This window comes from Scatophagus argus, chromosome 4 (assembly GCF_020382885.2).
Source record: "Scatophagus argus isolate fScaArg1 chromosome 4, fScaArg1.pri, whole genome shotgun sequence".
In the NCBI taxonomy this organism is placed as follows: Eukaryota; Metazoa; Chordata; class Actinopteri; family Scatophagidae; genus Scatophagus; species Scatophagus argus.
Window position 1 is genome coordinate 25,867,031 of NC_058496.1, and position 144,179 is coordinate 26,011,209.

The 144,179-nt window shown below is 41.0% G+C and overlaps 2 protein-coding genes and 2 long non-coding RNA genes across 4 annotated transcripts; 2 read left to right on the plus strand and 2 right to left on the minus strand.

Annotated features, from left to right (window-relative positions):
* Positions 1–21,083: 21,083 nt before the first annotated feature.
* On the minus strand, positions 21,084–101,898 carry LOC124057604 (nuclear receptor subfamily 6 group A member 1-A-like). The gene is made up of 11 exons (XM_046386015.1): positions 101,540–101,898; positions 82,870–82,917; positions 55,346–55,369; positions 30,739–30,969; positions 29,344–29,399; positions 28,294–28,454; positions 25,544–25,774; positions 25,088–25,342; positions 23,522–23,643; positions 23,265–23,417; positions 21,084–22,457 (listed from the first exon to the last, which is right to left on the minus strand). The coding sequence occupies exons 1-11, from the start codon at positions 101,604–101,606 to the stop codon at positions 22,327–22,329; spliced, it is 1,479 nt and encodes a 492-aa protein (XP_046241971.1). The 5' UTR covers positions 101,607–101,898; the 3' UTR covers positions 21,084–22,326.
* Positions 64,591–78,396, plus strand: LOC124057606. Its single transcript, XR_006843138.1, has 2 exons — positions 64,591–65,094; positions 75,831–78,396. It is a non-coding gene; the product is annotated as an uncharacterized LOC124057606 (long non-coding RNA).
* Positions 101,899–103,940: 2,042 nt separating the features above from the next.
* Positions 103,941–127,083, plus strand: olfml2a (olfactomedin-like 2A). Its single transcript, XM_046386017.1, has 8 exons — positions 103,941–104,247; positions 114,802–115,065; positions 115,800–115,907; positions 116,059–116,235; positions 116,724–116,970; positions 119,539–119,838; positions 119,978–120,163; positions 123,831–127,083. The coding sequence occupies exons 1-8, from the start codon at positions 104,179–104,181 to the stop codon at positions 124,433–124,435; spliced, it is 1,956 nt and encodes a 651-aa protein (XP_046241973.1). The 5' UTR covers positions 103,941–104,178; the 3' UTR covers positions 124,436–127,083.
* Positions 110,350–120,085, minus strand: LOC124057608. The gene is made up of 4 exons (XR_006843139.1): positions 119,949–120,085; positions 112,340–112,471; positions 112,149–112,249; positions 110,350–110,530 (listed from the first exon to the last, which is right to left on the minus strand). It is a non-coding gene; the product is annotated as an uncharacterized LOC124057608 (long non-coding RNA).
* Positions 127,084–144,179: the final 17,096 nt, after the last annotated feature.

Consider the following 144,179-nt stretch of genomic DNA (forward strand, 5'->3'; position numbering starts at 1 on the left):
TGACTATTAGGGTGCACTGCCCAGAAAACAAGCCATGCTGACTGGAGTAGGAGGCCTCTGTCACAAGGGCCAAGAAATATGGCCTATCTGCTGTTTGTCTGTGCTAAGATTTTGTTTTGCAAGTGTGCTGTGGCTACAGGTCAGTGGAGCCCCAGCATCAGACAAGCCCTGTCTCTGTCTCCCAGATATATTTATACAATAAATAAAGGGGAAGGGCCACAGCCTGGCTCATGTTTTGACTTCATCATTTATATTTTGTTCATTTTGTACCCCCACACCGACAACCATTTTCTGCTGCACCGGCAGGATCTTTGTGGATAAAAGAAGATAGCACTGCAATCATTCTGGGTGAAAGCTACAGGGAGATGCGTTTCTGAGTAGTGCAAAATTTGAAGATAATAATAAAATAAGATTCTGGGCTTCTTGATCCCTTGTTGATCAGCTGCCTTCTTCCGTCCTGTGAAGAATACAGTAATGAGTCGGTTTTATGGTAACAACTAAACGAATAAACAATCAGCTAAACTATTAAGGGCCTATTTGAAGATTGCACTTACATTAATATTTCAGCATGTACACACATTAACGCCAACACTGACCCACGTCAGATCATCACGATATCTATCAGTAAACGGCATATGCACAAAACGCCGTCGAGTTATTTTGCATGTTATCACAGCGTATTTTCTGTGTCATTCAAGGCAGCCAGCACTAAGGCTTTTATCTGCTGACGTCATGGTGAAAAACTGTCTGTTGATGTCATATAAAGAATAAGAAAACCCATGTTGAGAGGAGGTTGAGGTAGATGGATGGTTCAAACATACCACATACTGGTTACGGTACCTTGACTAGCTCTTCTTGGTGAGTGCTACACGCATCAGTTAATGCCCTGCGACCTGGAGAGTACGTGCTACACTTGTACTGATATTATTTTCCTCAAACACTGTGAGTCTGAGTTGAGTGTTCATTGACTATCAGCTGAAAATCTTTACATAATTCTAAACATTTGACCATAATTTACAGCTTATCTTCCTTCTACACCCTGTAGCAATTGATACATTCTCTTTTTTTTTTCAAAAATGGTACTGTTAAACCATATCAGCTCAACTCCTAGAGTTACATTTCTGTAGTATTACATCGATAAATATCTTTCTTTAAAGCTTTCACAACAATTTTATAGGATGGATTTCTCTGGCACCACGAAACACACCGCTATACATATTACACACTGTTTCGGATAGTTTTGCAATTAAAATGATTTCAAATAATCAATTACAAAGAAACATATGGACATAAATAAGAATTGAAAAAGTTTAATTTACAGGTATTCATGACTTGATGGTGCCCTGTAGAGTTTCTTGATGTTTCTTGTCATATTGTCATCAGTGTTCCTCACCAAGATGCATTGCATGTGTTCTTGAGGTCTATCAAACATGTTGAATGATTTTTAAAATATATTAAAGTACATCTAAGAGAGAGTATAACAAATGCTTTGTTCCTACCAGAGGAAATGTGAATATAGATTTTCAGATTTTCAATTTAGGCAACTTGTGCAATGCAAACTCCAGTGTGTGGGTTTTGACCTTCAAGTGAAGTGTCATCCTGTTAAACCCTGCCATGGTATGATGTCAGGTTACTTCCCAGCATGGTGTATAGGCTTTTTTTGTTGCCAGGCCTGACTGTAAAATATGCAGTATATGACCTCCAAGACTGATTTATGTTTCCTCAACAAATGGTGTGTGGCGCAGTCGGTTGAAAGTGTGACTATTTTTGTTTCTATCGTTGTTAGATTTTTTTTCTGCAAGAGCCCATTTTGACCCAAGCATGCATGAAATCAGGGCTTGTCCTCAAAACCTCAAATTAAACTCAAGTTTAACTGAGACTCAACTCAAGATCTGTGAATCTTTGGGTTTCTTGTTGTTGTTTTTTTTGTTTTGTTTTGTTTTGTTTTGTTTTTTGCTTACTCAATATTTTGATACCCATAATCTTCAATTTGAAACCTTACCGAATCCCACCATTGGCCTTACCAATTAAATATCTTTAAATCTTCATGAAAAGCCTGTCTTGTCTGTGACACACAGTCCCAACCTTTATATTTAACTAATTGGTTAATTTAAACCACAGAAGAGAGTTGAGCGAACATGCAGGATCACCAGGGCTTCATGTTCCACAATTAAAGAAAAAGAATAGTGAGATTTTGTGCTAAACTGCCTGCATTCAGTGTCCCCCGGTCTGTCCTTGACCAAACCGGGGCGCAACCACAACAAACCACTTAGAAAGGGGAAATTAAATAGAATGACTACAATAGCATGGAGAGAGAGCAGACATGGCAGGGGTTTTCCCTCTGTGTCATCCTACAAGGTCAAAACAAAAAAACCTATTCTATCCCTCTGATCTCTATAACACACAGCATCTTCAAATTTACTCAAGAAAAGTGAATTCAGCCCATCAACTGACCTGTATTAGCATTGCTTTGAATGTTGGATTGACTGAAGAGGATGCTAAATCACAGCTGTTAACTTGTCTGATTGACTCATGCCCCCTGCTGGTATATTTTAACAACAGAGTGACAGCGTGGTGCGTTCATTTTTTAATTCACTGAAGCACAAGGTATTAGAGATTCAAGCAAAAATATACGTTTAAATACCAGCACAACATGCAAAGCCAGAATACAGTCAGTTTAAACAACATGGAAACGGATCGTGATGCAGCATATGAGCTTAGAAACCTTCATCTTCCCGCTTCTGAGTTGAGATTGTTCTGAAAAAAACAAAAAACAAACTGCGGTTACGCACGAGATTAATCGCATTGGTAGAGGAACTCAGAGCCTTTACTCAAAAAAAGGACAAAGTCCCACATTCTATATTTGATTTAGGTAAATGTATCATCAGCCTACAGTGATCCCTATCTCGATCCAAACGCGCGAAACACCGTCGTCAAGGCACGTCGCTCGGCGTCTCACGCAGACGCGAAAAAGCACACTTGTGCGTCTGGATAAGACGCACAGGGCTTTAATGTGCTTTCAATGGGAACACGTCCGAGTCAGCGTCACAGGAAGTGCACAAAGCGAGACCAAATGTCACCGACCTTTTACTAGACTTTTCCTAAACTTAACCAGAAGGCTGTTGGAATGGCTGTGTGGCAGGAAGATGCCAAAGCTGGGGGTGATAACGTGTTGTTACATAGGTATCAATCTTATTATGTTATCGGATAATTATCTGAAATGTAAACAATTTTCGGTGTTGTTATTCGAGTTCACATAAAAAAAATGTGGTCAGTCTCATAGCAGATGCAGCATTTTGATGCTGCTTACATGTTAGTAGTAGACGTAGTAGTAGCGAGTAATAATACATATAATAACAATAAACATAAAAATGCTCTTTCTGCTCATCATGATAGTGTAGGGACATTTAGCTGATAACCTTCTGATTTTAACCCTCTGATTTGAAATTTCCTAAATATAATTTGTTAACTAATTATCAATTTTTAGGGGTAAGAGTATTTTACATTACCACTATGACTCAAATAAAAGATCTGAATACTTCTTCTAATACTGCCAGTACCAACTTATCATATTAAAACATTTGTTATTTGTAAAAATGAATCTGGAAACTAACATGACTATAGCTGTCACAGAAATGTAAAGAAGAACATGGGTGTCTCTGTCAGGGTCCAGGAAAAGATGGTCCTCCCGAGACAAAAAGGGCACCCCTAAGAGGCAGGAATTGACCGAGAAAGACACAGAGGGTCCCTGAAGTGGTCCAGAGACAGGAAAACCCCATCTCCTCTTCTGTAAAGGCCGTATAGCCAGGAGGAAGAGGGACAACACTAAGACATCCACTTCAGAGACGACCATCAAACAGCAGGTTGTAGCTAAACACCAGTGGCTGAAGCTGGTTACAGGAGAGCAGCACGTTGTCCTCTTGACATGAAGCACGTTCTCTGAGACAGCGTCCTCTATATGGACGTCACTCGGCATGAGGAAGATGCTGGGAGTCGTCCTGTACAACATGCTATGCTAAACAAACAAATCGAGACAATGAGGTTCCTGAGCCACAAACTCAACACCAACAAGGAGTTCTCTCAGAATTACCAGGACATGTCGCCTGTGCGTGGCTACAGACCCTCTGTAGGGTCCCCTTCTGGAGCAATTCTAGCTTGAACCTTGGATCTCCTAAGCCAGCCCTTCTCAATCTGGATTCCTTGTGCCTCACCCACGCCCCCAAACCTCTCCCACCTTATTCCCTACCCCTTAACCCTAACCTCTACCCGCTGACCCAGCTCCCTACCATCGCCCTCTTTCCACTGAAAATACATCAGCTTTTCCTCTACAAGCCATAAAACTGCCTTAATGTCATTCCTCATCACTGCTTGTTTCATATCGCATGGTTGGGTAAAAAAATACTCTGATGCAGTGACTGTTGATTAGTCTTGTATGAGTAATTTCAGTGTTTTAATGATCAGAGTTTACTTGCTACAACAATACAAATATTAACCGTGAAAATATCAATGATTTGGACATTACAGCAGGGGCCTGTTTCGCCAAATTCGTAAGATGCAAAAATTATCTGCAGTCTGTAATTTCTTCTCCCTTTAGTTTTAAATAAGAATCTTCAACTTGTTAAATGTGGAGATTGACCTCCCAGGAATAACAACAGGGTAAGTCATTTCAGCAAGTACCCCAAAATGACATCTGATTAAGTTCAAATGACAAAGTGCTCATAGGAAATATAATTCTTGTCTTGCTGTTGGCAGCAAAGGAGAATATTGGTGGATGTTACTACAGAGTCACAATCACAAGGGATGAGGAGAGCAGGGTGGATGCATGGAAAATGTCAGACTTCTGCACAAGAGATTGCTGTTCATATTTCCTCCAGGCAGTTAGGTTCTTTAAAAGAGGCCATAACGTGCTTACTGGCTTTTTCCCTCCCCTGTATGTTATTAGATTAGATTTTTAGCGCACGTAAGTCGTCTGCAAAGTGACAAAGCCCTGCCTGAAACACCTTGTCAGGAGTCCAGCCTTTTCTTCCATTATTTATCTATGTTACTAGGCAACATGGCATCCCATATAGCAAGGTAGGTGAAAGTCCTCCAGCTAGGTGACTGTCACGCCCACCGAAACTTAGTGCCTGCTACGTCAATCTTGTGAGCATTTTTTTTGTTTCAAGTATATAATTTTATTTAATATATACTTGATTCTTGGTTACTGATTGCCTGGTTGCAAACACTGCTGGAGCTGATGCAGAAACACGACGGGTGGGTTGTGGCTCTTGGAGCTGACCAATGAGAGCAGAGTGTAGTTTTTGTTTTTTTTTTTGGTCAGGGGAGCTTAAAGAGACAGGAGTTAAAAAGGACCACTTCAGGCAGATGGTGAGAAGAGATGCTGCAGAAATATGCAGCCGTCAGGTCAGAAAGCATTTCTTTCTGGAGAGTATAGCATATTTAGTTTGCTTATCTAATGACTGAAAAGTGAATTTCAAAGGTAAATACATAATTACAAAAAAATCAAGTGAGCAAATAAACACATAATTTCTCCTTAAATATGACTTTTTGCTTGTATTTACTGCATGTGCTATTTTAAGAACATTGTCACAGTAGCATTTTTACTGTGACAGTGATTTCACTGTAATTTCAGTGTGATATATTTCATAAATGGGTGTTAAGCAGGATTTTAAACGATATATTTCAATATTATGTGTGGAAGTATAAAATGAATAAAAAACATAAAAACATCGTAACACACTGGTGTGGTGTGTGTGTGTGTGTGTGTTGGTGGTGGTGGTGGTGGTGGTGGCGAGGGGGGTAAATCACCACCTTGTCTTGCCCTTGACAAGGTTCCTGATTCTGAACAGCTCCTATTCTTGACAGTTCTCCTCTCAGAACTTGGCCTTTGTGTTTGGACAACAATAGGAAAACATTGTTAGTTAAGGCTAAAGTCATTGGCAACCTTGCTCGTTCTTAAATATATCTCCTGTGTAGTAATCCATCACAGTGGGCAGCAGCTCTGGAATGAACCACTTGGTTTGTACAAAATCACACACGAAACAGTCTGTCTGTGCTTATGAAACATATTGTTTACAAAGGAACTAATGACTGAATTAATGCAACTCTTTGCTTGGCCCAAGCAAACAGAGCAAATTCTGGATTATTTCAGACATTATTTCATTCTGTTTATTCACTAAAGCCTGAGGGCACATCTGACAGCTCAGTGACTGGTGGACACTATTCATTTAGCCAGTGGGTCTACCACACTGGTTACCAGTTATTCTGATACTCCCTGATTTTAATCTTATAAATAACTTTATTTAAGCAGAAAGGGCCTCTTTCACAATAAATCCTGTATTCCAAGTAATACCAGTAAAAATATATTATATCATATATTATAGCTAGATTGGCTTGCAATCAATACAAACGGAATAGATCTAATAGCTTGCGGTGAAACACTGTACTGGTTCCATCGTGAATTCTAATATGCCACTAGCTATAACTTCTGTGATTAGCTAGAGTTCCTCTGCAGCTTTTCGTCTACACAAGGATGAAATGAAGGAAAAGGGGGAAAGGGTCTAACTACTTGCTTTTAACATAAATTGAGTGGAACATGAAAATAAAAGCAAGTACAAAGAGCAGTGCCATTAGATTTTAGTGAAACTAATGGCACTGCAACAAATAATACTTACCTTACAGATACCATGGTGAAGTTTTTATGCGTCATTTAGCTGTTTATACTATTCATTTAGTTGTCTCCTAACTCAGTTACAGGGTCATTTTTGGGAATGTACTTGTGGTAGCATATGCATATTATAATGATGTCTGAAATATGTACTCCCACAGTAGCTGAAAGAACAATCTGGCAATGAGTGGATGAAGAGCCATGGAATTTGGGGTTGGGAGGAATAAGGAAAAGTCAGAGAGGGTGGACCACATCCATGCCAAACAAACACGGAGAGACAGACAGGGAAGAACGAGACACACAGAGTCCAAGTTGTCACTGTGACAATATGGCTCACAGATATAAAGTCTCATTTCTAAAAGGCTCAGTATGTTACTTTATTGGCTATGGTTTTGTGGGCCCACAATGCAGAGCATACACAACACCAAGGCAAATAAAGATAAGAGAAAACAGTCTTATGGTACAGAAGGTAATATGAGACGTATGAGTCCTTAGCTTGCGGAGAGCCTTCCAAAAATCCAGGAAGTATGGAGGAGAATGGATGATCTGGTATCTTCAGAGGCTGGTCTGGCTGCTGAGTGATAGGAGTCAGGTGAGTGGGCAATGGGTCTGGAAGAGGAAGGGATGCAGGAAGGCTGATGATTGTGGCAAACACTGCAGGACTGGACCTGAGGCACAAGAAGGTGAAGGCTACTCGAGGAACGACAGGAATGGCAAAACACACACTGAGGTTACCTGGCCTGAAGCATAGCAAAACAGAGGATTCCCAGGCAACTGCCAATTTGCTCTCTATACCTAAACTGCAAATGGAAATAAAAAAAAATAGTTTTATTATTATGCATCCACGCCAACTGATAGCTGTGGTTAGATGCATTACATTATTGGGTTGTCCATCCATCCATCTGTGTGTCCATCCTTCCCGTTCTCATAAACGCAATATCTCAGGAACTCCTTGAAGGAATTTCTTAAAATCCAGCAGAAATGTTCACTTGGACTCAAAGATAAGATTTCAGTAGTCCAAAGTCACTGTGTCCTCACAATACATCAGCCATAACAAGAATTCACACTAAATATGACAGAATTTCACACAAATGTCTAATAGGATAAAATGATGAAAGGATGACATATTCAGAAAGGTCAAAGGTCAACTGCATTGTGACATTTCATTGCCTTGTACTTGTTACATGTATAATGGCAATAAAGTTAAATCTAATCTAATCTAATAATGTTTTCTGTCTGTTATTCATGATTATAACTCAGGAACACAAGGGCAGATTGTGACCATATGAAACTGTGCTGACTGTATAGCTCCTATGTGCTGCCAGGTTGAAGATGTGTGTGAAGTATCCACATTTTAAAATTTGTAGTTTATTTGCAGCAATGTCCATATTTGGAACTGCAGTCCAGTCCGGACAGACATGGACGTGAACTGCAGCCTGACTAGTGCAAGAGGGCATTCAGCCGCGAGGCGGTAATTTTTATGTTGCTGTTGCATACATATGAGTAGTCCATAACTGAAAAAGGTAGACCAAATTAAATTGCCATATGAGTCAAATATCCATCCATCCATTTTCTATACCGCTTATCCGTCAGGGTCGCGGGGGAGCTGGAGCCTATCCCAGCTGACTACGGGCGAGAGGCGGGGTTCACCCTGGACTGGTCGCCAGTCAATCACAGGGCCAACACACAAAGACAGACAACCACACACTCTCACACTCACACCTAGGGACAATGTAGAGTAGCCAATTAACCTAATGTGCATGTTTTTGGTATTGTGGGAGGAAGCCGGAGTACCCGGAGAAAACCCACGCAGGCACAGGGAGAACATGCAAACTCCACATAGAAGGGCCCAGACCGGGATTCAAACCTGGAACCCTCTTGCTATGAGGTGACAGTGCTAACCACTGCACCACCGTGCCTGAGCTCCATCAGGGCTAAAATTAATTCCTGCATGCATAGAAACATGGAGTAAAATTACTGAAAAATTAAAAATAGCCTCCCTAATTATTAAAGTAAATTGCTGAAGAAAAAATACTTTAACACACAATAAAGAAATCGTGTGGAAAGGCAGGATTTTTTTACACACTCTTCTTTCAGCACCTGTTAATATTCATGTCTAGAGTCTGGAATAACTTGCAAGTTTGCAGACATCTTACAGTGCAAATATTGCCATAAACTATGCCAAACAGTCTCTCCAAATCCCCTTCAAATAAACCTTGACCCACTCTCCCCTCTGAAAATTTGGAGAGAGATCATAATAGTTTTTGTGTGCATTTCATAACAACTGAAAATGGGAAACTAAACAGATTCCTTGTGGTTTCTTTAGATAAATTTCCTTACCAGACAATTGCCTCTTGTCACTATTTATGTTGAACAGAAATTTATTACATTATGAGTTTATTATCTGGACACCAGATGTTAAAATGCAGATTTATGCCAAAATCCATTTTCAAGGCCACAGCAGGCTGGTTGGTAATTAGCAGTCATAAAAAGGTTTTTAGAAAACCACAGAAATCAGACCGCCAAAAGGAGCAGGACACTGAGAGAAAGGCAATTCGAAATGCATTTGCTTACAAAGCACAATGAATAAAATCCTTGTTAAGTACAACCAAGCTTTACTCATCAGTCTATGTAAATAAACCCAGTGTGGTCAGGGTGCACATGTTGGTCCAGTTGTCCTGCATAGTTATTTTAATGTAGTTGGTGAGAACAATACATTCATAAGTGCACAAAAAAAAAGGTTATGTGATGTACAAGGCCTGCAAATATGTACGCGAAAACCTTGTGTGACTGCTAACCATGCATGATAAGCATCACCTCGACAGATCCTGACACTATCATTACTATTAACATTCACCTCCCTGGCATCATGATTCTGTCACTGTCTGACAAAATGGTTGGACAAAACCTGAAAATGTTATTGCAGACTGCTGCCAAATTTTCCACAAATAAAGCACCACTGCACTTTTGTTCCAAGGTATTATCCTTTAACAAGGTGTTCAATTGGTGCAGAAACTTTTGCTCTACTGTTGAATTGTTCTAGCCCAAATTAAACACAGAGCCCGCTACATTTTGCCTACTTATACTTGTGCTCAAAGAAATCATTGCTCAAAAAGCAGATGAGGAAAGAGGAAGCTTTGGGCTCAGTCAGTGTTGGGTTAGTCAGCTGGTGATATAGTAAAATGGACATTTATTTGTATGGCTATATCTTGGATCGGTCATTAAAATAGAGTTGAAGTTGACATGAAAAACAAGGAGAGAGCACTTTCAGGAGCACGGAGGAAATGGCAGCAGAGGCATCGGAGAAATGTGAGAGAACAAGGTTATCCCCCTCTGGAAGTGTGTCAGTTGGCGAGGGGTGAGGAATGGTGGGGCCGTTCTCCTGTTATCGCCGTCAAGGTCACAGTGGGTCAGGGTCAAGGGGAGCGAGATGAGAGGGAGAGGGGAGGGAGGAGCAGCCGAGGAAGTGGGGAGTGTGGAGGGAGGAGGACCACACCTGGTGAAGGCACGCTTCAGGAGAGTGGTGGAGCACAAGCCAGGAGAAGCAAAGAGTCTAGCAGAGCTGCACAGGCAGTTCTAGCCTTGACTTGTGTGCTGACTGACGCAAGTACAGCAGACTTAAAGCAAAGTAAAGTGTGTTTGTACATCGGTGGCTGGGTGGGGGTGGGTTCTTGGTACACTCTACCATGAACCATGCTTCATCTGCAGAGCAGAATGTTGTGATGAACAGCTTAACGTTTGATTTGATTTATTTCATGAAATTTCTAATTGTGGTGAGTGGTTAAAGTTATAAAGGATTATTCATTGTATTTGATATGATAACTTACCTTCCATCTCTTAGTAATTAGACTCAGTAAAAGTAACAGCTGCTGAGTTCCAGTCACAGTAACAGTGACAGTGAACCAGCATGCACAATTAGCTGGACCTCTTTGAAGTGGAATGCAAGTTTTGACATTACAGGGACAGTTCCCCCCCAAATCAAATATTAGACCATTAATGTTATACCTCAGCCGGAGAGGACGCCCCTAATGTTTCCACCCCTTCCTTTCACAGGCCTCTCATCCATGAGAAGATGGACGTTTCATTCTTCATTTTCAGTTTCTTTCTTCAGTAGAAAGAAAACAGTTACTACATGAAACTACTACTAATTTTGATCTTGTTGTGAACTTAAAGTTATAGGTTTTATTATAGTAATTTTCCAGATATAATTTCAGCAGTTTCTATTTAAATGTATAGATTTATGTTCCATCTTAGATTCATGAATAAAAAAGAAAAAATACAGATTTTCAGCTTCAGTTCAACATTACACATCAGCTTAACCAAAGTTAAATGTGAAGGCGTGGGCTCTTTTCTAACTTCATATGCCACACACAGGTCCACTCAACTGCCCGAATGATCATGTTTCCTTCCAACAGCTTGTTGGTTTGATGTCATAACTGTTGCATTTATGAGACACGTGTGACGCAGAACATTTCCTTAACAGAAACAAGGTCATTCATTGAAATAACAAGCAACAGTATTTACACAGTGCACAGAGAATCATAATAGAGACGTCATTAAAAGCGTCATGTGTCCGTGTTTTGCTTTTCAGATACAATGCAGCGATGTGGTACTGCAGTTACTTTGGGGGTGGAGGGGTGGCTTCTAAAAAAAAACAAAAAACCTTTGTGCTAAAAGTTGACTGTCAAATCTCGGTCCAGCCACTAACAAAGTCCTCTATTAAGCACTGGCAGCTAGGAGATGGCTCGCAGACAAGCAAGTAGGTGATGATCCCGAGACACAATAAAGACAAGTTAGTCACACAAAACATAAAAGATATAGGGATAAAGACCTGTACATATAGTCTGAGTTGTCATTAACCACCACTGTGCTTGAAGCAATGACGTGGCAATGAGTAGGAGAAGGGCTGGGGCTGATATCTCGTGGAGGCAGATGAGCTGATGGGAGGCAGGTGTGTATTGGCTGGGAATACACACCCAAAAATGCAGTTTTTATAATGTAGTTGAGCTGTCACCTGTCTACACGTCACATATTTGCTGCACAGAGGATTGTGATGCTAGCTTGCACACTGCAAAAAATGATCGGATACAGTAGGACACGCTAGTATTTTTGGCATATTGCATTTTGCATATTGTGCATTGGGACTTTGAGTACATCTCAGTTCTCTTAATTTATACATTCTCACTCCTCTGCCCTAGCTTGAACCAGAGGTTGTTCTGGTCCAGCATTTTTCAGGCTTTCCAAAAGCTCTTATACCTGCAGGAAGTGAAGAGCGAGGAGCGAGGAGGCATCTCTGTAGAGCCATGAACGAGAATAGTTTGTTACCTGCCAACATTACCTGCCACTGTGAACTCCATATGTTACATGTCCTTGAACACATACACACAGTTAATTTTCTTTTTTCACTGCCTACTACACAACAATAATGCAACTTGACAACAAATGCTGACCATAAGTGGTTACGACTGGGGGACAACCCTGTCAGCAAAATGATTTTTGTAGAGTACTGAAATAATCTGAACCCAATGACTTCTACAAAGAAATCACTATGAAAACTTACTGCATGCTGGAAGATGGAAAACAGGGGTGTAATGTAATCAGTAGATCATTTTTTATTTAAAAGCGTTCCAAAATGAAATGCAAAAATGTATCACAAAAGCTCCCTTTAGTAACTGGTTTGGACTTGACTGTTGAGCTTGACAATATGATATGATTGGAAGCTCCAAAACATGGCAGTAAGTGGACCTTTAGTTGAGATTGTTTTGTCAAACTGATGTTCAGAGCTCAAGAGTTTATGTGCAGGTACGTGAGTGTTTCAAGGTATTATGCCAAAACTGAATCAGAATCAGAATCAGAATTCCTTTATTTATCCCCGAAGGGAAATTCTTTTTCGTACAAACATTGCACTTGCAGTTTTCCCGACCATGAAAGAAAAGTGAAAGATATAAAAATAGGGTAAACAACAAGATAAGTATAAATCTAAAAATACAGGTATTTACATGTGTACATATATACATTGTATACTGTATATAACAGTATGTGTAACTATTTGGTGGAATTGCAGCTTAACTCACAAACATCAACAAATCAACAAATATTCATCTGGGGAAAAAGTGCTCTGCTAATTTCCATTTTCCGGTTATATAGCTAATTAGCTGCTGAGCTTTGGCACATTAAACAGCATGTAAACCTGTGATCCTTACTCTTCCATACCACTAACCACACACTGTGTGCCCATGGCATGTTGGCTGAGGGAATGTATCACTGTATGATTTACAGCAGCAGGCAGGCTGCCTTAGCGCTGGTGTTACATTGTGAGGAACTAAACAGAGAGGAAAAAGAGCATTTCTGATCACCTCTTTTCTCCTTTATATCAATAAATAACCATTAACAACACATCTTAAAAAGACGATTGCACAATCTTTGACAATAAAAGCAATGATTAAATGTGATTTCAGTTGAGTCCTGCTCAAAATCAAGGAAGGCTGAGCATCTAAAAACTGAGCAACCTTCACCCATTGATGAAGACCATGGAAGCTTAAAAGTGGACCTTCAGTTCGAATTGTTTTGTCAAAGTAGACATGAAAAGATGCATTTTTGTAAGACATAATAATTCCATCCATTCCAATCCATACCAGATTACCAGTGTTGGGCAGCAACACATTACTGAATGATTAGAAAATGAGATGAAATTAAAATTCAGTATTTATTTGGAGTTACTAATCTCAGCAACACTGTGTTACCTATGGATATGGTCCATTAGCTGAGTGGACAGACTAGGTTAGTTCATGCTAGCTTGGTGCTGGGATCGGAGACCTGCTCAAATCGGAAAGTGTCATGAGATAACTTTTGTTGTGAATTGGCGCTATATAAATAAACTGAACTGAATTGAATTGAATTGGAGGTGAAGTGAGGCGGATAGCCTCAATCAAAAAAAGAGGAAGTGTGAGAAATGCAACTCCTAATTACTTGATTAGCTAAAGTAAAGCACTGATAAGCTTACATTCAGGAATGACCTGGTGTTGTGTAGATCTGGAAGGTCATGGCTACAGCTTTCCAGTGAGGTATGGACTGTGCTGCTGCATCGATGTCCAGTAAATACCTTCAAACCGTAGCATAGATGCTTACTAAATCACAAGACCAGTTCTATCTTTGTACACAGAGGATGTGATTGGTGAACTTTGAGTTTGGAGTTGTATCAAGGCACCTTTGATGGAATGACTTTTGGTAATGGTCATTTTTTTTTTCAGTGATTTGCCCAGCACTGGTTCAGCTGATGATATGAGAATACCTTCACTGAAAGTTTTGTAATTAATAATTATTCCAGAATACCTGAGTTAGCTGGGATCAGGGAAGAAGGGAGAGGTAAGCCATATGACCCAACACCATAGACAATAAACAAGTTGCTTTTATATATATATATTTTTTTTAATCCACGGCTATGATTTGGTCACCTTAAACAAGTTACAACAACACTGTACTCACTAATGCAGGCTAGCTGCTGAGCTCTCAGAACTGACTATCCACCTGTTAACCTAAGATATTTTGGAAACTAGACTAAGATGAATGACTTCCATTGGTTGATTTAGTGCCCCATACAGATCACCACATTGATTAATCTCATTTGTATTCCAATTCTACATCCTGTTGGCTGTTATCAAAGCAGGAGTCCAGCTCAAGTCTTATCACTGTGTATGAAACATCTATGTATTTTATCAAAGAGGAAGAGGATGCTAGACTTAAGGTACAGATAACACAATCACAGTGGTTGGCATTTGTGAAGGACAGGGTCTGATGCTGTGTGCCAAGGTGAGACCAGAGACACCAACACATAAGTCAAATAAACACCCTTCACACTGATAATAACGTGTCTGTTCTGCTGTGAGATGGCTATCCACCAGCAGATAGTGAGGCTCAGGTCCTGCGCTCTTATATAATCATGTATAAAATCCATCCTCTGGGCCCATCCCCACCCCCAGCCCGTCAGTGGTGTTGTTGTGCCCAGGGGGATCCGCAGCCTTGACTGGCTCTCATCTGATTAGGAGCTTGTTAGGGGGTGGAAGGGTTAGGACAGCCTGTCAAAAGCCACTCTGTCAGCCTTGAGAAGATAAAGTGATGCCTCTTGGACCTCCGGCACTCCACGCTCATGATGCAATCAGCAGCTCCACCGACAACCATCACTCACCAACAAGATAACGTGTGTTTGTGTGTGTGTGTGGTGAGACTGACTTAGGCTACATCCACACCAGTCCGTTTTTGTTTTTAATATGGTGTTTTAGAACGAATACAATCTGCATCCACACTAGAGCACCAAACACACGGGACAATTCACGCAAGACCTAAGGCCTAAGCCTAAGGTCTCCTGGTCTTAGAGTGATATGTCATTATAGAAATGCACAGGGCATTATATTAAAGCAACTGTTCAACATTTTGGGAAATTTCCATCTTTACTGTCAAAATTACAAGATAATGATAATGGACATTATATAGACGAGTGTTGGGACATACCTCTTTATTATGGAATTCAGGTGTGGTATGGAGCTGTTTGTCAGGGTTTGGGCTCGGCCCCTGACTTCCAGTGAAGAGAAATCTTAATGCTTCAGCATAGAAGCTTTGTGGCAACAGTTTGGGTCCTTTTCTATTCCAGCATCACTGAGTCCCAGTGCACAAAGCAAAGTCCATAAAGACATGGCTGGATGAGTTTGGTGAGCCCTGACCTCAACCCCACTGAACACCTTTGGGATGAACTGGAACGGAGATTGTGAGCCAGGCCTTTTGGTCCAACATCAGTGTGTGACCTCACAAATGCTCTACTGCATGAATGGGCAAAAATTCCCACAGAAACACTCCAAAATGTTGTGGAAGGCTGTCCCAGAAGAGTGGAAGATGTTAAAGCTGCAAAGCTGCCCTGTTGCTGTAATGGTCAGATGCCCCAATATACACTATAGACATGGATACACTATATAGTCTACATAGTGTATCTATGTCTGTAGTAAACAGTTTCCCATCATGTTTACTGATATCATTTATTTGGCAAAGAGTCCAATCCCATTTATCATTGTCTGTAAATGAAGCTTATTAAATACTATCCCTGATCCTGGAATGTGAGGAAAAACCATCTGATATACTCCCTTATAACTTCTGTTTTCAGTTTCAGTTTCTTTCTATTCTATTTGTGTATTGGACGTGTGTGTTTATGTGAGCGATATTGTCTTCCACTCATAGAGCTGCACTGGTAAGCTGCAACATTTTCAATAGCCAACTGAGAATACCTATGGAGTTTTTACTCCTGTGGCAGCCCCTAAAGTACTGCTAGATTCTAATATTTGCCGAGATCATTTTCTTCCTTCATGCCTAACTTATTTCTTATATTTTAAATTTAGTTATTCATATGTGGTATTCATATTTTCAGGCTTGTTTGAACATCAGAAATTTAAATAGCTGTTATTGGCATTATAACTTTCATTTCCTGTTTGAATGTTTCTCAGGCTGTCTTAAGCACAGATTGGGGTGTAATGTACTGTACTGTAGTTGTAAGAGTTTTTGTTGAGTGACTTTAGTCACAGATGACACACACACAACAGTGCCAGTGCCTGCTGTTTCTAAACTAGCTAATATACAGTAGGGTATTCTGGCCGTTTGATGCAATAATCACAATTGATTGCTTAAATTTCAATGAAGCTAATATTTGACAGGAATTTTATTTGAGGCACTAAAATCTTCTTTCATCTGATGGAAACTCTGGTTGAATGTAGGGTGTTTTCATATCAGGGAATCCTGCCTGTTATTCAAATACTACTACTACTACTACTACTACTACTACTACTACTACTACTACTACTACTACTACTACTACTACTACTAATAATAATAATAACAATATGAAGAAGAAGAATCTAATTTAAAAAATGCCAGCTCCAGATTACTTTTGTGGGTGATATGCTTATTGTTTTTCTGTATCAACTGTATTGTTAATGAATATTAACAGCCAGCTAGTGTTGTATATATTTGCAATCATTTCTTGGCATTGGCTGAATTTAAAAAAAAAATTATTCTCATTCATGTTGCCATGACTAGAAATAAAGAAGTTGATTTGGCATATTTAACAGATCAGATCAGGCTGAAACACACTTTTTGTGTTTATTTTAATGATGGTATCTCACTGTGAAGTCACTGAGCTGCAGGTCAGGGATAAGCACGTCCAAAACTCCATTCCACACAGTGTTAAGGTCTATACCCTGTGTCTGTTACTCAGTAAGCCAAGCATCGCTGAATAGAGTGAATCATAACATCAGTTTCTATGATCACCTTACATCTGCTCAGAAAAGCCAAAGACGGCGAACAGTCTCGTGTACTTGCATAACGTTCACATTTATTTGGTTTCAAGTCCTAACACATTCTAAACATGCTTTTAACACGTAATGGATCACATTCTTCACAGGTAGTTAAAGTAACAAGAGCAGACAAGAGATTTTGGAAGAGAAAAACATAAAGGCATTTCAATTGTCTGTTCATAGGTGATGACAGTGTGTAAATCTATTTCTTCCCTGAGATATGTCAAGATTTTTCTACTCTTTTACTTCCCCCAAACTCTTATCTTTGTGCTCCTGTACAACAGGATTCTGACAGTGTTGAGAGAGTCTCCACACATCAGCAAACTTTAAGCTCAAACTTGTGCCTCAGCAGATCTGGAAATGTTATAACTGAAGCTTAAAGTTGAAATATTAGTTGCTGCAACTTATTAAAAGCTCTCTTACTACTTCCCTTGGCTCCAGATCTCATCCTTCCAGGTTCCAATAGTGTTACAGTGCTAAGGTGGGACACACATCTTGGTTTGCCTGTACTGAACTTTCACAGGATTAGTGAGTGGAAAATTTTGCATTTTTTTATTACTATATATTATTTTCATTACTGAGATCTGGGCATGTGGTGCCACCTACAGACAATTACAACAGGTGTCTGAGACAACATGAGCAGGAGGTTGACCACAGCTGAAATAAATGAACCAGAGGTGTCCGTTATAAGCACCCTCTCCTTTGTAAAGCTACATCAGTGTTTGTAGTAAGGTCAGAGTTTACTCACAAACTATTAATGGGGGTTTTAAGTCAACATTTTGGGTAATATGTAATATTAGTTCTGGTTTTCACTTCCAATCAAGTTAAGCTGTGGACTCCCCAGATATCTACAATTAAGTCCTAAAAGGTGTCACAAGTAAAATGAAAAGAATGAAAATAAGATCCATCATTAAGTTTAAAGACAGAACTATGACTTTCTACACTGTAAGGTGTCCTGTCAGTACGCCTGGCAGCTTCTATTCAGCAGCCATACAAGTCCAACCTCAGTGATAACACTGCGGTATTCCGTCTGTGGCTGGACTGACTGAGCGAAAGCACCGCAAATATGAGAAGATGTCAGTACGATCACGATTACATTCTCAGACTGACAACTGATCACAAGCTCCATGTTGCCTTAAACAATCTCACCAACAATCATGGAGCACAACGGAAATAAGGACACTAGCATATCACGATACGGTGAGTATAGTGTACACAGTAAACAGCCATTCACAAGATAATAAGACGTGTTCAGAAAAGGTCAAGACAGGAAAATAAAGCCCTGGTTAACTGCAGCAAGAATGCATCACGTGAATGCTTAATCAGTATGCTGACATTGTCACTGACATTCTTTCATCTTTGGTATTGGATTCACGATAACAAGGCAGGAGTGTAGTGAAAGATGACGCTACTTTAACATGAAACAAAGTAAAGAAAAAAAAAGGAGGAGGAGGATCCCTGAAGTGAGAGATTAAGAGTGTTTGCTGTGTAACGTGCTTAACAGCCGGAGGTCAGAGAAAATAAAAGTCGCTGACGGCAGATGAGTCTGAGGTAGAGAGGATTATGAGGCAACAGGTTTAAACATTTAAAAGAAAAAAAAAAAAAGAACAGAAAATTAAACAGCTATCAGCGCTTGTTATAAATCTGAGAGGTCACTGAATGAGATAAGAGACACAAAATAACAGAACATTGGTGCAATGAAACCAATAAATAAGACAAAACTCACCTATTTGAAAGTAAGAAACATGATGACAAAAAAAAGAGGTAGTTTCAGTACAGAAATTGCAAATGACATATCCCTTGTCCGCAAAAAATTAAAATAAAATACAAATACAAACACAGAAAATAAAAAGAACACTTTTGTCAGCACGTGTATCAAAATGTGACAATTAGGAAGTCAGAGCAGTGGCTGGAAGGTAATCGAGGCGAGTTGTTACTTAATGCTGTTGAGCAGAGGTCGGTATTAAAATCATTTTCTGGTACACTAAAGGAAAAATCCCCCTTTAGATCCTCTTCCACTGTCAGATCTCAGCCATCTGTGATGTTCAGTACATTCCTGGAGTTACTTTGAGATGAAATAACTTTGTTGTTGGCCACCCTGAACCTTTCTCTTCTGTTTCTGCTACAGTCAGAAATACTGCTATTCTACATTTCCCACACTGTTTCCACACAGATGCGATTGTTAAATATCAGTGCAGAACAGCAGCTCTCTTTACACTCTGACATTAATTACTTAATGGTATATAGTAACTGAGACAAGTTTCTGCAAAAATCTACTATGAATCTCAAATGTAGCTGTTTCTCAGCAGTGATAAAGGATTTTAGGTGAATTTCTCATTCATAGATACATCACATCACTCAGACTTTTGTGACATAAAATTACATATCCCTGAGATTATGTGGATTAAAGGGTCAGTTCACCAAAACTGCAACAAAACTGCAACAAAAAAAACCCTCAAAATTTGCCACTTACCTCTCGCCCTGCAGACAGTACATTCTGATTCCAAATTCCATTCACCCCATTTTTCAGTGAGAGACAAATATCTTAAAACAAATAAAACTGAATTATCTGAATGGCTAGATACCAGTCAAAGTAAGTGAAAAAATATTGCATGTCTTTTCTAATTTAGGTGAAATTACCCTTTAAGCTCATAAGCCTGTGTGATGACTGATGCACATTTTCACAAAATGGAATGAGACAATATTCTCCACACAGAGAGAATACTGATGGCAGAAAACAGCAAGTCTGAAACCACAAAAGGCTCCAAAACATCACATTTGCACATTTGGAAAATGATTCAAATAATACAGGTAAAAGGCTCCAAAATGTCTTTACTGTCCATATAAAACGTGGCAGACATCTCCCCAGTAATACTATACTTTCATAAACCACTCTGGACAAGGAAATGAGTAATTAAAAATGATGTCCAAAAAAGTCAAGAGTTCATTCAAAATTTATAAAATGATAGGGGTTGTCTTCACTCCAAAAAAACAAAAAAAGAAAAAAAATACACTGAATATGTGAAAAACAACAAAAACATTCACAATAACTACAAAGGTACATGAAAATGTATTAAAAAAAAAAGAGAGAGACTAACTGGAACATTTGAAAGAGGAACACTGCATTGGGTGGGCGGTGTATTTAAGGCTGCACAGAGAAGTGAATGGAGAGGGAAGCCATGACATTCTGATGACGCTTCTCGCTCTGTCCATCACCAACGCCAAGAGAAAAATCCACCCTGCATGTCTCACCTTCAAACTACATCCACCTTCTCTGGCTGAAGGGGGGTGGGGACCTTGAGGGAAATAAAGTAGGAAAGAAAAACACTGTTCTACAGAGGACCTACAATGTCCTGGAACCTAAGTCTACTAATACTACAAGTACATCAGCATGGTCACTGAGGAACTCCTGAATGAAATACATAACACTCACTTTACCCTGTTTAGATCCAGGTCGGTGGGGACCTGAGAGAGGAACACACTGGGTGGGCAATGGCCAAGGTAAAAGTCTCCAAACCTCACCCTTGTGTGCAAAAAAAAGAGAGTCGAGGACTGCATTTTTGTCTAATTGTTCGTACATTATGAAACGGCTAAAAACTTGAGAAATCCAAGAAGACACTTCAAGTGGTTTGAAATGATCATCTCATACTCGGAAAATAAAGACCATTTCCTATGGCTTATTTTTTAACAATGTGCATATCTGTCAAAGAGGGTATGCAAAGCCGGAAGTAAGCAACCTAAATTCTCTAAACCAAGCCTGGATTCACTGAGATATGGGCCACATCAATCACACTGGATCCACTGCTAGCCAAGTTTAAAGTGATAATCTGCAAACCATGTTAGCTCATAGACATTTAACAGTAAAATCTGAGGACCACAACCTGGACCAAGTCTCTGTTCCACACTTTCTAGTACCCTTTGGATCTGGATTAGGTCCAACTTAAACCGCTACTGGTCTTGGGTCTGTGCAAAATTTTGATTGGACCTGACAAGACCTTAAGTTCCTCTAAAACTGGCATGAACAGGCCCATACGACTTTCCAGGTAACCACAAACACTGAGTGTTGAGCACTTTTTATCAACTCATTCCATTCAGCTCATGCTCAGACTCTAGCTGCTATTGGTTCGGTTTTGGTTCTAGTTAATCACTTACGAGCCAGGAACATAAATCTAATTTCACAGACTACCCCTTTAACCAAACATAGCCAGCACCATGGACAATTTAGGTGACAGTGTGTTGAGCACGGACTACAATGCATCCAGCTTCTGGCAATGAAGGCAGCACAGCCCATAAACAAGTTATCTGAGTAGAAGCAGGGGGAAAAACAAAGACTAGGGATCACATCTGCTCTGTGCATACATGTGTGCACAAGACTGTGCGCATGTTTAGCAGCATTTAGAATGAAATCCGGCAACATACTCGTCTGTCCAGCAGAGGGTTCTCACCTCTGACACAGATTGATTCATTTCTTATCCTCATCCTTCATTGATAAGAAATCATTTATTTTTGTGGAGCTATCAGCTTCCTACCCATCAATGGGCCTTTGAAAAAAAGCATTGCATAACACACTTTGGTCGAAAAAGAAAAACAAGAAAACTAAAAACAGCAAACCTAGCTATCCTCCCCTTCCCCTGCAATATAGCCCTACATTCCCTACATTCCCAGTCTATGATTGTAAAAAATACCCGTATGCTCCTTTTGAATGAATATCCCACAGATCCACCAACTGTCACCTTAACTCATGGAATGTTAAATTGACAAGACCTCCTCCCATAAGTAGGATGTCTGAGAGTCCATGCAGATAAAGTAGCTCAGTGTTGCAAATTCATTTTGCATTTTCAGTGTATTAAAACACTGTTTTTCAATCTTTGATTTATGCAGCTCCTTTGAACATTCAGTCTCTGATTGAGGTGCCAAAGCATCCACGGGGATTTGGTTTTAGACAGGGCAACTCTTCATATAACAGCAAGAAAAGGTACCTGAAAATAGCAACAACATCTTCCTGAGGTAGTCTCAAAACACTCGTCACGTGTCTATCCGCCCCCATCTGAATAAAATAAACTCTTTTAAAGTCTAGCTCTAACAATAGCAACACTGACACATTGAGCAAACTGGATACACACTTGTAAACTCCAAAGACCAATGCATCTACGAGCATTTGTTTCGTACAGAAGCATGTGCACAGTGTAAATCAGCATACATTCAGCTCTGTCGTGTAATAAATATATAAAGAAAAAAGTTACAAAAACAAACTAGCTGTTTGTCACATTCACAAGAGGGGAGACCAGTCCCTCATTTCTGGGGGGGTCAGGAGGGGGTGGGGGTCTAGTTCCCAGAGGAGGTGGTCACACAGGGTGATGTGCCCGTCCTGTAGCTGGTCAGGCTGGATTTGCAGGAGTGCAAGACTGCTTTGAACAAGAGGGGGAGCTGCTCCAGAGGGACATTCACCAGCTTCCCTGCAAAACACCACAGCACGCAGCACTTTAGTTCAGGATTAGCTTAGCTTAGCTTCTCTTTAATGTACATAAAGTATTGCTGCGAGTACTTACCACTCCTACAACTCTCATATTCTCTTTTTAACATTATTGACATGAAATGTTGTCAGTGAAACTCAACAGTTTGTGCAGTTCGGTTTCTAAAGCCACAGAAGGAAGTGTCAAGTTTCATAGACAGTAGGTTAAAACAGTGTCCTTTAAAGTTGTAAACTTAGAGCATCAGGGTAGTATGACTTTGAAGATGTACTAATGGAATTTGCACGATTTGCACAATTATTCACAAGAACCAGCATGAGAGATCATATTTCTCCTGTTCTGGCTTCTCTGCATTGGCTACCTGTAAAATCCAGGATAGAGTTTAAACTTCTCCCCCTTGCTTATAAAGCCCTGAACGGTCAGGCACCATCCTATCTTAAAGAGTTAATGGTACCCTATTATCCCACCAGAGCTTTGTGTTCCCAAAATGCAGGGCTACTTGTGGTTCCTAGAGTCCTCAAAAGTAGATTGGGAACCAGAGCCTTTAGTTATCAAGCTCCTCTACTATGGAACCATCTTCCGGTTTCGGTCCGGGAGGCGGACACCCTCTCTATATTTAAGAGTAGACTAAAAACTTCCCTCTTTGATAAAGCAAACAACAACCAAACTGTGACTGCGTTACTTATCAGTATTTGAAAACATGTATACATTTCGAAAGATACCAGCATCTGAAGGCAGCAGTATTCATAACACCACATGATTATTGTCATATACTGTACTTAGAGACCTTACCAGCAATGCAGCGGATCTCTGGAAGACACATCATGATCTCAGGGAAGCGTTTGGGCTGGTGCGGGTACTTGTATTCAGTGTAGTCCTGACACACATACCAGTAGCGCTTGTTCAGCTGCTCAAGCTGGGAGATGTTTGACAGTCCTCTGATATCTGCAGAGACAAATGAAAGGAGAGGCACATGTTGGGAAAACAGTAAGGGCTGAGAAAGGTTCGTTGAAAAGCAGATAGGTAACAGCAGAGCCATTGTTGTTTACCTTGGTTGAGGAAGTTGATGGCTTTCATACAGGCATACTCCTCATTACTGATCTTCAACTGGTGAAACTTGCGAAACAGATAAATCAACCTCTCCATCACCTCCATGCCATCCTCACTAAAACTGAGGAATCAGACACATACAATTGCAATCGTCATACACTGGAAAAATGATGTAGTAAATAACATATAATAGGATAATGAACAACATCTCTAGTGTTTGTATTTGCATTTGAAGCTATATTAACAAAGCAGAAGATAGACTGAGTTTTAGTAGGCTTACTGCCCACATGTTCTCATTAAATCAACTGTGATGACATTAAAAAAGCACTTCAAAAATTATAAAATCCCTCAAGCCCCATTATCTTAAGCTTCAATGCTTCAGTGAACAAGGCAAAAATTAGGGAGGGAATACGTCATATCTACTGCAAGTGCTTAACAAACGTCTTGCTGATCCCACAGCATATTAAAAGGAAGATTCACAAAGTTTAATTCCACTCATCATGACTAAAATGAATTCCCTGTCTTTTTGGCTCTTACAGTCTCAATCTCTCTCACACACTTAAGTGCTGCCACTATAAATCAGATGTGCACTCCTAAAGTACAGGTAAATTGACCGAAGCAACAGAACAGTGCCATATATTAGGAGAATGTGTGTCATGAGGTCAGATAATTCTGCTCTGATTTACTCGGAGTCAAACCCCCACACATCCTTTTCTACCTAGCGAGGGACATGCGTGTATTTCACATGCCAGACGGTGCTAGTCACAGCTCTGTCCTGAGGGGTCCTCCCATTCACGGACCACTTAACTGGTTCTCATCCAATAACAATATGTTCCCCGCTGTCATAGGGAAAAACATCAAACCCTAAGCTCAGACAGTGTAATGTCTCACCTTTGTAAAGGCTTGTTGCGTTTAATTCCTGATATACACTTAGTTCTTAGTGAAATACTGAACTGGCAAGGCTCCCAGAGGCAAAATGGAACATTAAATACTGTATCCTTTTCATGTTGGTGGTGCGATAATCTCCATAAAAGAGAAGTAGGAGGTGGTATGATTAACTGTAGGTAAGATATAACCAACATATATGAGTGTTATTCTTCTGATATGTAAATTGAGATGTCAAACGTAACTATGTGGATTATAGTTGTGGTAATGTCTGTTAGTCGGCTATCAAACAGGTACTTTCTTTGAAGACCACGTCTATAGTGCTGTTTATTTCTAGTCAAGACATCCAGTCAAGTCATGTTTTTATGACTGTTGATATAGTGCATCAGAAAGCATTATATGTGTCTATGAATGCAATCATAAAGACTTATGAATGCATAATGATACGCTTTGAAGGCATAATAGATGTGGTCTTCATAGAAAGTGTTACCAGTAAGGTTACAACTCACCACAGGTAAAGTGTAACCTTTTCTTTGTTTGATGGTTACTAACTAACTGTTGTGTGGTTAGGCTTTGGGATAGGATGGTTAGTTTTGCTAGTGTGACCAACTGTAATGTCATGTTTAATGGATAATTCCCATCCCAGTTGCAATGAACATGGGCAAATCCTTGCCACTCACCCCTGCAGCTCATCATCAGACGGTGTGTACTTGGCTGTGACGTTGGCCAAGTCTCCAAAGATCTGAGCACTGTAGATGGTGAGGCAGGAGAGCAGAATGAGCTCCTGCCAGGTGGAGCTCAGGAGGCAGGTGTAGTCCTCTATGGAGAGTTCGCAGAAGAACGGCAACTTCTTGATCCAGGAGATCTGGCGAAAAAGAAGCTCGTCTGCCAGGCGACACAGTAGAGCAAACAACTCCACCTGGGTCACTTTGTACCTGAAACACACAATAAGAGTTACTTAAATCAAAACAACCACATGATGTGTGCAGAATGCTAAGACCATTGGTATGGATCAATAAGCACATGATCAACAGACAACCTAATATATGAGCATATACTGTGGGAATTTCATAGCATATTACTGCAAATTACATGGTCTATGTTATATCTGCACAAAGGGGGATGTGTTGACTCACCCATCTTCTATAAGCATAGGCGTCGCCAGGGGGGCCAGGTCTTCAGCAGCCACCAGCTGCAGCACCAGTGGGTGGGACTGTGGGTAGAGGCTGCGGGGCTGAGGAGCCAGCAGACCAGACTGGGCCGCGTAACTGAACAAGTGAGGTAGGAGCTGGTAGTGTGTGGACATGGAGGTGTTGATGTACTGGTCCCTGAGGGCCGCCGTATAGCCGTTTATTTCCACAGAACGACTGGAAGCACAAAAAAGTCAAAGGTTAGACACACTTAAAAATTAGAGGCACTGGTGGACTAAGAACATTTTTCTGATAATACTCTTCCTTAAGTAAGGCTTGTAATGCAGGATTTTTACTTGTAGTGGAGTCTTTTTCACAGTGTAGTATTAGTAAATGAACAGAAGTATCTAAATACTTCTTCTACCACAGGACACCAGCCACAATGTTAAAACCAGTCACAGGTGAAGTGAATAAAATTAATCACATCTTTACAATGCAGTGTTCTGCGGGGAAACCTTAGGTTCTGGCAATCATGTGGATGTTCTTTGATACACACCATCCATCTAAATGTTACACACCAAACCCCCCCGGCAACAGCTCTGTCTGTCAGCAGCAGTGTCTCAGCAGCTGAACAATGTAGCCCAATACATTTCGAAAACAGCTCAGGAATGTCTCAAGGACCACAACAACAGCCTGGAGAGAATCTGTGCCGAAATAAGCCAAATCCACCCAATGCGCAGGACCCAAAGGATCCAACATTCCAATGCCGGCTGTTGGGTCAGGCCGGGCCTTCAGGTTGGTCTGCAATGTTTAGGTGGAAGGGGTGTGTCAAAGAACATCCACATGATTGCCAGAACCCAAGGAACATTGCACCGTAAAGATATGATTAATTTTATTCCCTTCATCTGTCACTGGTTTTAATGTTGTGGCTGATTGGTGTATATGGTACTTTTTTTTCTTTTTTAGGGAACAGCCTGACATCTTGGGCAATACATCTGTATACCATCTTATCACCTTACCAGGCCCCATCACATGTTACTGTTGAGCGCTGCATGACATGATCAGTAATTTAGTCTAATTTACTAATACATATTTTTCTTCACAACCAACTAATATTGTTGTGCATATTGTTACATACATGCTTATTACATATTACAATGGTAGCACTGTAATACATTCCAAATATTTTGCTATATCTGTTGTCAGGATGGCTCCTAACAATCAAACCTTTGGTACACATGGGGCCGTCCGTGTTTGTATAAGTAGGTTGGCGGCTGAAAACTGTATGCTCATGCTTGGTGTCTTTGCAACAATGAGCTATGGGGCACAATCAGGATGGCCTCATGCTGATAGCAGCCAATAATATGTTAAAACTTTATCGCTGGTCTTTCCAACCAACAGTTATGTTATCCACCACTAGCAGGGAAACATAATGAACCACGTGAACAGTTTACTAAAAGTTAGCTTCAGCAACCTTGCGAGAAGAGCAAAATTTAGAAATTAAATGTTTAAGACCACGCCAGGCAGGGGATTTTATCATTTAGTTGGGTAAAGACAAAAAACAATCTTTTAATCCAGAGTGGTTCAATAGAAAAACATTGCTAACTACACGTGTTGCAAAAAAGTTACTCTTCTGCTTTCCTTGCCTGCCCTTTAGAGGGACACCACTTTCGTCCACTATAGGATTCAAAGATTTGATGCATCTTTAGGAGTGACTAGCCAAACACAAAAACAGCAGTTCGCATGCAAGAAAATGCTATTAGATTAGGCTTCTTTAGGTTTCTTATAACCTATAAGAAACCTAAACCTTTGGGGCAAATGTGAAAGTGCTATGCGGGGCCGTGATACATTGTCAGCTTCACTAAACTCTGCAAAGAACTTTGTTTTGACTTTAAGTTAAGGGCCATTAAGCAATGGATTTCCCTGCTCTGAAATGTTGCTTTGGACATCTTATGACAGTTCTGTGATCTCAAATGTTGTTATTGATAAATGCCACTCATATCTCTGTCTCCACCTCCGTTTTGTCCCGCCTCATGTTACGTGCTCATCATTTAACTGATAAGGTGCATGTGTATTTGGATTTACTGAGCAAGTACTTTGTATTTTAGTGTTTATTGTGCCCGATCAGACTTTCTGTGTCAGAGACACCACTGGAATAATTTGTTCAATATCCGTGTGCCCAGTGTTTGTGTTAAGCTAGGCCAAGCATGTCCCAGACCTACTTTATTTCTGTGCTGGACATACAGGTGTGGTGGAGGGTCATTCCCTTTTCCATTACAATTTTTTGTAATTTTTTAGGAACTTGTAGATTTTGTACCTTCATACCGAAGCCTGTGCTGTACAGGCATTCTGTTACTGATGTTCATTTCTTCTCAAATTTTATTTGATAAAACAAGTATTTCTCTGAATAGCTATCAGGCTGTGTGGCTGCAGAGATAAACCTAATGTCTATACAAAATGTGACTAAAATACCATCACGAGAGTGCCTAGACAATATTTGTCCTTGATGAGTGTAGGCAGACAATGTGCTCGTCTCCATAGCAAGAACAGCAGATAGTGCAGCGAGTTCTTTATGTTTGCTATCATCACCAAGCCTAAGGAGCTGCATATTCAGGCATTCTTTGACTGATGAATACCTTAACTAAAGTCTGGGTGAGATGGGAACAAGGTGTTAGACTGTCAGGGCCAGCTCATTATCTCAATAATGCGCCCCACCATGGCGCTGAGCAGCAGAGTAGATGAGATGAACAACTCACTTGGATGACAGAGTAGAAGCGGGTGACGGCTGGTTGCCCTCTGAGGCTCCGTTGCTGGGAGAGCTGTGGTCACTGTCGCCATTGTTGCCCCAGGTGTGCTCTGGGGCATCCTCCTTGAACTCCTGCCCTGACATGATCCGCTCTATCTCCTCCTCTGTGATCTAAAACACACACAAAGAGGGCCTGTGGGTGTTTTTTTTTTCTTTTGGAGCTTACAGCACATCGTCATGTGACTAAAAGCACTGTCTCAGTTCAATTGATCAGGATTGACTAGCGCTGCACTGCTTTTCACTAAAATGTTGAGGAGCAAGGACACAATCACACAATGAAACGAGAAGCTAGAAAAAGAATGAAAGAAAGGAGGCAAACAGGCATGTGCCTGTGTGTGCATGTGTGTGTACGTGTATTTGATTGGCTAATATACACACACCTAAAATAACAGAATCCTTGCAGCTCTACACAGGGAGAAAACACAGACAAAAGCCTTTTTGAAAGGCATTAGCATGCCAGAAAATATGGTGTCTTGTATCTGTGGCTGGGGTCAATTCGCTTTCATTTCTACCAATTCAGCACATACAGTGAAACAGCAATTCATTACATATTAATGACAGAGAGGTCCTTCTTTCATCAGGGCTTAGAAATAAAGCCGTCTTTTAATGGAAGCAAGCGTTTCTGGGTGGCTTTTTTCCACTTGCTGAATTAAGCTGGAATGAATTGACCACATCCCTCTCCTGAATAGCAGCTTAGTGGCCTTGTGTCACACATTTTCCTGACCATTTGTTCTCTCACCAGTGTTAATAATGAAGCCAATGCTGAATAGGGAATAATCATCAGCTACATGATTATACTGATGATACAACAAGGTCAGGGCTCACTCTCATTACATGATTACATTCACAAGTGCTCCTACACCCAAATCATTAGCATTACACACTCAACCACCACACAACTCAGTGACTGGTTTGTGCTCTGAACGGATACACAGTGAGTGTGTCAACGTGGGAGTGTCAGTGAATGTCACCAAAAAAAAATATGAAGAGAGTGATTTACCTGAACAGGTCCGATGCTTTTGTTCCGCCCCCCTGGCATGCCATCCTCCCTGATTGCTACATGACGAAAAGAAAGAACAGAAATCTGAATCCATATGCGGTCCATTAACATAACATGATGCATGATTAGGATCATAGTATCATAGCTCTACCTAGTGGCTGAAACAAAACACATACTGCTTTGCGTCACATCATTTATTTCCATGCTGTGATTTTTCTTTTAAATTCTAAGGTCTCATTTTCTGTTTTTGTTTGAAGACACAGGCTTTTCCGTTGTCTGGGAGCGGCTTGTTATAAACTTGGAGTTAAGCTAATCCATTTCATATGCCAAGACAAACATGCTTTAATCAAAGTATTTGGAGAATACATGCTATAAAATGAAGCAGAGCACTGAAGGGTCAAATATGATTTTTCATCCACTAGGGGGCATTGCATTCTTATGGAAGTAGAAACCCTGCATGAGGACATACGTTCTGGACTGCGCTGTGAACACCAGACTGTCTTATACATGCACAACTAAGCATTACAGAAAAACTGTAAGTACACTTTGTTGGAAAAACTGGTGTATTCATCAGGACTTTGAGAACAGGCTGGACCTGAAAGAGGCAGCTAATCCTAGTTCTTTTGATGGTGTTATGAAATGTTTGGTAGAGCACATTTTAGAGCACACAGCACAATCTGACTGAGCCATTCTTAGCCATCTCACCGAAATATGTTAAGCCAAAGGAAATTCAGTGTTCAGGTTCAGATGGCTTCCTTCCAGGAAGTGAGCAGCAGGGGAAAGACTATAGACTATATGTATATATAATTTTGATTTAGTTGTAGTAGAGCCTACTGAACAGAATGATTGAAATGAATAACCCCTGTACCCCCCCTACCCTAAAAAAAAGGTACTACAAAACTAGATGTTATAAACTGTATTGATAGATAGATTTCGATAGATATGTCTTTATTATTTATTCATTTTAATTTGCTTCTTGATAGAAAAAAAAGTCACTAATCAGATAAACAGAGGGTGATACTGATTCAGCAAAGCCAGATTTATTCACAATGACTGTTTTGAACAAACCTCAAAAAACAAAAACACTGTTGGCCCACTGCACAGATAAAGACTGTCATTGATTCACCTTTAAAAAATGTTTCATATTTATCAGTGCTTTATTTTCTGCATTTTACATGTTGCTCTCATCCAACAACAGACATGTGTGACTAAAACATGTTTCACCCGCATTTCCTTTTAAATGAGAAGAACTCAGATTGTGAAGGTGTACTGCAGATGGACACTTCATCTTTTTTGGTGGAAGCTAATAATAAAACACATTTTTTCATAGCTGGGACCATAGAAGAGTTGAAATAAAAAGTGAGTGAACATCCCTGCGACGTGTCTACACTTTACCTTTACGGTTCATCCCCATTTGCAGACACTTGAGCAGGCGGCAGTACTGGCAGCGGTTGCGCTGCTTGCGCGACATCTCGCAGTTCTTGTCGCGGCTGCAGCGGTAGACGCGCTTGTTGCAGATGCTGCGTTTGAAGAAGCCCTTGCAGCCCTCACAGGAGATGATGCCATAGTGCAGGCCTGTGGCACGGTCTCCACAGATAAGGCAAGTACGCTGGTCAGCTGGATCATCTACAGAGGAACAGAAAAAAATAAAGAAAAGGGAGGCATTTAGAAATATTTCCGGCCGTACTAATTCATCAGCACCGAAAAGATATAGTGGGTGGAAAAACCTTGCTGAAGGCACATGTTTTTAATTGAGATTATGGGGGCAGTGCTTAAGCACTAGCCAGGCCCGGGCTAATCCAAAGAATTCTTAAGCTCTAACTCTCATTGTGTGAAAGTGGAGGTGTAAGAGGCAGGACAGGGAGATGAGAAGTCTTGTCTATGTTTTATTTAGCAACTCTGATGAGGCAGCAAGCTAAAATGACACGATTGACTGTTTACAGTATCTCCTTTCTGTCCTCTTAACAAACAGAGGTACTGTATCACCTGATGAGGCCTCTTACTAGGACAGCCTCTGAGACTTATCACTGTCTAAAATGCTGTACTTTGTGAAAAATAGCTCCTTTCAATAAATCTATCAATCTAGCACCTATAGTATTCTTTAAAAAGTGTCACCTTGCAACTTGTTCTTCTTATTGGTGGCTAATTTTCCAAAGAAAGGCAAACCGGTGCTTTTGAATCCACCAGAACCTGTTCACACCAGCCTCTCTTTGGCTCGTTAACCCTTTCCTCTTAAAAGAGCACACGCATTTTGCCGATTGCTCCACACTATGAAAAGTGGTCAGAACAGGCCCAAGTGAGGGCGGTAATTCGGAACACATGTGGGGGTAAATTTAGGAGCTCAGGATAGGAGGAAGTGGTGGCTCAAAGCAAGGAAGTTGTGTGGAACAGGATGTCCTGAACTAAGTACATTAAAAATAGCAGTAGAAATTATACATGATGTGATGAGGGTTTACAAGACTGTCTGAGAGCTTGCTGACCATGAAAAACTGAGACGTTAAGACAGCAAGAAAAGAAGCGAGCCAAAGTTTTACACAATAATTTGAAATGGTTTTGGATGTATCTGAGAACATGTATGCAACCAAGTGGGGAGAGGATCAAATAGGGCTGGATCATTGTGACGCCACTTTACCAATCAGGAAGGTGCTCTCAAACTGTAAAAGAGAGCAATCTGAGAGAGCTGTTGAAAATCTCTTAAACCCCCGTCTACCTCCAAGCCACATAATGCATATAATCAAACTCACTGAGGTTGGAGCGCATTCTCTGCTGTCCACAGCATTAAACATTACCACACACACGCACACCAAGAGTCCACACCGTTCCACCCCCGCTTCAAGCCGAACAGAGCAGATGGGTTGGACTCCATGGTTACAGGGAATAGCGAAGCCTGGCTACAGCAGGAATGCGGCCTGCTGCTGATCTGTATCTAGGCTCAAACATATCAGGACCAGAAAGAGGTTAGATTGATTCAACTGATACAATATTTGATGTGTTCAGTATGATGAATGGCCCACCCTTAGTGGTGGTTTCATGGGGAGTTCAGTGGTGGTCTATATGCCTGATAGGAAAGGAATTTTGATAGAAAGCTATCCCAGTCACACTTAGGGCTCTTCTTTTCATGATATCTGTTGGTCAATGAAGAAACAGATCTGGATTTTGTGGTGCTGCGCAAAAGGACAATTTGGGGAGTTTGTGCGACAGAGAATAAGAATGGGCGATATGGGTGAATGGATGGCAGACTGCAAGATAATTCTGAAAGATCATGAGATAAGTCACCAGATCAGAGATCAGAAAATCTTTCATTTGTCCTCTGAATTACTCGATTTTTCCTCTTCAGCTTGATGGGAAAAAAGACTAAACCTATGTCTAATGACAAGTATACATGGCTAAGAGATAAAAAGCCAAAACATTTTAGAAACTGCTTTTCCTTTTTTTCTTTTATTTTCGGTGGTTTTGGGGCGGCACGGTGGTGCAGTGGTTAGCACTGTCGCCTCATAGCAAGAGGGTTCCAGGTTGGAATCCCGGTCTGGGCCCTTCTATGTGGAGTTTGCATGTTCTCCCTGTGCCTGCGTGGGTTTTCTCCACGTACTCCGGCTTCCTCCAACAATACCAAAAACATGCACATTAGGTTAACTGGCTACTCTAAATTGCCCCTAGGTGTGAGTGTGAGAGTGTGTGGTTGTTTGTCTTTGTGTGTTGGCCCTGTGATTGACTGGCGACCAGTCCAGGGTGAACCCCGCCTCTCGCCCGTAGTCAGCTGGGATAGGCTCCAGCTCCCCCGCGACCCTGACGGATAAGCGGTATAGAAAATGGATGGATGGATGGATGATTTTCCTGCATCAGATGTGCATCACCTGGTGTTTTGGACGGTGTCCAGTATCGGTATAAGAAAGGCTGCTCTCCATCCCTCTTTTCAATTTCAACTTTTCCTCCTTCGTTACAACAGTGTCCTCTTTTGAAATCAGGCTTGTACTATAAAGCTTGTAAACTGTGAAACTTTTTGTCACCTAGCAAAAAGAAAAAAAAGAGTGCGGGCGACTTTATTCTTTTGTTCACGAGTGCAGTGACAGCTCAGCTTTGTGGTTTTCTGTTTCTGAGCAGGAGATAAAAACCTTCTACACATATCTGGTCACAGGCTGAAGAGGAAGCAGAACACACACACAGAACTGTGATATTCTACTAAAGAAAGACTGAGGACAGCAGGAGGTATGCTTTCTTAAAGCACTAGCCTAAGCATAGCCACCGGGAGAATAATGTAGACATAAAGGTCTGAGTTTGCTGCCCGGTGGGTTAATGCTGCCTGCTGACCTGAGTTGCCTTCTGCTGGAGATTAACCTGGACATCTGAGCAATATAGGAGTCTTGTGCAATGCGACAAAGTGTATTACACACAGGTGAGACTTTTACCCTACGGTAGGATTCTGTTGGAAAAGCCAATAACGGAGACAGATAAGCAGGCTTCCTGCATGGTTCAATGTGTAGAGCAAGGCAATGATCGTACGTATTGATCTCAGTTCCTGCTGCTGCATCTTTGTTCTCTTCATGTACTGAAGGAGGATTTACCACGTCTCGTACTCATTTTAAATGCCCTACCAAATGATTCAGTTTAAGCCTTGGTCATGCTATAGGACTGGTATGGTTATACATGAGACCCTCACAATGTCTAAATTGAACACTGTCCTCCCATTGCCGCACTGTGTGGATTGATTTAGACAAGTTGCCTTCGTCAGGATTCATCAATAATTTAACCAGTGTCTAAAACATTGAAAAAATGCCTATCATGGTTTTTTCCAGTGTCCCACTTCTAGCCTTACATTGCTTGTAAACTGTCATATTTAAAAGCTGAAATCTGTAGCCTGAAAGTTCGTTGTAAATTTAATCTTTCTAGCACTATAAGCTGCTTGATTGGCAGATGGCTGTGAGCAGTTGCAGTCAGCAAAGCATCCTGTTTAATTTGAATCTTCTGGCTGGAGTAACTTTGAGGACAGCAAGTAGTCCACTCATATCCAGTTAAAACACTCTGAGGGAAACCTATCACTAATGCTAGATGCATGTTTTGTACTATCAATGTCACAACAAATACGAAGCAGCATGCACAAACACACACACACACACACACACACACACACACACACACACCCATGGATGATGCTGTTTACGTGGTTCATGACTGGAAAATGCATCATATTGCAATTGTTGTCAGTGGTTGACCTTTTCACCCATCACTGATTAAAAGGTATAATGTTTCCATAATAAATCATCTATAATACTGAAACGAGCAGGATTAAGCTTTTTTTGTCTGCATAGATTTTAAAGGGCCAGCTCATCAGAGGCATGTGACTGTGCTGAGAGCTAAGCCTCCCAGAGAGACGGGGTTTTCATAGTGGGCTGTGGGGTTCATATACTAAAGGTAATTAGAAGGAGGTGGGGGTGCACATGGCATAAAGCCTCTTCCAGATAATGAATGGTGAATAGAGTACTTCTTAAAGCCCAGAGGCAGATTACCATTTAAATGGTGTGAGGTTTAAATTTGCTGCCTGCAGAAGACTGCAGGGGCAGCCATACTGTACAGAGACAATGGGGCATCACATGGCGAGCCCATCCTGGGATTAGAATTTAGCTATTTTGGTGATTAACTCAATACAGCACAGAGGTTAAGATGAGGAAGTCCTACCAGTCAGAGAAATATTCTTGCTGCTAATGACCCTTGATTTAAAATTTCTTTCTTCAAGAGTACACAATGCGAAACATCTTACAGAGATTATTAACACTCTTCCATCATTAAAAAAGTAAGAATATATCTCCCTTTACCAATATATATCTTCCTTTATTGATTAATCTGCAGATTATGTGCTTGATTAATTATTTGGTGAAAAGTGCCCACCACCATTTTCTAAAGCCATCATAAAATTGCTTATTTTGTCCAGCTTGTCCAGCCCAAAGACTAATTACAGTATATTATTATAGTATATATTATATATATATTAGCATATTATATATATTAGTATATATTTTGCCATCACATAAGACAAAGAAAAGCAGGACATCCTCACATTTCAGAATCTCTGGCACTTTTGCTTTAAAAATGAACTAATTGTTTGTGCTCTATAAATAATGCGCTAACCAAAGCTAAAGAATTCACTTCATGAAGGGACACCAGCTCACAAGTAATGTATGGATTTACTTTTAAGGATTCACACATGTCCCTCAAAATATCTTTTATCTCCAAATGTGTTGATTTAAAAATTTTAAATTCTGCATTTTTACCCCATTACATGACCAGGAAGGTGGGACTCTGATCTATCAAAAGATACAGTACATTAATTATATTCAGGGTTTATGTTACATATTCAGATAACTTTTCATAGGTTACTTATAATTTGTGAAGGCTGTACACAGTTTAAGTGTCCCCTGGGCAGAAGTGTGGGTAGGTCAATTTAATGCATACTGTCATCCATAGATAAGCTACAATCTAAATATACTACCATAAATGTTGATGAGTTCTCTGTATTAAATGTAATATTTTCCAAAGTCTTTCAGGTGCTAGCTCTGAATGAAGGTGAGGCTGGCTAACAGAGAGGACACATTCACAAGTGTGAGCTGAGGGGCAGTTCAGCACGGATTCAGTTTAAGTCTCAATCAAGAGCCTCTCAGCTGCTAAGCCTCAGAATAAAGCAGAGTGACACTGCTGTGAAGCCTGGGAAGAAAGAGCCTACAAACCTCTCATCATCCTCCTTCTCACACAGCAAAAAACATCCTTTCAGCTAAATGTTATTCTTTTACTGTGTAGTGATTATGTCTACAAAGCCATGATGTTACTGCAAGTAGAATTTAGCATGTGGCTATGTGATGGACCCTGGCATCATAAAACATGAGGAAGATCAAATAAATGACAGCCACCTCCTCAGCCAGCCATTTGTCAGCCCATGTGCTCATTCAGAGAACACATTAAAACCATATATTTCACTGGCCACCCTATGTGAAATGCCTGACTTCCTTCAGCGAGGTAAAAACACAATGGCTATTAGTTGTCTTCACTCAGGCTTATTTGCCAAATCTATCACCCTGTCTTTCAAGTGCATGGCCACCATATAAACAGGCTGATTCACACCTTCACACACTTGATCTGAAGATTGTCACGTCCTATGACTCCTCCTCCTCCTGCCTATAGATGACAGTTAAATATTCATGACATTTATTTCACTTTGTAAAAGGTTGTGTGTGTGGGTGTGTGTGTGTGTGTGTGTAGCACGTGTGAGCCTGAGTCTGTGGCAGCCTGGTATCATTTCTAGCATGGAAAAATGATCAAATACAATGAAGTAGGATTTAAGTGAAAGCCAACATGCAACACTGACACCTCAAATACTTTTAAAGGGCCAGATCACCCAGTTTACTAAAGAAAAATACTAGTGGTAGGATTTGGAAACATCAATTTGGCCACATTCTTGTTGTAGTTTTTAAATTTATGCGTATGGGCGCTACAGATGGAATTCCATTCACCTCCGTGTGACAAATGAAAGCAAAACTATCTACATGACTAGATAACAATTTATCTGCCATGTTTTTAATTGCCATCTGATCTAATAGATCTACATGTATTCATAGGTGAGTCTATAATCAGGAATCAGCTGAGGACAACCAGGGACTTGAGCTGTTAATGATCTCATCTCATCAGCATGTCAGCATGGATATATGCTGTTCTTCTCCAATATGACTAAAAGTATTTGAAAAGCAGGCTTGTAGCTCATGCAGTCGCTCCACTCTATTCTTAACAGCCCTGCTGTGGAACTTTTCCATTTTCCATAACAGAGACCTATGTTTTAAAGTACAACGGACATTACTTTAAACATTCAACATGAAGCTCGGTCTACTACTCTGCCTGTGAACAGTTCATCCTAATGAATGATGTGTTCTGCAGATGACAAGACACTCTCACCTCAGCTTAGCTTTGGAGACTTAACATCTTTTATCAGAAAACCTGTATTACAAATGGGCACATGGAGTTTGAAAGGCGTGGATGATGATCAGGTAGGGAGGGTCTCACAAAATATGCTACGGGTTGCATCATGGCAATGTTTTAGGAGCTTCATGTACAGGGAAAAGTCAGGGTATCTCAGGGTATCTGACCATTCCGCTGCCTCTAAGTCCTCCTTCTTTATAGAAATGCAAACCAAAAATGCTGAAATACCATTTTAATTGGTTCATTATTTTAGCACTGTAAATGCTCGCACATAGCTTTTAGTATATCTTGTTTATACAGGTTTGAGAAGGTTGTATGCATGTAAGGTTGACTGCTCAAGAATTTTTCGATTTTTCAAATTTAGATTGTTAATAAGGTTACCTGATTATAAGAGGATCACATCTGGAAAGATGTTCCCACTATTAAGAATTGTGAATGAGACTGAAACATTGTGCAAATCTGGTGCAACTTTTCTATATTACCAAAACTGAGAAAATTGATAAATGATTGATCGCAAACCTCCCCCCGCCCCCCAGGTGACGATAGTTATAAAAGGACTGCTTCATCTTGAACTCCACCCTCTGTTTCTCTCTCCAGCTTGGGTGAAGGAACCCCCGATGCTCTGTGTCACCCCTCCCCAAGGCCCATTAAAGGCTGCATTGTTTCCCAGGGGTCAGCCTGGGTTTCATTCCAAACTTTAACACAAACCAGGAAATGCAAGTCAAGCATTTTAAGCCCCTGTCAATGGCAAAGACAAACAGCATTCTTGTTTTCCCCAGCTGCCAATATGTTCCAGCAAATGTTCACTGTAACCCAGCTGATTGAGTAAGACGTGCATCACTTGTTATGTGGAACTAGAAAAAAAAAAAACAAAACAGCCTTTTCATTTCACACAAGAGCACCATGAATTTTTGAGGCTGAAAATAGTTGAGTTCTGTCCCAAAAAAACCCACACAGAATGCTACTGCTGCTGCTTGGCTTTGTCCCCCACCTTCTCTGGGAAGGTGCCAGTTTAAACAGTGCCCGGGTTTCACCATCTCTTTGACCTGCTGTGAGCTGCATCACGCTGAGAACAGAGATGTATCATGGCCAAATCTCCCTATTGTCCATACCGTGCACGCACAAAGGCAGATGTGTGGTGTAAAGCAGCCTTTTGAGCAGCTGACAGAGTAACAAGGCCTGCTGCTGAAGGGGTTTTCTCTTTAGGTTTTGTCTCGGGCTTTCCATCACAATCATGCCCAGCTGAGACAGGGAGCGGGGGTTGGAGGAATCTGCTGTACTTTTCCGCTGTTGTCACCCCCCCCCCCCCCCATCCCTCTCAGCCTTTCTTCTTCCCCTTTTTCCCTCTCATATCTCTTCCTTCTCCTCTGAAACTTATCTTCCCTACCTGGGGGTAAAAGGAGGGAGCATTCGACCCCAAGACTATGACTGGTATGTACATGGACACACATCTAACACATTCACAGAGGTTAAAGGCATCTTAAGACCCTCTCTGACTCAAATCCAGCATTCCTGGCAGCCCACACTGTGATGCTAATCTTTAAAGTTACGTGCATGCAGTTGCAGATCGGGCTCATCCATGAGACAATGGTGACCAGTTAACATTGCTGTCTTGATAACATACACCCAGGCTTACAGGCTGAATCATTAGCATTGAGTAATACCACACCAAAGATAGGCTACATATTAATGATATGCTAATGTCAGCCACGTGATGGTACTTTGTTAAATAATGTGGGAAAATGCCTCGACTGTAGGAGTCTGGTTCACTGTCTCAGCTCTGTTTGCATCTGGATAGGTCATTTAAATGTTTTCTTATTCCAAATAAGAATTTAGATCTGTATTTCAAGAACTTCGGTGAGGAGTCTTCCTATATGCATACATTTACACCTATTTAAGTAACGAGCTTTGATCCAACAGAACATATTAGGGCTGCTATCTGTTGAAAATGTTGATGTTATTTTAAAGTTGAAGTTAAAGTTGATGTTTTATTCCATAAATTTGGTGCCATAAATTGTTTTTGATTAACATAAAGACAGAGGAAATGATGTGTGTCAGACATCACTGTATGGGCCTGTGTCCTCTCCCTTCTTTCGTTTGCAGAACATTTGCTTAGAAAGACAGCAGAAACCGGTTTTTTGGGGGTGGGGGGGGAATGGGGCGGGGGGCTCCTGTTTAATGTCAGGTCAGCACAAGCTAATATGAACCATGTGGTGAGTTTTACAGCCCCAGCTTTGTGATACACACTCATATAAAAGTGCTGTTAATGGATGTTGTGCCTCCTCTTAATAAACGAGAGGGGACTTCCCAGAGACCATAGAGCCAGCAGGATGAACTCTTATTGATATTTACTGTACAGGAAGGACCAAAACATTAAATTGTTAATCATTAAATGCTTGTTGTGCCTCAGTTAATTCTGTTAAACAGACATCTTGTTCCCTAAAAATTAGCAAGGAGCTAACAGCAGAAGTTCAATCATGTGTGAGTGTGTGTGCTGGGGGAGGGTGCAGGGCAGTTGAAATAACACACCCTCGAAAGACAAAGATCCGCAACATGATGGACTTGATGCCTGGTTTGACAAGGCTGGGGCCGAGGAGATGGATACATTTCAGTGAAAGGAGGAAAAAGGAGCATGCATGGCTGGAATGAGCAGCCTCTGTCATTGGCTATTTATAGGACAGAATTACAGAGTCACAGGAGTCCCCAACCTCCCCCACTGTTACTATTGATCTTCACACAGCTTCTGTCCACTGCATCTACATCCACATAAACAAGCTCTCACCCTCCATTTCCCTTTCTGCTTAGATCTTATGCTTTATTTCCTATATTTCCTCTGAACTAACACATTTCTAAAATACACAACAAAGTCAAAAACTACAAGGCTTCCTGCAGCCTTAAGGTGATATGGTGAGTTACAGCAATGGAAGTGTGGAGTTAACCCTCCCTCATCTAGAGAACAACCAACATGGCTGCTGGTTTAGGGATTAACATGAGGGGGAGGGGATGAATACAGTAACATGGTTCCTCCACATGCTACTCCAAAGTCCTTGAAGGAAAATATCAAATGAAGGACATGCTACCAGATATTTGTCGAGGATTAGCAAGCTACTAGAAGAATGATTTAAGAGAACTGTACAATCAATAAACAGTGAGATAAAGCCTTATCAAGGGACATGCAGCAGTGATGAGCAGTCCAGAGCATTTTGGTGAGTCACTTTGTTCAGCCATGTAGACTACATCTTAAGAGTAAGAAAGGATCACATTCCAAATTCCTGCAAAACAAGTGGAATGGAGGGAGAGGTGGGAGGTTTGGTGGGTGCTCTGGGTGGGGTGAAGTCCAAAACCACCAATAAAATGGTTATTTAATTCCAACATTAAAGACCATTCACAAAAAAAAAGCCAAATGAAGCACAAAAGAGTGATGAGTAAAAAGCAATTTTGGGAGAGCATCATCAAAAAAGTTCAAGGAAGGATCACCCACTTAACAGTCACGCATCTGAAAAAATGCTTTTAATGTGAAACTGTTTCTCAGTTCACAACAACACGAAATCTAAAAAAATAAGAAAGGAGCAAAGAGGGAGGATTTACATTATGTGAAAACACTCTCAGTTTTGGGCTTATGCTGACTGGCCAGCAGGGTGACTCTCATCATAGCAACACTGCTGATTGTATGCAAACCACAGCCACATACCAAAGATCAATATATATGGAGGCACAGTGTGCAATTCACCACCGCACGACATACGTCATAACACACACATAAACAAAGCACTTGAAGGCATCGATCGCGGGGACTGCTGTGAAAAGCTGGGATATCTCTGCTCATTAGTCTGGCCTGAGAATCATTAACAAACTCTCAGCATAAAGTGCTAACACAATCAAATAAAGCACAAATCTAAAAGCAAAGTAGTATTTGTTTATTCAAACTGCAAAGAGGATCTTGAGACCGGGATGACTCCAAAACTAAATGGGCTGTTTTCAGTATTTCTATTCTACTCATTATTGTAATTTCAAGGCAATATAATGACTTGTTTCTCAAATATATTACTGCCGAAATTGCTTGGATGTGAAGCAACACACCAGTATAACAAAAGAAACAGAAATTATCCCCCCAATCAAACAACAAACGCATTAAAAGAAAATATCCTCCGATTAACCACAAACAATTCTCCTTTCCCATTCACACAAAACTATGGCGAATTTAAATATGTTTCGCTACAACAAGGCAAAGGCCTGCTTTGCAAGCGACCCTTACCTTCCCATGTATCCATTTCATGCTTCTCCCAGTCTGCCTGGACCCCATTCACGCTGGACTCGGCTAGAGAAAAGTTACTGGGCCTGGTCGCCTCATGACTCTTTTCTTTCTCTGCCTCTCTCTCGCTCTCTGTTCTCTCTCCCACCAACCTCTTTCCTCGACAGCCTGCCCCTCTCTGACCACAGCCAGAGAGAGCAACACCACTGGTCACTTTACTGCCTGATCACATGACCGCAGAGTTCAAGCCCCGGGGTCACGGCTTGGCTTGAGGTCCAATGACAGCTAGGGGTTATCTGAGTGGAACTGATAGTCCTATTTTTGATGCTGTTCAACAATACTACTCCTCATCACCCCCTCCCCGCCCTTCCCTAAATTAGCCTCCCCTCCCCTCAACTATGCCTCTGGCACTTCTGAGGAGGACCAAAGTGCACGTCCAAGCATAAACACAGATTCAAACTGACAAAACACACAGACATTAACTAATTGCATCACTTAGTGCAACAGGGACCAAGGTAAAAGCTAAAGTTACACAGCTTGCTTGGTTACAAACTGAGCACAGTTGAAAGCCAATGGAGCTGACGACCAGTAAGACAGTCCCATCTACTTTCTGTTCCTGTCACCTTCCAGGAGCTTCAGTGGTCCAACATGGATGGCAACCGCGAATCATTCGCTCAACACAAAATACTGTCCTCTTTGGTCTTATGCTAAGGTCACGGATCAATAACAAATAAATTATTGAAAGACGTTAAATTTTGATAGACAGGCCCTTACATGTTAATTCTTCAAAAATCCAAACCAGTATGTCTCATATCAATACTGTAGCGACTATTAAAGGAAAATTGATTAAACACACCAGTTAATGATTCTGGAGAAAGACTGTTGAGTGTCAGAGTCATCAAACAAACACCAACCTAAACCATCATTATTTGACAAATGAGACTTAACGATCAGTTATCGTTTTACAGAAAACAAAAGAAAAATGAAAGTTGAAGGTTCAGTTTGTTTAAATATTATAGAATTGCACTTCCGTAATTTGATTTGACAGTTAGTTGTTGACTACACACAGATATACAGTATACAGGGGATTGACTTAACACAATTTAGATTATAATAATGTTTTGAACCTTTGCTTGAGGAAAATTTCCCTAAGTGGACTTCTTTGAATTTAAATAAAATACACATGACCTGATGTGATGTCAAGGATATAGCAATTAACAATTGCAAGTAAATTTTGTATTCTAAATTTGTACTCTTAACCACACTGATGTTTCATGGACTGAGGGTCGTGTACTGCTGGTAACCAAACATACTGAGAGGAACGTATACAATGTAGTGCAACGTATTGTTTTAGTGTTTTTATTTCATACCGGTGCCAGCATAATTTGTTCTGTGTCCGATTCTGCTCACAACTTTCACTGAATGTCTCCCCTCTATCCCCATGTCATTCAATTCAATAGACTAATATAGTCTAACATGTAATGTAAAGAAAAAATATCACCTTTTTAACACTGTTAAAAAATAGTTTTCTTGCTTTAATGTTTGTCAAACAGAATAAGCCATGAGAAGACATCACTTTTATGTTAAAAGTAATTCTGATGTTTGATGAACCTCTGCATTTTACAAAAGCTAGAGGTAGAACTGAGGCCCAGTGCTTTTTTTTATGAGATCACTAAAATGTGTGGAAAACTGTCAAGTACTGAATGCTAGCATCAAAATGATCAGATTTATGCTCTTCTTCTTTGACCAGGTAGCTCCTGATTTTGCCACAATGTTCTTGTGCAACTGCTGGTGTTAGCCAACAGTTAGCATATTCACAGCTTTGGCTTCTTTCATTTTTATTATTATTATTGTTTTGTTTGTATTGTACTAACTACGGTAAAAAGTTTACTTTGGTTCTGCTGAAACTCGGGTATCATAATGCCTGGAAAGAAACTAAGTACTGGAAAAAAAACACAAACAAAATACAGCTCTTCCAAACATGGTTCTAGAAATCCACCTATTTCCTGTTCAGACCTTTGACTCCACTGGCCATCCAACTGAAATTCACCTTGAAGGAAAGCTGATATTCAAAACTTCTGACATGATTTAAACATGTGAGAGCTACAGAGATATCTTACCATCCAGTGGGTTCTCTTCCTTCATCCCCTCCAGTGGCCTGGTTAGGGGATCATAGTGAGAAGCATCCAGTGTTTCACCAGTGTGCCACACCCTCAACTCTACTGCCCAACCTGATGCTCTGTGTACCAGCAGCCTCTCCTCTACCTGATCTTCACTCCACACCACAGTGGACAAGCCTGTCCTGATCATTCCACCAGTCCCCCAGCCCACCCTCTCTGAAGCTCCACCCTACTAATACCACTTGTTCACTCTCACAGCAGCAGCACCCCACCCCACCCACTGGGGCCCAACCCCCCATGTGAATGCTAATGACCCGGTCCGCGCTAAGTCACATATAAGAAGCTTTTCACATTCAAATGCAACACAGAGAGATGGCTCGTGTGAATGCATTGAAGCAGAGAGAAAACTGAGGCATGCCACAAGGCATCATTAATTATCAACAGCAGTTGAGCTGTCACGCCGTCCAAGTTGGTAAGCAGGTAGAAATATGAAGACACGACTAACCTGTTGGTGTGATCAAGGGCAGTCTCGCCGTCTCCCAGTTTACTTTACACTAATGCCATTAGAGTCTGCTACCATATGTCACTGTGTCAAAGGCAGTGCTTACAGGATGGACCTGGTCAAGGTGCTGTAATTGGATACATGTTCATATGCAGACTTGAGCATGAAAATTCTTTACAGTTCACCAAGAGTTAATGACTAGGGAATATGGGAGAGTAAATCAATCTAAACCTACTGTATACATGGAGATTCTTGCCATTCTTCAGCCCAGCATAAATGATGACAGAAGTTTGTGACACAAGGTCCCAACATTTATCCGTTGTCCATTTACCATTACATTCCTCATAGCAGCAGAATTCAGAAGCAGACATTGTTGACATATTTTCAGTCTGGTTGGCATAACATTGCTTGTCAATACTAATAGGAAATCAAACCTGATCCGTGCAGGGGGGAGAGAAGGGAGGGTGCCATATGTCCCCCTTGACCTTAGCACCTTTCCTGCCATGTGGCGAAGATGAACGGCATAATCAGCCATGTTGCCTTTAACCTTGACGTCAACTGGAGCCAGCGCAGCACTGGCGCTCTGCTGATTATCTGTTGTCATGTGGTGAGAGGCACTACCTGACACTGTGCTCGAGGCTGGGGACCACTTGTCAGGACATGTAGAACATCTTAAAATGCTAATAACACCTCCTCTACTTCATATTGAAAAAAAAACTTCACTTTTAGATCTTTTTTTCTTGATCCAATTACAGTAGATGCCAGTTACCGATATGTTTACATAGAAGTAATAGGGACGACATTTTCATTTTTTCAAATAAATTAGAAATTTAGATCATTCATTATCAACATTAGACTAAGCTAAAAAAAAAAAAGCTGCTTCAAGCTGTTAAAAAAGCTACCAAATGGTAACTGTTGTGCTGTCAATGCAACTTTGCATGAAATTAACAACATTCTTTGCAATTCCATGATTTTATATAAAAAGGGACATTACATGCATTCACACTAGAGTCCAAACTATACTTGCATAGGGATGGGATTTAGACCTCAAACCTTTGGTACTGACTGAAATGTCAATAGCACAGAGTATCAAAAATGGAATACTAGTACTTCGATCAGGCAGTTCTTGATTCACACTGAAATAAATATTCCTCAGGGTAAGGCACTGGGAAAAATATTCTGGTAGTAGATATCACAGTGGCACCACTATGGAGAAATGTCACATGGCCCCAGCCCTATGTAGCATGGTATGAGCTGACTGATTTGGGCTCATCAAAGGTATGGATAAATAATAATAATGAGACGTAAAAGATATGTTTGCGGTAATTTAAGATTCAACACAAGATTATATAAAGAAATAGGTGTAGTCTCAAAAATAAACTAAAGAAAAATCAGATAACTTGACAAAACACAAACGAGAGAAACAGGATGAAATCATGGCAAACTGACTGTCAAACTTCATGGAATCGTCTATTATTTGACACCAACATTAAAAGGCTTAAACTCCTAAAAGCATGTTGTATTGTTTCTCAGACATGAGAAGTATGTTTAAAGTGAAAATGTGATTTTAATTCAGCCTCAGGTAGCCTGAACATTCCTGATACAGTATGTTAGTTTTTATGTTCTGGGCTTTCTTGCTCCTGACACACATGCAGCAAAGCCCTTTTAAATAAGTTGTTAGCTAAAATGCTAATCTGTTTCAATGTCAGCTCGAATGTGTTGTTCAGTGTCTTGTTTGCTGCATTTCCCTAAACATTAGAGTAACAAAGGGCATTTCTTTTGTTTGAGCTCCCCTCCCCCTCTGCACACCATCACACAGGCTAAACCTCTCCACTCCTCAGACAAAGAGCTTCTAGAAAAACAGGAATAAGCCACACTGCCCTTGTTCTCCTCCAAACATACATATGTACATTCTGAGTCCCCAAAGCAAGACACAGCATGTATTTTCCATCTATTTTCAGAGTATATTTTCACAAAGGACAACAATCATTGCTTCTTGTAGCATTAGAAGCTTTTTTATAGCACCGGACCTACACCATGCCTTAGTCTTAGTCCTACTGCCTATACTTAATATACTAAACATAACACCAAAGAGCCAAAGAGCCAAAGAGAGAGAAATTAATATGAAACTCTCATTTACTAACTTTTTAGGTAGAAGTTAAAAGATATGATTTTTTTTTTTTTTTGTCTTGGAGAACTTTGAGATCTGTATACAGAGGCTGGACCCTGAAACCAGCTGCCTCACCGTGCCTGTAAAGGCCAGCAAAACCACCTTCAAGAATGTCTCTTAACAAGAGCTTTTCTTCCAGGTCTCTAAAAAGAATAAACAGCAGAAAGAACACTGGAGACATGGACTGTTTTTACACGTGTTGTTGCGTTGGTTTCTGACTCTTCTGTTGTCCGTGCTCTCAGTGATGAGGCTACTGCTGCTCGCGGCTGTACGGGAGTTGACCTCAACGTTTCGGGTCGTGTCCACTCCTGCAGATTAGATTTACAATGATCCACCTTACATCCCCCGGATGCATTTGCTTTTTGGAGCCCTGATAACCAGCAGATCAATGCAGCTGTTCTCTCCCCGGAACTTCCAAAGGGCATATAAAAGTGAGGTGGCCTGGAAACCATCTTGGAGTTAATGACCACTCAAACACCCCCTTGCACCAGCCTTCCTCAATAGCCATTTATCATCCTTTAAATTTATCTGATGGGGAGATATTTCTTAACATATTCTACTCCACTTTCTCAAATTATTTCAGTATACTATTTGGTGGAAGGAGCCAGATTAACCTGTTATGGGGCCTTGGGGCAAAACCCTGGATCACCTGTTGTTGTGTGGAAGCAAAAGTTTAGCCAGGGTCAACTTTCAGAGTCAAAGTTCCCCACTTTGCCAATCCAATCCAGTCTTGGCCTTATAGATGGAGCTGACATGAGTTTAACCTGTGCAACACAAAATGACCTCAATGACTGAATATTGTTTGCCATTAAACTGATATTATCATTATGTTCTGCATAAGAAAGGATCATTAAACATTTCATTTATTACTGTAGTCTAAAAAAAGCTGGAAAAGGCACTTAAGTGTTATGTCTTTTTGCTTATAACATTGTGCTACTGCATTCTGACTTGCGCTGTAAATTTGATGAAAATTAGGACCCACAGGATTATTCAAACATGAGAGTGACATGAAAAATGCCAGTAGATTGGAGTTACTAAGTACATGCTTAAAATGGCTTATACACGAAATAGACATATGCAGAAACAGCTCTTAGACTGTGACAGACAAACACCGACGATGATATGATGAGGAAGGTGTAGGCTGAAGATTCAAATATGTATATGTACACACACACACACATTAGTATTCAGAATTCTGTTTTACACTGGTTAATCACATTGTGTTTACATGTCTTTTTAAATGTATGTGTGTTCATTTCTATTTCAAACCTATTCCGTAAACTTCACTGATTTGTTCTTGCTGTTTCATTTGTTTTATTGATTTAATTGATCAATTGTTTTGTCAAGACAGCAGCGAGGACTTTAAACTGCTGTTCAAAAACCAGAGGTTTTCAGTTTTATTTATACAGTGAGGGTATGATACGCTGTAATTGTTGGTTGATGTTTGCAAAGTGATTCTGGAGAAATGCAGTCGCTGGTCAAGTATCATTCTCATCATCAGATCACCACCAACCCAAATTTTATTTATGTATTTCTATCTGACAAGCTGGGAATGAGACTTAACAGAGCAATCAGTTATCTGTCTTCAGAGTCATTGGGCCTAGAAACGTCCTGAACACAGCAAAATAACATTGTATTTTTTATTTATTTATTTATTTCTTTAAAGGAAATTTCCGTGTGCTATGCCCACATTTGTCTCAGTGCTCAGAGGATTTTATTTTGCATTATATTTTCAAATAACGGAAACAAAGAACTTAACTTTCCTATGGCTGATCTAACCAACAAACAGTGGGCCAAGTCAGCATAAGAAGAGTTCAAAGGTTAAACTGTGTCTTTCTGTCACAAGGCTGAGGAGAAGATGGACTCCCCCATTTTGTATTTTTCACAAATTCACATTTCACGCCATTGGACTCCAATAATGCAAACCCTTTTCACTTCAGACTTCAGACTGCAAAAGCTAAGAAATTACAGAAGGCCGTCACTGACTGGTGGCAGCTTTAAGGAAACGTCCCATCATCACATGATCAGAAGGCTGTGTGGTAGTGGGTGCTTGTGGGCTTTGGCAACACCAAACTTTGCCACCAGAGGGCAGTATCAGACAAACATGAACCCCATGCGAGCACACAAAGAGCAAGCAGCATGAGCTGACTTGTTCACTCACACATACCAACAGGCTGATCAAAGTGAAGCTATGTGTGAGCCGAGATGCAGACGAACAGCCATTATAATCTATAGATGTGGGCCAGCAGCTTTAATGATGGAGGGTGCTGAGGGAAGTCTGACTCCTAATCGTCTTATCTGCTGCCAAACAACCAACACCACCTTTCATGTTGTTTGCTTTCTGTTAAAATGAGTGGTTTCTCTTCTCACGGTGGCTGACTATTCTGGATCAGATCACATCAGATCTTGCTCCAGCTCTCAAAAGCCAAACTACGGGGATTGTGGTACCAAATATCCAACGTCCTTTTAAGAAACACAAAACGATGTTCTCGGATCTCTGTGTCTATCTACATATTTGTAGGTGAAGTTCAGCTCTGTTCCAAATATTTGTAAGACTAGCTGTACAATTATTTTCGCAAGTCCAAACAAAAACCCACTACAATCAGGTTTTAGAGGTAGCTTCACAGCATAGACACCACCCCAACCTGATGTACCTTACTGGCATGAAGCCTCTACACACAGCAGCTGATAGAGGTTTATCACTGCTGCCAGGGAAAAGCCTCTCAAAGGTTCCTCCCCTTCGTCTCATTTGAATCGAAAGTTAACAGTTATGAAAAGGCAACAGCTGCAACACCTGAGCCATTGAGCCCTGTCGTGTTTACTAGAAATATTCCTCACGTCAACTAAAATCTTTGGCTATGGGTAGTAAATAAAAAAACAAACAATTGAACACTGTATTTTTGTGCTATTTAAGGATGCCCAAGTTTCAGGATTCAGGACTACATCAAACGCAAGCAACATATAGAAAACAAATGTAAAATAAAACATGAAAAGCATGTAAAATTTAAGGATTTTGTGTAGGTTTATAAAGTTTTCATACTTTTCTTGTGCAATGAAGTCAGCAGATCTGAGGACAGTTTTCTCTCCACGTACCATGAAGCCACATTTGGACAAAAATCTGGCATCTCTGAATGTGCATTTTAAAGGAGGATGATTCAACAGGACGTAGAATCTGTGTCTTTCTGCCACGCCAGTAATGACAGGTTAGGTCGGCAGCAGGGTGTCTGCTACGCCTCCTTCAAGAGAACTGCTGCTGAAGCCTGAGTGGGACTGGAGCCTGTCAAATTACAGTGGGATCCCACCTCACTTCCCACTCCCTCTTCCCTCCATCTGTCTGCTGTCTATCGCTTTGCTGCCACTCCTCCTTCTCTTATCTTTTGTCTGTCTGTCAGTGTTTAAGTAATACAACTCATTCTATGACTGAAAAAACAAAACACTAACGGAAACGTTCCTTTATTAACAGAGTGAGCAGTGCTACCTGAAAGAAAGAGAAAGATTTGATGGAATGTGTGTATGATGCTTTGAGAACATTTCTGGAATTCCCTCAAAGGCAGATTTTCAAAATGGCAGCCATGAGTGACTCTGCCCCACAGTGCAAACACACAGGGGATGTGCTGCACTCTGATAAGTATGTGACGGGATTTCCAAGACCAAAAGATCGGCGACTTTCAGCTCCTGCTTTGAGCTCACACACATCTGCGTATTTTGAGACAGGATATTTGGACTTTTAATATATGTCACACTGATAAGAAGTGATGCACTCAGAAGCCATTTTCTGTAGCGGGTAACAATAGCGGTCCCTACAGTGTCGCCTCTTTAGCCCTTCCCCTCCCATATTCCTCATCCCTGCTTTGTCCATATCTAGTTCATCCCTTGTTTCTCTCATACACCCCCCCCCCCACCGCATACTCCCACCCCCCATTCCATCCCACTCTATCTCTTAACACCACCCCCCCAAAACATATACACACACACTCTTCTCTCTCCTCCTTTTCTGTCCAGCCCTCCTCTTCTTGCTCCAGAACTGTCAGATGGCATTAGCTCCTTTCACGCTCATGGCCTGTAGGAATAACAGCCGTGAACCTCGCCGAACAGCGCCATTCTCCTGCTCCAGTTAGCTCTCCACTCAGCACAGGCTGTTGCGCAAATACTAATGTTATTCACGTTGTGCCCCATCACTTACACAACATGCCCCACTAAAGGGCAAAGTTAGGCAGACGCAAATCTCAGCGGAGAAGGTCATGGCGCTGAGTAAAGCTACGCATGTATTGTATAACACGGTCACGCTCGCTCATAATTATCGGCTCGTCCCCCCGACTCAAGGATCGACCCACAGCTTCGCTAAGATCTGGCTCACGTGGATCAAAAAAGGATCCACTGCTTATCTACTTATGGAGCCACAGGCCTGAAATGTGTTAAATATATCGTGCTCAGCTTATTTCCCATGAAGTTTCAGCTTCAGGGCAAGTTGTGGTTGGTATTAAAAGCCCACTGTGACCAATAAGCTGTAAAATCTGCAGAAGTTTTTATTGTGCAGAGAAACAGGGTAAAATGATTCCGATATGGCATGCATACATGTAACAGATGCTTCATACATGCTGCTGATTTTTATGTCGAAGCTCGTCCAGCAGTTACTGAATTCCACTTGAAAAGATGTCACTATCTTTAAGAGTCTTATATTTTCAAAATCAACATATGAACTGAGATCACAAACAGACTTATTTCAGAATGAACGGTACGCGTGACAGCTGACATCAAATGAAACGATCCAGGCCAAGCCAGGCGCGTTCGGGTCAGAAACTGATCACCTGAAACAATTCTCACTCATTTGGAGAGGAGATTTCTACTTGTAGCTGCTGTCACTGTGTCCAGATTGATTATATGTCAATTTCATTTAATAGTTTTAGCTGGCCTGAAACATGCAGCATTGATAATGGATAATTACTTTGATTTTGTTTGAAGGTTAGCTTAACATCCTTACTTCTGATTTAGGATTTTAAGTGGCATTACATGCTTGTAAGGCCGTCCAAACGAATGTAAGCAAAGCATATTCTTGAAGGAAATCACTTGATTATAACTGATTTATACACTTTGCTATTACATGTTAATGTGAAGGAATGTAAACACTGCAAATACATTCTGGAAGGGGTGAAATGTATGGGAGATGCAATTATCAGTTTGACAAGTAAGCACACATAGATTAATACAAATATGAGGAGAGTGTAATTTCTCATCACTCTGTGCTCGACAGGCCCAGCATGGAAGTAAGGCTTAGAGGCTAATAATCAAAGCAGATTAGCCCAAGCTCTGATAGATGCTATGCAAGCCTGCTAATCATCGGAGTGATAACTATGAATCATCCAATCACAGTCAGAAATAAGCAGTGTGTTTTCAAATTATGATTTTGATGGAATGATCTCTGTATCAGCGACTGATCAAAGTGTTTCTCTTTGACTTCCATTTGCCTCCTCTAGCAAATGTTGCAGTAATTCCTCTGTGTTAATACAGTATGTGTAAGTCAGTGCATATTAAGTGCAGCGAGGACGGGTGGGCGGATACGCTGGAGCTTCAGAGCACCGGTGTGACTGTGATCTCCGGCCTGCCTGCCTGCCCTGTGATTTAGCCTCAAAATGACAGACTTGCCCCTCATTGGGCTACGGGTGGAGAGCTAATGACATGCTGCGTGGGCTAACATGACTATTAGCCCACTCTGAGCAGCAGGAACTGACAGGAACACAATTCTGTCATTACGCCTTGAGGAGACCTCTAATCAGGGAAGCAGGGACACTAGGAGAGGCCAGTCACACTGATTTCAGTGTGGAGACAAAGAGGTAACTGACTCGCTCTGTCTTACCTCAATCCTTTGGAGGGCCTACAGCATAATGTGCAAGTTCCCGGTAAACGGAGTTCTATCAATGTTGTGACATGATGAGAAACTGCACTGAGCTGAACTGTACTGTAATGAGCACAGAATATTTTTTGTGCGGCATACGCTTATTGAATATGTTACATTTTCTTTCTCGGTCAGCAGTTAAGGTGCATGCACAAGACATTTAAAAAATGAGGGCAGTAAATTCCATAGCTCCAAGTAAAATTTATTTTTATTACTGACAAATCTGCCCATTATCTTTCATCAGATAAGGTGAGACTAAGGAACTTTTAAAGAAAAAATAACACAGTCTTGCTCTTATAATTGAAAAGTTCAGTCAACGCCCTCCAGGGTGTTGTTGCTATAGCCTTACTCGGTCTGGTAGGACGAGTAGTGTACCATGGTTAACGTTGGCCAACTTTAGATAGCTATCACTGCGTAACTGACATTACTGAGTTTGTGGGGCCTGTGGTTGGGTGGCTCAAGGTGAGGTCGCACTCCATTTGCATCTCAAAAAACAGAGGCCATCACTTTGCCTGCAGGGTTCACTGATTTGGCTTTCTCGGGAGCTGGTAACTCCTGGTGTTCAAACTGTTCTCATTATTCTTTAAGCTCTGGTTTGAAGTGAACCCAAGTCTCATCCACAGTTAAGAATTGCTGTAGAAATTTTGAGGGATCCGTCTCAAAAGGGCAAGTTTGTCCCTCGACATGTCATGCCAGATCTGTCTGTCATCAGAACCTAGGAGTTTAGGGACCCAGCAAGTTGACACCTTAGTCATTCAGAGTTCCTTGTGGACACATTTACGGGAGATGAAAAGCTCTGGGGCAATGTACCACTGTGTTTTTTGTCGATCTGTCAAGCCCATGTCATGTACCTTTTCACTGGTCTCCTGTGTTATGACAATGTCTGGCCTTTCAGGACAGGGGTCATCTTCCAGATTCACACTGCTATGTTTCAATTCAGCAGCCCACTTCTTCGCCATGCTAGTGCGGCCACCATGTCCTCATGGACTTCATTGAGCAATAAGGCCTTGAGCTCGAGGTAGCGAATGCACATTATACATATTGTGTCTGCTGCCCTGTTCCCTCAACCCTGCCAGCTCCATGTAATAATGTGTGTAATGTGTGTGAACTGTGTATCTGTGCTTCCACAACCCATATACTACTTGTAATTACTAAAAGAAACCCTTTTTTCATTTGGCTCATATTTATGGTAAATGCTAATTTGGAAAATTTAAAAGCTTTCTTGAGCTAGTTATATGGTTTTACTGAAAAATCAATAAGATATTACGCCCGCGGTCAGCTCAAAGTATCAAAATAAAACTGTACATAACATGTCATATATTACCTTGAAGTCTGCACTATAGAACAGCCACATCATACAGAACAGCAACCATGTAATCCATCAATATAAGCATAAATATAATTTCACTGCATACCTAATACTGTGTGAAATTTCCTCATGCAGTAAACCCCACACATCTCACACTTCAAGCGGATTACGGCAAACACTGAGAATTATTAGGAGGCAGCACTCAGGCTGGTTTGCCCAGGAACATTCTTCCCTGCAGTAGGTACACAGGAACACAGGAATGTGACATGCCTCCATTCTGTAGCCCACAGCCTGTATCACTGTGTTAATCATACATTATAATCAGTACAGGCACATACCTACCTGTCTGGGTACTAGGTTATGACAGAGATCCTGAGAAATACCTGGACATTTTCCTTTCATGAAAACAACTAAATAACCATGTATTCCAAGTGATGATAGTGTGCCTAAAATTGAGATCCAGCCTGTAGTACCATATTTAAGACCTGAACAGACTGAACCCAACTAGTACTGCCAAATTTCAGCTTCAAACAGACCTGAGGCTATAGTTTTGTTTGGGTTCATTTTATCAATTACTGACCTTTAGGTCACTAGGCCAGTGCAACGCACTTCCTTCACTAATTATTTCCCTCTTGTTACTGGGCACTGTGTATTTCCTTTTTAGCACAAAACATGCTTGGGTGAGAACAACTGGCACAACCAGAGACAAATATAGCAAAGTTAGAGACACAAACTACATTTGAAAGCATCCAAACCCCAGCCTGACCTTTGTGTGAGAAGATGACCAATATGTCCCAACAAAGTACTGGTTTTAGGGTTGAATTTTGATTACAAAGCAAAATTCTAAGAGGTGGCGGCAGTAGTAGAGATGGCTTCACAATATAACCGTATAAAATAATATATCAGATCATCATAATCATCCCAATACTCATCATTTTCCCAATTATCCATATCAGCATTTTTTTCAAATAAAATGAACTGATTTAAAACATAATTGTTATAATAGGAGTAATATATAATAGTATTTATATTTTGTAGTGATAATTTGATATTTGTCTCTCTCTTAAATGTAGTGAATTTCCCCACAGCGAGACTAATAAAGGCCTATCTTAACTTATCTTACCTTCAAGCAACAGAAAATGAGAATACTCAAATAAAGCCCTCAAACTTGCACTTAAGTACGGTACTTGAGTAAATTGGATATGGTTACTGTACATTGCATCACTCGTAAGTTACTTTTATTGTAAATGTATATTCATTTCAAATATCGATTATGAGTTTCCTTGATTACTAATAATTGATATTGGTCCTGAAAAAAAAGGAATAAAAAAGAAAAAATGAATCAGTCAAACCATTCTTAGAAAATGACAGAAATAAAGAATAAAAAAAAAATACAGATATCTGCACTGAGTATGCTAATGTTTTGTATCACAGGAAAGTGAGCCTGCCAACAGGTATGAGAACTCCACAGACCAGGTGGGTGAGTCAGCACTCTGATCACAGCTTAATGCCACAAAACAAACGTGAAGACCAAGCAAGCAAGCGAAAGAGAAGGACCACACTTAAATGTGTCACTGCAAGGTTCATCACCATACACCATGTTGATCAACTTAAAAAGGAAACACGAAGATTGGAAGAAACCTCCACGATCAAACCGCTACTACTAATAGTAATAGCAGAAGTGGTTTTAATGCTGCCATTAGTAGAAATATATCACACTGCAATATATCAATAAAATGACAATTTTCTTGTTATCTTGAGAGATCACCTCCATTAAACTCATAGTATTCCACTTACCTAGATTACTTTCATTGATTGCATCTGTGGAAACAGAAAACAGAAGCCTTATCAATAAGCATGATGAATAGAGGTGGAATGTCAGGACATATTTAAGCAGTGAGGGTCCAGCCTTCATCACTGGTAATGTTATGTCTATGTGCTCTGTCGAGACTCTCCTGGCGTGCTGAGGCCTGTGCAGCAGGAAGGAGCAGGTATGCAAACTGAACCCACTGCAGTGCTGAACTATGGTGGAGGCAAATCAGTGTCATGTAGGTGGTTTCAGAGTTCATTAACAAAACCCAAGTGGAGGGTTGGTCTGGAAGACTTTCAGTGTCAAAGGCTGACACCCTCTGTACATTTAAGAACAGGCTTAAAACTTTCCTTTTTGATATAAAGCGTATAGTTATGCCAGGCTTAGGCTTAGACTCTCTCAGACGAGGCAGATGGTTGCCCACCTAGAACCGGTTTCTGTTCAAAGGATCCTAGCAGCTAAAAGGCAGTTTTTCCTTGCCACTGTGGGCAAGTGTTTGCTCAGGGGGGGAATGCTGGTTTCTGTATATTAATATGGTCTGGACCTTACAGCGACTTGGCACTATTAAATTGAATTGAACTGAACTGAACTGAATTCTTTTCTAGAGAAGGAAAGAGTACACGTATTGGGCATCCAAATTCATCGGCACAGATTTGGATTGATGAAAGTGTCCCTACCAATGAAAAATGTAATTAATTTAAAACTGAATAAAATGAAAATCAAATGTTATTAATTATTAAATAATTAAATATAAAATATTACATTAGATGAAAAAAAATATTCCACTCAATTCAAATCCAGTTTTGCACAGGTTATATGAGCAAATAAATAGTGCATAAACCAATGAAGCAACCATTGTACAGAATCGAGTTTTTTGTGTTCGTGCCTGTAAGCAACTGCACTCATAAAAACGTGCTTATTGCTCAACTAACGTAACATCTGTCCATGTTGTTCTTCTATGTAGTGCTATTATAACTAACGTACACAACATATAACATACAATACACAGTCTTCAGAATTCCAATTATAACAACCTGTCATGTTTGTCCTTTGTAATTTATGATGTTCATTGCATGTATGTTTCTCTCTCTCTCTTTCATCCTCTCTGTCCTGTCTACCTCTTCTTCCCCCCCTTCACCCAGCCGACTATCAGCAGGATAGTTCTCCCTTGTGAGTCGGGTCCTGCTCAAGGTTTCTTCCTGTTAAAAGGGAGTTTTTCCTTGCCACTGTCTGCTTGCTCAGGGGTTCAGGCTCTGGGTGATTGTATAAGGTGCTATATAAATAAATAAATTGAATTGATATGTGAAAATTTCATTCTTGATTTGGAAACAATACCCTTAACGTAGCTTAATAATGTTGTCCAAAGCTGCTCAGAAAATGTAAAAGGATTTTTGTTTCATCGTGTTTTGTTTTAGTGCATTTGTTTGTTTATTTTTTATTGTGTCCGCTTCCACCGAAATAAAATGGAAGTGGCGCTCACAGCACTGGAAATTTACATTTAAAAAATTAAAAAGCAACATTGTTTTCCAGAAACAAAGAGCCAGTTACTCTGGGTAATCCACAGAAAACACCTTTCATATTTCTTTCATATTTCTCTGTTGAAACCACATCTTCTCACTCAGGCAAATAAATCCCGTATGGGTAAACCATCCCTTTAAAATACTAATGGCCAATATAAATTCTTTTACAATTAAGACAATGTAGTACTACCCAATCCTCCAAAACATCCCTATCCAATGCCTAATGTTTAACCATTATTCATTATATAAAAATAAATAATGTCCAATATAGCAATGAGGCATGTGTGAATTTTTAACAGTCGTAAATAGATGCCTTCGGTTGACTTATCAGATTAATCTAAAGGCTCCACAACCCCTGCCCTCCTCATCAGCAGCTTAGTGAAATGCTCCTGACATCCTCACACCAAGTGCCGAGAGCAAGACAGCCTTACTAGGCAGAAATGGTGACATCACCCGAACAACAGCTAAACAAAATAGGCCACAGCTGTTTGGTTCTTTAGGCTACAAATTAAACTCAATATGTCACACAGCATCACATCACAGGGAGGACTGCAGAAATAAGCACCAAGCCATCTCTGTTGGACTGAGCTGTTGCTATCCCTTTCTGCTTGCTTACTTTCTCTGTTCTGGTTTGAGACATACAGATACAGAGCTCATGCTAATTTGTACTGGATGATGAATGAGCAACAGAAGACGGATTGGTGGAGAATGAATGAATTATGGAGGGATTTAAATAATAAATGGTCCCTCTTCAACCAGACGAGAGAATCTTAAAAGAGGGGGGTACTCAAGGAGGTAGTGGGACACTTTTGTGGAAGCCATAGTCTCTCTACAGAGATCTGGGGCATATGAATTATACCTTACTGGTTCCATTATCACTTATCAAAGCATCAAATGAATTATTCTGCGGGGGGCCTTGCAACTGTGCATACAGTGCTGCTATAGCTCCACTTCAACAAGAAAGCAGAAGCAAGGAGCGATGCTTCTATATGCACACATATGGAAACAACGATCGAAACACCTGGGAAGGATCAGTTAGCTGCCAGCACGGAGACACTAAGCCTTCATATATAAAACAGATCATGAATCTTTTAATGATGCAGATTACATCAAACATCATTCTGACATTTATCCTCTGAGATGAACTTAAAGCAATCCTTGAAGGGTTTGGACAAGCTAGTGTGGAGACACATGAAGCAGAGGGAAAAGAGAATGGGCTAAATGGGAAGAAAAAAGGTGGGGGATCAGTCGTGAAAAGGGAGTGTCGCTCCCATAAGTGTTGTTTCTCAGACCACCACTTAGAGACTGAAGTCTAAAAATACTCCAGCCAAGCTCTGTGGGAAAGCATCCCCAAAAACCAATGCAATATTTTACCAGGAGCATGTGGGCAGTATCTTAGAAAGAGTCTCTCACTGAAAAGCCAATTACCATGCTACTGACATTAGAGTCTTCCAGTCCTGCCACACAAGGTAGACTAACACACAAAATACAAAAAATGACGGAAACACAACTAGTAAAGAAATGGTTTCCCGTACCTGGACACAAGAAAGAGACAGAAACGTGAATGTGCAAATGGTGTAAAGAAAACAGAACAGCAGACACTGTGGCTGAGTGTAGAGGCTGGGGAACATGAGGGCACTTGGTCGGCATGTTGGTCACATATTTAATGAAATATCATCTATCACGCATCAGATGATAGGAACCTGTATTGCCTCTCATACAGTTTTCTGAAAAGCTTACTTTTGGTGGGCGGACATGATAAGAAGCTTAGGTTTGAAGAGAACTCTGTCAAAATAAATGCCACTCAAATGGTTATGGTTTTAATGGGATATATAGATCACAGTTACATGGATGGAAATTGATGAGATTAGCAGTAATCTTCTAAAGAGAAGTGCCAAACTACCACAACAAAGACAGCATTTGAAAAGCGTATTTGTGATTGGTGCTAATGTGTCATGGACACAAGATAAGGCAGTAGTTATGCTCATTTCTTACATTTAGGTGGCACAACAAGGCAGTTTCAGCTTCACGATGTCGGTTTCAGTTAGAGTTTGGAGATAAGTATTTGGAATACAAAGATGCAGTCCCTCCACATGGCTGTCAAAGCAGTACTTTATTTCTGAAGTATCTGTCATCAGTAGGCACCCATAAAAGACCCACAGGAAACCTATTAAGCATACACACCTGACCAGGAAATCAGCAGAAACACAAGCTGTGTTGCTGTGTGTTAATCCCTCACCCTGATAACAAAAAGGTTTACACACATTTTAAGAAATCGGACTACTCAAAAACCAACAATAACCACATTACTTAAGTGTATGCAAATGTAGCTTTTTCAGCAGTGCATGCACAGCAAACCGATGAGCTCACACCAATACTTAAATCTAGGAGCTGCTAGACACAGCCAATAAACCTTACACCAATTGCCATTTACAACCAAAGACAGAATTTATTTATTTATTTATTTTTTTTTTGTACAACCAGACTGCAATGTTCTTTGATGTCAAAGAGGAATAAGATAAAGTAGAGCAACTGTAAAAGCACCATGTGTCCCAGCATGTTGAGACACTTCCAGCCATTTTACACTGTTTGTGTTTGGTCTGAAGCTGCAACAGGATCTGAGGCCCAGACTGAGGATGTCACTCTCCAGCTGGATCTCCTGGGAAGTCCTCCCACCCTGCCCCTCTCCAACCTCAGAGACATCCTAAGAGTGGGGCACTGGGAGTGGTGGGGTCACTCCAGTGATGTTCATGCTCACCCTCATATTACCCTTCTGGCCCCATTCTGACACCCAATCCCTGAGAAGCCACAGCACTCTAAGTGAAGGTCAAAGAGCTGAGGAGGACACATGGAGACTGCCTGATCAAAGTCCGGCAGCAGCTTAGCTCTGCTCTGGAAGAACTGAGCCCTGCTAGAGTTATTTTCAACCCGACTCCATTTTAAAAAAAAATCCATTTTAACAGTAAATACAGCTTTCTCTTTCAGTGAGAACCCAAATTTTGCATCACCTGTTGATTAGACCTGGTTTTCATTCATTTCTACATTACATTACATTAAAATGTCTATGAGACAAAGGACTTAATGTAATCCAGCATCATTTGATGCAGGACTGAATTAAATGGTGCTGATTGGGAGAACAAATATGAAAAGAAAAATAAACACGAGTCCAATATTCACAGACCAATACCATTATCATGAAGTATAATCCGTTTTCCACATATTTTGACATATTTATCCAAGCTATCCAGTGCACCTTGTTTTTAGTGTCTGTGGCTTTTCCACAGCATAGTTAAGAATGACAGTGCTGAAATGAGGGGAAATATTTTTCATTTAGCAGGACTTTGTGAGTGTTTCATCTTATTGCTCAAATGACGGCTTTTAATGCTGCAGCATTCATAACCCGTGCCTCTTATCACAGCTCCCTCCAACACTTGATGGAATTTGCCATCACACAATGGTTGGAAAATACACTTCAAAGGCAAGACGCATCTAATCTCTTCCACTGTGCACATTGCAAATTTGCTGTGATAATAAGATCCTGCCTTCCCAAGCGTTCTTAGGGATCCGAACCAAGGATGAGAATTTCATCTCTCCCTTTCTGTTTCTTTCTATCTCGCTCTCTCTCACAGTATGGCACCGCACGAAGCGGGTGGGGGATGGTGCTGGTACTGTGTGTGTGTGTGTGTTTGGGGGGGGGGGGGCAGTTTGAGAGAATCTCTGCAACAGCAATACTGAATATCTGTGGAACCCATCCCATCCTTATGTAAAAGCCCCATTTTACAATTTTACTCTGTACACACACACACACACACACACAACATGAAAGACACAACTGACAGCACAGCACAGTGACCTAGTTTCTATGTGGCCCAGAAAGATCAAGCATGATTCCCTCAGAACTGCTATGGGCACAAAAACCTGGTTCAGTGCATTCAGTCAGGCCAGTGCACATCGGGGAGCAGCCAGTCTACCACAGAAAGCCGTCGCTGCTTTAACTACAGCTTGCAATGCAGAGACATACCGCTGAGATCCCAAAACAGCACCACATCCCCGCTAAAGTCAGAAGACAAGTGGAACTGCAGATGGGAAGGCAGGCAGGAAGTCCTGCAGGTAAAGTTGTGTGTTGTGTTTAGTCTGGCAGAGGGCAGGTTGAGGACAGACTTGTCATCAGAGGCACAGCTGCAGGACACGCAGCAACAACACACCCTCCGTCCCCCACTACCCAACTCCCAGCGTCCTACATTCACCATTCCAACCCTCCAGGTTGTCTGCACACATGGAGAAGGTTATGGATGGAGATGCTATCACTGAGAGGGCATTAGCACAACAAAGAGGTGTTTTAGAGAAAGGCCCGGCAGGATAATTAGCTGATCTCTTACCAAGATGCTGTATTCGATACAGGACAACATGCTAATGTGAAGACGTAGCGCTGTGTGTTAAGGGAGGAGATGCAATTTGAGCCATGGCCATACAAAAAATTAAAACTTTACCATGAAATTGTGGCTTTCATCAACTAACTGATCACCAGAACTTTTAATCTTTAAAGACATGTAATGTCCAATATCTATTAAATATATATATATGTACACAGTATATATTCAATAAAAGGCACATGTTTATGAAACATACTGAATTATTGTAGATTAGACAGATAGATTAAAGGAGCAGTTCACTCCAAAATCCAAAATACATATCAATTGTACAGATGTTTGCCTTCTATCTCAGCTAGCTAGTCTCTCATCCATAAGTAGATGCATGCTTCCTTCTGCACAGTAATACAGAGAGAAAACAGTTCCTACATGAAATTGTTGTAAAGTTTTTCAAAAGTATTCCAAACAATCTACATGGATAAAAAGCATGACAGGTAAGAGAAGAAATATCTATTTTTGATTTTGGAGTGTACTGTCCCTTTAAACAAGGCTAGAGGTTTTTGCATGAATGTCACAGACTCACCCCTGGACTGAACAGACAAAGATAAATAAGTCAATCTTATATCTGACTCAGTGAAAGATTTAATGCTTCTTTAAAGATCACTTGCTTGGAGAACAGGCATTATATTTCAGTATGGCAAAGTCAACATGTATACCTGCATACATACATACAGGTATAGTAAAAAGTAAAATATATGTATTTTGGAAAAAAATTCTGCATCATTTTATCATCACAGGTGACACCAGAAGCTTTGTCCAAATGCTGCACCACTTCCATGGTAGCAACACGCCTGCTTCTCGTAGCCTAACATCTCCAGCATAATGTCTGACAGACAGACTCGTCATTGACGTAAAATCTGTGTTTTGTGCTACGCTGTCCTAAAATAAACATAAGTCTGACTAAAAAAAAAAAGAAAATGGAGTTCAACTTTGTTGACAGCACTGAGCAGATCTGAATGGGCCTACATGTGGTGAGGGAAGTGGACTGCTGAAGTGACTGCCATCTTGACCCCCGTCGAGGTATCTGCTTTAATATCATCTCAGTCTAACTGAGAGGCAGTTGGTGAAGAGCAGTATTTTGTTAAGGCAAAACAAATGCCTTGTGTGGCAGCGCATTGCCAAGTACGAAGCGTCGCATGCTATCCAGGTCAGAGTGATTTAATCAGGTGTGAATGAAAGCACTTGGCGACGCTCCAGGCCTCGCTGTGCCGTCATCACTTTTTGTCTTGCAAAAGATGTGAGGACATCAATGTAAAAAGCCATAAACAGCAATACATCATGTTTTTGATAGAATGACTCAAAAAGAGGAAAAAAAAAATCACATGGTCACGCTAATACTAATACTGCTTAACTACTTGCCAAAAAAAAATAAATTTTGTCTTCATTGCTTCATTGTGAATGGATGCAATGAGCATTCATTCCCGTGTCAAATGACTCTGCCATAGTGATGGGTATTTATCAGCTCAGCTGACAGGCTGTGATGTAAACATGTCAGCCAGGTGGGAACATTAATTTTGACGCATTTCCAGCGCAATTCCATAACACACATTAGAATTGAGGTATTGAGATTCATAATCCAGCTCTTGTTCAGACAACACTTACCTTTTACTTAAATAAATGAATACTGATATAAATATTTTAGTTTAGGGGCGGCACGGTGGTGCAGTGGTTAGCACTGTCGCCTCACAGCAAGAGGGTTCCAGGTTGGAATCCCGGACTGGGCCCTTCTATGTGGAGTTTGCATGTTCTCCCTGTGCCTGCGTGGGTTTTCTCCGGGTACTCCGGCTTCCTCCCACAATACCAAAAACATGCACATTAGGCTGATACAACATTGTCCCTAGGTGTGCATGTGCAGTTGACTGGCGACCAGTCCAGGGTGTACCCCACTTCTCACCTGTAGTCAGCTGGGATAGGCTCCTGCCACCCTGATGGATACGTGGTATAGGAAATGGATGGATGGACATTTTAGTTAAGGTGAGATTTAGCTTTGTTTATTTTAGTCATTACGTCAAATCTTACCTGAGACTCTCTGTTGAAACATATTTCTTAAATAGAAGCTTGGAAAGCAGAAAATATTTTCTAGTCATTTATTTACCCCATTGTTAATGGTGAGTTTGATAACAGTGTTTCATCTAGGACGGAGCTGCAGCAACAGAGGTGAAGCATGCAGGCCAGCACCTGTGTTTGCATAGGTGTGCTCTTAGACTTGAGCACTTGAAGGACAAACTGTAACCAATTTAAACCACAGCGGCAAGACAAGAAAGATCTCAACCCCCTCAGGATCAATTCGTCTCCGTCCTTACCCTCTGTCAAATTTCCATCACGTAAACCCAAGCTAGCATGTGTCTACACGTCATAGACATCAGCCCAAGGATTGGTACATCATGTCACAATCATATGGAAACACTACTGTCAGCTACATTTACATGTACAGGTATGGCAGTGGCATCACTTACTGATCCTTAGCACTTTCATTTCAGTCTACAGCTGAAACCTTTGCTACATTTGAGGTTCAGACAATTGTATAAATAATAAATTACATAATTATATAAAGGATATTACTACACGGGCTCACAAACTCTAAAATGATGAAGTGAAATGACTACATTTTTTATTTACTTTACATACAGAGTGTCCCAATGTTTTTGCAATCAGGGTCGTAATTTACACATTTGAGAATGTGAAGGGGAAGGAGAGTTTTGCCTTTTTGCTTTTTATTCAGTTCAGAAAATTAGTTCAGATTCATTTCAGTATTTTCCAAAAATCATATGGATGAATTTTAAGACCTGAAACAATTAGTACTCAACATAAGAGGACTACTGATTAAAAAATATATATATATATAAGTCATTTATTTTCTTTCAAAATAAACCATAAATTCAGTGGTTTTAGCTGCTCAAACATATTCAGTAATCATCTTGAAGCATCTTAATATCTCCATACTGTCCAGCCACAGAAGTTAAAACTGCAATAAAGGCACAAAACTCTCAGAATGTTTTTTTCCCTGAGCAGTGTCATCCAAACTCCACCCAGAGCGGCAGCCATTCAACAGAGAAGTCTTCCACTTTCAATGGTCTGAGTGCAGACCAATCACAGCACCCCCTGCCCCCACTCAGCTCTCAAGCCTTCAGCCAATCACAACAGCTCTCATTCCACACATGACTCTATGTGCTGCTGTCCATCAACTGCCTCATATATAGTGCATGCAAGAAAATGTGGAGCAGTTCAATAACTTGCGTCAGAGCCAGGCTCCTTTGTGTGTGTGTGTGAGAGAGTGAGTGAGAGAGAGAGAGAGAGAGAGATGGGGGGGGGGTGCATGCATGTGAGAATGCGTATGCTTGTTTACCTATGTAGAAGCACGGAAGGAGAGAGCGACACAGACAGACAGAGAGCGAGGGAGGGCGAGACAGAGAAAGAGAAGAGATTTGTAAGCCACTTGTATTTGCAAACTACTGGCTGAGGTCCCACTAGAGCCTGGAAGATCAGAGTGAAAGACATGCGTGTCAGGAGTGTGTATCCGCCAGTGTGTGTGTGGGGAGAGAGAGAGAGAGAGAGAGAGAGAGAGAGAGAGAGAGAGAGAGAGAGAGAGCCTAGGAGAGACAGAGAGACAGGCAGACAGACAGAGAAAGGAGCCCATTCAACACATTTCAGCAGCAACTTTTCAGCCTGTCTACATGAGGCTTATCCACAAATATGGAAGATTTTTGCTCTCTTGTGTTTGATTTTTTCTTTTCTACCATCAAGTCACCACAGATTCATGCCGCCGAACTTTTGGCCACACTTTAGGTGAGTATTTGAGCTGCTTGTCCTTCCCAGTCAGAGTGTTTTCATTTCTAACGTCCCTGAACACTTGCCGTTACTACATTACCACTCATTCTGATCTTGTTTTAGTCTAAAGCATAAGATGCAACTACATTCAAATTTTCGCAACTGTGTCTAGAAATGTAAACACATAAAAGTTAGCTTTAATTTTTACTTTTAGACAGTGCAAAGTATGTTTTTGTTTGTTCATCATATGTACGAGAGTGTTGGGCTTGGTACAGTTTGTCTTAAAATGTGTATGTGTGTGTGTGTGTGTATGTGTGAAACCAGACAGTGGCTCTGTGTGTGGGAGAGTTTTGAAAAGGATGTATGTGTGAGAGAGAGAGAGAGAGACAGAGAGAGAGTGTGTGTGTGTGTGTTTGCCGGACAAAGTGTGGCAAGTGTGAAAAGTGTGTGTGTGTGTGAGTCTTTTTCTGTTTTTTTTTCTTTTTTTTTGTTTTTTTTTTTTCTAAAGCTTGCTCTGTGGGAATGCGGACTGTGGTAGCCAGTAGCAATGTTTGACTGGGAGGAACTGAGCCAGACAGCAGACAAAAGCGAGCAGGGCCGTCCAGACAGGGCAGGTCAGCCATTAGAGGCTGCAGCGGAGGGACAGGTCAGCCAGCTGCTGCTCCGCTCTGCGAGGGGAGGGGATACCCCGCCTTTAGCGTTACGGTGAGGGTTAAAGTTGCGGTCAGGGTTAGGGGTGACCACGCTTCACTTCATGATCGCATCTCAAAGTGCTCACCTTGCACCTCACCTTCTCCAACTTTGAGAAACCCACCATGACTTGGAGGTCAAAAATCATCAGCTCGAACGAGCTAAAAATAATTTTCTTTGCATCATCATGAGAATCTTCCAGTTTCCGTTTGTGTAGAAATCACACTCGATGTTTTTTTGGAAAGCGCCAACAATTCCGAATCTAAAAATTCCAAAAACTGACTTTAATGACTTGTAAGAGTAAGCAAAAACTATTACAGTGAAGGGAAGAAATTGCAGCAAAGGAAGTGTAAATGAACAAGGCGGTTAAATATAGACAGCAACAAAAGAGGAAGAATAGGACAGACTGTAATTTTCACAGAGGTTGTTTTTTTCTATTCCCTTTTTCGCTGGATTTCCCCACCGGCTTGCGTGGGGGTCGCTGGGTTTGGAATGTATTTAGTGACAGGAAATACTGGCTGTCCCTATATTTTTTTTTTTTTTTTTTTTTGTCCCACTGTGATTTTGTCCAAAGCTCTTAATCCATCGCAAAAAGCTGAGCGACTGAAGGAATAGCAACTACCTAGAAAAACATCGCCCTGGATCACAGATGTACATCACGGCTGCTGCTGTAGTCAACCAAAAAAACCAAAAAAAGATTCACAGACAAAGGCACACCAGCACCAACAAACAACACACACGCATAAATAAGTCTAAATGATATCTGAGAACTGGTGATGATGACAAAGAAGCGTCTCTCTGATGCTACGCACAGCTAGCTGCTACAAGAGCCGAAAAACAAATGTCGTCACTTTAGGTCAGAAACAAAACAACAAAAAACGACGGCCCTGGCGGGGGGGGGGGGCTGAAACACATTAATAAAACAAACCTCGTGGTGTATACATGTAGCACATCTGAGGCTCTCAGACTGAGAGCAGAGTACGAGTCATTCTCTGAAATGCCTGTGCATGTAGAGTCTTGTTACCCTGATACACATCTCAGCCTTCATCACCAGCAGTGGCAGGCAACCGAAGTCATACACTCTGTAACCCCAATCAACAGAGCTTTTCAGTGAAGCCGTCACTGAAACACACACTTCTGAACTATGCACTTTAGCCAACATGCAGCCTCTAATACAAGAGAGCCGTGTCATCAAATGAGAAAAAAAAAGAAATACTCCATCCTTAGAAAAGCACAAACTTTGCTGATTGTTGAAGAATTACATGTAGTCAAAGATGTTTATTGACAAAATGATAACATCTGGACTCTGTCACGTAGAATTTGAGAGAGAGATATTTTTTTTTTGGTCCCATAAATGGCTATGCAGTATTTTGGGAACCTTTGTGGTTTTGTTAAGTCCAGTATCACTTGTTGATCAGCTAATAACATGTGTCAGTTCAGAGAAGGCAGCAGTTGTGTAAGTGGCTCCTGTGACCTTCCATCTCAGCCTGGCCTGAACTGGACTTTGGTCCTAGGCTTGGAGCTCTATAAGGCTCTCTGCACCCCTTGTTCTCTCCCAGGCCTGTGTGTACCTGGATTTGAATAGAAACCAGACAGCGATGCCCCCCTCCTCCTCCGTCACCACTCCCGCATGGGACAATGAGGATTTGTTAGTGCTCAGCCGTGAGCCTGTTGACACAAAGCGTATAGCCTCCCAGTCCCCGGCCCTGGAGTGTAGCAAGCTGAAGCTCAGGCGGGCAGGACACCAGCAGGGGGGCCTCTGCTGGGGGGTTGGGGGAGTGGGGGCAGTTTGCAGGGGTGGGATTAGCAGACAAGAGCTCTGGGTTGGGGGATGGGGGCCTGAAATGAACAGGAAATTACTGCCTTTGATGAGGCAGAGGCAGATTCGCGCAGGCTGAACTCCTCGGGGCCTCTTCCCCGGCCATAAAAAAAACCTGTTTGAGCAGAAAATGTCAAAACACTTCAAGGCCCCCAAGTGTCACTTCCCTCTGGCTACGATGCAGTTGTAAAGTCCATACACAGGTGCTAAGCAAACACTCGCAAAAGTTGGCGCTCTTTTCTTCCTCCACCTCTGTGCTTGCTGTCCCCTCCCCAGCCTTTCCCTTCCCTTCCTCTTCCTCCCTCCAGATGCCAGTCCTTGACCATGTCATGGGAATCCTATTAAGTTCTGCGTCCATCCGACCCATTTTCACCCACTGAAAAATCACAGCTCAATCTATATCATACTGCAGGGAAACCACAGAGCCTAGCATTTATATTTAGCCTTCTGCATAAATATTTCAAAACCCACGAAGGTGTGACAAATATCATAAATACGCTGTTCATGACATCAAAGGAAGAGGAGCAGAGATGGAGAGATAAATGAAGTGTAAAATCTGGATTTCTCATGCTTTCAATGAATTGTGATTTGTCTTGGTTAAGTACACAAAAAAAAAAAATCAGCGGGGCCTTTAGCCATGTTTGACTGAAACAGCAGGAGCAGGGGGGGTACTGTGCTAGTTTCTTTTTACAAGGTTGCTCCCTACCTCCATCACAATTAAATAATGATTCAACGTCTTACAAGGGAACTGCATTCTTTCCACCGTAAACCACTACATTTGAATCCCTTAAATGTCTTCGTGCCGTCCGTGTGTTCGCGTTCCTGAGCGTGAGAGGAGATGGTAATGTGCGTTCAGTGAATATCAGGGTCGATTAGAGAGTCTCGTCTGGCCGGGCTACAGCAGATTAGACAGGCGGAGCAGATACAGGCCGCGGGCTGGTCGTCTGGCGCTCTGACCCACATTGCTCTGATGTGCACGTCACTTCCCATTACACTGACAATTGGATGCCACATCAGCTGAGCATGCCGTGATCTGCATACCATCCCCACGGGCGAGGCCTCGCTCCCTGTAACCTCATGCTGTCATACACCAACCTTGGCCAGGAAGTGTTGGATGAGTCACAGTGAGGCATCACCATCACAGCTCTCTGACCTAACTGTGTGGGTGGCAGATTTGGCAAGCACATAGAATGTTGACCTTGATGCTAGTATACTAATATCTATGCTTCAGTATGTCGAGTAAAGAAAGCGAAAGCTTGAGACAACGCATCCTCTGCCATTTGTTTTTAGCCAAAAGCAACATGTAACCAAATTAATATCATGGCGCTGCATTAAGGGCTGTCGAGGACAAATCGACAAGATCAACAGCTTAAAATTTTGTCAGAAACATTTGTCACTGCAATGATTCGGACAGGGTTTTAAAATCAGCTGGTTGTTTATCTTTGTCATCTCTCTGAGAGTGAAGTACCAGTTTGTCAAGTAGTCAAAGCTGGATAGGTTTCTTTTCAGCTCCAATTCTTAACCTTATTCTTTACCACTCCACATGTCCCTGCCCTTTGCAGGTGACGCTGAATGGGAGTTAAAGCTTTTGCTGAAAGTGCAGAACGTTTACAAAACCTAATATTGAATTTGATCTCTCAGTCTGACATTTCAACAAGTACTTGAACCAAAAATACATGTACCCAGGCAGGCCGTCATCGGCGCGCCTGTGCATTCATACTTAGGTATATAGAGTGTAAGAGGCCTCGGTGGCGGTTCTGCAGCTGGCTGACAGAGACAGGTCTGTTTGCAGGCTGCCTGAAAGATAATTGGCAGCTATGAAGTGAAAAGCGGGCTCAGCAACAGATAAGGGCCGTGTGGAAAGCTCCGTAATCATCACGGATTAGCAAATGATAAATCATGGGTTCACACAAGTATGCTGTCACTGCTGGAAGAGCCAGAGAGTGAGGTAGAAGAGAATGGATGAGGAGAGATATGGGAAGAGTGGGATAGAGAGGATGTGAGAGGGAAAGAAGAAAATGAACAGTATGGGAAGATGTGGATGTTTTTGCTGTAATTCAACAGAAAAACACAATAATACCATCGAGCAGGTCAGCAGGAGAGGCAGGCTGAGAGGGGGGAAATGAAAAGAGAGGAGAAATTAAAAGCTCTGCCAACACTCCGGCTAATACAATCTTCTGCCTGTCAGATTACCTTCTTTAATCCAGAAAGGTTTAACGCCTCTTAGAAATCTGAAAGGAGACATGAATTCAGCAGAGATTTTCTTCTGCTAGAGAGGAGGAAGGTGCCGGGGAGGAGGGTTAATTCTCTGAGCAACTCTGCAAAGCACTGGCCTCAACAACTCTGCTGCACAGTCGTCAAAACTGCTGTGCAGAGGATCAGCCAATTCAAAATGGCACAATGTTGAGCTCAAACATCCCAGACTTATACCACAGTGTTCACTGAGAGTTGTGCATTTATACAAACATCATACATTAACTCTGTGTGTTTTATCCACGGTGAAGTGAACAGTTGCCTGTCTTTTATGAATACAGTGGGACAAAAAGATAAGCTTAACTTTGGCTTAGGCGGAGCTGATCAGGTCAACAGAGCACAAAGCATGGTGCAGCGCATTAAGGACACAGCGTCCCTGCTGGTGCAACACAGCGACACGGCCCCCTGCTGGGACCACGCGCAATGCTTGGTAATATTTGTCAAGCCAAAAAAAAAAGGGGGGGGGTAATGTGGTTTAATAGGAATAAAATGATACTACAGACAAAACAGAGAGAGATGATAATACCATTGCTCAGTCTAGTCCATGTAGGAAGGCAATAACAATCTCTGACTTTAACTGGAGATAAAAATTAGGGACAGTGTGTTAGTAAGGTACGATGGTTAATCACACAAGAAAAATTCAAGGAAAATATTATGTGTGTATTTTGTACATTACGAATCAACCTCTTTTGTCTCTTGGGTTTTAGAGCACCTCTACTTTCACGCTAAAACCACTTGTTTCATTTATTATTATCAGCGACATTATTGAGATCGACCTGATCAGTTCGACTGTAAAATGGCACAGGCAGCATCTGGTCAAAAATAAAGGTCTATCAGTATCCAGGTCATTCCCGTGCTGGTCCACCCTGCTGCCTCCTGATAACAGACATGTGAAATAAGAGCTGCTGCTTGTGACTTTCATTCCTCTGCTTCCCTGCTCCATGCTATTTCTAAATCTCTTGGTGCGCAGCTTCCCTGCTTTGTGGGTGGGGTGGGTGCACGAGACAGAGGGTGTTTTAAGATGATGATGATCATGGTGATGGCCCGGTTCCCCGCTCCCTGCTGTTTCTTAGCATAGTTCGAGCACAGGGCAGATGAGGAAAATGTTGATCCCTGTGCTCGCCGAAGATCCCACCACTGCACTGCGTCAACTCGACAGATTAAAAATGTGGATTATGCGCCACAAGTCAGCGTTGTATAACCTTTTGTTTGGGTTTCCTTGAAGATAGATTTGTTTGTATTTGGCAAAATATTTCCGTGGTGCTTTAATGTCTCAATTAAGGTGCTGAGATTCAAACAGACCGAGTTCCTGAATAACGAAATATGGATTTTGGGTGTGAGCTTTGACAATGCCAGCGTTCAAAAGGGGCCGCGAGTCTGACCTGGGGATAAAGTCTGTTGAAGATAAAAAGTGGCAGCAGGCTCCAGAGAAATGTCACGGTTAAATCCAGAAGACAACCACAAAGGGTTCTCTCATCCCGCTTTGTTAGAGATCCTCAAAAATGCTGCAAAAAGAGCCCGGGATACATATTCATCAGCCTCAATGCTCTTGACTGAAACGAGCCGACAAAGCTTTGGAGAAGAGAGAGGAGTGTGACATACAGTGCAGTTCTCTCGGGCATGCTGTGGGAGTGGATAAGTCAACTAGAGCCAGACTGACGTGACATGATCAAGTGCATCAACGCTAGGTTCAAAGGTGCACAGCACAGAGAGAAAAGACAGCGATAGAGAGAAAAACAGGGCAGACAGACAGGCATGTCAATCAGCGCAGTAAAAGATGAACCGAGGCGAAGATGTTGGGAAGGTAAGTCATAAGCAGTTAGGCCGCTATGTTCAAGAATACTGTATGTCATTGTTAAGACAGAGTCACTGGTTTATGCAGAAAAAGGAGCTTGGAGCAGAGACAGAAGCCAGTTGATCACAGTTAAGGTTGCAAATGAAACCCCTGAAGCCTTGGCAGGATGATCCCTGGCACGTGGAGGCAGAGTGTTTCTGGAAAGGCTTGGCGCTCCGCCTGAAGGAATCCTTGTGCTGGAGCAGGGCCGGCTTGGACACTGCAGCTTGCTCCCAGCGTTCAGCCAGTACGGCTTTTCAGTGGTCACAAATCGTTTTACGCAGCCCAGGATCCAAAGCCATCAAACTATGCTGGACTAAAACATTCTGTAAATATTTTGTTGCTTTTTCCACACAGCGGATTTATTTATTTTGGGGCATTTTGGACCAATACTTTGTTTTTTTAAAGATCATAAGGGGATTCCAACTAGGGAGCCTAGCAAATTATGAATGTCATCTTCTTTTTCAAAACCATGATTATTATCAAATAACAGTAAAACATGTAAAAAAAAAAAAAAGATAAGAATCTTCTACTCATGGCACTTCCCGCTGAAACTAAAGAGATCATTATTACTCGATTAAAACTAATCATAGCACAATACAACCTATTCATTTATACTACAAGTAAACATAACAGTATCAAAATTCTTCACTGGAATCGAACCAGTCAAGACCTTCCAATATACAGCTTAAGCAGTTTTGGTCAATTCTAAACATGGAAGTAAGCAAATTACATCATAATTCAGGTGACTATAGTGCTTGCATTATCATAAATCTTATTCTTTTCTATTTATCTAAAACTAATTTATTATGGATTTCCACATTTTATAACAGCACTTTGATGCCATAGGGCTTTCACTTTGTAAAAAGTGACAACAAATGCAGTGGTGTGACAGCTAAATATGATACCGTGTGAACCCGCTGCACTACTGAATCTCATTATAAACTTCTTGATTTGAGTAGATATTAAAATGTCAAATGTGACTTTAAGCCTATTTTGTGACTGACACAGCAATTCAGGCATATTTGTTGAATTTGATTGAGTTTTCCCACCAAGAGGATCACACGTGCATGAGTGATTTTAGTGATTTAATGTCTACTTGCACTTCTATTAGGAGCTGTTGCACAGTGCCAGTGGGTTGTAAAATAATTGTTAAGAGGCATGATGGAACGAGAAAGTGTGTAAGAGCAAATGCTGGCAGCCTTCGAGCCTGAGTATTTTTTGAACAGACATCTGAGCTATGCTTAAATTGTCAGGTTAACTATAAATACAGCTAACCTGACAGTGAGTAAAACATGTGTACTGTCATCAGTTTGACTCATTAGTCAGCACCAATCTAACAATTGGTATTGGCGGAACGTGGTGCCAGTGGTGGCCAAGGGCTGTACAGCTTCCATCAGACAGCTTCTCAAATGGAATCACTGACTCTGAGGGAAAATTATAGCCAAAACACAAAAACCGCTCCCTCCTAGTTTGTTGAGTTCCCGATTTGTCTATTGATTGCCATGAGTTGGTATTTATTACTTTGACTTTAATGTTTAATTCAACAGTTATCTGGGGTGTGATAAAAGCTGATTAATCTGCTATTATATCAACCTCTGAAAATTTTCTAGTACGAGCATTAAGCATTAAATAAGTTCAGAATTTCAAATGGCAGCAATTGATGCTACATATTTCCTGATCACATATTATCTTACATCATACTCAATGCTTTGTCACAGCTTGTAAGACTCCGTGAAATTAATGCAATGTGAAAAGAAAAGTTAAAGAAATACGCTTTCCGACGCAAATAGTTGGGACAGAAATCCATAAGGTGTTTGTATGCTGCAACACATGCAAAACATGCTACGCGCTGCATAGCAAATTTTAATGGGGGCGCTGGCATAATTGAATATTGGTGGGTATGTTTCCCGTAGTGTATTACTGCCCTGACATACATTCACTTTAAGATCCAGGGAATCTCAGATTAGTTCCTGACTCAACATTTTTAGTTCTTTCAAAAGCTTATCCAAACTAACCTTAAGTCTAAAAGAGAGAAATTGTGTAACGTGATTTTTATTCATGGTGGACAAACTATATCCCCTTGGGATTATAGTCAGAGAATAGATTCCCACACGGACCACATCATCATATTTTAGTCAGTGTTAAGGTCCTTGAAGTTTCACAAGACATAATTCTATTCAAAGAAAAACCACGGCACCATGGTTACATTGATAACTCTGCATGTGACGATTTACTTTTTAGCCATGTCCAATCTTACCCCTGACCTTAAGTCCACCTTTTCATACATGAAACAGGTTAAATGCTCTGTCCAATCCATGCAGTCCTAACATAAATAGCATGTGTGATCCACTGACTTTAAGAATGTGAGCTCATTTTGCAAATTTTTTTTTTGCATCTGTGTCGTGTTGGCCTTGTTTCCACCAGCGCAGAGTCCTGGCTTCAGACCAGCCAGCTATGCAGGCAACACGACAGAGTACACTGTGTGCTTCTCATTGTCCAACCCCTGGAATGTGCTGACGACGCAGGGTTCACACTGGTTCAGTCACACTGTTGCACTCTTCACTCCGGCCCTGTCAGGCTCTCATGCTCACCCAGCTATTTTTACACATGCTATACTTTTGCAAGTTTGTCAGTTATGCAAAGCTTCTGGGGATGACGCCAGCAGTAGTATTATCAAGAACCCCGATGCAGGAAGTATGGCCACGCCTCAAACCGATGAATAAGTCAGCGCGTGTGTAGTCAGTCAAGTTACACACATTTCCCATAAGTTCTCCCAAGTGCAGGGAAAACGGAAATGAAGTCAGTTTTGTTTTTTTTTTTGTTTTTGTTTTTGTTTTTTTGTTTAAAGGAGGGGAAAAGATGGAGAGATATTTGCGAATCAAAAAAGTCTCTGTCTGTCTTGGGCTTGTGGCCAAATAGTACAAGTGCCAAGGAGGGAAGCCACTGAAGCCTGAGCCAGAGGGACTAAAAAAAAAAAAAAAAAAAGAAAAACAACTATTATTTCCCACCTTGTCTGTAAATGTAGACACAGGGGAAAAAAAAACAACTTTTGAAAATTTCCTTTTTGAAAAGAAATGGAACCAAAGGGGGGTATCTAGCTGTTAAGAGCTTCTTAGAAATAATAAAAAAGAAATGGGTAAAAAAAAAACAATACCTGCTTTACAAGGCCATACAGATGAAAGAAATCACTGCTGTCCAAAAATTAGCTGTTCCCAATTATCATCTATTTACTAAAAAAATCCTTTATCCAACATCACGCCGGTTATTTTAATTCAAGGTGTAAATAATTTTCGAGGTGAATTCATCTTGACCTGACTATGGGGCTTTTGTTTGGGTGTAAGCACCAGACAGGAACAATGATGGAAATGAAAATAATTCATGGAACACATGAAACCGAGTGTTGTTTGTTTCAGTACAACATTGTGGTAATAATGACGCCTCCTCCATGGTCAGTGAACTGTGCAAGAGAAAGTGAATTGTGCCTCCCTCTTCCATAAGTATTCATTTATTATGCAGAAAGCCGGAGAGTGTGGCTTCTTTCTGAAAGCTTGTGCTGAACACACTCTCAAATCTGCAGATCCAATTCTCTCATTTTCCATATGAATGATCTAACAGAACACGAATCCTGTAGAAGTGCAGCAAATCTCTCTACAATGAGTTGCATCAGATATTCACCACCTCCCTAACAGGTTTCAGTACCTCTTCAAATGAAAATAAAAAAAAAATCAACCTACATAAAGTGCCAAAATTCACTGTGAAAAGAGGATGCAGAACAAACAAATGTTCTAAATTTCTTCCTCTGTGCTGAGGGAAGCAGGCAAAACGGGGGAGAGAAAGACAGAAAAGGAGAGACAGACAGAGAGGAGGGCATTAATAAAACATGACTGCATGATTTTCCAACCTCAAAGAGACGAACACAGGAAGGCGCGCTCCCAGAGCAGTAGCTGAGGTTCAGCGCAGGGTGAAGGGAACAGTAATCTCTAACTAGCTCAACACTGCAGTGCACTAGTTTGAGCTGTGGGGAACAGCGGCGTTCTGTGATCACACTTGTGCCAATTCGCTGCCTTCCACAAGCCTGACTGACATCGTCTTCTGTCCTTTCATTTATGCCAATTCTGATTCTTTTCCCTTGTTTTGTTGTTGTTCCTGCTGCAGGCTGATGGTAAAAGAAGCACAGGCTCAACTGGAGACAGATGAGAGTTTTGTTGGTAGTTTTGAAGAAGGTGATGATCGTGACAACCATAATGGCATTCACCACGTCTGCAGGGCTATTTAGGGAAACCAAAACGTTTGCATCACCGCCTCTCCTCGCTCCTGCCGGCTTCTCATCATCATCACTTGAACCTCCTCGACATGGGTGGCAACACATGTCGGCATGGAGCTGCTTCGCACAGGCCAAGAGAAACAAGGCAACACACACACAGATACACACACAGAATTGTGATACTCACGACACAAAACTATTTCTAGCTTGTCTTTTCGGGATGGTGACTGGAATTATAAAGTTAGCATTTTACGTTGTTCGAACCATCTGTGGACAGCTGATATAGTAGGTTTACAAAAATTAAAATATATATGTTTGGATTTGAATTTCAAATATATGTGTGGGTTGGGTGGGAACCAAAAAGGAAAGGGACAGGCGATCGTTTCTGTGATTTTCCACTTGTCTGAGTCAAACTGCAGCGACAAAGACTGGCTGAAGATGAATGAAAATAAACAGGGTAGTTTAATTTTTGGTACTTGTATAGTACATGCTGATTTTCTCTGACAAGTCAAATAGCTGCTATCAATCAAACCAACCAATGGCGAGACACACAGTCCTTCCTGGTGCCTACGGTGAACATTCAACGCTGTCGGTGAGTTTGAACTCTAACCAAAACCATCGACCGTTGACTGTACCCTGAGGGACGCCAAAGCGCACATGCACATGATCTTCTGGAATCCATATATTATGAGGTATTTCGGTTTTGCCGTCATCCAGAGCAAAATGCAGAACTACAGTCTGTGGGTGGACTACGAATCAAACCCGTGACCTTGATTTAGCTGACACCACATCAGCTGTGACGCTGGAGGTGCTCACTCTTAAGGCTGCAATAAACATTCATTGCTGTCGGTGGGTTTACATGAGAATAACTCACTGATCAATGAATGCAGACTGCGGTTCAAACTCCTCAATAACCAGTCGGCCATGGGGTGGGACAAGAGCCACCCACATGTACCCAGAGGTAAAGCAAAGTTTTCCATGGACTGTGTGTAATGCACCGATGTACAGGATATCTTAGTACGGACGTTGTTTTTATTATTTTATTTTATTTTTTAATGTAGCCTGTTTCGAAGATGTTTTAACACTTGACACATCCAACTTTCACAAGTCCCCACTGCAGGACTAATAAAGGCCTATCTTATCTTATCTTAATATGATACCGAGCAACTTGAGCTGGCTAGGGAGCCAAACAATCTCAACATCTAATGATAATATCAAGGAAGAAAAAGGAAAAGCCAAACAACCTTCACTGGACCAGACAGTGGTCGACAAAGTACAGCCAACAACAACCCCATCCTCTTCAGCAATACCGCTAGGACAATAACATTCAATAATGACGTCAACATTTCTTCAATCAGTAGTAAACGCTGAGTCACTGGGTGTAATCCTGTATGGATGGTCAAAATGAGACTGAATAGTTGAGAGCAGCCCATTTAGCCCAGCGATTGCAGTTTACAGGTTTTGCAGCTGGTAAGACAGAAGACAATAAAACAATGCATTTGGCGATTTGATTTGATTTGGGCTTGGCTGGCTGGTTGTTTAGCTATATCGGGGATGCCCTTTGTTGAAACCACTGACGTATATAAAGATGGAAGATATGTCTCCACTTTCTCTCACAGTACAAGAGAGAAAATATCCTGGATACAAGGACTGCCATCTTGCACTGATGTCATTTAGCTCCAGGGTCTGTGCAGTAGTTATCAGACAGTTGAACCATGGTATCAAGTTCTCACCAATAGTGAGCAGATCTCAATTGTCAATCATGATATTTCACTCCCATTATGTATATGTACCAAATGAGTAATTAAATAATGAACCACCTAAAATGACAAAAAACATCTTTGCAAAAAATGTATTTGATATGTACTTTGAGTTTTTAGTTTGGTCCATGTCCCATCTCCTAACACGAAGGGGAGTTGACCTATTGGATCCAGCCACCAGGAGGTGATCAAAATGATTTGGCTTCCCTTTAAGGGAGCTGTCGTGTCATCCATCTTTATATACAGTCAATGGTACATATTCAACATATTCAACTTTTCATTAAGCGGATGTGATCAAAGGTTGACATTCATCCATCTATCCATGATCCATTTTCTACACTGCTTATCCAGTTAGAGTTGCGAGGGGACTGGAGCGTATCCCAGCTGACAACGGGTACACCCTGGACTGGTCGCCACTCAATCAAAAGGGCCGACACACAAAGACAGACACACACACACACACTCAGGGACAATGTAGAATAGCCAACAAACCTAACCAATGTTTTTGGGATTGTGGGAGGAACCCCGAGTACCCAGAAGAAATCCCCACAGGCACAGGGAGAACATGCAAACAGCGCACAAAAGGGCCCAGACCCAGATTCGACCTGGAACCATCTTGCTGTCAGGTGACAGTGCTAACCACTGCACCACTGTGCTGCCTCAAAGGTTGACATGATGGAATAAATGTTTGAAATGATGAGTTTGTTGTTATTCATGAATGATTATCATTATTGACATGTTAGTACTTAGCATTAACAAATGAGAGTAATAACCACTGTAGACTGTTTTTTCTGGTCTAGGATTAAATGAAAGAGCAAAACCAATGACAAGATTATAAATCTTGGTTACACATTTCTTAAACTGCTGTACTGTCCAACTGGATATAATACTGTATATACAAAAACTTGCCACTGGGCCTAAAAACCTTTCTGGGGGAAACCCTGGATATTATAAAGCAGCTGATTCAAGAGTGTTTTATTTAATGCTGGCCTGCAAGTCCTCTATGCTGAGGACTGAAGCTTTTGGTTTCACTGACATTCATTTTATTTCCATGTTGTGTCGACTGTGGCCTCAATTTTTCGCTGACAGTCTTATCCAAAGCACTCAGTTAGGGAGTCCAGCATTTTGCCTAAAGCAGGCTTCCCACCATGACCCAGATGTTAAATTCCATGACTTCGCTCTCATTTTCCATGATCAAATCTGACAGTTTCCATGACCTCAAAATTCTATTCTTATTTATTAACGTTGTCGACGTTCGAGTCCACATGGGTTGAAATTCAGCTGCAACAAATGTGTGAAACAAGCTGGAAAATCGTGTCGGCTGCGTTCCAATTAGCTACTGTTCATCCCCTGACCTTAAGTACAGTACCTCTCCAAACTCCATGATATTCCAGGAATTCTGAGGCCAGAGGGAATCCTGTCAAGGGCTGTTTAAAAGACAGGCATCTGTGGGAGTTGTACCTGGGTCTTTAGTAATTACAGGACAGTCACCCAACTGTATTTAAAATGCGAAACAGAAGTGAAATGGAGAAACACACCGAATTCCTGCACAATTCAAACTCACTAAAATACGTCCTTTTAAAAAGAAACAATCTAAAACTATCTGTGCCCACTATTCTTGAAAAGTTAATCAGCCTCGCAAACCCCATTTCAGCATGTAATTGGAGAAGATATAGACATATGGAAATAATCTTGCAGTAATTGCCCAGTAAGGTTATATTAACATGCTGGGAAATTTTTGGATCTGCTCTAGCTGGAAAATGCCAGTTTTTTTCCTGTATTTGCAGCAGTAAAGTGTCGGAGGGAACAATGAGAGGCAGCCCACTCTTCTTGCCTTTCAACTGTCTTAATAGAGAACAAACTAACACTATTTCCTTACACACAGACATAGACACACACACACACACACAGTGATAGTCTTAAAGGCAGAAAGTGTAAAATAAGTCAAATATAACTAATGTGTATTATAAAAACATTACTTTGATATAATCTTTCAGTGTAAAATACTGTCAAAGTACATTGCTAATGCAAAATAACTGAAGGCAAAGGGTAAAACCGATGTATTAAGGCAGACGTTTAAATGATCACTTTTTTAAAGCATATTCTTATCGGTTATCTCTCATTCAGCATTTCTATCAAAATGGTACTGTTGTAAAAACCTCTACAATTTTATAAAATGAAGCATCTTAGATCGATACATTCTAGATTTTTAGTAGATACACAACTGACCAGAATGAGGGGTTAATCTACAAATAAGTGAATTATTCCATGAAAGGTAAGCACGGGTTTTCTAAACAAAGTAGTATATCGACAGAAGGCTGTAGACAGTGCATACTGTTTGCTACATATACTGGGGCCACACAAAAGTCTGCTTGTTTATCCCTGTAGAGTTGGTCTTTGTCATCACACACTGTGAAGTTATAGGCACTGACACTGGGAACAGTGTGACCCACTTCTCTCTGACCTGGAAACACTCCGCAGGCTGACCCCAAGTCCAACGCCAGTGCGCGTTGCATCAAGCGAGAAAAAAGGGACAGTGAATCAAATCTAGGCTAATCATGAATTATTAAAAGCTAAAATGATAAGAAAGCACCAAGGTCAGCAGCAGCAACTCCCAAACACTCTGCAGCACTCACGCCATGTTCGGAGTGCAAAAGCCTGGTGCAACCACAGGAGAACACAGGGAAAATCAAGTGAAACAAAAATGCTGCTATTTGCATTTCATTCTTCACCTGCTTGTCTATACATTCACTTCAGTCACATTGGGCTCATAGTCTAACAGTGAAATCCACTTAAAGGGGGGAAAAAAAGCACCTCAAAGGAACAAAGAAAGGGATCTCAAATGGTGTCAAGTGTTTGACTGCACTGTGGTGTAGCACGTAGGAAAATGAAAACCTAGTGATCTTGACTGAGTTTTGGACACAGCCATAGATCGCCCAGTTATGTGAGGACAAAGGAAAGGCATGTGCTGGGTTCCAGCCAAGTAGTTCCATATGGGTGCTGAGTTCATTGGGTCCAGGTGGCGTGTCGAGCATACATCAAATGGAGGTCTGAAATGGATCCACTGCCCTCTTCTGGCCTGGAATGTGCAGTGCTGCAAGAGGCCGGGCTGTTTGTGCTGATTTATGAGGTAGGTTTCCTGACAGATATTTCTCTAAGACAGATCCAAATAAAAATCAAGTCCTTTTCTGGTGTCTCACACTCTTCTTTTAACTTAGTATAAATAATACCAACAACCACAATCATTGTTAGTTTGGACAGGGAATGTAAGAAACTGTAGGACATATAACATTTATCATTTATTAACATTTTCAGGCCTGCTTTGTAAATTAAAAATAAGTTCACTTTCACTACAAAGGACTGAAATTGCATCTAGATCCAGTTGTTTCTACTCCGAGGCAAAGTTGAGGACAGAAAGTCCCATCCTCAGCTGGCGATGATTAACCATGGAACAGAGGCAGTCCCAAAAAACCCTGATAACCCCACTGGTGACCTGCTCCACGGCTATTGGTCAGCTGTGCAGTTGGACAAAATAGAAGCAGGGGGGTTGAACAGATCCAGGTCAGCCGAGAGTTGACCAGAGGAGGATTCATGAAGTCAAAACTTGCCCTGACTGCATCTCACAAAACCAGATTCGAAAGACTTAACTTTAACTTTAACTTAACAAGGATTCACATTCAGGATGAGAAACTGTAAAGATGAAGAACTGATCCCAATGGATCAATGTGAATGTTAGCTTTTATGAACTCCTGTATTTTACCATCACCCTAAAGAGATACATTCGTGCCAAGGACACTGCACTGTCATAGGTTTATGACCAAATAAACCACAAATCAAATGACCATATGCCGGTTCATGAAGATGGTGATGGATGTTCCCAAATTGGGGAGAAAAATTCAGATCAAGGGTGGAGCGAAAAAAAACCCAAAAACTTCTCATCTGAGATCGAACTGAAGGAAACAGATCAGTGTGCAGAGCTACTGCTGAAAACAGCTGTTGCTAACGCAGCTATTTGGCCCCTGACCTGAGCTTCTTGGTCACTGAATGGGGGTCTCTGAATTCCCACCCCTGTCAGAGCATTTACAAGCCTGAGGAGCCCTGCTGCAGCCTCCCTTGACCTCAGCGTCACCCTTGCCCAGTGCATGCACTAAGGCATCCTGAGAGGAGAATAGGGCTAACAGACAGAGAGAGTGGCCGTGGCTGCAAGCCCACCTTGTCAAGTTTACAACCCAATCAGGCTCAGTCTCATAAATCCCTGCCTCCTCTTGCAGCATGCAACAATGCTGGCTATTCACTGTGTGCACAGGTTTAATAGTTCCTCTCCAGCTTCCTTCCACTTTTTAGCAAACTGACCCCCCACCCACACGCCCCCCAAACCACCACCACCACTACTAAACACACACACACACACACACACTCCTTGTCCTCTCACAGGTTTATGGAGAGGGCAATGAGAAAGCCCATGCTGGAGGAGGGCTGTATACACTCAGGTCAGCGCAGAGTCACGGCGAGGTCAGCAGTTTCTGAACTGTGTCCGACCTCTGACCCCCCCCATGGTGCCACCTGGCGCCGTGATGGCAGTCAGGGGAGTCCAGAGTGAACTTCATCTGAACCTGGACCTTAACATTGGACCACTGCCTCACCCCTGGCCCTTTGCTCCCAGTTTCCTCTGGGCCAAGAGTCACACATTTCTGACATTTCATCTCACATTTTATATTTTATCCATGACACAGAGCGACTTCTGACAATGGCATGAGAAAAGTTATGTTTTCACACATATCGACACAAACAAAATGGAACAAAACAGAAAAGAGAATGATGTATATATTTTTGTATTTTTTTCCTGAAGCAAGAAACAACAATAATCATCGTATTATATATCTATCTATTGTAAACCATGCTTAGAGAGGAAGCTGCTCCATAATTATTGGGTTAATACTCCCCTCTTGTGGATTTGACAGGAGTTCAATGAAACAGCAATAAAAAAAAAACATGCTACCTTTCTTTACCACTAGATGGAGCTACTACCTAATGATTTTATTTAATACCACAAAGTAAAACTGACCCTTCCTTTAGTATGAACAGAGAAAGATGAAAGATGTTTCTTTTTTCTTTTTTTTTGACTTGTAGATGTAACCATCTGAGAATAAATGCAGGTTTGTCAACTCACCCATGCTATCGTTCTGTTCAGACTCCAATGGGTGGTCACTGTAAAAGCCTGGGAAAAATGTACACAGAGGTACGTTAGCTCAAAGGCATTTTCCACAGAGAGATGTACAAAAACACTCACAGATAACAAAATGAAGGACAATTGATTTATTCTAAAATTACGCTTTATTGGACAATATCCACAATTTCTTCAACACTATCTGGTGACACAAATATTTTAAGGTTTAAGATGTATGTTATATGGACTCTGAGGGAGTGTTTTCTTTTATTTAAATACTATTACTGAAATTTTCAGTATACAGTCACACACGCTGTATTTTAGGGCAGGGTTTCTGCACAAGGATCATTACTTTCAGGCATTTATTTGTAATAGCTGTAATAGTAAATGGACTGTACTTGTACGGCAATTTTCTAGCCTGACCGACCACCCAAAGCAGTTTACATCATGAGCCAGCATTCTAATAGTTCAATATCTGCTGGCCTTTGTACAAACTGTTTCTGAACAAAAGTCCAGAATAGAATCCTAAACTTCTCCTATTCAACAGCTTTTCCAACCACACTTGACAACATACTGTTGATCCTCATGCAGCATGTTTGCTTCCCCTCACAGCTTGTGGGAGCTGAACATTGGCAGCTCTGCCTGGTACTTATAATAACTGTTTCATATGCACCCATAATATTGAGAAAGTGGCAGTATTGAGTAATAACTAACAAATACACCACGCACTTCGTTGGCTGTCTGTGTTTTCAGGAGCATTTTTGAACTGAACATAAAAAAAGGAAACCACTGGTAGGGACACAAAGGGTAGCCTGGCTCCGAAACCATCCTACTGTATAGGATGCTGTGTATACAGTTTATTAAAATGTATATAAAGTTTCCATAATTTATGGGATCTCTTCTCTCTACTCTTGTCCACACTGATTTCTCATGTATTCCTATCTGAAAAACACTGGGCTGAATTAAGAATACAACCTCCAACGTTTCTGCGTGGTCCCCCTCTTCTGTCACTTTGTTCCTTTAACTGACTGGCCCTGGCTACCTACGTCTTTCATCTGAGCCTCATCATGTTTGTCAGCATATAGTGTCACTGAGAACAGGGGGACAGGGACATTTTTATCAAGAAACTGACAAAATAATGTGGCATTTGTTTTAATTTACAAGGATGTAAAAAATTCCCAGAATTGATGTTTAAATTGTGGCTGGATTACCAACTGAACACATTTGTTTGTTGTCATTTTTCATTAATTCATGATTTGTTTCATAATAAGCACCACTTAAAGGTTGGGTTATTATAATTCCGAGTCAATTAGTCTTCATGACAAGCCTCTGTGCATGTCCTCCTGACCAGGCGATCTTGCGAATAATGACTTGTCACTGAAAAGTGGGAATCGAATGAGAATACTTGTTCCTTTGAAACATGACGGTCTTTCAGTAACTTTGTTTAATTCTCACAATCAAAGTGTATCAGAAATACTACAGTTGGACCACACAGGCAGGAGCAAATTTGATGTTTTATACACATCCTGATATATGGTCCGACTATCATATGGGTTTATCCATAACTCCAAGACAATCTGTTTGCTTCATATTGGTTATCTTCTGGCCGTCTGGCCTTTACTTTATACCTACTTTTTCCCCTCATCTCCCCTCCATCAACAGCCTGGCCATCTGTGTGGATGGCATCTGGAGACACAGCGTCCGCTTCTCACTTACAAGACACCCGGCAAGCTCCATCACTCACATCCAACCAGGTGCAAAGTGTGGGCTGTCGGTGCCTCAGATCCCCCTATCTGTGTCAGTGTACCACCCCGCTATCAACAGCTGTAGACCCCTGACCTGACACACGCCAGCTGCCCCCCTCCCCCCTCCTCCCCCGGCTCCACAGTCAACACCAGCATATGTTCTCCCTAGAGCATACACCAACACACACACAAGCTCTGTTTCAACACACACGTGCCTTAGTGGCCCTCCCCTGAACAGACACATACTTATATTGAAGTATAACACACAAAGACACGTGCAGATACCATGGCTGTCTGGGAGCACGCCCTCACAACGGTGGTACTTAAACTTTTAGCATTAATGCGTTTTTTTTCAAAGCAGCACAGATCTAGAGTCAAAATGCTATTTAATCTGTAATTTTGAGCCAGTAATTTCAGCTAACTGATATTTATATTGTATATTTGTATGCATTTTGTCATAAAACTGCTTAACTGACACAATACCAATTTAGAGGAGCATGCTTTTGTTTAATGAGTTTAAATGCATTTACTTGACATTACTGGTAAACCGTTTTCAAAGCACAGTGCACCTTTTTAGGGGTCTGTTCACCTAAATTACACAAAAAAAAAAAAAAAACTCTTTTCTATCCCATACCATAAGTTATGTATGTATGCCTTCAACCAACATGGAGGTGAACATAATTTCATTTGTGCAAGACTCAGGGTCTATAGCAACACTGTCTAGACTATACCTGTGTGCTAAATGTTAACATGCACACAGCACTGACTTGGAGAGGAGCTGTCGTGTCGTCCATCGTTATATACACTCAGTGGATTACAGGCACAGCGTTAACCACAGATCTACTGAGGGAAAATCTGGAAAAAGCATGCAAGGTGGGGCCCTGTTCATTACTATGAAAGTTGCTCAGCGGCACATGAAGCCAAAAATGTTTGACTTCCCGGGTAGAAAACTACTGAGATTTTCTGGGGGCCAGAGAGCATGCACACTCGTGACTGGCCAAACTTCTGGTTTATCCCTCCTAAATTGAATCAAATTCTGATATTGAGACAAGTCATTATATAGGGGTTGTGGTATTCAAAAATATATACCGACCATTTTATAGCTGCTTCTTACCCAATGTACGCATATGAGGAAACGTCTTTTTGGGCCCCTGTGCATCACGTGATGTTGTTATTATATGGTGTGAGACCATGTCAAATGGACTCAAATGTATAATATAAAATAAAATATTACATCATTCAAAAGGGTGTGCTTGAAAATAACATTTTCTACCTGCAATCTTTTGCAAGTGCGTTAATTGTGTGCTTGCAGGCTTCATGTGATTTAACATCTGGGTTTTTGCTAGTTAGCCTTCTGTGTGCGAAGCCTATCCGTGTGGTAAACCTGTTAAAGCGCTGAGATTTTCTTCTTGGCCATGGCTTAAATAATACAATTAAATAATTTTACAAGCACGACACTGAAAACATAAATGTATTTACAGACAGAAACCATGTTCATACTTTATCAGCAGTATGTATGTTCACCATCTTAGTTTAGCATTTTAGCATGTATCTTAGTTTTAATTAGTATTAAGCAAAAACGACAGCTTAAGATATATCATTAATTTTGCAGATATGTGGTCATTACAATATTTGACAAATTAAAACAAAGATGACCGCAATCAAGACGCTAAAGGAAAAAAAAAAAAAAAATCAGGGGATACCCGAAGTCATAAGAATTCATCTTCTGGGGACAACAAATGTAGGTAATTTTCATGGAATTCCGTCCATAAGTTATTGAGATATATCAGTTTGGGCCAAAGGAGTATCCTGACTGAGGGATTTAAAAAATTCAACAATGTCCCTGTAACTATGGAAAATCCTCAGACATAACTGAATAGTTTCCAGTGGATTTTTTGGGATTTTCAGTGGAAGTGTCTAGACAAATAAATGCCAATTGAGTCCCATTTTTTTTCTGCCATTGTGTTGAACTGATCCCTTAAATGTTAAAATATTTTCTCCTATCTTCCAGGCAGTCACATTTTCCATTTAATTCCATATAGTATGAAGACTACCTGTAAAGACCAAAAATATATGGAATTCATGATAGTGAATATCACGTGGGCTTCTATTTTGAAAAGGAAATAAATCAGTAATTGGATTATATTTGCCAGTAAAAACAAATTGTACAATTCATGGCTGTCTCAGGCCTGTAAGAAGGCCATCCAGTCATTTCATTTGATCCAAATGGGGGTGGTGGATGAATGGATACTTTCAAGATCGAGCTACTCTTGCTTCTCCAACTTTACCATCCCCAGCTTTTAATATAATATTGTTAAGTTGTAAATCCATTTGTTAACTGGTTCAGTAAAATTGATACTGAGCTCCCTCAACAACTGTTTACTCATATCAACTGAAAATATTCCAGACAAATCGGTTGATATGCTGATCGTGTTTCTTTAGATACTTAATTCAGTGAGTTGACGGAGCTCTGCACAGCACAGTCATCCAACTCAAGTCAAAGACTTCAAGTTTTGAAGAACTAATGTTTATAATTTCTGATAATGAGAGAAGAGAAGTTCATAAAAACCTATTTTGTGTGTGATTTTTCGCAGCGTATAGTCTGCAAGGCAGAAAATTGAGAATTTGTATTGATAACCACGATTGGAATTAAATATATTCTGATACAAAATATTGGCCATTTATTCAAACTCACTACTGGTTATAATATTATACTGTTTCACTAATCTTTTTCTGGACAGCATGATTAAGTATAACAGAGGGTTAATGTGTGTACAAGGGCACACTGTGAGGTCAGTTGTTCCTCATGCACATAATTTTGCTGCTTTCTCTCTGCTGCTTCCTGGTTAACTGTTAATCATGGCACTTCTGGGATCAGGATTTAACTATACTCCAAGGCTGCAGTGTTCACTAAGAATGGACCAGCCTAGAGAAGAATGGAGCTCTCCAGTGTGTGGTCTCTGTTGCTAATCCTCATGACGGTTTATTGACCATTATAGCCCGAGGCTGGGAAGGCTTCCAGCAGCAGCCAATACAGCCGGAGCCTGCTTTGCTGTGGCCCATTGTGTGTTGACAAAGAAAGGCTGCATCTTTAACCTTTCACCTCTAAAACCTCCACAACCTCTGGCACAATCAGCTCTCCATCAAAATAACATACCTCCTCTTGTCCCCTCTGTCTCTCTCCTTGTGGATGGAGACATGCTATGCATGTTCAATATGGCATTTACCACAATTGACCCAGTACTGTATCAGGCCTTCAGCACAGGCAGCTGTGAGCTCTTACAAACAGACTGAATGGAAAAAGACCATTTACAAGTGTAAGCAAGTGAATGCATACCTTTCTTTAATTGTGCGATTTAACCACTGAAGCACATTCTGAGAAATCTATGTGAACTTTGAAGCATTAACTCCATGACTCTGGTTCATCTAATCAGATTCTGATTCTATTATTATAACAATAACAATAATAATGAAATTATTATTAAATTATATAAAATTAAAGTAATTGGATGGCCTTTGTTCAGACCAAACTGACCTTTTACTTAAATAAGTGAATATTGATATAAATATTTTAGTTTAGGGGCGGCACGGTGATGCAGTGTTTAGCACTGTTGCCTCATAGCAAGAGGGTTCCAGGTTCGAATCCCGGTCTGGGCCCTTCTATGTGGAGTTTGCATGTTCTCCCTGTGCCTGCGTGGGTTTTCTCCGGGTACTCCGGCTTCCTCCCACAATACCAAAAACATGATTGGCTACTCTACATTGCCCCTATGTGTGAGTGTGAGAGTGTGCGGTTGTCTATGTTTGTGTGTTGCCCCTGCCACTAACTGGTGACCAGTCCAGGGTTTGTTACTCACTGCAAAAGACATTATTATTTTGCTTTTGTGTATTTAGTATTGCTTTATAATAGAGCAAAAGTATTTTTTAATTAATCATAGTAATAAGAATACTCATCCACTAAAAAAAACAATAACTACAGCCCTACTTGGGTCTAGAACTGAAACATCAGTCTCAGTTTAAGTCTCAGTAGAAAGTGTTTTGATAATCGATGCTCAGCTAGTTTTCGAACAAAAGTGCCAAAGACACTATAGTTCCAGCTTCCTCAGAGTTCTTGAGTGTTTTTATGCTTTTCTTTGTCATATATGATAGTAAACATATAAACATAAATATCTTGACATCATCAGTGAATATCATGTGTGCTTTCACAAAGGAAATACATCAATAATTGGCATTATATCTGGCAGTAAAAACAAACCATACAATGTGTGGCTGTCTCAGGCCTGTAATAAGCCAATCCTTGGACTCCGTGATGAGCAATGTTTAAAAAACAAAAACAATAGATGAAAAAAAAAAAATCTCCATATTACTCAAAAATGAAAGCACAAGTTTCACCACAAGTTTCAGCTACTTCTATTATATTATTATATAGAAGGCGGACATCCCTACAGTTCACATGTCCAAAACTTACACCAAAACAATCTAGATGGTATTTACATATTTTTGATTTTGGGTTGAACTGTCCCTTCAGAAATAACTCCATAATTATGCAATTGCTTTTCAGTTGATGATGCAGTGAAAAGGAAGAATTTGAGTTTACTGAATTTGTTCACTCTAGTTCAAGAATCTACCCCAGTTTAGCAGGTTTTGTCTGTAGTAAAGTGACTTTACTGGTATGAACATCAAAAAAAAAAACGTACACAAAAATTACAGGAACTGGAAAGACCACCAAAATATCTTTGTTTATATTTATTTGCATTAGATATTTTGTTAGGAAATTGGGCTTATACCGGGACCGGGGAAACTAATTTCGTTCCACCTCTACATGTGTGAAATGACAATAAAGCTCCTTGAATCCTTGAATCCTTACAATACGTAACAAACAACAAAAATACCTTTTTGCTATAGCGTGGTTCAAATAAACCTATCTTCAGTTTTGGCTTGAGTCTTGATACAACATTGTGTTCATTATGTAGGCACAGCTGACACTGTAATGTATATCACAATACAGCAGGATTCACATTCCTCGCAAGAACGTGCCATATGTCTGGACCTGTTGGTGCATGAGGCCACAGTGTCCACCACCCTCTGAAATCTTCAATCTGAAGCTGTTAGCTCTGCCCAGGAATCCCTCTCTGCATACACACACAGCCCCTATATCAGTCCATCACTGTCCCTGCTCTTCTGTCCCAGATGGCTGGGGTTCCGCATGGCCAGCGGAGGGCAACGCCAGCATGTTATCTGAGCAGGTTGGCCTCTACCTGCCAGCCCCAGCCTGGGCCAGCTCTGCTCTTATCTCAAGACTACAAACCACACAGTTACCATCGATCACATGTCACACTGCGGGGCTGGCTCCTAAAACCACCCAGGACAGACAAAGTAACCTGGCTCTCGGCCATGCCGCCATCGAAGACTTGCTGAGATTACGCTGTTCCTTTCAGCCTCTGATGCTCCCATTGAGTCTCCTTGTTACCATGAATAAACCCATTAACTGGGTATTCTGTCCCTCTTTACTCGCTGCCACTGCTCGGTCAGAGAGAAAAGAATTAACTATTTCTTTAACCTTCTTATTCACTGGCTCTGCAAGGCACTGCATGGCAGAGCTGCACATTCATTATGGGCCTTCTGTATGGTACTCAGGTAAATAAAAATCCAATTTGATTCAATTCGATAAAATTTGCCCTTTTGAGGTTTTAGTAAATGTTTTATGGTTTTACTTATCACAACCTTAATTTTAAATATTTACAGAATGCCATTTTGTTTTTGCATGAAAAGTATTGATTACTTCATTAAATGAGATTTAAATGTTACCTTTGCTATTTGTGATGACTGTTCCTGTTGTTTACAAATTTATATTTGGACAGATTTTAACTATTGGACTAAAAGAAGTTCAAACCAACCTGCCAACACTGGCTGAGCTTACAAAGAGCTCTACCTGCAACTTCATACAATGACATCCCGTGCAGTTTATCACTAAATTTCCTGTATATGTAAGCAGCTAGTGTCTGACTGATACAGTGAAGACAGCAAAAACGGGGAATGTTTAATAAGATTACACTTGAGCAATACAGTTGTAGGTAATCAATCAACCAATCAATCAATCAATCAGTCAATCAATCAGTCAATCAATCACCCCTCCTAACTGTAAGATGGATGAGAGGAAGTACCAGCCACAGATAGATCATTGTTTTCACTCTGCGGTGCTACAGAATGAATCGTGTGCTTGCTGAGAGGTCAGAGCAGAGAGGGCTCTTTACCCCTTGGGCACCACTCAATCCACCCCAACCCCACCCCCCCAGCAGCGACACCCAAGTATGACAGTAAGAAGTTTCAGTTTGCCTCAGACAGCCTTGAAGGAGCAGATGGGGTTATAATCAAGTGGAGAGGGGAGAAGTTGCCACTGTTATGCGACCACCTGGTCTGACTAGGGCCGCTGATGCTGCCGGATCACTCTATCTAGCTAGCTGCTATTAAAGCCTTATTGTTCCTTTACGGTAGGTCAATGTTGTTTCCACTGGGTGTGAATGGCCTTCTGAATCTGAAGCCCCTTTTACGCAGAGATCCCGCAATACCACCATAAAGAAGACCCTTCATTACATAGCCTTTGCCTTTTTGTTTTTTTCTTTTTTTTTTCCCACCAACAGAATCATTTTTGCCCCAGTGTGTAATTTTAGATAGCATGCTGGGATTCCAGAATCAAAAGAGGTGTTGGTGTCAAGTATGGCTTCCATCCTTACGTCTCACCCTTTTAACAAAGCGGTTGATTCAGCTTCACTGCAGAAGCAGAACAACAACGCCCCCTCATTCCCTGTTTGTAGCATTCATACAGAATGGCAAAAGGAGTAAGGGTGCAGTGATCCAGCTTTGAACAGGCTGTGTAAAAGGGGCTTGAGGAGACTGCTACCTTATACCACAGGTAAACCCTAAACCAAACACTCTGGACATCTCTTCCACATAACAAAAGACCGGGTCCTGATTAGCAGTCTGGCTTTAGCTGACAGCCTCTCAATGCTTCGTGGTGGATATTGCATATGACAGATTGTGAAGGAACTCAAGTGCTTCACAGGCTGCTCCGCGGTCATCCCTTTGACCTCTAACATCCGACCCTTGACCCCAGTGTGTAACACAGCGCAGCACAATGTCTACTCTGTCCTCCCCGCTGTTTCAGGTTGACAAAGCACACAGCCCCATAGCACTGCCTCGCAGCGACACTCAAGTTCACAGAGCTCATGGGTTCAAATTTCGACCGGCAGAGGCTGGCTTTCGGATTCGGTTGTTGCTGTGACTGAGGGACGATATTCCCATGTATGAGTAAGAAGAGTTTTACGCTTTTTAAAGATCTTTGTAATGCCAGTAAAGCTAGGAAAAAAAACATTTTCATCAAATGAAGAGATGTATCATTTTCATGACTTCAACAGGAAGACATGAAACCCGACATTAACAGCATTTTGTATGGTCACTTTATTTTTCAGTCTTTAAGGAGAGATTTAACAAAAGATAAAACTTTTGCAACTTTACCAGCTTTTTACATGACATATACTTTGGTCTAAATATAATTTAAGCTTTTCATGTCGACTGGTTCCATCATAACACATACATGTTAAGATTAACGTTTTTCTCATATCTGAGTTAGGTACTGAGCTACACTGGCTCTGACAAAGACAAAAGAAACACCTACCAACGTCATGAACCTCAACGATTAACACGTTCTTGACTGATCCATACATGTGATCACTCACACACACACACACACACACACACAGAAATGAAACCAACAATTAGTAGTTTTAAATGCAGGAAATGAACAATGTGTGTTTGGAGGTGTAATTTTTCCAGACAGGCTAACTATCCATAAAATAATGTGCTCCCCTTCTTTAAAGCATACTTGCTAAGGATATTTGAGTTGAACTGATTCCCCATTTAAGGTTAACACTTCTTTTAAGTTAAAGCCACTGTGTTGCCCTTATGCAGCCTTTCAGATCAAACAATGGGATGAGGACCACTTCTAATAGCCTCTGAGACTTTCCACAGCACAGTCATCAGTGTATGTTATGTTAAACTAATGAATGTACGTCTTTATCTGTGCTAATCCTTGCGGGCGGCCGGGCTGAGGGTCACACTGTGGTCAGAGGGGTGGGGGCTCCGTCACCACTACTTGACACGCTCAAAGGAGCAACTTCCCTTTCATCATACCAGGGGTCAGAGTTTTACTACCTCACAGAGCTGGCAAGCGTACTGCACTGTGCAAACTCAGGACCATAGCAGCCATCTGATAATAATCATCTTACAAAACCAACCGAAGAGAAAACAAACGTGTTCCTTACATTCAGACGCATCTCACTTCTCGTTAATCTTTGCTCAGACTACCAGAACATATCTGAAATGGGCACCTCAGAGTAAAACACTGACATAAAATTGTGGTTCAAAACTGACCCACCTCTACTGAAACTAAGTTGCTGTATAGTGGCAGGTAACAACTCTGGTCCCCTTGAACTGTATTATAGCTTATCTGTGGGATAACTATAGATCATTTTTAAATGTACTTAAGTATGGCTTATAAACATTTCTTCTTTTATTCATAGACAGTGTGAGAAGCTCTTCCACTTCTGTTGGCGTCAATCAGCAGCAGAAATTGTGTGCTTTAAACTGAAAGTTGAAATATTTAAATTCATTAGATTTTTTTTTTTTTAACCGTACAAAATACTACACTGAATTTGTGTATATGCATTTATGCTGAGACTATGCAGAAAATCAATAATCAAAAACATCATCAGAAAACACTGTGAGGATTTGTTACTTTATTTTATATCATTGTGATGCAAATATCTTTGTGTTTTGGACCGCTGATCGGGCAAAAAAAATAAATAAATAAAAACAAAAAAAAGACACCACCTACAGCTCTGGACAAATGTGATGAACATTTTTTGTCTATTTAGTTTAACATAAATGGAAAACCTGTTTGCTGAAGCAGTCATACACACACTCTGCCGTTTAGTGTTTTCACAATTGAAGTGGACAGTAATTAGAAACGTAAACTCCAGTGAGCAATCACGGAATGTTTGCTCATAACTGTGTTTGTGTGTTAAGGTAATGAGAACAGTAAGTGTGTAGCAGATTCCTGGGCCAATGCGCACAGCTCTGTGTGTGTCTTCTCTGTTGACTGTGAAATGACTCTGGTGGCTTGTGATCGTTGGGAAATCAGTGGGGATGACTGTGCTTCAACAACCAACCACCTTCAACAGTTTCCAATTTTCTTGGGACCTTTGCATCCACACGTCAGACAAATCACCTTGTGAAGTGAAGCTGAAGTGAATTTTCTCCAATTTTAATGTCCAAATTAGTGACATCTAGTTGGTATGATTGCAAACAGGACAGCCCCGCTTTCCCCACTGAGATGGAATTAGCATTTATAACCCCCACGAAAACTGCATCCTCCAGCACTGCAGTTTCACAGGAAAACCATCCCTTCGCTACATACCAAGTTCAGTGTTTTACAGCTGCCTGTAAACTCATCCTCCACCCAAATTCAAACTCAAACTGAAGACATTTATGACCTTTGGCTACACCACGTGTTGAATATCACAGAGGCTCGACAAAAGCGCGCCTCACAGATCGCCAGTGTCACTGTACCAGCTGTCCCCCATACTTACTGTAATCTGTTCCCCTGAAAGATATGGTTTATGGCAGCATGACACTTCCTTCCCCATCCTCCGCTGCAGCTCATTAGCAGCTGTTAGAGCCTCAGGTTGTGCCAGGATCAGGCAAGCAAACATCTCAGAGAGCAGCCTCACTGCCATCCCAGCCTCTAGCTCATGGATCAAGTAGAGGCTGTAAATACTTTCCTGGGTTACACGGAGGTCAGCAGAGAGTGGACCATTAATGCTTCAAGAGCAACATCCCAATGACCCTGGTCACCGTTCCCATAGCACTCACTGCCACCTCCCCCCATGTGTCCATTGCAGTCCACACAACAACAAAACCACAAGCACAGCCTCAAGTGTGAGGATGAGGACAGTGCCAGGAGATGATGGAAAAGTCCACGAGGCAAGCACAGCAAGTTTAGTCTATCAAAGGGAACTGAAAGGAAAAATATCAAGATTTTAATCAGTTATCAGTTCATTTGATGAAAAATGAGAACAGCTTGGTGAGTAGAGACATAAGTATCAAAAGTCAAATATGTCATCCAAGACAGTGAAAAAGCTAATTACATGATGATATTGACGGCACCTCACTTAAAGTCTTCCCCGTAATGGGTTAGCTCTCCAGGAACATAGTTACTCTCTAATCCAAGTGCATTCTCAGGTACTGAAATTTGGCTCAGATTGGTAAATCGGTACTCATCAACACCGTTGTCATTTAGTTGGTACCCTTAAAAGTACAGAGTCCAAGTAAATAAAACAAGAAAACAACAGCTGAGGAGTTGTCCACGTGAATAAATAAACGGCACAGACAATGAAGGGAAAGGTCACCTGCAGTATATGGATTTTTCGGACTGACACAAACATTTTTTAACCGCTAAATGATTTTTCATAAGCTTTTTAAGTTGAAGATATAAACATGAGCCATTTCTTGTAAAGCCCTATGAGACAAATTGCTTATAAAAATGGGCTTTACAAATAAAGTTGTCTTGTCTTGTCTTAATGGTGGACCTATCCGTACGAAATTAGGTGGGTCTTTAACTGGCCATTTACTGATGGTAACAAATATGATTTGTCTACTGTGCACCTACACACCGTTAAAAATCTATCATCAGTGATTTGTTCTGAAAGGTAGTTGCAGAAAATATTGTTAGAAGTTGACCACTGAATTTGGACTTTCAGGTCTTACATGGTTACATGGCACCAGGTCCATTTTGATCACATACCAGTGTCATTCACGGGCTCAGAAGCTGCAAATAGATTTAAAAACTTGCAATGTTCTCGCAATGATCATATTTTCATTTGACAGTATTAAATGATAACAGTACCAGCTATAAGACATTCTGTGCCTTGATTTAAGTATATTTATTTAATATATATTGAGAACCCAATGTCTACTGTCAACATCTGCCCATGTCGTTCTTCTATGCAGTGCCATTATAACTAACTTAAACAACATGTCAGCTAAAAAACAAATACATGCAATATATAGTCTCCAGAATTCTAATTATAACAATCTGTCATGTTTGTCCTTGTAATTTATGATGTTCATTGCATGTATGTTTCTCTCTCTCTCTTTCATCCTCTCTGTCCTGTCTACCTCTTCTCCCCCCCTTCACCCGGCCGACTATCAGCAGGATAGTTCTCCATTGCAAGCCGGGTCCTGCTCAAGGTTTCTTCCTGTTAAAAGGGAGTTTTTCCTTGCCACTGTCTGCTTGCTCGGGGGTTCAGACTCTGGGTCTCTGTAAAGCATCTAGAGACAATTTTGATTGTATAAGGTGCTATATAAATAAATTGAATTGAATTGAATTTATTTTGTCAGTCAAGAGAAAATCTGTGTTTTCCACTTTAAATTACTGATTATTCATATAAATGTTACATCACACATCTTCATATTTTCCACCATGACAGTAAGAAACTCTGACTTGTTGAGAACTTGAAAAAATAAGGAAAAACACAATAACATTTAAGATATGAAAAAGATTTCTTAGAACTAATCCAGGATACTGATGCTCAATACTTTCTTGCAACTTTCAGATATCAGATCAAACCTTTTTTTGCCATTTTTTTTAAAAACCATGCAATGGCTTGATAGACAATGCTTTTATTTCTCAGAGTAAGGTATTATTTTGGCATCAGTTCCAAAATCCAAATATTGTATTGGCACAAGCCTTGATTTTTTTATTTCCCCTCAAATTCTCAGACTTTCAAGGATTTGAAAGACCTGTGAGAACCCTGAATTAAGATAACTGTCCATTGTAGAGTGATTGGTAAACTGACATTTCTTACGGTGTTCAAAGAGTCAGGTGGAGTCACACTGCAGTGCGATGTGCCTGTTTGACGGTTGCCCTGATAAGGGAGGAGGAGACTGATCTGAACCTGTTGTGCTGTGCCCTTGCTGTTGCATCACCATGTGACCCACTTCATTCTGACCACACTGTGGGTTGCTTGGAAACGGCAGTATCACGATGAAGGACATTCAGCCACTACACCTCTCAGACAGAGGACAGAGGACCGTCCTCAGCAATACTGGTCTCGTTCCACAAACACAGTCCCCACCATTCACTGATTTACACATTGTGTTCTTTTGTCTTTGAATGCATGCTTTGTTGCTTAGAATTCTCTAATCAGCCCATTAGTTCTTTTATGAAGATGAGTGACATGTAGAGAAAGTCTACTATTGAAATTTCAAAGTCATTTTGTCCTCTCGCTGGTACCATTTTTTTTTATTTTGCAGCAAAAACATACTTTAATTTGCACAGTCGACACGAGAACAGCTTCAGCAACCAATGACGTCAAACCGACCATTCAGCACAAAGTTCAGTCCATAGTTTTGAACTGGTCATACAGCAAATAACCAGGCCAACCAAATCAGAAAAGAGCAAAGATAAGGAAGTATCATGCCCCTTTGTATAAAAACTATGTAAACAATACATGTTTCATTATAAAGGTAAAAGGGGCAATTTATTTTGAAATACAAATTTCATATGTGAAAACAGTGTTATGTTAAATTCATGTGTGCATTTTTACGTATGTGTTTTCTAAAATGTGTGTGATATTTCAAGAAGAGGAAACAAAACAAATCATTTCTTGTAAAATCACTACATGTACAAATACAAATAGGAGTCCAGAGAAAAAAAAAATTTATATATCTTTCAGTGTATCACTACCTTGAAAAATTAGTTTGTCTGAAATAAATATTTCAATATTAATATATTGAAATATTTAATTTAATAATATTTAATCATTTTTTAATATATATAAAAAAGAAAATCAAAAAGTATTTTTCATTTCATCATATCAATTCTGAATTATCTGTTTTTGCGTGTTTTAACTGGTGTTGAATAATTCAATAAAACCAATTTATAGCAGGTTACTGTTTCCTCCCTGATGTGTCCTCTCCACATACAGAGTTTCACTCTGATAACACTCTTTAAGATCCCTTCATCCATCAATGTGTAGTCTTTAAATGGTAAAACCATCTGCTCTGGAGCGTGCTGTGAGATAAATTACTCTGTTTGAAATGCTAATAAGCCAGGCTGAATCCTGACAGAAGCTTTCAGACTTTAAAATAAATGCATTTCTCTAGCTTCAGTTCAGTTGAAACAGGAATCTCAACTCTTAAATTACACAAAACACAGAATCAAAGTCAAATTTAAAACTGAAACTCCAAGCCTCCAAGAGGAGACTGCTTGTTTCTGTAAGCATGTGTACGTTTTCGACAAAGAAAAAAAAAAAACAATAAATAAAGAATGATCTTATTTCAATGACGGATTGTTGTAGAGCTGCAACAACTAGTCAATCAATAGATAAACCTGGTAAAAATAAATAAATAAATAAATACTTAGCAACAATTTAGCAAATCGGTTCCACATGTAAGGATTTCCTGCTCTTCTCTGCTTTGCGTCACACTACATGAATATCTGTCAGGTCACAGGAAACAAGTCATGGCAAAGTGCAAAACTTTGATTAGCGTTTTGTTTTGGTTTTTTTCTTTTTAAAAAAAAAAAATCACAAATATTCTGTGACATTTCACAGACTAGCTTATTCACTGAGAAAGTAATCAGCATATTAATTAATCATGGACTAACTGTCAGCGTGCGGCTCCGATGGTTTTCATCTTCACTGTAGAAAAAGCTGAGACGACTGAGATGATACTTAATGTACAATGCTGGAACAGAATTACATAACAGATTTGTTCCACCCCTTCACTCTAATTTGATCTACTTGTGTTCCACACACACACACACACACACACACACACACACGCAGTGGGGTGCAGCTCCTGTGGCCGTACTGGTGTTGACATAGATCTACTGATAGCAAGAGGGAGTCAACTTAAGAAGGAGAAGAAAATACAACATGATGGATCACATCTGCCTGCATGGCCCCCACCCCCGACCCCTTCTCCCTCCACCTAGCACCACCACCACCAGCAGCCCCTCCTCCTCTACTGTACTCCTCCTGCCTCGTCATTCAAGTACCACAGCAGGGGGTTTCGCATCCTGTCCCTGCTCCACCCACTGCCAGCCGTCCCCTTCACCCTGCCTGCCTCGAGGGACAGGACAGACCCCCGAGCCAGAGCAGGGGCTGACAAAGCACTTTCTTTCAGCTTAGCTGCCCTGCCGTGCCAGCCTGCAAACCCCTGAGGCCCTAGAATGGAAGCACACAAATACTTAACCCCTCCGGCCAACCTGTCTTCCTCCTCCTTTCTGTTCCACCGAGTTCAATTACATTAAAACAAGCCTACTTCACCGAGCGGAGAGCAGGAGGGGTGGACAAACAAATTCCGAGTCAATTCGAAGATCAATGGAAATTGAGTTTGCTCTTCAAATGTGGTTATGTGGAGAAGCGTTAGCTGGAAGCAGGGCTTTGTTTTCAGTGTAACAATATGCAGTGATAGAAGCGATAGAGGCTCAGATAGTCAACACTCACTCTGGTTAGAGATGGCTTAACGGCAGGACCCTAACATCTGCAACACCTGTCTTTTTTTCGATCTCAAAATTATACCTTTATTAATTTATCTGCCGATTAGATTCATATGTATGATATGTGAAGAACTCTGAATTTCCAATGTGTTTGAAATGTGTTAAATAAAGCAGCTCTGCCAATTTTAATTGGAAATTTATTGAATCAGGATTTGGTCTTCAAAATGTAAGAATCACGGGTCAATTAGAGTTTCCCTGACCACATGGTGACATCAGTACATTGTTGTTTTATTTATTTTATTTCACACCAAAGACATCACAGTTTGCTGCCATCTGAGACAAATCACCACAACTGAACAGCCAGCTGTTCGGCCTGTTGGTTAGAAAATCGACTTGAGTGCTTAATCAGTTACTTATTTAATAATTGTACTGTGGTTCGTTGATTCATCACTACATTATTTAAAAAGGGACCACCTTGAATTATTATACTGGATACTTTATCATTTAGAAAATACTGAAAAACTGTGTTATTTTGTGTAACATTAGGAACACTGTATACAATGTGTTTCCTTTAGTGGAAACTGAAAGTTACTCAAATTGGTTATGTCAACATGAAACTCTCATCAAGAGCTGATAAAATATTTTCTAAACACGCTCGCCTTTAGTTTATTCCATTAAGTGTCTGTATTTATTTGTTGATTCTTTTGGGGTTTGTTTCTGTATTTTTACTTTTTTTATATATATATTTTTACATTCTGCCCTGACAAAAGGAAAGACATTGCATTACAGAAATAATTAAATCTTAAATCCAACTGTTTATTTAAGCTTCAAATAAAACACATCTTCATCATTGATTAATCTATTGATTGTTGTTGAGAAACTGATTAATTTTGTTCATAAAATGTCAGAAAAAAAATGTCCTAAAACTCAACACGGTATGTTGAACCAACAGTCCAAAAGTATTCAAAAAGAAAGGCAAGCAAATCATCACAGCTGAGAACCTTTAAGGCTTTTCACTTCTTAAATGACTTTAAATTATATACTTAATCAGAAATTAAACAGCAATTTGTTTAAGTACTAAATGATACCATGCCTAAAAATAAGCTTTTGATGTATAGATTCATTTGTTAAAATGAATGCTTTGAAAATGCTTTAAATGTATTTACACACGATCTTTTTCTCTTTTTAATTTTTAGAATGTTGGATGGACTTGACAGAGCCGAGAAAACTTTCCGGGACATGATAAATCCACCAAAGTCTCCTTTAGAACTGTGCTCACTCCACTGTTATTCTACAATCAAACGACACACACAGATGTGACAATCAGAAAACACAGTCCATGTCAACGTCCACGCAGGTCACAGTAAGTGTGTTTCAGACCAGGCCGAGTTAAAGGAATTTTAATCTTGGAAATGTCAATAAATCTTCAGTCACCCGCTTGGGGGCACGATACGGGACTGGCGCCTGGGACGGACATTGCTGCAAGGCATTGTGGGGCTTAGCTGGGGCCTGCAACTGCTCAACATGGAACATATGAAGAAACAATAAATTAGGAAAGTGAATGAGCTGTGGAGGGACTTTTTTTCCCCCCTCCACTATGATCTTCATGTAAGTAAGCAGGCAAAGTGAGTGTCGTGTAAAAGCTGCGAGATGAACGCAGTGCACATTAATCACAATCCAGAAACCTGTGAACACATCTCGTCTCTTTGACGCTTTTCCTTCCTCTCTCCTTCCTTTCAATGCTTCCTACACCGCGCAGCGCTCACAACGCCGGATTTTTGGAGACTTAAAAAGCTAATGGCTTCAGGGCGTTCTCCAAGTTCAAAAGTTCACCTTTTACGATCTCCCCGAGCCTGACTAACCACCTCCAAATAAAAACATTCCGACCTCTGTTCCCAGCAAGCCCAACTCCAGTTATCACACACACACACACACACGGCTCCAGAAGCAGGCAAACACACAGTAATAATAAGACAATTTTGTCATTCCCATTGATACAAAACAAGAAAATGAACGAAAGTCAACCAGGCCTTCACTTCAGTTCACAGGCCACTTATTAAAACCTGAAGCTCTTTTCAGCAGATGACAAATAAGGACAAACACACCTACTGCATTCCTGTACTTTTCTTTTCTGTGTTATTTCCAACTGCAGGTATTAGCAAGTACGTAGCCACCAGGCTGGACACGCGTGCGGACTGGTGTCAGTGCGTGTAAAATGCTCCCGCGACAGTGATGGATGCTCCAACAGGGGCGGCTAATCACAAATAGTGCAGTTGTGCTCTCATGTTTGCAGGTGAGGAAAGATGTTTTCCGGTTACACGGTGGCTAGATGTGACAGTGTGTGAGAACACGGCTCGTGTTTGCCTACCGTTAACGGACTTGGCGTTGTTTCTCTCCGGGTAGTCGAACCCATTCGTCCTCTTCTCTATCTCCATCCTCCTGCATGGGCTGAACCCGAGTCAGCCCGATGTCGCCGCTCAACGCCACCAAAACCCCGCACGCTGTCGACGGTGACGGAGAGAGAGGACAGCGCTGTTGGTCGTGACGTGCAGTCAGATACGAATCGAGCTGCCGAAGCTTTGTCCCTGTCCTCAGCCCGGCTGGCTCACTGCTCGGACCGCTGTCCCATGATTTAGCCTACTGCTTCCAGTCAGCGGGGCACTGGATTCACACCCCCAGGGGTGGTGCGTTCAAAGGCCTATCAGGAGGGTAGAGAATAGAGACTTCTTACACATTACGACCGAAATAATGTTCACATGCTGAAGTGATTTGTAAGGAAACATGACACAACCTTCCTCTTCAAAATGAAAGTTCAATTCATGAGGAGTAAATTAATAATAATGATAATTCTTAAGTGTTTTCCAATATAAAATCCAAAACCAAAATTTGTCATTAGGGCCTCTACTTAAGATAAGGTGATATAAATTATAAGATAAGATAGGATCACCCTTTGTTAGTTCCAAACAGGGGAAATTAACATATTTTTATAAATGTATAGGTTAGGCTGTTCCAGTGAACCCAGGGGAATTCAACATTTATTGAATTTAAACATGGAAAAACATAGAGCTGTTAAATCTCTATTTAAAAATTAGTTTATTTTCCGTTCATTATTCCTTATTATGCAATCCAGTTTCACAGTTTCACGCTAAATAGATAGAGCTAGACACTAGAGCAGGGCTGCTCAAAGTGGGGCCCACCTGCCATATGTTTCAATTCGCCCTGTCGTATGTTTCAGTAAATAAATAAATAAAAAATAGTTTATAGGCTACTATTCCTTTCTGTGAGGTTAAATGCTTTTTGAATTGTGATTTACTATTTGTTATTATCTGAACACAGATTGACAGGAAATCAGTTAACTAAGGGAAGCATTTTACATTCAACAATACAATACATGCTTTTGGCCTGTGGTCCAATGTTACCTTTATCTTCCCAGGAAAAAAAGTGTATGAGATAAAAAAAAAAAAAAAGTGTATTAGGGTGCAGGGAGGTGTGATACGATGATATGATATTGTCCAACATTATGAAGTTCACTTATTCCCATATGCCTTGAAGGCAGCACAACCACAACAGGTGGACTTCGTGCTGAAGGCATTATGGGATGTGGAGTCCAGTTGTTAATCTCAGGAGCAGCTGTTAGTAGGTAGTGTACCCAATCCGTGCAGGTTGCCCGATGCGTTCCACCTGTATGTGTCGGTCATGTGTTAGAACTGACTGATGGGTAATTCTCACCTTAACGCCAAGGCTCGCACATGCGTAGTACGGAAGGTTCAAGTACGACATTTGCTGTGAGAACTGTCCATACATGTGGCACAATCCAGTCACATCCCTTTGCCTCACTTACAGCGCATGCACACTTTGACTCCTATTAAAGCAATCCATCATTTTCTATAACCGCTTTATCCGTGCCCATCCCAGCTGGCAGCGGGCATTTGGCGGTGTACACCCTGAATTGGTTGCCACCGCCACACAGACACAGAAAGATTTCTTTTTGGGCATATAATTACATGGCTTATCATAGAAATGTTATGTGGGGAAAATAAATTAGGATAACTGTTGCTGTTGTTGGGACAGAAATGAGTTACTGAGTTTCTCTTGTTGTCCTGTGGATGTCGCTACAGGCCGCCCAGTGTCTCCCAGTCTGACAGTCCAGGCTCATACGGATGGTGCTTTTACATTGAATATTTGAATGTTTAAACTAACTACTAACACAATGTCAATTGACAGAACGGGGATAACTTTTCCTCCCGAGTCAGCGTGCAGCTTCATCTGGCCATAGCTCCCTTTCACCATACACACTTTTCAGGACATTGTGTCCCCTTATGTGTGCAAGAGAATCGTTTGTTGACTTTCTTCCGCTGCATGCCCTTACGCGTTTGCGTATACACATATCAAAAAGTAATTCCAAACTATGGTGTCAAGTAAATAATTGACCAGCTGATGGCGCCAAAAGCCCTTCGAAACCTCAAATGTGCTTTCCACCCTGAAAGGGTGCCTATTCATTTCACCTCTGCTTTAATAGTGACACTATGCAATGTCGGACATGTGTACTGAATTAGTGAAATGTTTAAAAGTAGCGTACAATGATAGATGATCTAGAAATAACACCTGCTTAAACGTTATTATTATTATAGTTGTTGTCATCATCATTATTATTATTACTATTATTATCATTAATATAATAATTATTATCCAGCCTCCGCCTTCCTGTAGCCTGCAGACCGAGGGCACATTGACGCACTGAGCGTAACCCCTCCCATCGTTGGAGGACAGCTGGTGACAGATGATGCACCGTGTGTGCCGGGTGGAGGAAGGAGCGCGCCGTGCAAACAGGGCGCCCAAAAGAGCGCACATTAAAAGTCCTTACGTAGAACCAAGCGAGCGCCTACTGTACGATCCTCCACGCGTGAAAAGGAAATGGAGCTAAAATAGACGCACTTCTTTACCTTCTGGACTGAATGCAGTGAGAGTCGCATTCGATTTCTGAGCTTCACGTCCTAGACACACAAAATGTGGAGATACACGAGTTTGTTTGCCTTTCTGCTAGTTTTGTGCAAGGATGCGTCTTCACAAAGCAAGGTAAGAAAAGACTCAAAACTGACGTGTTATACATTTTACTTTCCAGGATCGCAACTAGTCACTTCATTGCATTACAGTTATGTGTCGAAACGCGGCTTGTTCAGGTTTAGTAATGATAAGTAATCCCAGCAGATTGTGTTATCACAGTATCCTAACCTCTGCTTCTTCTTCTCACTCTTACATCTTACCTTCTTCATGTTCCGTGTCATGGTGCCTCTGCTGCAGACAAATTAGTGACCTGACCAATACCCAACATTTTCCCCAAGCCTTCCTGTCTAAAGGCAGCAGATGGTTCAGGTTATGTGTCATTTTTTATGATTGGAGGTAATCCTCCCAATGAGGGCTTTTGTGTGACATGAGTAACAATAGGTTTATGTAATTATACCTCCAGTGTGCAGGCCTGATGCCAGCAGAGTGTGGGAGCGATGGCACTCAGTGGGGTTACAGTAATATCTGGCTGCCCTTGTTTGCACAGCTGCTGGACTCCAGTAGCCCCTCACTCTCCCTCAGCCTGATCCAGCTCTGCACACACACACACACACAAACCACCAGATGATAAAACACATGTACAGTACACATTATCTATGAAGAGCAAAGGCTCTGTCACATATTTATGTCCATGTATGGTGTGTCAACAACTGTCCTCTCTGGATACAATCAGAGGCCAAATGAGGTGCAATGTAGGTCAGTGAAGAGTAGCAGTACTGATAGGAAGTGGTATTAGCATTCAGAGTAGCTGTGGTAGTTGAAACAGTTTTCAGTTCTGTTTATTACAAACATGACAAAAACAGCATGTGGTGGTGTTAGCAGTGGTGATAGTATTTGTAGTATAGTATCTGGCTAAACATACAGTATGTGCATATCCCTGTGCTTAGTTTGGTCTCATCCCCTTAGTTCCAGTGAATGGAAATCTTAAGTAGCAGTTTCCAAGGACATTTTAAACAATAGTGTGTTTCCAGCTTTGTGTCATCATTTTGTGTTTGTCCTTTTCCTGTTTCACCATGGCAATGTCCTTGTGCAGAAACAGCATCATAAAGACATTTTTTTTCTCCAATTTGGTGCGAAGGAACTTGATTGCAGAGTCTTGACCTCAACTCTAACCAAAACCTTTGGGATAAACTGGAAGACTGACTCTTAGCCAGACTTTATCACCCAACATGCAGGGTTGGACCTCTGTAGTGCTCTTGTGGCTGAATGGGAGCAAATCCCTACAGCCAGGTGCCAACATCTGCAAGAAAGACTGAAACCAGAAGGGCAGAGGGCTGTTAGAGCAGCACAGCAATGCCCATGTCATCACATATAACTGCAAGGTTTGGCTATCTACATACTTTTCTCATTTAGCATCTTGTAAAAGCAATTGTAAAAGCGGTAGTCTCAGTAGTAGTAATAGTAAGTGAAGACACATGGTACTTGATTACCATACTTGATTTGTACTATCGCGTATCAGTGAAACTGTGGACAAGATAGGAGGACCTGGCCTGCATAAATCTCTACATATCATGACATGTCTCACAACACTGCACCATTCCTCAGCGTTCAGGGTCTCAGCTTCAGTCTCGCGGCCACTGGAGACAGCCAGACAACTCTCCATAGCTAGACTGGTAGAACTGGCATTAATGAGAGACAAAGCCTGTTTTGAGGAGGGCATGGAATGCACCAGAGGGTGGCGTGGGAACCAGCACGTGCACCTGCTTCATGTTTTGGTTGTAAACAAATTCGAGGACAGTCAGAGGAAGGTCAGCTGGGGGCTAGAGAGAATGAGACCACAGACTGAGATGTCCAGCCTGCCTCAGTAAAACAGCCCACAGCAGCAGACAAGACTTCAAGTTCTGTGAGGTGCTCTGTTGCCTCAGGTGATCGTCAGCGTCCATGAAATGACATTTTATCACGCCATGTTATGCCAACATGACTTCATTTAACTGTCAGTGTCACATGATGATTTGCTGGTCTGACATCGTTTGGCTTTGTTTCAACATGGTCAGCGTGGATATTATATTTTAGGGTGTTTCCTCTAGATATGAACCAGTATGAAAATTTCAGATATATTGGCTAAAAGTATCACAGTTAACATTATTATTGCAGTACTGTTAAAATGTGCTGAAAATGTTCAAAAAGAACCGATAAAAGCAGTGAAATCATTTTATGTAAGGTTTCATAGTGTGCGATGAGAGAATAGTCAGACTCGTGATGCACACAACAGACGTGTAGTGTTTTTACAAGAGTAGGCAACACTGAAAGCTTCATTTTACAATATTACAAGCTATTAGCAAGTTAGACAGGCAGTCATATTTTCTCCCATGCCGAAGTTCCCACATCATGCACTGTGGCTGTGGCTCAGGACCTCTGATCAGTAGGTCGGTGTTTCAGTCTGCGGGCTACATGGCATTGATGACCAAGATACTGAACCCCAAGTGGTTATGACTCCTGATGAGCAGGCGGCACCTTGCATGGTGTCCTCTGTCACGGGTGTGTGAATGTGTATGTGAAGGGCGAATGCTGGCTTGTGTTGTAAAGCACTTTGAGTGGTCAGTCAGATTAATTTTCTTTCCGCATGTTTTGCAGACAAGGTGACCACCTTTGATCAGGTTTCCTTCCGCACTCTTATGAAACCAAAATATGACCACAGTTCAGACTTAATTCTCTTAGAAGGATGAAAAATCTCTGGAGTGCTGTCACTTCCTTCCTCCATGTTTTATTGACTGGCTGATACTGGACAGACTTCTGCATCCTACTCACATACTTTTGACTGTTCTTGATCCTTGGACATTGAATTAGCTGTTCCCAAATTCTGCATCTGAATTGATTGTTGGCCTTCTCAGACTTCAAATGTTTTCATACACACAGCAAGGATGTGGAGGTTGAGGTGGTGAACAGGCATGTATGCATCTTATTATGCCAGATATAGGAATTTGCCTCCTATAGACCTTCAAATAAAGTTAATTTTCTTTAATTATAACAAAAATCTTTCACTTAAAGGGACAGTTTGACAACTGAGAACTTTGATGCCTGTTTGTTTATGGTTATGTGCTGGACCAATTCAGAGCCAGGCACAGTGAGTTTGCTGCAAATTTCATAGTGGACAAGACTCCAGGAGGTGCCTGCACCTGTTGTAAGGCTAAGAATTTTTCATAAAAAAAACACTGGCACTGGATGCAATTCACAAAATTTTCCATGTACTTCTCCGAACAGATTCTGTCGTGAAGGGACTGACTATCTTACAAACAGACTTAAAAATGTTTAGTGTGTGGTGTGGATGTACACACTCAGTGGTATAAATCAGATAATGTACTGTACTTGCAGTGCAAACAAATTATGTGGATATTTTTTAGCCTGCTTATGCTGTATCAGAACATGTAGTTCTGCTCTCCTTACTCGGGCACAAATTGAGTGTAACATCACAATGCAAAACAAACATGGTGGCTATTTGAGGTGTTGTCATGCTAAAAGATGAGCATTTACACATTATCTTAAGTCTGATTAGCATCTACTGTACTATATGGTATTAATCAATCCATCTCTGTTAGCACTTGTTCTTACATGTAACACTACCTGCCAAAGGTTTTGATATTTGAAAGAAAAAGTGTTTGCTCAGTAGACCAAGTTGAATATCTTTCACTGAGCTGTGATATACTCTGCACCTTTTCAACATCGTAAATTTGTAAAAATCCTGGTTTTCCAGAGTTCTCTTATGTTACTGCAGCCATACAGGAAACTCCATGAGTAATTAATTAAGTCCTCAAGTATAGCACAACGTATTTGTCCTTTTCTCTGCTGTGATGAGTAAAAAGAGTATCTGGACACATAAACAGTAGCAGGAATTTAGATGTGTACCCCCAAAAGCAGCATGTGCTTGATAGACTGTGTTCAGCTAATTAACATCCCTGTGATAATGCCAGTGTTTCTGTTTACAGTCTGAGCAACCCACCTTATGTTTCATGTCCTGACCGAAGGCCAGAATTCCCCCTTTGTACCAAGTTACAGTGGCACCATGATACTGTTTATTATAAGCAATTTAATTCAATTTTCAATTTATTCATATAGCACCTTATACAATCAAAATTGTCTCTAGATGCTTTACAGAGACCCAGAGCCTGAACCCCCGAGCAAGCAGACAGTGGCAAGGAAAAACTCCCTTTTAACAGGAAGAAACCTTGAGCAGGACCCGGCTCGCAAGGGAGAACTATCCTGCTGATAGTCGGCTGGGTGAAGGGGGGGAGAAAAGGTAGACAGAACAGAGAGGATGAAAGAGAGAGAGAAACATGCAATAAACATCATACATTACAAAGGACAAACATGACAGGTTGTTATAATTGGAATTCTGAAGACTGTGTATTGTATGTATTTGTTTTTCAGCTGATATGTTGTTCAAGTTAGTTATAATAGCACTACATAGAAGAACAACATGGCACCACTAATTCAATTAAAATGGAATGTGGACCCAAGTTTTGGGCTTGACTACCCTTGACAGGAGATAATGTGAATTATACAGGGATAGTCCATCCTTTAAAATCACAAGCTTGATGCGCTTAATACTAACTAGAACTGCTATTCGTGGTGCCTTTTCGTGCATTTGTGGGAAAATAGTTCAAAAAGCAAAGACCTGAATCGGCTGCAGGTCATAACAGGAACCACAGTATAATCTTTGAAGTTGGAAGGCTGGAGCATGCACCTAAACATTTGAGTTTGCCACAGGATACCTGCACTGCCTGATTTTCTACCACACAGTTAGCCTAGTGACTGCCAGCTGGCAAAGCACTAAAAAGAGAGGATATCCTTGTTTGTATGAACAAGGCTGCAGATACAACAGGCCAGTGCTACTGAAACATGGACTTTAACTCTCGGGCTAACAAATTCAGCAGCTATTGTGTAACACATCTTGTGTTTTTAGCAATCCTGGGCACAATTGGGGTTTGACTACATCACTGTCAGGGTGTGTTAGCTGTTAAAGGCTTCAGCAGCTGATCTAATAGAGCTCTCTGCTGCGTGCAGGCTCTTTTCCTCCCATCTTGCAGACATGAGTTCATGTTTGAGCCGTGTTCTTTTTGACCTGAAACTTGACTGCACTTGAGAGGTCAAAGCCAAAGACTCAAAGCTCAAAGCATGCGTTAAATACTCTGTACTCTTAATTATTAGCACTCTAAATTGTGTTGCCCGTTCTCATGCTGGTAGGTCAGCTTGGCATGAGATGCGGGACAGTCAATTAGTCATACCAGCATATAATTTGACAGGAGGCGGCTGATTGGCAGAATTATTCAGAATTTTCATGATAAGCAACTGACAAATCTCCCTTTTAGAAAAAACCCACAAGGTAATGATGTGATATTTCTTGACTGGACAAAACATGAAGTAGCAAAGTAAATCTGGCTGGAATTTCTCTGACTTTGAATTTAAAGCAACTTAAGCTGATGTTGCTATGCAGCAGTCAGTGTTTGGCTGGGGTTGAACAATGCAGCTCAGCAGGACTGTAGGCATAGCCTCTGCTAAAGAAGTTTAATCTGCTAATCCACTCTGTTTTCATGTGGCTGTAGGATTTGTCAACCTGCTGCCTTTTCGCTTGACATGGGTCAGGATTGGCCCAGCTCTGCACACTGGAGTCCTGCCCCATATCAGACCCCCTCCCAGAATGTCTGCAGAGAAAGCACACCCCCTTAACATCTTCCCCCATCACTCAGCCTGCATTCCTTCACTAATGAACCCCCACCTCCTCCGCCACTCCTCCTCTTTACCTTCAGCTGACTGCTGCCATACCCAAGGTCTTGCTAAGTTGTTAAAATTGCAACTATGGAAAGCCATTAACTAATATAACACTAAAATGGCCAAATCACAAAACCATGATTCTACTTATGTGATTCTTTTCTGGCATCGTCATACACTATAAATTGCTGTATCTGTAAATGAAATTTCATATCGTGTGGTATTTGTTGTTATTTTTCATAGTTAAAAGGGTACTTCAGGAAATTAATATTGCACTTAAAATAAATGGCTACATTTGAGTGAGTGAAGAGATTGATTTGAAAAAGCACGGTGAAAATTGATGTAGCAGAGGCCAGGATATCCTGACTTTTAGTCCCTAGTATGGGTCTAGCTCAAAAAACGCTGCATTTCCTACAGTATGATGCCACCAATAACATCTTTTGACCCAAGTCAATGCAGTCCTGAGAACATCATAAGAGTTGTTTTTTCAAGTTTAACAAAAACTCATTCAGAGCCTCAAAAACTGTGAAGTGGGTTGGCCCTTTCTTGTAGGCAGTGTCTACTGATCCAGGAGGGCTTGAGGGGCTTCCTGTGGGTTCACAGAAAAAAAAGGGCAATAATTTATTTGCAATATAATTACTTACTTACTTAATTGGTGACTTTGTAAAATGTCTGAAGATGGTCACAAATGTTTGTCTGACATATTCAAACATTTTGAACAGTCCAAAAATCCAGAGATTTTAGTTTAGTTAAGCCTAACCCTAATGACATAAATGAAACAACTGTCAAATATTTACAATTTGATTTTTTTGGTTTTGTTTTTTGTTTTTTGTTTGTTGGGTTTTGGCATATGCTGTTCGGACACAAGAAGGAGGACTTTGTATTTTAAACTTCTTTTCCATTTATTGGAAAACATCCTTACAAAGAAAGAATTGTCACCATTTGGTTTGGAGGGTGAATCAACATCCATGCCTGCTGATACCTCAGTAAATCTTTGACCTGTGTTTCTGTATGCCCTCTGTATTCTGAGAATACTACCCCTAGCTTCAGTCACATGAGGAAAAGACCACAGCTCATTAATGAGGAATCTCTGAGCTGCTGAACTCTCTTGCTGATAACAGCGATACCATATGTGCACCATCCTACAGAGATCCTTAAATCTTAAGAGTAGAGAGATGACAGTCCAGACCTTCTCCAATACATGATCCAAGAGCTATGACTAGAAATGATGGAGCTAAGCTCACCAGAAGAAGGTGCATTTCATAGGCACATATGTGAGAGTATGTGAAAAACTAAGCTTGGATTATGAAAAGCTGCATTAATATGAGCATATGTACGCATTGTTACATAAGAGTTTTGCCTTCTCAATCAGTGAGCTGAAAATGTGGTTATAAATGTAATGTAATACAATGTAACCTAAAGTAATGTACAACAGAGTAAAAACAAAAAAAAATATTATAATGGGACTTTAAAGGATAACAGAGTCTGTTTTTACGTGTTGAGGTGTACCATTGCATAGATAAGCCTTTTATGTCTCAAGAGGGAGTTGTGTGAAGTTCTAAAAGTTTTAAAATGATAAAAAATGCAGTTGTGGAGTTAGAAGAAGTGAGTTTAAGAGAGGTCTCTCTCTCAAAGCTTATCTCTGCTTGAGGCTCGTGACTTAAGGTGGAGTTAGCCGTTACCCAACTGATCCCAACTGATCTGTTAATGATTTTATTGTTGCATTGTGGGTAACACAGAATGCCTGAAATTAAAATGATGTATCTGGTTCTGTTGCATTAATTTAGATTATTTTTATTCGTAGTAATCTTTTGGGGCCATGGCTGTTAGGTACTATGCTTTTGGATGTCTTTTCATCTGTACATCCATCCATCCCATTCTTTTGAACATGATGATCCAACAACACCTTGACGGTACAAAGGTCCATTTTGACTCAAGGATGAATTGATTAGATTTTGGTGCTCATAAGTCACTGTGACCTCACAAATCAGGATATTATGAAAAATTTCACTTTTGTTCAGATACCAAATTGGTGACTATAGGCTTGGGTGTCCAACCTGAGATGATTGTATAGATTTTCTGTACTGCCAGGTTGAAGATGTGAGTAGTGTGCCAATGTTTTAGAACCTCTTAGCCTCTTCCTGCTTTATCATAATCATCCTTATTGACCAAGCATGTGAACACATGAAATGACACAATGAACTCACACGCTAACACCGACACACACATGGAAGGTCAGGACGCCAGGAAAATCCATCAAAAGGGGATTGAGCTGGGCACACAAAGCAACAGCGGGAGGCAAGTGAACCTGAGGCAGAAGAGACAAAAATCACTAGGAAGCACATCTAGAAGACAAGAGCAAAAACCAACCAAGATATTGAGCCTGAAGCACTGTTACCATTCTGGTAGAGATGGAGTGAGGCAGCCTGTCTTTTAACTGTAGTGAGGAGGTGGAGTTGATTGGAGGTAAATGATTGCAGGTGTGCAGGTGGAGAGGCAGGAAGAGAGGACCAGATCACCACGCCCAGCTCTGGACAAACCAAAATGACAGATGGGGGGGAACACAAAACACAAGGGAAGGAAAAACATAAGAGAATATAGGGAGAACAGGGAGGAGAGCCCGACAAATCCTGACAGACTGTGAATCTGCCATCGCTATCGCCACATTTCATTGACTGCAGGAAATCTGTGTGGTTGAGTTCTTGCGAAAGAGAATAGCATGTCCGATCAGGCTGCCATGTATTCCTTCCTCTTGAATCTATGACCATGGATTGCCAAATCTCTGTCATCAGACATGGCAGCCCAAGGCAGCCCAGCTCGTGATGCAGAAGTCTTATGAGTTATGTTTGCCACTGAGTCATACCAGCTCATACTCAAAAAAGGGGAAGCATGTGTTTGTTTTTAAGGATGTCTTTCTTTCCTTTGTTTTTGTTTTCTTTCAATAAATAATGGATTTATTATCAGTGGAAGTGCAGCAGGGGTTAAAATATGAAATAGATGACATTTTCAACACCTCTCTGGAGTCATGCTATGTGCCAGTCTGCTTCAAATCCTCCACCATAGTTCCAGTCCCCAAGAAGCCGAGGATCACTGGACTTAATGACTACAGACCTGTGGCACTGACATCTGTAGTCATGAAGTCATTTGAGCGACTGGTTCTGTCCCACCCCCTGCAGTTTGCCTACAGAACCAACAGGTCTGTAGACGATGCAGTCAACTTAACCCTGCACTTCATCCTGCAGCATCTGGACTCCCCAGGAACCTACGTTAGGATCTTGTTTGTGGACTTCAGCTCTGCCTTCAATACGATCTGTCCAGCTCCTCCAGGACAAGCTGTCCCTGCTGAATGTGCCTGACCCCATCTGCCGGTGGATCACTGACTTCCTGACAGACAGGAAACAGCATGTGAGGCTGGGGAAGAATGTCTCGGACACCCGGACCATCAGCAGCGGTACCCCCCAGGGCTGTGTACTTTTCCCTCTGCTCTTCTCCCTCTACACCAACTGCTGCACCTCTGGCCACCAGTCTGTCAAGCTGATTAAGTTTGCAGGTGACATCACCCTCATCGGACTCATCTCAGACGGGAATGAGTCTGCCTACAGGAGGGAGGTGGACCGTCTGGTGTCCTGGAGTGGCAACAACTACCTGGAGCTGAACGACCAGAAGACAGTGGAGATGATCATTGACTTTCGGAAAGGGCCAGCTCCATCGCTCCCCCTCACCCTGACAGACACCCCCATCTCCATGGTGGACTCCTTCCGCTTCCTGGGTACCACCATCACCCGGGACCTCAAGTGGGAGCTGACCATCAGCTCCCTCATCAAAAGGGCCCAGCAGAGGATGTTCTTCCTGCGGCAGCTGAGGAAACTCAAAGTGCCAGTCAAGATGATGGTTCAGTTCTACACGGCCATCATTGAGTCCATCCTCACCTCCTCCATCACCGTGTGGTATGCTGGGGCCACCGCCAGGGACAAGCACAGACTGCAGCGTGCTGTTCACTCTGCTGAGAAGGTGATTGGCTGCAGGCTTCCATCTCTCCAAGACCTGTACATCTCCAGGACTCTGAGGCGTGCAGGTCAGATCACAGCTGACCCTTCTCACCCTGGACACAGACTCTTTGAGAAACTCTCTTCAGACAGGAGGTTACGGTCCATTCAGACCAAAACCTCACGCCACAATAACAGCTTCTTCCCCTCTGCTGCTGGACTGTTCAACACCAACTGATTAAAATGCTGCTTTGCACTTTAGCTACTTCAGTACAGTCACTGATCTATGCGCATGTCATGATCCACCTGCTGTTCATTTGCACTGTTTACCTTACCTACTTACACTCTGTACTACCTCACTTTTGCACTACACAGAACAATATTTATTTTACTTATCTTATTTTATTTAGTTTTACTTTATCCTATTTTATCTTATTTTGTTACATTCTGATATTATATATTACTCGTTCATACGTTTTATGTATGTACCAGTCACTAAGACAAATTCCAATTAATGTGAAACCTCTTCATTTACATAGCAATAAAGACAATTCTGATTCTGATTCTGATTCTGGAAGCAGTCAGGGCTCACTGGTGGAAGAAGGAACAGCACAGCTCAGTATATACTTTCAAATAACTGCCATTATAGGTCTGAATAAATACATACATTGCAGTTCATATCCACAGCTGATGTGTTAAATTATTGCTCTGCTCTGAAGCTACTTGTTTACAGCGGTAACCAACACAATACACATTTCCACTTCATGCACCTAAGAGACACATATATCCAATAATGACAGGAGGTTTATAACACTACAAAAAACCACTCAAAATGCATTATTTCTTTGGTTTCAATTCACATTCTGTCTTCCAGATCTTTGGAGAGACTGAACCTGTTCGGATGACGTCAGAGGGTTCAGACTGCCGATGTAAGTGCATCATGCGTCCCCTAAGCAAGGATGCCTGCCTGCGGCTGCGAAGTGGCAGTGTTCGCGTGGAAGATTTCTATACTGTGGAGACAGTCAGCTCTGGGTCAGACTGTAAGTGCTCATGCACAGCTCCACCATCCTCCCTCAACCCCTGTGAGAATGAGTGGAAGATGGAGAAGCTGAAGAAACAGGCCCCTGAATTACTAAAGGTGAGCAAAGGTGACGCTATGGAACATTTGCAATGTGATCTTTAACATTTTTTCCCCAAGATTATTTGATCATGATAAATACCCGTAAAGGAATTGACACACACTGATCTTGCTCTGGATGAAAATGGACAAATATTGTCAAGATATGATTGGTCAATGAACAGACAAATTGGGTTTGAGTCAGTTTTCAAGCAAAATGCCAAACATTTGCTGGTCCCAACTTCAGCGCCTTTCATGTGAGCAGCATCTTTAATTTGGTTTATATGACAGTAATCTAAATATTTTGTTTTTCGGGACTGTTGGCCAGGCAGTACACACAATTTAAAATAATGTCCTCAGGAAATTTTAATTATATTCTGATATTCTCAATTGTTATTGACAAAGGATTTATTGAGGAATTAGGAACAAATTAATCAGTTATAAAAAAAAATATGTGATCGTTTGACAACCTGACAATGATGCAGTCCTTAAAACCAGCCACAAAGGACAAAAATAGTCACTGCAAAAGTCTAAAAGGTCAGAAAAGGAAAGATCTAAATTTAATAAGATGGACTGAGAGCGTTCACTGCCTATTGAGCAGAGAGTGGATGTCAATAGTAGTAATCACAGGAAATGTTTTGGAGGGCACTTTGGCTATTGCTGCTGTTCAACAGAGACACATAAAGCTGTCAGGCCGATGTTAAGAAGATGGTGAATAACCCTCCTTCTCCTCCTTTTATGGCGTGAATGACCAGCTCCAATCTATGGTGGACCTCCTTGAGGGAACACTTTACAGCATGGATCTAATGAAAGTCCACTCTTACATCAACAAGGTGGTGTCTCAAATGAACACCCTTGAAGAGGTAAGGCAAACAACCAAAGCCACATACTTCCTCATATCATTATAATCAAAGGCATGGTAGGAGACATGTTATTCATAGGTGATTAATGTACACCTGCGTAGGTCATTTCACGAATCGTGATAACTGTAATGATAGTGCTGTTATCTTGCAGACAATCAAGACAAACCTGACACGAGAGAATGAATTTGTTCGGGACAGCATGATCAGCCTCACCAACCAGTTTAAGAGATATGAGAATTATTCCAACATTATGATGAGCATCAAGAAGGAGATCTCAAGCCTCAGCCTACAGCTGCTACAGAAAGACTCCTCTGAGGGCAAAGCACAGGTTAGTGGAAACACTGTCTGTGTTGTATCTAACAACACAATGTCCTCATACATGTTTCAGTCACCATTTCAGACTTTTCTGGGACTATACTTATCCTAGCTGATTGTCACTATGGAAAACAAAACAAACATGTGAAGAATATGAGTGCTGCTTTATCTTTTAGTCTTCTCTCAGACTCCCCTCAAGTGATCTTGACTGCTGAACAGTCATGCTTTTGGAGCAGAACTAATAGTTTCAGCAGCTCTAGTAGTAACATTGGTAACATTATTAACAACAATAGTAATCAAGGTTAATGCATCATTTGTATGATCTATTTATCTAAACACATTGTGAGACATCGGCAGTAGTAATGTTACATCTTGTTTTAAAATTTTGCACACAGGTAAACCGTACACAAACTAAACACACTCTTTCATAAGCATAGTCAGTATAAAAGGCATGTATGCCAGTATTGCCTAGTATCCTGACCTAAATGCTCATGTTTACAGGACACTAATGATGAAAAAACAAAGGAGGCTATAAAACTACCCAACAAAAAGACCCTTGGAGCCAAACCCCCACCCAAACCACCCAAAGAAAAGGTTGTAAAGCCCAAGAAAGAGGTCATTAAACCTGGGAAACCGGTCAAGCCTGACCCTACAGCCAAAGCCAAGGTGGCTGGCCATCAGCCTGGCGTGGTGAGGGGCATCACATACTACAAGGCTGCGAAGGTTGACGAGGATGAGCACAGAGAAGGTGAGAGTTTTCCGCTTGGCTGGGACATTCTGTATACTCTCCCAGCATAGTGGTGTGTTCATAGAAACCCACCCTCCCTGAGCTAAAGCAAACACTGTGCTCACACTTTAGCTGAGTTTGCACTCCCATCTGTGTGCGATCATCTGTGCGTGATCCACTGTGGGTGTTGAAAATGATCCAAATTAGTTTCTTCAGCAATATAATCTCACCGCATATGGCACTTTGCTGGACCAGGATCGTCCTGCAGCCAGAGAGTCAGAGAGCCAGATTCAAGATCTTTATTAGCTGGAATTAGTTTCCAGTACAGGACAATATAAAGTTTTTCTTAGAATGTTGATTTACACAAGTGTGCGTGTGTGTGTGTGTGAGAGAGAGAGAGAGAGAAGGCTGTAACTGTGTTGCTAGCTTTACACTTAACAGCAATAAAAGCAATAAAACATCTATCAGTGTGTGACATGCAAGGCCCCATCAATACAAAATTATTGCAGTGTTGTTTTTTGCAGTGCTGGTTCAGTCAGCGCAGTATTGGATTGCTGGTGTGCATTCACTGAGCAGGAGCTCCAAATCTTTTATTGACAAAATACATGGAACTGATGGAATGCTGTGTCAATAGAGTGCTGCCAGGTCCATGACATGCCTCAGCTTCACTCCTCACAACAATGTGTGGGACCCTCATGAATGCAGACAAAACATTTCCTGACTTCTTCCAATCCTCTTTAAGTCTAGATGAGTGAATAGGTATGCTGCGTTTTCATAGGGCACACGCACATAACGCTGTCAGACCGCATGTTCTGCCACGTATGTGAACTTCAGTAAGCCCAGCCACCCTTGTCAAATTACTGAAACCAGTCAGCTGCATTTCCATGAACTCTGACAAAGAGCAGGATGAAGGAACTTTTATTTATCACAGAAAGGCTGATGCACGTTCATGCTTTTTTCTTGAAACTCTTCTCTGCTGATGGCCACCAGACAGCTGTGTTGGGTGACCTGCTCAGCGACACTTTGGTAACTGTAGAAAGACAGCAAAATAATTTTATGAGCAGACTTGGGAATTTGGATCAATAACCACAAGGCTGGAAATGGATGCATCTAGACAACTGACTTTACAACACGAGTAATGAGTAACCCAGTGGGAATAAGTGCGGAGGTTCTTACAATGTGATAAAAGCAGTACCATCATCTTACTATATACAATGTCTTTCTTTGGCTGAGCTGCCCCTCTCAAGGGGAAAAGATAAATAAATATATATATATATAATAACAATAGCTCATAATTCTTAAAATTAGACACAGTTAAATTGTCATATCATGCAAACTTTAACCACCTTTTGATAGGTTTGCCCCTATGAGACACAGATAAAGCCTTTAAAACAAACTTGGCATTGCTGCCATTGTGTGAGGGCTCTGGGAGAGTGTTTTGAGCTGTTAAAATGATTAATGAAGAATGGTATAAGCAATGGGATGCACTCTAAATAAAAATCTCCACATATGCTTCCAAACAATATGCAGCTTATTTGCATCACATTGTGCAATATAGCTTTATACTGCATTATCAAACAAACCAGTTTTAGCTAGCTTGGGAGGAAGCAAGGGGAGTGCAACTTTGCACACCTGGATTCAGACTACCAGTAGGCCTAACTAAAACCAAATATTTTAATCAATGATTAATAGCATGTTACACAGTGTATTATATCTTAGAATTAATGTAATATTTCGCATAGTATTGTTGGATTTGTTTTTCTGTCGAAGTTTAACCCCAAAAGCTCCAGGTCAGAAAGCACTGGAGAGGATGGTGATGACACAAAATACTCTTAATAGCTATAGTGAAATATGGGATGGTGGTGTCAGAAAATCTTCACCAGGAATCAATAAGTCAAGCCAGTCCTACCTCAGTGTATTTGCCATGAAAGATGAACGATGAAAAGATGATGACGAACACAGTGAAAATAATTAGAACGGCTGAATGAACAAGTATATTTTAGGTTCTTGCTATTTTAAATAGTAATTCTACTGGCAAGTTTAGGCAGGTGTGTAAGGTTTTTTCTATTAACTCCCTGAAGTTGGAGCAACGGCCCTTCAAAATGTCTGTGGGTGTTGCTGCATATGGATTTCACAGCTAACAATTAACTGAGAGAAAACCAAGAGAAAAGAAAAATGAGAAAAGCCAATTTTCACAACTTGGCACACCTCATCAGTCGCTGTGTTAAGTTTGTGTGATTATCAGACTGTCTGAAAATTTGCAGAAATGACAAGAGTGTCGAATTGTTACAAATCTTGATGTTTTCGTATTTTATCCCATTTGTGATGAAAGCAAAGTTCCAAACAGGGTCAGGAAAGAAACACATCAGACAGTCTCATGCTGTCAGAAAGCCACATATGCTACTGTACAGTGAATAAAGACAATTGAAAGACAATTTAGTTTAGTTTCCCTAAACACTACTGGTTCACACTTGCCTAATGTAACCTTCACATTTGCTCACATATTCTGAATGAAAATTAACTGTGTAAAATCTTAGATTTCTTTTCTATCTCCTGGCCTGACTGTGCACTTCCTCAACCCCCTTCCAGACCATTCTGCCAAAACGTTCACAGTCCATCACATCACAGAAAACCAGTCAGAGGATGGAGGAGCTGAAATGATCCTGGAAACCATGGAAGCCACTGTGGAGGAACCCATCGTCACTACTGCAGTTCCCACCACTACATCTACGTCCATCACCACAACTACTGGCACCACAACTACCAGTACTACTACACCTACAACTATCACCACGCAAAGTACACCAGCTTCTGAAAGACCAGCTCCAACCATTGTGCTGGTGCTGGACAACTCCAATAACAACAGCCGGCCCACTCTCCACAGAGCAGGTATGTGCTAAATACCCCTCTGTGAAAAAAGTCTGCAGTGGTCAATTGTGAGTTAAGTGTGAAATCAATTTAACCTCATGTTAGTGCAAGTCATTTTCTCCCAGGCTTACATGTTGAATGCTGTGCTTCTTTCTTCCAGGGAAGATCCTCAACTGTGAAGGGACTTTAGCATCCATTGAGCAGCCAGAGAAGCAGCACAGTTATGGGCGCAATGAGGGAGCTTGGATGAAGGATCCCCTAGCTAAAGACTCCAAGATCTACGTCACCAACTATTACTACGGCAACAACTTGGTGGAGTTCCGCAACCTAGAGAACTTCAAGCAAGGTGTGCTTCAACTTGGTCATTTAACAAAGGCCCATTTACCTCCAACTAACCCTAGACTTAAACTATGTTTCCACCAAGCTTCAGTTTCGTTCATATCAGTTCCTTACACATTAGAACAGTAATCCCTCAATCTGTTTGTTTCCACTGCAGACAGTGTAGTACTTTTAAATGCAGGCAGCTCAAACTGGCTCTTCACATTTTCCTCAGTTAAAAAACAACAAATGAAACTTTTCTTGGTCTTGAGAAGCTGCAGCAAGTGTAACCTGTACTGTACATTTACATGTACAACTTGCTGCTGATATGCATTCACCATCACTTTTCTAACCCCTCTCTGTCTTTCAGTCGCTCAAACACACACTTGTTAGGCATACACATTGGAGGACATTGAACGTTTCATGTTCTTTCTTATGGGTTTGTTGTGGTTGTTTAGTAAAACCAGGAGACAAACTTTGCTTGAGAAAAGACTGCAGGCAACAAGACAAAAAACTGCTGAAAATAAAAGGATCACAGTAGATGACAAGACGACTCCAGTCTATCAGTGGTCTGCAGTGTTTAAACTCCACATTTTAGTTTGGCTATCTTCCCCTGGAATCTCACCAGAAGGGAAATGAAAAAGGGGACAGAATAGAGTGCTTCTATTGGTACCATCCACAACTTTTGTCACTGGAAACATATCCATAATCCATAATCTATAATACCGCAAATCAAGATGAAATGAACCAGACTGCTAGGTGGAAACACGGTTTGAGGCAGTATTAATGTTTATTGGAAGGGTTTAGTAGGCAAACCGTCAAAGATATTTAGGGTTTAGGTTTCAGTTCTTAGTTCATTGTGGGATTTTACCCTTTGATGGTACTCATAGTGGTAAACAAAAGTATCAAACATGATATGATACATCTGTGCTTCCAACTACCTGCTTTAATGACTTTCAGTTCACTTACAGGGCAAACTTACCAAATCATAGTGTCATTCATTCACTGTAATGAAGGACAGCCATCATAGTAAGCAGTCAACATGGCTTTGCTAGATGTGTGCTACTGAAAATGAGAGGACGATATAGTCTTTTTTTGTGTTGTCTTCTTTATAACCTGCCTCTACCGGCATTGCAAACTTGCAGGACCTAACACAAGCTGAATGATTTATTTTTGACCCATTGTAGGCCTGATGTTCTCATCTACAGCATGGCCCATAAATCAGCCTTTCTGCTTGCAAGTAACCACGAGGTTGCATGCGTATCCACAGTCTGCCTCGGCATGCTATTTGACGTATAGCAGGTACATTTCTGTACAGCAATACGTATAGCTAAACAGCCAAAATATTATCCCCTCTACCCTTAACTATACATTCCAGGATACGCTTTTGACTCTTTAATAGATGATATCCATTGGTCCAAAGGCTGTGTCTGTGAACCTTGAGACCTGAAACCTAGTGAAACAACTAAAATAAAATTTGTCCCTTTTGACTGGCTTTGTTTTGCTTACTCGTAAAACTGCAAAGATCAATTTGTACTCATAATACATTACACACTCAAACTGTGAAGCACAGTAACATAGAGCATAAACAATCATGCAAGCCCAACACTACTTCACTTCTTCATATTAGCAAGGCAAGCTTGCACACATGGCTGTGTGTGTGTGTGTGTCTGCGTGTGTGTGGAGATAAAGGGGAGAGAGAGAGAGAGTCGGCAAAGATGGCAGACAAGATCACATCGTTGTTCACCCTTCTGGCGGTGATGGTGAGCTGATGTCCTCAAATGGCAGTGGGAAAGGCAGCTGAGTCAACTTAATTGGAGGAGAAGATGTAATCCATTCCTCCCTTGATGAAGTCCTTTCGTCTTCCACTGGCAACGGGCGAGATCAGCTGATTTGGCACAGCTATCTCCTTTGGGTCCATGTAAAACAGTTGAGTTAAAAACTTGTGACCTGGGTCTTAAATTGTAAAATCAAGATTGAGTTTGGGTGGTACCTTTCAGCGATCAAGTCACAGAGGAAAGCCTGGAGTAGCTCTCACAGTAACAACGACACACTGGAAAAACACATGGAGAAGCGGAGCGGGCATGCTTTTATCACCTGCATGATGTCACCAGAGGGGACCTGGGATCCTGGTGATTCCAGTGAATCTCACCCAGTGAGAGGCCAGGGTTTCTGAATTTAAACCAAGCTTCATACCTAGGTTTTGGAGCTGTTTTACAAACAGCTGTAAAACTCTGACTCAGCCTTCTGGGGCTACATGTAGGCCTTCAATTGTCTTAATCTCATGGACATGGACATGAACATGGCATGAAATTCCAATACATGCTTTTGGGTGTGCTTTATAAGCGGTTTAATTTCAGTGTTTACAGACTAAAACATATCTTTGTCATTTTTACACCTTTTTCACAGACTAACCTGAAACACCGTTATCATGCCAACTTATGGGTCTAGTTTTACTCGATTATAATGTATAGCTATGGTTTTTTTCTAATAACATTGTTAACATTGATTCATGTTGATTGTCCATTGAGCTCTGTGAGACTGATGAGATCTGTGGAATGCAGGTCTTAGTTGTTTCATGGCTCCAGTGGGTGGGAAAATCAACTCCTTCCACATCCAAATCAACTGAGGAATTGGATTACACTCTCCCAGAGAGTTAAGATGATCTCTCCTTGTAGAACTTGGCTTGTTGATTTAGATGTGTTTGGACAATGGGCTTTCTAAATGCACTTACATGTGAGGCATCCTACAGTGCAGTGAGCTCACAGCTGTGTGCGGATGACTAGGTATTTGGAGTGGCAGTGATGCCTGCTGTTCCCTGACATGTGCTCGGCCTTTCCTTTGAACTGGGCACAGTGGAGAGGGATTAAGAGTGTGAGCTGGCTTTAGGGAGGGGGGTGATGGGGGTGTTCGAGTGCACGTTGTTTTTGTCCTTCATTGAGCTTTTATTATCATTATCTAAATCAGACTTCCTGAGGTTGGAAGTTTATGATAGCAGATAGGATGTGATTAGAAAATGACACCTACAGTACACAAAGTGTTTGTTCAGGAGTGAACTACTAAACAAACTGTGTCACTGTCACATGAAGCCAGTGTGTACACAGTCTGGCATTGTAAAAACATTGTCATTGGCTCCACGAAAGACATAATATAAGCTTAGCACACACAACACTGAATGTATCCAACTCATAGTAAGTATAGGATAATGTCTAAAAAAGCACAGCAGAGGGGTCTTGAGTCTTGAGTCTGAGGGGAGTGGCTTCGTTTTTCAATCATGGTTAACCTGAAATATATTATCATTCTTATTGTGGGCTATTGATAAAACACTTTATAGTTAACATGTTTCAAAATTATTATTTGACTGCAGCATAAATTTGCCACAGGTGGACCTCTTAGGACTGTATGGCACCGCTGTTTTATGGGATAAATCCAAGTCAAGTCTCAAGGGAACGTTAGCAAATCACATGCCAGTTGCAGTTCTTTTAGGTCTGAGCGTTTGAACAGTTTCTTTTCAGAGTTGCAGTAATAGCATATAATAATGCTCTCTCAATGCAAAGGTCTGATAATTGAATATTCAAATATTATGTTTGGCCATGCAAAGCTTATCTGTCACTTGAGCTGAGAATCACTCACCCCACGTATGAAGCCGGATAAGGCTAACGTTATAACTAACACAATATTCTTGATTCTTGTAGGCCGATGGAGCAACCTTTTCAAACTGCCTTACAACTGGATAGGCACAGGCCATGTGGTTTATAATGGGGCCTTCTACTATAACAGAGCCTTCACCAAGAATATCATCAAGTATGATCTGAGGATGCGATATGTGGCAGCCTGGACGCTGCTGCATGATGTGGTTTATGAGGACACCACCCCATGGAAATGGAGAGGCCACTCGGACATTGACTTTGCGGTGGACGAAAGCGGTCTGTGGGTGATCTACCCTTCCATGGACTATGACTACAACCAGCAAGAGGTTATCGTCATCAGTAAGCTGGATCCTGGGGACCTGTCACTGAAAAAGGAAACCACCTGGAGGACAGGCCTCAAACGGAACTCCTATGGGAACTGTTTCATCATCTGTGGTGTCTTGTACGCTGTCAATGTGTACAACCAAAAGGAAGGTGAAGTGAATTATGCTTATGACACACACACCAACACTGAAGCCATCCCACGTCTGCCCTTCACCAACGAGTACTCCTTCACCACACAGATTGACTACAACCCCAAGGAGAAGGTTTTGTATGCCTGGGACAATGGCCATCAGCTCACATATCGGGTTAACTTTGTTGACCAGTGAGCACAACTCACAGTAGATCTGCCAGTATGGCACATCAATAGAAAGAAGATACTCAGTATTTAACAGCCTAGAAGCAGCCATAATGGACTCAACAGGACAAAGGATGAGTTTAAACAAGCCCTCCACTACCAATGCATGTTTTTCAAACACCTGACCTCACAGTGCACCCATCACACATGCCTCAAATAGGTATTGGGATGTGTGATTGTACAATATGTCAATAGAAAGGACAATGGAAAGTGTAAATAATCTCACAGGTTGAGTTAAAAGTTAATGAAAGCATAGAGATTTCTTTTTATGTTCATTTATGAAATGTCAGCAGGCTGGCTAACTAGCAGACAGATAAATCGCTAGAAATTAATAGTTTAAATTAGAGCTAGAATTTGAAACATCACCTAATGGTTTCTGGGGGCAAACTTTGAGACTTGCATTTTGGATTTATCACTAGATTTCATTAGTGGGTTCTTAGGCCTGAAAACCCATGCAGAGACGTGTGTGAGATGGGGTCACATCAATCAAACAGATACTTCCCCAACCATGAGCTTTAAAGTATTTTTTAAAGGATTGCTTCAGTCAGTTCAAGTCTTACTGATTATAATAACAAGGAAAATTGCTGGTTGCTGTAATCATTCCTCTTGTCTGTGCTGACACTAAGTGATCCTCTTCTGTAAAACATAACAGCAATCTGTAATACATTACATGACTACTGTAGACTTTAGGATTCAGGTAGTCTCTATAGGCTCACTGCATGGTACAACTTGGTTCAATCCAACTCAACTTGTTTGATGTACCAGGTACTTCTTCTTTATTTTGTTTTCCCGTGCAGATAGGATCCATTCAACGTAGGCAGCGTTCCTGTCTTATCATCATAATGACCCCTAGTGAAACTGTGATGACTTCTTAAACGCAACGCAAACATAGGAACAGCGGAAGATACAAAAGGGAAATGGAGTGCATTTATATACTGCTTTTCTTGTATCCCTTTACAACACATGCCACATTCACCTGCTCATCAGGAGTGATACGGCCACACGTTATGTCTCTGCTCACCCACTGACACACACACACACTTGTTACAGCAATAGAGCAGCCATCAGGTGCAGTCTGGGGTTTGGTATTTTTCTCAAGGACATTTCTATATGCAGGCTGGAGGAGCTGAACGACAAACCACCGACCTTCTGATTAGCGGACAACCTGCTCTACCTGCTGGGCACTTATCTGCACAGACAGGCCGTTCTCAAAATAGGCGTTTGGGAAATCCAGCATTAGAGCACAGACAACACGATAGCTCGGGCTGCTCTGTGTCACGCAAGTGATGATTCTAGTGACGACTCTGTGACCAGTCAGTGTTCTGCAGTGTTCTCACTCCATACAGTACATCAGAATCAGGATCAGAATCAGAATTCCTTTATTTATCCCTGGGAAAGGAAAGGAAAATTCTTGAACATGACTGCATGACGATGACTGGACGTTCTTAGTCAGCTGGTAGCAAAGGAGTTGATGAATGAACTAGCTAAACGGTGGACTTAAGTGTCATAAATGAACGCTTTGCTATATTTTTTCGGTCAAAAGTCAATGCAGTAAATGAAACGTGTTCACTTCAGTATTCTCTCACGCTTGTTGTTGCTTGGTTTGAACTCTATAAGTTTCAATATTTCCAAACTAGCTAACATATTATAAAATACATTTATCAACAATCATCAGGTTTTCTAATCTTGGATACCTCCTTTTTTATCAGCCTTTTAACTGTGCTTCAGATAGCCTCTTTTTGCACAGCTAGTGTTATTCGGCCTCACCCCCAATATTTAACTCAACCAATGAGATTATTTCTGCCTCCGGAGTAGTGAGAACTGTTTGTTAAACTATCAGCTATTATTGCCCATCTACTCCATCCTATCACCAAGCACTTTGATCATGAATCTGCTTTGATTATTATGTCAGCCTCATGATGCTTCCTGTCTCTTTACCATTTACATTGTTTTAACGGGTGTACTTAATATAATAAGAACTCCAAATACAAAATAATGTACACATTTCTACATTTTTTTATATTTACATGAGTTAATTTGACAAAATGATGCAACTTTTTTCCTGATATTCATGCATCTTGTTAAATTTCTATGTTGTTGTTGTTTAAAAGTATGCAGCTTTTGTGTTATTAACATTTACATAACCACTACATTTGTTGTAATCATTGAGTATTTGATCATTTTCACCACAGTGGAAATTAACAACCGTGATAAGTCATGCTAATACAAAAGGTGCAGTATCATCAGCTGTGCCTTCTTCAATAACCGACACCAAAAACCATGAATGTTTTTATATTTGACGATGACTGACTGTACAGTGTGAGGGACATAATGGGAATGGTAAGCTTTAGGACACATGAGAATTTCTACAGCTCTTTATAGTGTTGTTTTGGTCTTGTATGCCACTCATAATTCACAACCACATTTTTCTGCCTGTTCTTGAATCATCAGAAGTGTTTCTTTAAGTTTATTCATAAAAGACATGCTGATTGCAATGAAGCAATTTGTTAAATTACAAGGTTTTTGCGATAATGTCATGAAATTTTAACACAACATTTCAAAACACTACAAATCAGCTGTGTGTCTGTGCTGTAAAATAAAATTTCCATTATAAAAGTCTGTTGTGAGCCTCATAAGCCAATCAGCAATGACCCAGTACATGCCGTGGGATAGCAGAAATCGCCTTACCCACCTCTTGCTGAAGGGATGATGACCAGTGACTCAGATATTCTGATTTCTGGATAACAAAGCTCTCATGAGCTGTGTTTAGCTCTGGGGTAAAAGTCACCACGCTCTACTTGATCTCAGTCCCAAAATACACTAAAAGGGGCAGTCCTGAGTCATGGTAATAAGGGCATGGCTGCCTAGTTTCTTGGCCAGGGATTTGAAACTCTTGTGCTTCAGCTCCAAGTCAAGCAATCTGGAGGGATACACTGAAAAATAGCAAGAAATGAATGGTGGGTGTGGCAGGTCCACACACGTGGTCCTCGTTTAAAAATCAACTCAGTTCTCAATTAAAAGAGCATCTCAATGCATTGTCCACTTTTTTACATCCAGATAATGAAGTTCATTAATGAGCACAAGGCCAGGCTGTATGTTTGATGAGTACAGCACTAATGGTGTGTCCAATCATGAACTCTGTCACGAAATGTTGACATGTTGTTGTAACGGAACAATGATGTCCATGCTAGCTGTGGTGATGAACACTGACAATTCACATGACCTATGCTGCTTCAGTCCCAGTGCCTCATGGCGAACACAAAGGCTTTCCTGTTGCTAAATCAGGACTCAACTTGATCCTTTTCACATCAGCAGGGCCTCTTCTTCATCATGTGTAGTACATGTCCTCACAGTGCCTGGGATGTAAAGCCTTTGTCCCATGGTTACATGCCACTGTGAAGCTATAACATTCATGTTCAACAAGTAATTGGATTAACGTAAGAAGAGCGGGGATTGGATTATCTAGTGATAACTGTGCAAATCTGTTGGGCTTAATTCAAGTAAATCTCATTTAATATTAATTATTAGTGACGTGTCTGTCATGATGAGTCGTCTCGCTGAGCTGACTCCTTTAACTAAACAATGGGAGCTGGCTCACATCTGGGAGCTTATTTCTTTTTTGTTTTGTTTTTTTCTTTCTTTCTTTAATTTATAACCTATAACATATTTGTTAAATACAATTCAGGAAGAAAAAAATCTCTCTTTGTTACATATATATTTTATATATATTTTTTGTATGTTGCACCAGTTGGCAACATACAAAGCATACATCAGTATTAATAAAAATATTCAAAACTCCTAATAGTTTATACTTTTACAACATTTAATCTTTGTATATGAGCGCGCATACCAACCATATCCCAAAACACTGCTAAATTTGGCTGAGATCAAGAGCCAGAAGTGGCAGTGAATGAAGAACCACTTGGGGTGGTGGCTGTTACTGCTGAGTTGATACAAATAATCTGGCTCTCTAAAAGAACCCACAATTCCCATTTCTATTAATTTGTAATTTTGTTTTATTTGGGGTTATGTTTAGCTAAATACAATGGCACATATTTGATGAAGGTCTTCCAGTTTTCATTACACTTATTTTAAGGTATGAGGTTTCAAGACCAACAGATTATTTCAAATTTTAGTCTTTTGGCCTGCATGACAGTACGGTACATGTGTGCTTCAGATGGTTTATGTCCCATTCAATACAAGAGAAACCTATAGTCTGAGGAAGATCATTAGAGCTAACACCCTACTCTGATGATGAAAATAATATGAACCCATACCACACATCATACATGTGCAGCAGTGATTCCAGAAATGCACATGCACTTCATTTAAAATGTTCATTGTTAAGAAACAAGAATAAGGCCCCTATAAAAAACAACCTATAGGCCTTGGTCTAAAGTGCATGGCACACATGCAGTGAGAGCATGTCCAGCTCCCTAGTGCTAGTTAAACAAAGTATATTCCATCCATCCGTCCATTTTCTGTACCGCTTATCCGTCAGGGTCGCGGGGGAGCTGGAGCCTATCCCAGCTGACTACGGGCGAGAGGCGGGGTTCACCCTGGACTGGTCGCCAGTCAATACAAAGTATATTCTGGGTGCAAAATAAGATGCAAGGTCCAAAGTAACATGTGTCTACATAGGTAATCACACAACACACATGCACTGTGTGTTACATACTAATGACACACGGATTGACTCTGACATCCAGTTCCACATTGTAGAAATGTTTCCATGTGCACAAATGTTGTGGGACATTTATTTACCTGGACTGGACGTGTAGAAGAACACAGAACATTAATAAATATTAGATCCTGAGCGATCCTGTCTGCATGTCTGGAGATTTTAATAATGATTGGCTGTTAAGTTAGGCTGCTGTACCTCAGCCACACCGTGTCTCTCTTAATGGGCAACATACTTATTTCTGCTGAGGGAGAAACGCAAGTAATTTGGTGGAAGTGTTCATTGGGCATGCTTAATCACAAATGTGGAGAAATCGTGAAGATTCTCTTATCATGCCATATCTAGTCCATTGAGCACATGGGACTACTATCATATCAAAAATGGTAGGAAATACCTTAGAATAAACAATAACAATGTAGAGATTTTATTATTATTTTCAGTACACACATGCACGCTATAAAAATAAAAGTTGCTATGATTACTCATATAACAGGAGGAAGCATTCACTTTAGGAGTCATTCTGCATTAATTTCGATGGATTTCAGTGTATTTTTGGAAACTGTCTGTTTGCTTCTATTAAACCTTGGGTCTTACATGTGCAAATATACAGATCATACAAATACATATGGTAATACCACATCTCACACTCACATACATGCATGTACACACACCTGTATAAACTAACAGGGTCTTTGAGAAACCTTACCTGTGCATCACTTATCAATGCGTCATACACATATCAATAGCCAATCTCAAAATAAGTTCAAGTCTCATTCAAAAATCTCACCATTTTCAAAAGTTGTTGTCTCCAGGAGTAACTTTGACACAAAAAGATTAGAAAATTGGATAAGATATAGAAGTTATCTTTTCAGTTAGTTAGTTCAGTTAATAAAATCAGTGAGCCACACATAGCAAGAGCTGATTCAAATCAGAATCAGAAATACTTTATTAGTTACAGTTGCTCCAACCAAGATTAGAAGTCTAAAAGCCCAGGAGTAATAATGAAAATAGGAATAAGAGTATTTCCAGAATATAAAAATAAATATAAAGTTTGTGTACAGGTATATACAGGTATTGTACAGGTATATACAGGATACAGTAGCACAGGGAAAACTGCAGAAGGCATGACTGAGGACCAGTCTGTTGACTCAGAGTGTCTGACACTCCAGGAGAGGAGTTATAAAGTCTGATGGCCACATCTTCCATGACTTCCTGTGGCATTCTGTGGAGCATCGTGGTGAAATCTGTCTGTCACTGAAGGAAATCCTGTTCCTGACAGGTCATTGTGGAGTGGGTGGGAGACACTGTCCAAGATGGCATGTAATTTAGACAGCATCCTCCTTTCTGATTTCCACCCCCACGACATCACTGGTTTTCTGAATCAATTTATTGAGTCTCTTGGCATCCATTAGGCTCAACCTGCTGCCCCAGCACACGACAGCAAACAGGATAGCACGGGCCACCACAGACTCATAACACATCCTCAGCATGGTCCGGCAGATGCCAAACGACCTCGGCCTCCTCGGGAAATAGAAGCAGCTCTGGCCCTTTCTGTAGACAGCGTCAGAGTTCTCAGTCCCCCACACGGAAAGAAAATATACGAACATGTATGTTTTATCTATGCCACATATATTTCCCAACATATATGCACATATTCGAAATTGCCCCCCTATATTTATGTCTTTCAACTATATGTACATATATATCCATATATGTACATATATGCTATACATATATATGTAAATATATGACAACACACAATCTTAGGTTGCATAAAATATTCTGAAGTCCACTTACTGTAATGAACTCATTTTGTTAGGCCATGATGTAGCAAAATTCCAGCAAAAAAGAGGAGAAACTTTTCTGAATGTAAACTCTGGCCAGTTGCATGGAGACACCAGGATCAGTCGAGGTCGTTGGCTTTGCTTCCATGTTGGAAATGAGAAAAATCTCAGCCCATCGTTTGTTTTTACCAACGCGATCATGTGAATGATTGTGGCAGTTAACGACACAGCATGTTTGCACCATGTTTTAACTCGTTTAAACAAAACAGCAGAACACAAGAGCAGAGTCACGCATGCAGCCGGAGTAAACACACTTTTCAGTTGCCCGCAAAGCCCACAATGCATTACGTCGCTACATCACGTATACGCACATATATGACTCTAAATATGGCATACTTGCAACATATATTCTGCATATATTTGGATATATGTTCACATAATTCCTTTCCGTGTGGGGCAGTCCAGTTTATTGTTTATGTACCCTCCCAGGTATTTGTATTCCTCTACAGTGCCTATATTTAACCCAAATGCCTATATTTAACACAAAACATGCTAATGATAATGACTAACTTATCACTAAATTCTCTGGGGATCATGAATGTAGCAAAATATACCAAATTTTGTGCCTATTTAATTTTAGTCTTCTTAATGCTCTCCTCTGCAGCTAGTGTCTGTATTGCCCAAAGATCATTTGAAGTGAGGTAGCATCACTCTAACTTTGTGTGTATTTTTTTGTTGATTTATTTTTTTTACTTGTACAAATTCAAATCTAAATTAAGATTCGATTTGATAAAATACTACTGAACTCCAACAGGAACATACCAAGTATACGTATGTCACCATACCAGTACAGCTGAAAATTTGCTCTTGTCCTTAAACTTAATTGGTATTCTTATCTAAAATGGCATTAAATTTGATGAGGGGTGAAAAGTGCTTTACATAGTATTCGAAAAACAGTAAAGAAAGAAAGATGGCGGCGCGTTCCCGGACTATGGTGTTGTTTTTGTTACGTTTGCATTTTTGTTTTTCGTGCTTCTCAGCACACGTCAACAACAAACATTTGTGTAAAAATGAAAGGAAGTTGTCTTGTCATGTCTTGTGTTATACATACTTAAATGTAGATTTGGAATAACACCACTCCAAGGCTCTTACAATTTCGTTGTATCCCTTGTACAATGTCAATAAAGGCTTCTGATTCTGAAAAGTTTGGGACTTGGAACTTAATTAGGCACTTCTTGGTCTTGACTCAGGACTTCGCTCAGGACTTCATACCCAAACTTATTAAAGCTCTGCTAGAATAATTCTGATGGTTGAAACACAAAACAAGAAATGATATGATGATTAACAAGGATTTCTGATTTTCTGCCAGTCACTGATGCTCTTTGCTTGACATATGCTTTTGATCAAGTTGATGAAAAATCACAGGCTTTCAAAAAAAACCCAAACTGTAAAGCACCATAGCATGACACATTTTTCACATGGATCTTATAGAGGTTAGCACACTGTAAGGTTTGAATTTTAAGCACGCCTCAATAACACATTGCAAACACATTGGTGCTCACAATGAAGTATGTGAAAACGGATACGGGGCTTGTGACAGTTCAAGTGTTATGTTGAACAGGATGAAGAGAACTTCAACGTGACTTTAATTAAGACCCTTTGGGCTATTTCCTGTAACAGTCTCTTTAGAGAAAGACTTGGCTGAACAGGATGTAAGGGCAGAGCAAGACAGTGAACATGCAGCACCATTCTTTTGAAAGCTGCATGGAAACTTCTGCTTGGTCAACCTTCTGTCAGTCCCCTAAGCTTTATGGAATCTCATGTGTAAAATAAAGCCAGAGGGTCTAATACTCATTCAATAACAATCCAATTATGAAGTACTTTCTCTGAGCTTGTCTATGGGAGCTGGCACACACTCAACAATGTCTCATGTTCTTCTCACAGGGGACTTTCCTGAGGTTTAGGCTAATGACCAAGGAGCACACCAAAGAAGGCCTTTGTACCAATTACAATGGAGGCCTTTGGAAATTATGCAGAGTGGTTGTGTTAGGACCTCACATCACATTTTGTAGCAGAGGCGCAGACAAAGATGCCACAAAACACCCACTGATTTTGGCACGTGATAGAGACAAAACACAGCAAAATTCAACAAAGGTTAATCATGAAGGTGAAACAGTCTCCCAAATACACTTATAAATCATCTTGATGAAGCGCTAAACTCTTGTTCATTTTAATCTGAAAACAATAGAGTCTTTCAGGTGAGCTGTTGAGATAACAGGTAGTCATGGCAAATATAAGGTGGAGCATAAAACACCAAATGGAATGTACATATGTCTTTCCAAAATAGATAAAAGATGATGTGTTAATGTTTTGGCATGGAAGAGAATCCCATCTGTTCACTATGGAGACAGGAAAATCAATCTGTCAACAGACAGGAGCGACTGAGCTGTGCGTGGATGAATACCAGTGCTCTATGGTGCTTTTATCTTAAGTCATGAAGATGAAATGAATAGATAGATGAATGGAAAGGCAAAATGAGCATGAAGCAATCCTTTGCTAGACTTTTATACAGTGCAATCCATTCAAACCAGGCTGCTTCACAGTGTGAACTACAGTCAATGCACTTCCAGAGTCTGGCTCACCCTGCTGCCCATAGGAGGAGTGAACAATGTAGCTACCAACATTCTGACTGCTGTCTGTCATGTTTTGACATTTTCTATGTCATTCTTTTCTTGGTATCCTTATGCTCATCATTATTTTTCATCTAAATCCTTTTGTACCCCCTTTCGTGAATCTGATGGCAATTTAACATGTTGTTACCAGAACAAGAACACAAGTTATGACAGTACTCTCACTACTACAGAGCACTTTAGACATGGCATAAGTCACAATTGTGCCTTCACATTAAAGTCAAGGCTGGCTTCTGTTCATGGTTCAAGGACCATGGAGAGAAATAAAATGCTTGTCTTGTTCCCCTGATTAAGATCACTATGATACATTTCTATATAATTAGGTCAATGATGCCCTATGCTCATAGAAAACAGAGCACGCAAATAAATCATGACACACTAATGTATGAATGAGATTATTTTCCATTGTGAGATAAATGTTGTGTAAGATTAGGCAGCACGTGTAAGTATAAGGAAAAAGAGGTTCAAACTCTTTTACAAGCACAACAATAATACAGCTAGCCATTCATTTTCATGTGCCTTTTTCATTTTCATCATATCCATCATCATATCATATACTCGTTCTTGCTTTTGGGAATATTAGTCCAGTCATGAGGTTGATTTGGAGCTTTCAACCACATTTCACATTGTTCACAGTAAAAAAAAATATGTATTTGAAAGACCCAGAAGGTTGAGGTTATTTTGTCATTGTGCATTGTTTGTGTTATCTGTAAGAGTTATGTATTCATAAATGTCTCACCGTATGGATAAATAATTTTCTTTATTATGATAAAAAAAAAGTGTGTTTATTGTTAGGATCATGTATAGTGCTTCTCCCTGTGCTCCCCTCCTCCCATCCCTCTCACCTACCTGTCCCTGTGTGTTTTTGTTGTTTGTCTTACTTGAACCAATCCAGAGGGGAGCTGGGCGAGGCTGAACCACCTGCCTGTGATCCTTCTTCCTGCACACCTGTTCTGCATCATAACCAAGCAACTCCACCCTCTCCCGTGGCCTCTCTCTCCTTCCACCTTTGCCAGATTGTACCGTCAATTTTGTAGTATACATGGCAGGCCTGCTCCCTGCTCTTTGTCTTGCTTGTTTTGTGGTTCTTGAATTAACTTTTGTCTCCTGTGTTCAGGTTCATTTCCTTGCCTCTGCCTGCCATGCCCAGTTTTTGCTGCGGTTTGTTCCCTGTGTTTCCCGCCTGAAGATTAACTTGTTCTTTGGGTTCTCTGGATTTGTACTTACCTGTTTTGTGAGCATGTGCACTCACTTGCGGTCCGGATTGTGCTTTGGATTTTGTGTGCATTTAATATCCCACTATCCGCTCTGTTATTACTGTTTTGTTTTTTTTTGTGTCCCAGCAATAACCCATCGTCCACAGAGCAAAGATTCAAATTTCATTGTACATACCCCAACTTAACCTCCAGTTCACTAAAAGCCTTTATCATTCTAAATATTGTCAGTATGAGTGTATCGGTCCTAAACACGCATACATTGTGCTCAGAGTGGATAAAGTGGTTTCCATTAGTACACAGAAATCATGTCATCTGGCTCCATTTGGACTTCTTTCTCCATATGAACTGAAGCAATGGTGATGACTGTTTTACAAGGCAAGTCCAGAGAAACAGAAACATTGGGTTTGCCAGAGAGAAATCCCCATGAAAAAAAAAAAAATTACAATTACAATTACTTCCAGACCACATTTATGCAGCCAATGCTTTCTTCCTTTTAGAGAAACAAAAGAGCAGATATATAAAAGCTCCCTCTGTATATTTTTTGTGGGTTTGCATGAGAGTCGGGGGAGTACTGGGAGGTGTCAGGATGGGAAACATGATGGTGGGAGTTGTGGAGGGGGCAGGGGTGTCCTGCTATTGTTTTTAGGCAGACAATTATGTACAGCTGGGCTAAGAGACCCACCATCTGCGAGTAGGCCTAATGCAATCCACACAGCCACGCAGTCCTAACAGCTGCCCTTGGTTGGTACTAATGGAGCTACAGCACCAGAGCGACTTCAGCTTCGGTGAGCCCTGCCATCCGTCACACTGCCCCACCCAACACCAGACGCCAGCTCCAATGAGGCCAAATATCAACACCAGTATGCAGCTGTTGGAGGAGGGTGAAGGAGTGCTGAGTTGCTCCCTCATTGGAAACAGGATTGGTTTGTTGTAAATGTCAAAAACTTCACAGCTGTTGAAAAACTGACTCTGGTGCCTCACAAACAAGGCACAACAATTAAATCTGTGCTTCACTGGGCCCGATTTCAGGTTCAAGTCATTCCACAGGAACAACTCAGAGCTAAGATCATCAGCCTAATGCAAAACCACAAACAACATCAATTCACAGAGGAGGAGATTTTACGAGTCAGCTGTCATGTTCACAGCTACGAGACGCAAGCTGTCAAGCGCAGTTTAGAGCAAAACTAGTCTATAATAGCACATGCTGTATATTAGGTTAACTCAGCAGCCCATTATTTGCCAGTTATCAGATTTTGATTGTTTCTGTGGTTTTTTTACTATGTGTTTAATATGTTTTTAACCAGGAAATAATACACTTTGAGTCACAGCTGAGCTGACAACGGTGCTCTGCCGCCAGTGAGAAGCTCCACTGCTGAGAACAACCGACTCGTTCATGGACAAGGGTGGTCCAGTAAGTTCACATGTTTAATCAGAAACAACTTTGACAAATTACCTTACAGGCTTACAGTGAATGTTACGACTATGAAGTAATGAGTTCAGTCACATCTTACTAATGCTCTTTAGCTTTTTGCTTGTATATCAAACAGAAAGAAGTTTCATTTTTTTGTATTCCAGATATCACACTTGCAAACAGGTACAGTATACGGATGAATGGCCATTTTACTTTGTTTATTTTCTGATAAATAAATAAAGAGTTTTTTTTTATTTATCCTATTTGTACTTTTACATTTATTTTTGGGGTTCATGGATGTTTGTGTTTGCAAGCTTGTATACAGCCATGTCATATGTCACTTAGTGGTAGCAGCAGTTAAAATACAACCTTTAAAAATACATCAACATCCTGGTATTTTATCTGCTGGCTTACAAAATGCCTTTGAGGTGTGCCGTCTGCCCCTACTAATTCCCACCCCGATGTTCACTCCAACCCCAGAGGTGAAGACTTCAGAATTTAGTTAGTAAGTAAACTTAAGTAGCTCCTTATCCTTCAAATTTATGCATCTAAGGTAGCTTTAGAAGAAGTAATGCTACACTGATGATGATCATGGTGGTAATACAAACGTTACTGCAATCCTGACTACTACCTTCAAACCTTTGACTGTATGACCTGTGATGGTTGTAATGCATTTGTCAAGCTTTTTAATGCTACATGCTGAAGGATTTAATGCCTTTTAATGTGTACCTTAAAGTCTTATGATTCTATAGAAATGAAGAAAACCAGTGCTGAACTTTCAACACCACTTTAGGGGAACTGTTTCCTATGAGTTTTGCATTTATTTATAACAGTGCAGAAAGTGAATATCATATTGCAAAGGCTTTGATCAAAGCTTTTGTAGATGGTTCTGTGAAATCCCAGACATACTTGACATTCAGCACAAAGCCAGTCTCTTCCCTGGCCTTGAGGAATGCTGGCTGGGTGACAACAGCCTGAATCTAGGCTAATAAAGAATGTGACCATTGTAGTGACAGTCAGATCTGCCTTTTCTGTCCAGATGCACCACTGCATGCACCACAGACAGCTGTTGTCTGAAAGGCTAAGGGCTATGACACACATTTCTATTGCACTCACACACGAACACAGGCTTTATTCTTTGGACAATACTAGTTCTGGAAATCTGGGCAGCATTTGAATCATTAAGATACATAGATGACAATAAATCTTGGAAGGTGAAAGAGTCTTGTCTGAAAGTGTTTTGGCACTTAGCTGGTGTTCTGACTGCACCCATGACCTTACCTGGACAAATATCTCACGAAAGTAACTTCTAATTTCACACACTGTATCAACTAGGTGCTCTTTCATTGTTTTCTGCTGTGTTCTGTTATGAGTGTTGACTGGATGATCCAGTTCCACATTTTAAGAGCAGGCAATTATCATGTCTACCCTCTCTGTGGGACCAGCATGACAGGAAACCAAAAAATTATTATACATGCAGTATTTTATATTGAAGCTGGTAGTCATCTTCAGTTTCTTTGTTTTTATGGGGAACACTGGGATGAGGTGCTTGTTTGGAGAGATAATAAAAATACTGCACATCTGTTTTGATTGGCATTAGCTTGGTAGCTAACTTAAGGTTATGTTAACAGAGGTTTGACAGGCTTACAAGTCAAAGACTGATAAAAGCACAAAACTCACCAGCAAAATTCAGTGTCTCACCAGTCTACTCCCACAATTGGGCTTTTCTGTTTATGTTGTCATTTCTGTCTGATGAAATTCAGGAGAGACAGATATGACCAGAACATTGTCCATTTTCTTAGTTACCAGGTATACATCTAATATAAAGGGCAATATGATAATACATGATGCGCGGGCTACCTGAAAAAGGGCAGTGTCCCCAGTGCCTTTCTGAAAAATTCAGGTGTTTTAACACTTTAGCACATACAAAAGACATATCATCACAAACAAACAATCACAAAAGAACACTGGGTGCACCAGTCTGAAGCATAAAAAAAAAAATACTGTGTGGACATGTACTTATTTTTGATGTTTGATTGCAGCAACGTGTTTCAAACAAGATGGGACACACAAAAGGTTGGTAAAATAACGGATTGATTGTGGAATGGTCAGAAAACATTTGGAACATCCATCCCTCCCTCCATTTTCTATATTGCTGATCCGTCAGGGTCACGGGGGCTGGAGCCTATCCAAGCTGACAATGGGTGAGAGACAGGGTACAGCCTGGACTGGTTGCCAATCAATGGCAGGGGCAACACACACAGACAGACAACCACACACTCACACACTCACACCTAGGGGCAATGCAGAGTAGCCAATTAACCTAATGTGCATGTTTTTGGGATTGTGGGACGGCATCGGAGTACCTGAAGAAAACCTATAGGGGCACAGGGATAACATGCAAATTTTGCACAGAAGGGACTGGGTGTTCTAATCACCACAAGACCGCCTCTGTTTGGGGCGTAAACAGGTAAACAGGTTCATTAGGTAACAGGTCATTGCATCAAGATGGGTATGAAAGAGACATCGTCAAAAGGCTCAGTCGTTCACAAGAACAATGGGCCAAGGTTCACCGCTTTGTCATACATATGATTATATCAAGGATATTACTACATGGGCCTTGAGGGCAACTGCTCAAAAACGCTCTGTGTTTTGTCTCGCAGTGGAGATTCACATTGCTCCTTGTAATAATCCCCACAGTATCTGAACAGATGAGACAAAGTGTACCACCTAAGGGAGGGATGAATATCTCCAGCCTTCTATTTTTGATTAAAATCTGTTTTTGCTGTCTACCTTTCCTCTTTTTAGTGCACATGTCGTGAAATTATTTTAATCTCTTTATTATTTTAGTCTCTTTTCTCATCTGTCCCCTGTGTGTGTATGTGTCTGACTTACTGACTCAAGTTGCAGAGCGCACAGATTTGATTGGCTTATGATGATTTAAATAAGCTGTACCAGTTAACACTCCATGAAAATGTTGGTTATTTTCTCCCCGCCCTCAAATTGCTTGCAGATTATGATGGTTCAAACAAATGAAAGCAGCCATGTGCAACTAAGAAAACATCTTCATTAATTTGACAACACAGGTGCAACATATTCAATTCAGCTTTTCAATTCAATTCAGTTCAGGCTCATTCAGGGTTGCAGGAGTTTTCCTTGCACAGACTGCAAGGTTTCCAATCCATTACAGAACTAACACACATTTAAGAGTTTTCAATAACCCACAGAGATATAGGGAAAATATGCAAGAATGTCAGCCAGCTAACCACCCAGAGGCCAAACTAGCCATATTTGTGCCACTACGGTATAAGAACATGGTCACACTCTTGACAGCTAAGTTGATGCATTGAGGCCAACTGCTGCTCAAATCAGTTTCACACTGATGTCAGAGGGGAAAACTGTGTAATCCCCTCTGGCTGGCTCTCACCGACACCCGCCCAGCGGTGCAGATCAGTTTCACCGCTGGATGTATTGAGGTTTGCTGTTTTTTAATGCACTGGATGCCTCTAGATCCATAGGGCCATGTCAGATATTCAACACCCAATGCTGCCTCTCACAGCATTCAAACTGTGCAGCTCAGGGAACTGACCATGTTGTGAAAAATGAAGCGAGGTGCATTACAGCCTTATCATGATTCATGCTTTGTTTGATGGATAACATAGACTGATGTATCTCACAACCACTCTTGAATCATGTTCCAAAATGAAACACTGTTTACATTTGTCATCATCTGTGCTCAAAATGTGGTTAATCTAATTAGTAGGGGATGCGTTAGACACCCTGAAAACTCATATGGAACATTATGAAAAACAAAAGGGGATCATATCTCCCCCTTACAGGTGGCCTAATACACTGACCTAAGAGGACAAGTGTTCAGAACAAAAGAAAAGAGCCTTGATCATCTGCATGTAGCGGCCTTGAAGCATCCACATGGTTTACGCACTGCAACAAATATTTCAGCTCATATGCAGAACTCTAGGTCTTTGGATAAAAGTGAGTAGTAATTCTTCCTCTAGAGACAAGGGATGGGAACAGAGATGCCCAGACATCCGACGTGGCAGTGATTTCACCCATTATATTGACCAAGCCAAGCATATCATTCAAAGGAATCCAGAGACAAGGATCATGTGGCAGATCCCAGCATGGTAAATGATAAAGAGTCAAATATGAAAGTAGAGTTCCCGCCAGATGTTGGAGAACCGTGCTTCATTTCACTTGTAAAACAGAGAGGAAAGCAGAGCGAGCATGAAAGCATAAATTATTCTAAGACATTCTGTTTGGGGAATAGTCTGCATTGTCTTATGAAGGAAATGGCAGGAGGAGTGGATGCCCAGGTGTCTACAGACGGCAGAATTCTGAAAGCCTAGAAATATTGGCCACAGAAACTCAGGGAATAAACTTTGACTTTTTCATATCACATAAGCATTACAGACCATACAGGAAAAAACATACAGTTCCTCAACCTGCTATCAGCTTGTGTCAGAATTTAAAAAGGAAGTAAGGTTCACAGGAAGTAATGTGTTCTGTTTAAAGGTACCGAGACAATGCATTGAGATATTTTCTCAAAACCATGTCAGAGGCACATTAGACAATGTTTATACGTGCCTTAACACATATGTGGGAGGGACCTTTATGTGACTACTTTTTGTTACCTTTGATGATGAAGCTCATTAACTAATAAAGTATGTTTAAATATCATCTTATTTGTTGACATGATCCCTTGATCTGCCCTCTAGCACTACCATCAGGCTATTGTTACACAACAAAGATGAAATGAGTGGTGTTTTGGTTAGTGAACAATTTTTCATATGACTTTTGGTACTTACTTGTTTTTGCAGTCCTAACTTAGAAAAACTTAGAAAGTTAGGAAACTAAGGAAAAGGTGATGTTACATACTCCTGAGTGCAAATCAGATTTTAGCAATATTTGAATAAGTGTCTGATGGCCGTTGTGAGGTTTTTTGGTCACTTTCAACCAGACCTGATCACACTCATATGAAACAGGTTAGCTGAGTTAATGATCATCACAGCCAGTTTGACCTTGTATTCAGACTACTGAAGCTGTGCAAGTTATCACATAGAGCTAGAATAAACATAAAATGTATGACTTCTTCTCCACTGGATAAAATAAACCAAATTTCATGAAGCGGTGACAGGTTCAGTCGCTGCCATACGATCAGATACAGTGTTCCATGATGAGATACTGTCATGCCTGGTGTTTTGGTTATGCTTTGTTTTTTGATTTTTGAGTCCACATGCCATGTTTCATGTTTGTCTCTCATGTGTTTTCATGTTTTATGTTCAGGTTTTGGTCACATCTTGGTTCTCTGTCTTTTGGTTTATGAGTCCTTGTGTCATGTTCCATGTGTGTCTTGTGTCCTGTTTTTAGGTAGCTTTGCTTTTAGTTTTCTTGATTGCTTTCGTCCTCCTTATGCGTGTCACCCGTGTCTCATGTCTATTTAGTCCTTGTCTTCCCAGCCACCGGTCAGTGCGTTATATTGTGTTTTGTTTGCCTGTGTATTCATGAGAAACCTTTTTGCCTTGCCTTGCCATGCTTTGCAGTTTTCTTGATCCTTGTCACAGTAAGTGTGAGCCTGTTTTGTTTTTGTTCAGTTTTTTTGAGTTTTGTTAAATAAAGATTTATAGTTTTTTGGCCCTCTACCTCGCATCACTGCTTTTTGTGACCCTGCATCAGGGCTCAGCTTTCTTCTGCATCAGCGACGCCGACAATTCCTGACAGATACTCTGCCACATTGTAGCAAGGTGGACATTTCTGTGAAAAAGAGTCTGGGAAAATCAAATGCAACATAATGTGAGGTTGTCAGGGTTTGTTTTTTTCTGTCTTGTTTTTTCTCCTTTCTGTTCTTCTTCCTGGTTCTGTGAGTGTGTGTGTTGAGTCTCCCGTAAGGGTCCAATCTGGAGCTGAGCTGGGCGTCCCTATTCTCCCTCACCTGCCCATTCACACACCTACTTCAATTCAATTTTATTTAAAGTGCCAAAGCATAACACAGTTATCTCAAGACACTTTACAGGTGTGTAAACAACAACAAGAAAAAAACAACAAAAAAAAGAAGAGAATCAAAGAGAAACAGGTCTCAGGGCAAAACCCCACACTGAGTAAGCATAGTCAGCCATAACAATGGCAAGGAAAAACTTCCTTTTAACAGGCAGAAACCTCGAGCAGAACCAGACTCAGTGTAGACGGCCTTCTGCTGTGACCGCCTGGGAGGGAGAGGGGGGAGAGGAGAGACAGGGAAATGAAGAGAGACAGGAGGGGGGGAGATAGAGAGAAAAAAGAGAGAGAGTGAGAGAGAGAGGGAGGATAGAGAGAACAGTGCAGAGCAGGAGCAGGAGGATCCAGGCAGGGCCATGGAGATGGTTCTGGATAAAGCAGCACTACCAGTGCAGTAGGCAGGGCCATAGAGGGCTCAGGATCCAGCAGCGATACCAGGCCTCAGGAGGGCGGGGTAGGAGATTCTGAATTCAACAACATGCTCCGGAAGTGCTAAGGAGAGATGGAGCACAAGAGCTCCGGGGGAGAGGGCAAGTTAGTACTGTACCGGTGATGGTGATGATGAGTGAGTCCCCCTGCTCTGAAAGCTCGGTGTCTAAGGATCTCCCCCAGCAATCTAAACCTATAGCAGCATAACTGGGGGTTGGTCTAACTATAGGCTTTGTCAAAAAGGAGGGTTTTAAGTCTACTCTTAAACATAGAGAGGGTGTCTGCCGTCCGAACTGAGGCTGGTAATTGGTTCCACAGAAGAGGAGCTTGATAACTGAAGGCCCTGGCTCCATATTTACATTTGGAGATCTGCGGTGCTTCCAATCAACCACAGTCAATCAGTTGCCTTTTTAAGACCGGTCTCAATGACCTGTTACCTAATGTTTTAGTGGTATCCTCATCAGCTCACCTACAGCTGTAAGCTTTCTCTCTGATTAGATTGATTCCGGATTAATTTCACCCTGTTTTTCTGCCCTGCCTAGGTTCACCTGCCCATGCTCTGCCTGTGTGGTTCGGCCTGCCTGCTTGTGAACAGATGCCCTGCTCAGCTCCTTGGATTCCTGCTGGAGAAAATAGAGACCATGAGCACTCATTCATCACTGCCTACGAATCAGCTTTGTCAGAATATTTTTCTTAGTTAATGTTCTATTATCTTCTGTAAGAAATACCTCTTTAAGTTCAGTAAATGCTTGTATTTTATCCACTCCTGTCTTTTGTGTGTGTCCTGCTTTGGGGTCCCATTTGGAGAATTATGGGTGTTCTATAATGATGTCTGTGTGGATGTATCGTATGTAGAATATCTCAGAGGCGTGTCTCCATGCGCACTAATTTGGACAGCAGTGTATGTGCGTGGCTCAGTTTAAACTGTTCAGACTGTCTGCAGAATGGATGAAAATCTGCAGCATCAGATGCTGAGCAACAGTCATTAATGTTAATTATATTACATATGTACATGCAGTGTAAATCCACACATTTAAATTATTTCACCTCCATATTGTATTTCACAGTTATTTAACTCCTGTGCTGTAACATGGAAATCATTTTTAAAGACAGATCTGAACACGTAAAGAACACACAAAGCACCAAATTAGAACGGTTCCTCCAGTGGAGTAGGTTTAGATCCTGTGGTTTTCAGGTCCTGTGATTCGCGTACTCACTTGAGTCAGTCGGCTACAGTCTGTTCCAGCTGATCTGCATCGGCTATGTTTCCATCCATGCAGGAAGTTTTTCTAAAACAACTCCATCGGATCCCAGAGCCCCCTGATGATAAATACGGTAGAAACTACTGCTGGTCCAGGTTCTTGTTGCAACGGTTTCTTGCTAACAACTACTTAAAATGAATGGGGTAGAATTTAGAGGGATCACTATTATTATTATTATTCCCCATGTATTATCTTACATTTGTAGTAATGGATGGATCAAAAGAAGAGA

Coding starts and splice junctions, on each gene's coding strand:
- LOC124057604 (XM_046386015.1), bottom strand. CDS start 101,606: ATGGAGATAGAGAAGAGGACGAATGGGTTCGACTACCCGGAGAGAAAC. Junction 28,455..29,343: donor AAAGCATCGGACCTGTTCAG/GTAAATCACTCT, acceptor TGTGTGTTTTAG/ATCACAGAGGAGGAGATAGA. Junction 23,644..25,087: donor TCTGATGATGAGCTGCAGGG/GTGAGTGGCAAG, acceptor CTGATTCCTCAG/TTTTAGTGAGGATGGCATGG.
- olfml2a (XM_046386017.1), top strand. CDS start 104,179: ATGTGGAGATACACGAGTTTGTTTGCCTTTCTGCTAGTTTTGTGCAAG. Junction 116,971..119,538: donor CGAGGATGAGCACAGAGAAG/GTGAGAGTTTTC, acceptor ACCCCCTTCCAG/ACCATTCTGCCAAAACGTTC. Junction 120,164..123,830: donor CCTAGAGAACTTCAAGCAAG/GTGTGCTTCAAC, acceptor TGATTCTTGTAG/GCCGATGGAGCAACCTTTTC.